The sequence below is a fragment of the Sphaeramia orbicularis genome, chromosome 12 (assembly GCF_902148855.1).
Source record: "Sphaeramia orbicularis chromosome 12, fSphaOr1.1, whole genome shotgun sequence".
Lineage (NCBI taxonomy): Eukaryota > Metazoa > Chordata > Actinopteri > Kurtiformes > Apogonidae > Sphaeramia > Sphaeramia orbicularis.
Genome location: NC_043968.1, coordinates 14,526,979 through 14,671,157, shown reverse-complemented (window position 1 = coordinate 14,671,157; position 144,179 = coordinate 14,526,979). Strand labels below are relative to the sequence as shown.

Below are 144,179 nucleotides of genomic sequence, written 5' to 3'. Positions count from 1 at the left end.
ACTATGGAGGAAAAGCTAGGCACAAATAAGCCAAAGTTTTTCACACAGAATTAAAAAATTGGGATTTTTACAGCATACTAATCAATTTTATCAGTGTTTGTTGCCTTCCTTTCTGTTGGTATTTATTAATAGTATAATTAAATGTTCGGTTTGTGATATTTAGTGATGTAAAAGAGGTGAAGTTGCAGATTACAGAATGGATTCCACCCTTTATAAAACAGGAAAAATAGAAGAGTATGTCCATTTTGACCTACTGTATAATTATGTCATATCTATATTTTATATATATTAACGGATTTTTCAAATGCAACATAAAACACAACGCTCCTCTTTTTTGCATGATAAATGAAAATATAGTAACAAATATTGCATTCCATTTCAACAATTTGAGCCTCCTTATATCCAGAGGTAAGATGTAACGCATAATTACATTTTTGTAGGTATTGAATATTCAGTTTTCTGTCAACTTTTACTTTTTAAACAAAACTATCTGTTCTACTCCTTTTTAAAACAGACTTGTTACTTTGTCTTCTGTCTTATGTTTTTCACTTTGCATTACAGCACGTCTTCACTAAATCAAGACTGATTTCAGCCTAAATGGACTGGACAAGAACTCACAGAAAAGATGTAATGACATGAAAAATGTAACTAGACTAAATGGAAAAAGATTGACTTAACCATAGAGAAAAAGTGGCATGTGTTCAATGTCATTTATTTTGCCATATTTCACAGCTTGTATTTTTACTTTTACTTAAACCTCTTAAGACCCCTGGGCCATTTGTTTAGAGTCAGAATCATTTACTGTCACAAAAAGTAATTGAGTAGCTGATAGTGGAAGTTTCATTCATATCCAACCAGGTTATGATCAGAAAATAGCAAATGTAAGATAAAATTCATCATCATCGCTTCACATTGTGACCTTTATTTTTGCTCTTTGGCTCAGTCAGTGAGTTTTAGCTGTGGAGAAATATCACTTGTTCTGTTGGATCTGCTTAGTGTTAGCTTAGCACTGCAAAATTTGTCACATTGGTCTTTCATTTAATTATTTATGACAAATACTCGTCTCGGACTGTCAGTTTGTTTAGATATCTGTCCACTAAAGTCATAGGTATCAAACATGCAGCCTGCGGGCCAAAACCGGCCCACCAAAGGGTCCAATCCGGCCCATGGATGAATTTACAAAGTGCAAAATTGAAACGGAAGATGTCAACACTCAAGGGTGTTTAACTAGTTCAGGTGACACATATAGACCAATTGTGATCTCAAGTAAAATAATAGCAAAATAACATTAAATTATATTTACATTAATAAACTATCTTTTAACAAGTGGTTCCAGGCACAACAAACGCCGAGGCTCACACCTATTGTAGATTATTTTGGCATCAATCCAGCTGATTGTCATCATGTCTATGCATGTGCTGATGTCAGCATATCAATAGCCTCTATATATGTGCCAAATCTGAAGTAAACTGAAACAAAAGTGATGTTTTTTATAGACATTTAAAATTTTGCCCATTGTAAGTAAATGAGAGAAAAAAAAAGTTTTAAAAATGCATAAAAAATTTGAACTTTGACCTGCTTTTCCCAAAATGTAATCACATCCACTCTGGGTCACTGGCAGTCTGTAAACCCAATTTGGTATGAATTCAACCAATAGTTTTGCTGCTACAGACGTGAAATTTCACCCATTATAAGTAAATGGGATTTTTTTTATTTTTAATTCATAAAAAATTTGAACTTTGACCTACTGTACCCAAAATGTAATCACATCCATTTGGGTCACTGGCAATCTATAAACCCAGTTTGGTATGAATTCATTATGCTAATGTGTTAACAAAGAAACAAAGAAACTGAACCGAAAACAATACCCCTTGCCTCCCCTTCGGGGGATGGGGTAGTAAAATGTGAATAACTGGAACAAAAATAAGTGTAATTTTGACTAAATGTTTTTACTAAATGTTATGTGCTTTGTCTAGTGCTTTTCCACACTTTTATGGTGCCCAAAGCGCTTTACAAGGCCTCACATTCACCCATTCATGCACACACTCATACACCAGTAGGTGGCTGCCGCCGTGCAACCTACTTTGTGCCCAGGGAGCAATTTAGGGTTCAGTATCTTGCCCAAGGACACTTCAACATGTGGACAGTTGGACATAGGATTTGAATCGCTGACCCTTTGGTCATTGGATGACGTGCTGTACCAACTGAACCCCAGCCGCTCATAAGTTGAGGCATACTATTGTTAAAATTGCACTTATTGTTGAGAAATTAAATTTTTTTCAGGTTATTCACATCTTTTTTTGTCTGGGTAGTTTGTAAATGTAAATATTTTCATAATTGAATGGGGTTTTTTTTTGCACTAAAACAGAGGAAAAACTTTGTTTTATTTATAGGTTACTTTGCTATTGTTTTACTGGTCTTCTAAAGTAAAGTGTTTTTAATTGGTATCTGTACTTCTACTCAAAGAGCCTGTTTTGCTTCTCTCTTTCTGTGATATCCCTTTAAATCCTGAACATTGGTCTTTTAACTACACTGTTGCCCATGAAGTTGGAATAAAATATTTTCCGTCTTCTCATGCAATGACTGTAACAATGTGATTTAGTCTTGATAGATAAAGTATAACTGGGACTCCGAATGTCATCATTGTACCTGGTCAAGGGTGATTACTGATGCGTATATCAAATCAAATCAAAGTTTATTTATATAGCACTTTACAACAACATAAAGAAGCCCAAAGTGCTTTACATCTAAAACCCTGATTAAATTATAAGATAGAAACAGGTTACTCGAGTACCATAAATATGCATGAAGCAGTAGGATACAACACACAGTGGTAAGAGAGACCACAGATTCAAACCTAATAGTGTCTTAGTGCTAAGGGTTCAAAGCCAGTCTAAACAGGTGCATCTTTAATCTGGACTTGAGGACTCACAAGTCAGGAGGCAGCGAGTTCCACAGTTTTGATGCATCAACAGCAAATGAACGATCACCCCACTGTTTATATCGGGATCTGGGGACACCCAAAACCATCTGAGAGGACGATCGAAGGGTCTTCTAAATAAAAATAAAAAGAGGAATGTGTCTGAAAACAAAGTTATTCCAACTTCATTGGCAACAGTGTTGTTTGATTCAAGATCCTATCAGGAAGATGAAGCTTTTACATGTCTGCACTGGCACAGTAAGATGACCTCCCAAATGTGTGAGAACATTAAGTCCTCAGTCTATAAATGCAGACATAATTATAAGGTCATAAGTGGTGTTGAAGCAGACACTACAGACTGACTGTCGTGGTAATTCAGCCAAAAAAGACAGCTGCATAGATGTGGTGAAGAGATACGGCTGCTGCTCACAGTGTTTGTACATCAATTGTGATGATTTCATTGACCTTTTCACCTACGTAGGCCATCATAAGCATTTGATTCATGATACTCTCATCATCATGCATTATTAAAATCACTAGACACTTGAGTTTTATTACTACTCCCGTCCGAGACATGATCCATTTGCTTGCACTTGAAAAGTCTAGTCAGCTGGCCGTGTTTTTGTCCAGCTCACAATCGATAATAGATGCTACTTACTGCTGCTGCCAGTATTGTTTGATTCTTCATTTTCATTATTTCTACTTCTGTAGAAAGACAAATATTGAATGATAAAGTCAGGTGCCTGGTTATAGTCATCAGTGAAAGGAGTTGATCTGTGGCTCATTTCACTTCCGTATTAATATCCTTATGACATTTATTACAGTATAGTCTGATGTGAAATCAAGCAACACTAACACACCCAGCTTTACTGGCTTTGACCTACCACATTAAAGCACCAGTATCTAAATCCCTCACTGATGTATTGATATTTTGATCAGATTTATGTTGAGAATCCCTTACACTGGAAAGCAGACGAAAAGAATTTGAAAATTTTGTAGCTGAGACGTCTTGCTGCCAAACATATGGTTTCCTATATAAAACCATTGGACCAGGAGGACGAGCATAAGCCAGTTGGCCATTCCTCTGCAATTCCTTACTGCTTTTAATGACACTCTCTTGATGCCTTTATTGATTTTCAGCTACACTCCCTCCATCTCCTGCTGGTTCCATCTGCCTCAGCTAGAGAATTGGCTTCAGCATTTGTTATTTCTTTCACAGAAGTACAAACAATGCGCACACACTTAGTAGATTTGTACACCTCTCCAAATCTGTGATATTGGAGGAGCGATTGTCTCAGCAGCTTCTGTTTCCATCAATAAAACAACACATGATGCCATATTCTGTGGAGGGACTACTAGGTTGCATTCCTCCACTAGATGTCCAGATGGTTGGAGGATCAATACCAGTGTGTGTTGCAGGTGTCTGGCAGTCATTGGTGCCCTGCAATGTTAGCACACTTTGCATTTAGCGTTTCAATTTCTGCGTTACGGCAATACGGTGGAGAAACAGTGAGTTTAAGATGAGTTCAAGTTTAGTAAGTTCTCATATTAGGTTACCTCACCGTCAGCTCATTTATTATAAGGTAGTATCTGACAGTGTAACCCACAGCACTAGTGCAACCGTAAAAATCTACAGCAGCTGGAAACCTAAAACTGCAATCATACACTTGTTAGCCTCCTCAGTATTTTAAATGAGCCCCTCTATGACTTGTTGCTGAAGTTTCGGACAAAAAACACTTTTGCAGGAGTGCAGCACAGTGCCATGAGGCGAGTTATTGTGCAATATAGATGCTCACTACATATTTGAACAAATCTGTTAACATTCAGTCTTCAACCTCAGCTAGCTACACTAAATAATTCTTGTGAGTAGCCTACAGTGGAGGAGCTCCACTCACTGGTGCCTGAAGGCAGCAATAATAGCATTCTGACACACAGCAGGCAGCTTCCTTGATTAAAGCATTCATTACAGATGGCTAAATATACACAGAAGTGGTAGAAATGAAAAGAACAAACCTGATGGGAGTGCTGTCTTCCAGGATAACAAAACCCATATTCATAGAATGAGGGCTCCGTGGATGGGTAGTCCTAGTTACTATTGGATGCTTCATATTAACATTTATAGCTTTATGTTCATGTTTATGTTCTATAAAGCTCTGCTGGGTAAACTCCCAAAATACCGCAGTAATCTTCTTCCTGTTAGCTCTAGAATTTTCATTTACGTTCCTTCAGGTGGTTGCTTTTGACTGTTCCCTGAGTTCTGACAGACTTTGGAAAAACAGCATTTTCCTACCATGCACCATGGTTGCGGAATAATCTTCAAAAAACTGTAAAACTGCACACATTCATTTCTGTTAATGATTTTAAAAAGTATCATGGAGAATTCAGTGAAGGAGTGTCACTGTTCTTCTTGATGCCATTGTAGTTGAAGAGTTGTTATTGTGTTTTATTGTTAATTGTGTATCATGTATGTGTTTTATGTTGTTTGGACTGTATATGGCTGCTACCTTGGCCAGGTCTCCCTTGCAAAAGAGATTCCTAATCTCAATGGGACTTCCTGGTTGAATAAAGGTAAAATAAATAAAATAGATATGCTGTAAAGGCACATTATAGTGTTTTTCTGCCAACGTTAACTTTTTTTTTGACCTTACAGGTACTTGAAGTAGATGACAGATTTACAAAATAAAGGACTTACACAACCCGACTTCATGTAATTTGTTGTAAAAATATTCAGGTTAGGTTTTTATGACTAACATTTTTTAAATCACTCCTTTTCCAGTGTTAAATGCTCAGTTTGTGATATATAGTGAAATGTCGTGGTGAATATACATTTTTATTAACCGAACCCTGCCAAATGTGACAGCCACTAAAATGAGAAAGTTACAGTTGGTGCTATTTTTGTTTGTTCTGAGCTTTTTAGTCGAGGGGATTTTAATCCATAAAGACCCAGTGCTACTTTTGTGGCAGTTCACAAATGATTTTTTTTCTCAATTTTTAGCCTCTCTTAAGTGATTTATCACCATTTATTAAAATGGTATTCTCTGTATTTTTAGTTTTTTCAATGAAAATCATATACAGTATTTTCCTATATGTCATTTACTGACCATGTAAATATTCATTAAAGATCAGATTAAGGTTGATGGTTATTATATCAAGACAGAGAAAACTGAAAAAAATTACTTTTTCAGCAAAGATATAAATAACTGAACATAAACCAAGTATCTCCATCCAATGTCGACGATCAATCTCCTTCAGTTTTACTGGTGAATTGATGTTGTACAAGATGACGGTGTCGCCATGTTCACTATGGAGCCACTGAACGTCCAAATGGGTCATATCTGATGACCATAAAAAGATGACAAACTGCATTCAACACCAATTATTTACATGTATTGATAAGATTAATGGATCAACAGATATTAAACAGTTTACATTCGTGGATAATTTTGTTCAGTGGTGGATGTTTGGGTCCTTATGGGTTAAATCTGGTCCACACTGAGGTGTAATAGGTGACAGTCCTCCACCTTAACAGAGAAAGAAGAGGAAGTTCATCTAAAGGTACTGTAAAATCATGGCAGTGCAAAATAGGGAACATTTACTCCCTTTCTGCAAGTATGGCAGTCACTTTTTTATTTTCAGGGATGAAAAACCTTGTTATACGTTTGCTTTTGTTGGTAGGGCACCACAAAACATTTATCCTTGGGGCACTCAAACGGCGAGCAGCGGCCTCGCCAAGTACTGCCGCCGCCAAACCTGACAATAAAAAAGAAATTTACAAAGTGCATTTGAGTATAAAATCTGACTGACAGGGTTGAAAAGCACTTTGATAATTGGTTAAAACGTGGTCATATAAACACATATCTACAAATGTTTATATGAAATGTATTTTGGGTTCAAAAATACTCATACAGTACATATCTGTGGTTTGCAGAAAACGTTTTTCTTTGTGTATTGTTCTTTCTTCTCTTCCACTATAAAGGAAAACTTCCTTTTTTAACCTGGTATATGTCTCATAAATTGCATATTGTGACTGTAAAATCTGTTCTTTTGGCTGTCACTACATTCATTGCAACCCATTTAGGGATCTCCCTGAATCACAAGCCTAATCATTTCACTTGACTCTATTACTAACTGCATAATGATGGACATTCAGGGCAACTCGCCAGCACATCTACGCACTCAGCCATATTAATCCAGGCACATCCTCCTTTTATAGACTCTTTACACTGGAGTCAGTGAATTAGCCCTTAAAGATATAAACACTGATGATTTATACAGGAAATGACAGATCAATCCTTTCCTCTTGAACAGACTTGGATCTTTCAATGTGTTCAATCTACCGCAAAACCCCGATCGTCTTTAATGCCGCTCTGATCTACATTTCTGGCTTGCTCACATCCTGGTGGTGAGGGAGGTTTTTTTTTTTTTTTTTTTTTTTGGGGCTGCGCTGGGCCCGGACCCACTGGAGGTAACGTTAAGGAAAAGGATGTCAGCAGAACTAAATGCCATCATAAACTCAGTGACCTCCTCCTTCCTTCATGCCATGCTGTCAATGTAATGAAGCTCGTTCAGTTACCAGTTAATTCCACTGAGGTGTGCCAGGGAGCGCTTCAGGCCCTGATCTGTGCCAGAAAGGATGATTTGTCTCCCTGCCTATCTGTTTTCTTTTTTCTTTTTTTGGCACTTAATCAAACCGGTGACATTCCTATTTAATTTCCAGTTACTGCTGTGTTTAACCCTTTAACCCCTGACGTGTCTGTTGTGAGCGTTCTGAATGTATGGTTTATTTTAAATATTCGTAAAAATTCAAGCGTTTGCTCAACAGTTAAAATTTCCAAATGTGCTGATAGAATAGACCTTGTTCTTTCCATAGACATCTGAGCATGCTCAGTACACCCCCCTGCCACGTGTGTAAAGGGGGATAAAACACAGAGCACTGAGTGAGACCCACTCTATAAAAATAAACAGTTTGGGTTTTTTTAACACAGTTATCCTTGAGATTTTTTTTTGTTTTTACTGTTGTTTACAGTGTTTTCATGATTTTCCTTTATTTTTTTTACTGTGTTTTTACTGAATTTTGACCAGGTGTCATAAAGCAACTGGACTGATTTAGAAAAAAAGAGCGCCAAAACAAAAACTACTAGGCCAAAATTCAAATACTTGTTCAGTGAGTTCCAGTTCACAGTTCATGTTCAACATCCTAAATCTCTTATTGATGTACATTCTGAGAGTCAAACTTCGATTCCTCATTGTGTCTTTTTCTGTTATTCCACCCTGTTTTGACCCTAAAATACACACAGTAAAGCAAAACCACTGAAGACAAGGAACACAAACACATATTCACAGCAGCTTTTATGACACTGAAACAGATGCAAATTCACAGCAGCATGTAGCCCCTTTTACACAGCACTTCTGTTCTAAGAATATTTCACCTTTATTATCATTTGGGCCCACCTCTGTCACGGCTCTGTAACGCCTCTGGAGGTAGTAACAGAGTCATGATAAAGGTAGAATCATGATTCTGGAACGCTATGTAAAAGGAACACCTCTCGTTACGCAACCAAGATGTTGTTTTGATGACGTATTACATGTGCGACCCCCACGCTGTGGGGATTTGAAAATGAGCTTGGGCTCTGTACAGTAAACAAACATATCAACACGACCAGAAAGATGCCAAACTGGGGAGACGCCGAGATCTGTGATCTGTCACTTCAGGCGGAGGTTTCTATTCATGCTAACATTTGTGGAACGGTGAAAGACAGACCGACTTGTTTTGAGAGCCAACACTGCTATGCTCGGGGTATTTCCGACACACAAGTTATACGTCACACTATACGCTGCGCTGCATCACCGCCCCTTTGATTCCGGATCACAGGTCCGCTGTGTAAAAGTCCAACCTGTCTCACCTCTGTTACTCCTTTGTCTTGGCTGTGGAAATCGGTCAGTGGTGGAAAAAAGTTAGGATCACCATCTCACCTTTTTTCCGGGTTTCTGTGTGTAAAAGTGGCTAATGACTCAGGAGTTAAAGTTGTGTTTATCAACCTTGGGGTCGCCTGGAATTCAAATGAGGTCGCCTGAAATTTCTAGTACTTCATAAAAAAAATAGTACTAATAAGAAATATATGGTGAGTGGAGAGACAATCCCAATACATGAAAGACATGACAAATGGAATCTGAAACTGAAGCACTGTGGTTCTGTTTATCTGTCAAATGTTCATTGTGGTCAGTTTCAGATGCTGCAGCTCTTTCATAATTCATAGTTTGAGTTCTTGTTTGTTCAGTATTAATTGTCATCCTTGTAAATAAAAGCTGGACTGACTGTACATATCCTGACCAAGGAAAATCAAATTCTCACTTTGTGCAGTAATCTACACCTGGCTTTACTGCCTCCATCCATAAATAATATACATTATATAGACTAAATGTCACCTAAAATTAACGTTTATTTGCAACATAGTATAGCAAACTATTACATGATCAAAAACAAATTAATTTTAGCAACAAAAAAAAGTCTGTCTGGGATCGCCAGAAATTTGTGACGTTAAAATGGAGTCACGAGCCAAAAAAGGTTAGGAACCACTGTGTTAAAGGGTAACATTTCATCTGTCGTTCATTTCACTTTCCATATGACTGTAAATCACTGTCTTTATCTCACACCGAGTCCATTCGGTTGTGTGACTGAACGCTACACCGAACGGCGCCAAACAACTTACCCGACCACAGAAAAAGTTAAGTCATCTTGTTTAATTCACTTTGCTCATTATTTCTCCTCTTTTCTCTCTAAAACTGTCACACTCTGCCTGCCGCAGTAGTGGGCTTTTTTTTTTTTTTTTTTTAACAACTTTCAGGGTGTATATTCTTCTCAGTGGGTTGTGTAGCTTAATAACTGCCAGCAGCTCCCATTTGAGGAAGACAAACCTCCATGCTTCCTCTCCTACCCCCTCCCTCCTTCTGTCCTTCCCTCCTCCCACCCTTCTTGTAATTTTCTGAAGATTCTGGAAAGTGCTACCTCACCCCTTCTATAAACCCCCTTTAAACAGGGCAACACTTTATGTGTGACTTGCTGAAATTTTTCCAGCGGCACAAAAAACGAATCACTAAAAAAACCCACACCATTTGTTCTACTTCAACGCTCTCGATGCTTGTTTTCTGTTTTATTCCAATTTTCTTCTCTGAGTCATTACCATTGCCTTGTGCTACTTTAAGAGGAAATGTGTAACTTTTGACTGACTACTGACTTTCAATTATTGGCCTCAAGAGAAAACGGAGTGATTATAGTTCTACATTCTTGTTTTTATTTAGTCCCCAGGTTTGGGTGCTGATTTCAGCTTGGTTTTAGTTATTTATAACTGTGCATAAGTAGTTTTATTTTTATTGTGAGGAATTTACTAGTTTTAGTTAAATTTTTTTTGGTTAGTACGAGGAAAGCTGTTGTTTACAGAAGCTGAGAAATGTAGCTTGAAAGAATGCGTGACATCAAATATGATTTACAAAACTACTGTCCCATGACTCCATGAAACATTGAAAGTTTATTGCAGAAGCTTTAGGGGAATCTAATTGGAGAAGTCAAGTATTCAGAATTATGCTTTTATTAGTGTATAATTACCTGAAAAGAAGAGATTTGTTCCTAAGAGTGAGTCAGACATGTTTGTACAGCAAACATCTTCTTCTTCGTCTTCTGCTTCTTCGTCGTCTTCATCTTCTTCTTTCTTCTGTCTTCTTCTTCTGTCTTCTTCTGTCTTCTTCTTCTGTCTTCTTCTCCGTCTTTCTTTCTTCAACATAAAGAACCATCCCTCAGGCTGTGCCATCATTTCAGATTTTTAAATTTTATTTTTACTTACAGTATTTTTTAATCCACATTGTCCATATTTGTCCACTGAAAAGATAATTTTGCAAGTCAAGAAATTCACTAAAACCAATGATGAATCAGACTGTGAAATACATAACTAAAAAGACTACACACCCCAGAGTTAGGCTAAAGACCCCAAAGTGACGTCATCCCAACTTTCTCTCTCCACATGCTGCCCAGGGCCGCTGAAGAAGTCTCTGCAGGCCTCAACATGACCAGACTAGTAGTGGTTTTCACCTCTTTTAATGGTTTTTCACTCTTTTTTTTTTAAGTACAAGGTGAAATGAGTTGAGGAAACAGCCGTTTTTGTGTTGGTGACGTATATCCTGTGAGACAAGAATCAAAAAAAGTTCAGTAGATGAAACTGAATGGTGCCTTTGTAATAGGTATAATAGCTATAGTTTTATATTGGTATTTTGTATTGTTCATTGAAGAATATATGTAGCTGTGGTATTTTTGACAACTGTTGTTTCAGTTTTTATTTTCATGAACTAAAAATAAATCATGTAGACCATCCAGGAAGTATGGATCTTTGCATGTGATAAAAAGCACAATCCCTATGTCGTTCTTTTCCACACATACATGCACACATCTGCTGGGAATGTGGTGGGGGCCAGCACAGCAAAGGGGATGGAAAATGGCGTGAGCAACAAAGAGGTGGAGGGGGAGACAGAGAGAGAGCGAGACAGAGAAGGGGGGGGGTGGTGGTTGAAGGAATATGAATGGAAGGGCCCAGGGCCGAGAGCGACGGGGCACAGAGGAGACTATAAACCCGGAGATGATGGTCTAAAAACAGAAGATCTGGAGTAAGCCTCCTCAGAGCCCTGCACACATGCCCTGAGAGTGCAGCACGCATCACTAACGCACACTTCAAAGCACTGAGCTCAGGCAGGCCAGGAACAGTCTAGACACGCTCTTCCCATCGCACCATTCACCCCCGCTCTATTCATTTTGGCCTCTCTCCGGTGTGTGTATGTGTGTTGTTTTTTTTTTTTTCCATCTATGTGTCCCCCTTTGGACTGTGGGACTACTTTTAGACAGGTTTTAATTATATTATATGCTGTCTTTGTGCTCACACGTCTGCAATGGTGGATAGAAAAATGAAGTAAAGAGGGGGCAGGATGGGATCGACTGTGTTAGGGTTATAAAAAGGAAAAAAAAAAAGAAAGAAGTGGAAGCAGATGAAATGTACACAGCGCAAATGTGAAGCACAGTGGGAAAGTCCCCCCTCCCTGCCTGCATCTTCTACTCCTCTCTCCTTCCCTCACCAGTGGTTCCCCAGTCCCCAGGCACCTGGTCTGAATGGAAGCACTGACTGAATCAAGGGCTCCGGTAGACTGGAAAGACAGTAGGCAGATACTTCCACGTGACTGTTTTGTCTCCTTTGTTTATTTCAACACCTCCGTTTATGTCTCGCTTATGGATTACATGACTTAAACCCGAGACCTGTCTGATGCAAAAACTCTCTCAGACTGCTTCCTTTTGTTAATTCAAAGGTTTGCCGAGTGTGTCATCAGCCACATGAAACACTGATCACACATGGGACGTCTGACGTAGCCTTCCTTTTCCCCCCACCCCCACCCCCCTACCACCCCCACCTCCCTCCATACAGACCATCATGACCTGTGGGTGTCTGCATATTTCCAACAACGTCTGGACTCAACAAAGACGCTACCAGAGCACTTTTATCCCATATGTTTTATTTTTTTTTGTCCATCCTTACCAAATTTATCCCAATACGACCCCCCAGACTCTGCCTTCCCTCCTACCAAATTTTTTTTTTTTTTTTTTTTCCGCTGAGAAAGACCCTCCTCCTGTTCCAACTACGCACTCACCAGCAGACATCTGGATTTCAACTGCAGACTATTACATGCTAACAGCTCCAGCTTTTTATGATCTTACAGAGAGAAGTGGCAAGTAGCAGCTATAAAATGACAGACATCCAAGGAGTGGCATCACAGTAACTGGCATGTTATGAATGGCAAACTGTGCCCTTATGTCCTTTACAAGTGAGCTGTGATCAAACTGATTTTTCTTTTCTTACTTTCTTTCTTTTTTTTAACCCTTTATATGTCACTCAGAAATACTCTGAAATTCAAAATTTCAACCTTAGTGTGTTATTGGAGGACATGAGACTTTATTACTTTTGTGAATTTTGTCTAATTTTTTTATTGTTATATGGAAAATCAAGGTCAATGAAGTTACCATATTTGGCTCCTTGCGCATATGTGGCAAAAAAAAAATAAAAAATCCACAAAGTAAATATAATAAATACAAGAAAAACACATAAGGTGGAAGGAACTTGCATTTTAGAACATCACTTTTAGAAAATTAGACCACCATAAGTGCTGATCCAGACCCCTGTCCACATCCACATGATCCCTTTGAACATCATTCCTTACATTAGTACCATTACTTCATGGTACCTAACAAAGCAGGTACACTCACTGTTCATGCAGAGGTGGACCTTACAGACCCTGTAGACCACATTGGACCTGAGATTGTTGCTTCACTGTGTGACGATTGGCCTAATGTAAATATGTGAATATTTCTCAGGATGCAAAAATGATGACAATATGATGACTAGGAACAAACAAAACTAAACCAACTAGGCTAGCAGGCCAAAGCCTATGTTCCACCCTGTCACTCTGACCCAGAACCAGGCCCAGACCCTGAGAACAAAGGCTATAGTTTCAAACCACTCACAGGGCATGAGCTGCCACCGTGACATACTGTCCTCACTGTAACTGTTGTTGTCACTGTTTTGTAATGTTTGCGGAAATTACCAAAAATTGTCACTTGCTCGATAAAGGGTTAAATTGTACAACAGCCATAAATTTACAACACTGAGTAACCGCCGTGCTCTGACTCCCCTCTGCATTGTGTTTCCAGACATTGTGTTTATCGAAACCAATGAGTGCTTTGGCATGGGTCACAGTGTTAAGATTTTCCACAGGAGCGCTGCCAAGCCTCAATGAGATGTTTGTGATGAATCGCGTTAGATGGAAAGTATATTAAACAGGGCTGAGCAGGGAGATTACCAGTAAAATGATGAGCGATGGAAAAGGTCGTATGTATATTGTGTATACATGAGCCAACGGTTGGGTTTGGTTTTGTCGTACATACACAGGCGCGCTTGAATTTATCGAAAAGCTGGCATGCTTGTTTAGACATGAGTTATCCCCAGAAATCCATAATCCTATCTATGCAAAGCCTTGAAGTGAAGCCGGAGAAGGGCAGGATTGTTGGTTTTACATCAGATCTGTGTAGCTCAGGTCCACCTTCCAAGCCGCTGCTCCACCTGGCTGTTATAATGCCTCTCTTTAATACGCTCACCCATGCATACAATAAACATGAGATTTTCTTAGCCAGCAGAAAGGAGGTGAGAAAGAGTTTTTTTTTTTTTAACCTCCAGGCTTAAAAACACCGCAGGGAAATAGTTTAAATGTCTGAGAGATGGGTGCTCCTGGAATTCAGAGGAGAAAGGTCCGTTAACTGCAGCAGCACGTACATATATTACAGAGGGAGGGGTCATATGTGTGTGTGTTAGTGTGTTAACATCTGTTTGGCAGATCTGGGGTGGGATTATAATGAAGGTCCGTCACTAAATAATCTCTTTAACCTCTAAATATTTGGAAATTTTTGTGACAGAAGTTTTAATGAGGGAAAAACACATGGGGTAAATTTCTTAGTTCTGGTGTTTCACAGAATCAGATCTGGTTTCAAAGCAGCTCTATTGTCAGGGTAAAGTACTGCCATTGTACAGGGTGTCCATGAAGTCTCTTTACATTAGAAAAAAAAAATATTACAAAAGCAATTGATGAGATATGATAATTAGATTTGTTGTATGTACTATGTAGTTATCAACGTTTTTAATCAAATTATAGTTGTGTATTTCAGGTACCCTGTTAATAGGGGTGTTACGGTGCACTCGTTTGTACTGAACCGTTTCCATTCGGGGCCTTCGATACAATATGGAGGTGTATCGAATGAATGCATGTAGCCTATGTGAAGAATGCAAACACTCGGCTTAAGTTTCCACACAAACCTTGAAGCAGAATGCACACAGTATGAGCAGGGTGGCCACAAGCAGAACCCATGGGCAGGGTTTTCCCTATATACATTCTACGCCACTGCAAAAAAAGACAAAACACTTTATTTTGAGGCTGGGGTGCCGATAAGGGGAGTAAACATGACAACAGGGAGTATAACAGAGGCACAGAAGCCAGGTTGGACGTTTAAAGTATGTTAAGTTTCACTTTCGGTTTTCAGTAGTTGTGGAGTGCCCCACCACCACCACCACCACTCGTCTCCTTCGCTGTACCGAAAATGTATCGAAACAAAGGCCCATGTACCAAAAGCGTACCAAAATGAAATGTTTCTGTGCCATTATACCCCTGCCTGTTAATTAAATAGGTTCCGTTAAATAAACCGCTAAAAACAGCTACTCCTCAAGAAAAGGCACAATGTGTATCGTGGTTTATTGAAACAAATTCGGATATGCAGACTCAGCTAAACTACAGGATTAAGTACGGAAGACATCCACCGTCACATCCATCAGTTTGTGCATGGCACAAGAAATTTATGGAGACAGGGACACTGTTGGATAAAGGGAGGGATGGACAATCAATCACTCACTCAGATATCACTCCCCTGGATTTCTTTCTATATGGTTATGTTAAAGATATCATGTATTGAACCAAGATATGGGACATAAATGACCTGAAGCAAAAGAGTACTGATGCCATTGACTCCACTGATAAAGCTATGATACAACCAACATGGCAACAAATCCAGTACCATCTTGATGTGCTTCATGCAACTAATGGTGCCCATATAGAGGTGTATTAAATGAGGCAAAAAAAAAAAAAAAATCATTATCTACTTTTCATTTTGTAATGATTCCCACAGATTTGTCTATTCATTAGCTTTTGTAATGAATTTGTTAAATTGTTAAGAGACTTTATGGACACCCTGTACATCTCTATAAACCACAGGTATGTATCATCTCAATATTATTTACCTATAAATACAGTTCTTATATTTGTATATTGAGTCTATTGTCACTCATGTCGTCATACACTGATGCTCATTTTCAATACACAGGGAGCCTCCATAACATCAATTTTCGGTACACAGGATACTAAATATAAAGTGACATCCTTAGACACTGGAGTGGTGATATGAGGTGATGTAGGCAGCAAAAATCTTAGTAGAAAGGCAAGGAACTGGTTGGGATGGTGGAGATAGGTTGTATACTAAAGTTTGTGAACTTACACAAAGGACACAAACAATTATGTATGGTTTCACACTGTGTTTTTGCACTTTCTCTCTGCCTTTCTTATATTAATCCTTCCCTGACCCTATTTTAAAATCTAACAGGGTTGTTTTTATTGCTAAACCATGGAAAATTACACCCACTCTGTGCATCGAAAAATGACGCTCCAAGGGTAACCATGTGTGGAAATGTGAAGCCCTGACCAAGATGATCCAGCATCATGTTGTGATGAAATGAGATCAAGAATATGTGACGTTTTAGAACATGTAGCAGTGAAGATGCAACCAAATAAATCCCCCTAACCCTCTCATATGGTGGCTGAAAAACAACAACTTTGAAAGCCTTCATTAGAGCCAATCTTTGGGCTGTCCTGGGAGGGCTTTTTAGGAATCAAATAATAATTCTAGTCCACACTAAAATGCACCTTCAAACTGAAAAAAGTTCATTTAAAGCTGCTTTAGAAACAATCTAATGTACAACAGTTCTTAGTTTTCTAAAAGCATAATTATGAAAAGAATGCAACTAGGTCCTACTGAATCCCCTTAAATTTTACACACTGGACGTTTACCTGATAGTGGTGCTTTTGGCATTTTGAGATAATGGAGTGCAGCCTCTTGACTTTATTAAGCTTTTTTATAGTCAGGTTTTGGCACTACCAGGTCCTACAAAATGGTACAGAAAGAAACCGGGGTTTGTTTTAACCCATTAAGACCCAAACATCCAGCAGTGACCAAAATCATTTAGGGATATAAAATGTTTAATAGCTGTTGATCCACTAATCCTATCAATACATGTAAATAATTGGTGTAAAATGCAGTTTGTCATCTTTTCATGGTCATCAGATATGACTCATTTGGATGTTCAGAGGCTCCGTAGTAAACGTGGAAACACTGTCATCTTCTACAACATTGATTCACCAGTAAAACCCATGGAGTTTCATAAATGGCAGTGGATGGAGACACTTGTTTTATGTTCAGTTAATGATATATTTTACCGAAAAAGTCACTTTTTCTTTGTTGTGATATAATAACCCTCGGCTTTAATGTGAGCTCTCATCAACATCTACATTATCTGTAAATTAAATATTGGAAAATACCTGATTTTCATTTAAAAATGCAAAATACAGACAATAATATTAGAATAGATGATGATAAATCACTTAAGAGAGGCTAAAAATTGAGAAAAAAAAGTCATTTGTGAACTGCCACAGACGTAGCACTGGGTCTTCATGGGTTAATAACTGCACGTGTACATTAATTTAAACTGAGCCCAAACTTTTCCTCAGCTTAGCCAAAACACCAGTGGTCAACCTGAAAACCTAAGGAACTCAGGAGCTACTGTCTCTAAATCTGGCATCTGCCCACACCACCACCGCCAGCCTTTGAAAGAAATGCCAAGAAGTAGAGGATGCTTCAATGACAAATTGTGTTGAGATTATACATATCTGAGGTTTGCAGAAATGGACAATGGCTACATTTTATTCTGTTTCTAAGATGGGTTTGTTTTACATCTTCACAGTCAGAATCCAAATCCTCAGACTGGCCTTAGTCAGAGAGGGAACTCAGCCAATGGCACTACGACCAGTAAAGGGGAAAAAAGATGACCGCAAGCCGCTTTACTCAGCACGTTTCACTGTTTCTAGCATTTTAACCCATTGATGTCTCACAGTGTTGAATACAAAGACAAGCCCCTTTTACACAGCACTTCTGTTCCAGGAATATTTCACCATTATTCCGGAATGACGTCTGTGTAAATGAAATGATGGGATCATTTGGTTCCGTCTCTGTCATGGCTCTGGAGATACTAACAGAGCCGTGATAAAGGTGGAATCATGATTCTGGAACGTTATGTAAAAGGAACACCTCTTATTCTGCAACCAAGGTATGACATGTTGGTTGGGGCACCGTAAAGGAAGGGGTAAACATGACAAATTCATGGGGCCTAGCATTTGTAGGGGGCCCAATGGATATAGGTTACAAGTTGTAAAGATTTAGTCTAAGCTCCGCAGTAAAAGAGAGGCATAGAAGCTGGGAGTCGGATGTTCAAAGTTAAGTTTTACTTTCGTTTTGCACCCTTTGCAGATTGTTACGGCACTCATGAAAGGCACCCCTTTTCCTCCAGTCGTTAAACCACGTTCATACCCCCTGTTACACCCTCGGCTTTGAGACCCTAGGACATACCATGGATTAGTGGACACCTTTCCTCACTCCCAAGCCACAGAGAAAACCCCAGGACACGGGTTGTGCATTTTAACAAATAAGTGATTTATTTACAAAGTGTGTAAAGACAGGTAATGAAAACTCAAAAAAAAAACAGCAGCTTGGACTTCAGAGTGGGCTCAGGCCAAAATAACAAATAAAACTTTACTAACCCAAGAAATGAGGCTGACCTGCAAAAGAAAAGAAACCAAAATACGAAATCTAACCTCCCTTACTTAAACAGGAGAAAACAAGGCGAAAGCAAATTGGCTGCCCACCCCTACTGCTGCAACCAGGAACAACGACAGAATGAACATGGGGTTGAGAGTGGAGGAACGGGGACGATGGACCGGACCAGCTTTGTCATCTTTATAGTTCCGCCTCCAGCTGGCTGGTCCAATCTGTGTGTGGAATCTGGCTCCGCAACTGCAACATATTAACCACTCATGCACAGATAGAATGACACACCCACTGACTGACACATAGACCCACCTATGGGTTGTAACCCCCCCACCCCGCCCCAATGATAGATTTACAGATACTTTATTTTCTGAAGGGCCTGTAACATTTACTTGCCATGGGGTCCACAACTGGTAGCGACACCCCAGCATGTTGATGATGTATTGCATGTGCAACCCCTACGCTGGGGGGTTTAAAATTTAGCGCAGGCCGTGTACAGTAAACAAACATATCAACATGACCAGAAAGACGTCAAACTGGGGAGACACTGTGATCCGCGAGTTGTTGTCACTTTGGGTATTTGTGGAACAATGAAAGACTTTGGAGAGGTTAGCAACACCGCTATGCTCTGGGTATTTCCTACGCGCAAGTTATACGCCACACTATACACTGCGCTGCGTCACTGCTCCTTTGATTCTGGAATGCAGGTCCGCTTTGTAAAACTCCAACCTGTCTCACCTCTGTTCCTCCTTTGCCTTGGCTGTGGAAATCAATCAATGGTGGAAAAAAGGTGTGATCACCATCTCACCTTTTTTCCGGGATCCCTGTGTAGAAATGGCTACAGTCTACAGGTTTGCGATGACCAACATCTCTCGACAATTTGTAAAAGTTCTAAGTATGCTGCTTTTATCGCTAACTTTTCCCTCCTAATTCAGCATTCATGAGTGAATCTGCCTCTGGGTCTGCCAGATTCTGTCATCTGGCAGGAGTATATCCCTTAGTGATCTCTCAAAACATCCAAAATTCATCAAAGCAACAACAAAAATATAAAGATATAAAGACAGAAATTGAGATGCTATAAAAAAAAAAAATTTGATCCAGATTTGTGTGCAGCCCCTCGGTGCCCCTTGTGACATCACTGGTGTTTCAATCCCACCACTTCAGATGTAAAATGTGGGCTTTTTTCTCCTAAATGGGCCACACCCACCCTAACCTCCAGCTGGTTGTAGTGCTCTATCTCCACTGTTAAACTCCACTTCTACCCCTGAGTCTCTGATTAGCATATCCTGCTGGCTCTTAATTATTACAGCCTGTATGTGATGTTTAATTTATGACATCAGCTAAAAAAATAACAGAGTGCAGGACGGAGAACAGCGAGTCCAATGTGAGCCAAGAACAGGGGCTGCATGCCACATGTGAGTCCTAGGTGTGTGCGAGTGAATTGTTGCTGCAGAGTTGAGTGTGCAGGCAGTTCAGGGGCAGCGGGGACAACAATCCAAGCTGTTTCTCAGCTGCCAACGGAGTCACTGGGGTCATTCAATAACATACAAGTAATACAAACAGTAACATTCTCTTTAGAGCGTATGAAATGGCTGCAGCAGATCACAGCATTATTTCACATCAGAATCATTGCTTTTTACATTAGTTGTTGTCATTACTGTCATTCACATTTTAGTGCTCATCCTGTCTGTGCTTCTGAGGTGACACTTAAACACACAGCTGTGGTGAGTTAACGTTTGATGGACAAAAACAGAACTTTTTGACATGAAATAGCTCTCTGCAAACAAAGAGCCTTGTCTTCTCTCTAACTCTCCCCAAACTGCCAACAAAAGACTCCCTTTCTTAAAGTCTAATCCAGTTTTCTCCCATTATTCAGACCCAGTAAGTAAGAAGTTTTCACATTTAACACACAAATTGTACTCTTACATCACATACTGTAAGAACTAATGGACAGCTTCTATTTCACTGCGGTCATAATACAGGCGGCTTGTGCTCCTCACACAGACTATTCAAATTTTAAGAAAGACTTATTATTAAAAGGCAACACATTTGTATTGTAAAGGTGTCCGGGAATGGATTGGTAATATCAAATTTAAGTGTCTCTTTAAATACAGTGTGAAAGAAAAGAAACTTTCACAACTATTAAAAAAATTCTTTGTAGTAAAAATGAATAAAATAACTTCATGTGCACTGGTTGATGACATTGACCATTTTACAGAGTGAGTAAAGGTGGCCATACACTGCGATTTTAGAGACGATTTCTCACTCGTGTGACTCTTTCTGGGATCAGGCCAGATGTGCCTCTAATTGTGCGTCGTGCAGTGTACGTGGGGTAAGGAGAAGCGATTAACATCTCACTACTACCTCACCACCAGCAATTGTGTGTTCGCAAGGAAAACGGAGCTGTTTGAAATCCTGCTCACTCCTTGTGAGGGTATCGCACTGTCAAAGCAGTGCAACCAGCCGATGTGCCTCAAATTCTCACACTGTGCATGCGCGAACACAGAAGCGTACAGTAGCGTACAAGCTTACAGTAGCTGGCTATTGGCCTAGTGCAGTTTAGCTGTTGCAGCTTACCTCTAATTCCCTTTGCTGTGAGATTGACAGCCCATGCTGTCCACGTCTGGACAACCAATTCCTGCACCAAACATGGTCGTCTTTTCTTCTTTTTGATTCCCCACAGATAATGGCACATATTGCCAAAGTGGCTCGTTGGTTTTTGTTTAGCACTACCATTTCATGACTCACGCCAATACACAATTGTCTTTGCACTTTTACGGATTCTTTGGTATTTTAACATTGTATTTCCGGATACAACACTCGAACGTGTCATGCATCCTCTGGTGTATGGTCCTACAGTGTGAGCAGTCAGGTCGCATACAAGCATTGGTCCGTACAGTGTGAGAACATGAATCGTGAGCCTGACTTTACGATTGATTCGCACAGTTTGAGATGGAGCTGCGTGCAACGATCGAAATAATTGCACAGTGTATGGCCGCCTTTAGCTTGTATATAGCATCACCTCTCCTCTATATCCTCCACTTATGGTTCAGTATGGTCACTTCCAGCTCCAAAAAGCCAATGTTGCAACATTGAAGTTACAACCTAGTGCAAAACATAAGTTCAGAAATCGATTCCTCTGTTCACTAGATACATAAACAGGCTGTAGATTGAGCTCTGTTTACATGTTCTCCCTGTTTCTGCATAGGTTAATCCTACTAACTGATAATAGTTGGAAAAATGCAAACCTTAAACCATGATTTAAGCATTATCATACTAACTTCAGTAGTTTGCAGTTCAGTTTCTTTTGCCTTGCTGTGAAAACTATTCTTCCCCCCTAAGAGAGTTTTGTTTTCTTCAAATTGTGATGCATTTTCTCAATAAAAGTCTATTTTTTGTTTGTGATAATCCTCAAATGCCACATTTCAAAAGAGTTCAACCACACCATACTTGTAAAATTGTAGTGACGAAGAGGGCTATGACATTGTGAAAGCTGTGACTTTTACTGTAAACACTGTGATGCTTACATGTAAATGCTGTTTTCAGTTTATCTTTATACATGTGTCTGTACCCATTAAATAAACCATAGATAATAAATTCTGTAAATAGCTTGGGATTAGGGCACGACCATGGGCAATAAAAATCTAATCGATGTGACAGAAATCATGTTGAGTGACATATATTCACACAAGTAATGTAGAATGTTAATGTTAACCCTATAACACCAAACGTATCATATTTGATACATGAGTTTTGAAGCCCTCTACATGCTTAGTGTGATTTATTTATTTTTTTTTTTTTCTTGAAAAACCTGTTATATACAATTAGATACATGCAATACACGAATAATCTACCGGGGGGAGGAATTCATTCACGAGAGGCCTTTCCAGTGACACTACAAGATTGTCATTAATGAGGAAGGAGGAGGAACTTGGCCAATTTTGAAAAGGAATTACCAATTTGTTAGACATGTTTGTGTTATATTACTCTTTTTTTTTTCTTAAAAAATGATAATATTTGAGCCTTGAGACCTGATGTATCAAATATGATACAAAATTGAAACTCATACATAGAAATTGATATTTGAAAAAAAAAAAAAAAAAAATGGGGGGTTGTTCAGAAGGACCACTAAAGACTCCAGTTTCAAAGAACTTGAGTTTTCTGTCAATGATTTAATGGTTCAGGTTTTACAGGGTTAATATCAGTAATGACATAAGTTCTCACTGAATAACATTATTCTGATGTAATTTTGAGTCACAAAATGAACAAAACAATCACTCTCATATTCACATCTATGGGCAATTTAGATTAACCAATTAACCTGTCAGTCCAGGGTGTACCCCGCCGTTGCCTATAAGTAGCTGGGATAGGCTCCAGTGACCCTAGTGAGGATAAAGCAGGTTCTGAAAGTGGATGAATGAATGAAAAGGAGCAAAACATACCAGAGTTCAAAGTTCATGAGAAGTACAGGGGCCTGAAGAAAGACTTCTGTGACTGGGGCAATGAAGACTGCCTCCTACTGAACACCTCTAAGACCAAAGAAACGGTGGCGGATTTCATAAAGTCTAAACCCCGTCTTCAGAGTCAACATTTGTGTGTATTCGACTCTAAGCTTGTGCCGACATACAAATATCTTGACAAGACAGAGTGGTCCCTGAACACAGATGCACTCCATGGAAAGGGTCAGACTCAGCTGTTTTTCAAGGCAGCTTAACTCTCTGACGTCTGCACATGTTTCACCAGTCAGTTGTAGTTGGTGTGTGGTTCTGTCTGGTCTGCTGAAGAGGCGGCATCAAAAAAAAGAAAAAATGATGTAAAACGGCCGGAAAAACTGGTGGAGAAATATCACTGTTTGAGGAGAAACTGAACTCACTGGGGACTGTGGTGAGATGTACACTGAGTAAGGTAGAAGACATCTTGTCCAAACCGAGTCAATCTAAATCCCACTCTGACAAATGAGAGAAGCAGCTGGAGTGGGTGACTCACCTCATCGAGAGCAGAACTGAATGTTACAGAAGATCCTTCAACCCCACTGCCATCCGACTCTGCAATATCTTATTTTATTTTGATTTTATTTTGAGGTGTTTTTTTTTTTTTTTTATTGGGCTGTTGGAGACATGAATTTCCACCTGTTGACAAATAAAATGTATCTATATGTCTGTAAGTTTTCACATTTAACACTCAAATTGTACCCTTATATCATACACTGTAAGACATAATGGACAGCTTCTATTTCACTGAGGTTATAATACAGGCTACACATTTGTATTGTGAAAGTGTCTGGAAATGAATACTTAATATCAAATTTGAGTGTCTCAAATACAGTGTGAAAGAAAAGAGACTTTCACAACTATTAAAAACAAGTCTTTGTAGGCAAAAAGGTATGAAATGACTAAAAGCAGTGGTTGATAACGTTTGCCATTTAAGAGTGATGATGTGTGTTTTTTGTGTGTTCATGAATTTACACCTGTTGATAAATAAAGTTTATCTGTATGTCTGTAAGTTTTCACATTAAAACCCCAAATTGTACCCTTACATCACATACTGTAAGAAATAATGAACAGCTTCTTTTTCACTGAGGTCACAATACAGGCAGCCTGTGCTCCTCACAAAGGCAATTAGAATTCTAAGAAACACTTATTAAAAGTCTACACATTGTATTGTGAAAGTCTGTGGAAATCAATATGTAATATTAAATTTGAGTGTCTCACTAAATACAATGTGAAAGAAAAACTTTCACAACTACTTAAAAAAAGTGTTTGCAGGAAAAAAATGAAGAAAATAACTAATTGTGCTGTCAAACGATTAAAACTTTTAATCAGTTTAATCACAGGGTTGCTGTGAATTGATTTAGATTAATCACGATTAAATATTCATTTTTAATCTATATTAATTGCATTTCATTTTGCATGAGCAAACAGACACAAGAAAGAAGGGAATATGTATGCATTTAATGTGTTTATTAAACACTTTCAACAGTTTCAGCAAAACAATTTGAAACAAAACAACTTAAAACAACTGTTCCGTCTTGGTTTTTTTTTTGTCCTCATATTTCCATCCAGAGGGCCAATGTGCTGTTTAGTATCTTCCATCTTTATCTGTTGGTTTTGCTGCCTGTCACTACCAAACCAACTGCCCATTTGTGCATGTGCGATAGTAACTCCACTTGGACAAACTGCCTGAAATGCATTACCAGAGACGTTCAGAGTCACTCTGCACTACAGATGGGTTAATTGTGTTAAAAACTTTAATCAGATTAATCATGATGATGAATTAATCCACTTTAAAATGTTAATTTTGACAGCCCTAAACTTTATATGTAGTGGGTGAGACCATTTTACAGAGTGGTGATATGTTTTTTTTCCATTGTATCGGGGTGTTTTAGATCTAAATTTCCACCTGTTGATAAATAAAGTATATCTGTATGTCCATATGCACATACGCCTTTTTCATTTTTAGACATTTTAATGTCAGTGTTAGACATTTTGACTTGCCAGTACATCATAGTGCATAGAGTGCGTTTTGTCATGCCTGGATTTGAGAGAGGTATAGTAGAGCAGACAGGAGAAATGAGGAAATGACGGTTAAGTTACAGTTCATGGTCAGTGCTGTCAACCTCCTACCCATCAGCTGTCTGGGACTGGATAAAGTCACTGTGAAATGACAGCGAAGTTGGTGGCGTAGACCGACACATAAGAATGGAATTGAATTGGAAACTGGGTTCATTGTAGCTACTGCAGGTGACAGGGAGAGGTCCGGAGTCATTTTATAAAAGATTTAGAGCGAGTTTGAACATTCTCTCCAGTGGGATTCCGCCACAGACTCAGGGGAGAGGCATTCCTCCTGAGTACAAACAGACCCCCATGCTCGACTCCTGCCAATAGAGGCTTTACACTCTGTTGATAACTGGCAGCTGGCTAGTTCTTGACAACGTGTCAAAAGTGCAAGTGTGTTGAGATGTGTGTGCTGTGTTCATTAAAGTGTGTCAAAGTGTGACTGTGTGTTTGTGTGTATTTAGCTCCAAACTGATGTATTAGTCTCCTGTGAGCAGCTGCTGAACACTTTCACATGTGCGCTAGTATTATGCACTCAGGATAATATTTATAAGAGCTCAGTTCCAGCCGTAGAGGCCAGTGGAAACTCTCTCTGTTTTATGCACTTTCATCATCATCAAAAACAACACCAAAAAAGAAGGCAGTGTTTATTTTTGTCTCCTTTGTCAGTGTCAGCAGTAATACAAAAATCCATTACATTCGCTGATATGTTCTAGCTTCCCCAGTACACTTTTGTTGTTGTTGTGTTTTTGTTTTTTTTTTTGGAGACTTTGTAAATCCTGTGTAATTACATGCTAGAGTAAAGAAAAAGAGGGATGCTTCCAGTTTTGAGGCATAAATCTGTGACTATAGCTGACAAAAGCGTCTCGTCTTGGTTAGATCGACTGTGATGTGATTGACAGGAGGCGGTCCTTACATTACCACAAACAGCACAGTGATTGTTTTGGAACATTTGTATCGGAAAGACACAAACTCTTGGAACCTGCAATACTGAAACAGACTTTTCTAATACTTACAACACACAAAATCGACAGAGTTTTGCACGAAGAAAATGACAAATAACATATGTTGGTCTTTTCTTGTGGTTCCAGTTACATATAATGCTGCTAGAGCACAACTTTGTAACTGTTTCTATTTGCTTGACGTACTGGAAAAAGGCAAATGTTCAAGCGCTGGACTGGATAGGTCATGGTTGAGGATATACAGCAGGGGTGTCAAACTCATTTTCTTTTAGGGGCCACATTCAGTCCAATTTGATCTCCAGTGGGCCAGACCAGTAAAAGAATAGCAAAATAACCTATAAATAATGACAACTTCAAGTTTTCCTCTTTGTTTTAGTGCAAAAAAAAATAACATTTAATCATGAAAATATTTACTTTTGCAAAATATCCAAACAAAAAAGTGTCAATAACCTGAAAAAATTAAATTTCCTTAAGAAAAAAAAAAAAGAAACAAAAAACATGCAGTTTTAACAATATTATGCCTCAACTTATCATTTATACATGTACCTTACAGATCAGATCTACAAAGGCACAAAACATTTAGTATCAGGCAGACTACTGTTAAAATTGCACTTAATTTTCTTTAGACATTTGAGGTTCATATGTCTTCCAGTTATTCACATTTTATTGTTAAAGGATAGTTTATGAATGTAAATATTCTTATAATTTAATGTTATTTTGCTATTATTTTACTTGAGATTACAATTGGTCTGTATGTGGCTCCTGAACTAGTTTGACACCCTTGACTGCTCATTTCTTCAGTGTCATTTTTGCATTTTTCAAATTCATCCCACGGGACAGATTAGACCCTTTGGTGGGCCAGTTTTGACCCACAGGTGGCATGTTTGACACCTGTGATATACAGGCTGAGTACAGACCATACAAACTTACTGGTGGTTGGAAATACAAGGCACTATACTGCCCACATTTACAACATAAATATGTTTTTAGGGAGTTACCAGGTCATCCTTTTACTCATGTGCTTCCACAAGGTCTGGAACAGGCTGCTGAGACCCTGACTGGTGCTGTCTTTCATATACAGCAGACCCCCATAAAAAGGAGACCCTGACCTGGAGCTGTTTCGTTTTGACTTCCATATCCTGCGAAAGGAGAGTGTGGATGTTTCATAGGGAGAAATGAACTAATGATATATCGGGATGCCATGATATATACAGTAAAGCATCACAACTTACAAGCAGTACTTTACAGTCAACACATGTTTATAGGCAGAGTGAAAGAGTTTCGCAGAGGTCGTATCATATTCTCTGAATGTCATGCTACTGTATTATGCAGCCATGCATTGCAATAGCTGGAGGAGATTGGAACATTAATCCGCTTTAAAGAGTCAAGGTTAAGGCCAAATCATGTTAAAAGAAAAGGCATATAAATATATTTATATTGCTTTAAAGTTGTACACATTCCTGTGGTTAGGGGATATGTATAATGGAGTATTATGTTGATGTAATCAGCAGTGCGGATTCTAAGTAATACGTTTATTTTTGCATGGGTGATGGTGCGGAAAGGTTATTTAGCAGTTTGCATTATCAGTATGTACATGTATGAAAATAAGCCGTTCATTTTAATCAAGCAGGATGCTGAAGGACAGAAATAGGAGGAAACTGGTATGAACTAGAGGGGGGAAAAAAAATAGGTCTGCAGATCCCTTATCTGGAGCTGTTTCCATATCAGTATTTATTTTGATTTGAGCTGTTTCAGTGCGACTTTGAGCCTGAAGGCAAGATTACAGAGGTCACTGTAGAGGAAGACTGTCGATGAGTTGTGAGGCCTCCACTTTTTTTGGTGGAATTCGATGGAACATTGTGGATTAGAAAGTAATTTTCAGATTTTTCAGATTCTTGAAGGTTGACTTTGGCCCCTTCTGACAGAAATGACTTTTTTTTATTCCACTTTTTTAAAAAAATCAGCACGGGATTTCAGTTTTATAAACAGTGTGGAGAATCCTGCAGTTGGACTCAAATCTGTTAAGTACAGTGTTGGGAATAAAGTAATGCAATACAGTAACAGATTACTCTTTTTTTTCTGTAACCCAGTAATGTAAGGCATTACTAATTAATTTTCATTAATGTTTTACTTGGTACATGTTCAATGGCGCTTGTGTTACAACACATTTTTCATCCATAATAATAATAAAAAAAACAAAACAGCAAGACTGTGAGACCTTAAGGAATCAAAAATGCATCAGGACAGTTCTGTTTCCTGTTGGTGTTCAGCCAATGGGTGCAGACGGCAGAAGACAGTCCATTGTCCACACGGACGTATGTTCATTAGTAACCCTAACTCTGCTTTACAGAAGCTAGTTAGCATGATCCCTGTGATCAGCAATGACAAGATAGGCTAACGTTTATAAGACTAGTTAGAATTCTTAATCGATTGCAGATTTACCTATCGTTCTCGGCACCACGCCCCCTGTTTAAACATGTAAAGCGTTGAAAAATGCAAGCGGTCCTGCTGGGATTTGAACATCATAAACTGTAACGTTACTTCCTGAGCTATCCGTCCACATGTACTTCAGGGCGCAGATTTATGCGGCCCAAGGTTCGCCTATCTCTCATATTGGGAGGGGGTTATTATTTGACTTTTGGGGGGAGCGCCTTATGTCAACTCAATAGACAGTAAAATTGTAAGGTAAGGAATTACTTTTAAATAACAGTAACAAGTAATCTGTAATGTATTACAGTAATGTAATAATGTATTAATGTAAAAAAGAAGCTTCGCGGGGACTGTGCTTTTTCTGTTGTTGCCCCAAAGCTGTGGAACCTGTTGCCCTTAGATGTTAGACTCAGTCTCTGCCTGTCTTTAAATCAAGTCTAAAAACGCACTTTTATTCTTTGGGTTTTAATCAATGAGTGAAATGTTTTTTTTATATTTCTGATGCTGTTTTTACCAGATTTTAATTTGTCTTTGTTTTTATGATGGTTGTATTTTGTTGTTCTTAGCCTGCTTTGCAACCTGTGTTATCACTGTTTTTACTTATTTATTTCCTTGTTTTATGATTGATGTATGGCACTTTGGCCTGCTGTAAAGTTCTCAAAGTGCTTTATAAATAAAGTTGGTATGGTATGGTATTACAGTTTGGAACTAACTTGCACAACACTGGTTAACTCCTCGAGGGCAAGACCATCATTCATTATTTTTTGCTGGTGGTGTAATCGCACCTGCAAAAAGTATTATTCCCATTCTTTTTATTTCCAGTCACACATGCATAGAGTAAGTCGCTTGTCACCCATCAGACCTTTGTAATTACACGACGAGCCGCCTTCAGCAGCGAGAGAGAAACATAACGAAAGGGTCTTGTTAAAACACATGGGTATGAGCTGCCTTCCATAATTACAGCCACCACTACAAACAACCAACAGGGCGGGGCAGGGCCTGCAGGGGTGGAGAAGGAGACATGGTTAGTTAATGGTTTAGACGACAGGCGGCAAGTTTGGCACTTTTATCCACACTGACTTGGTCCGCAGACCCAATCTCAGAGAATAGGTCTTGACTTATGATTGGTTAAATCTTAACCTAAACCTAAACATGTAATTAAAAGGAGCCAAACTCTGCATCTGAAACATATCATTGTGAGATGATCTATAGATTATATGTCTTAGCATATGCACGATCATATAGCTCAGTATAGCTACTTGATATTGCTCTCATGCTTTAATTTGGGGGGATCATTGCTGACTAAAACTCAGATATCACTCTTTATATTGTTAATCAAATGAAATTTAGTCGTCCAATAAATGATGCACTTCACAGAAATACATTTATGTGTTTTTTCTTCATAGGCACCCCTCAAGTAATTACCATGTACATCAAAGCATGAGTAATGATCTGATGTAATTAGTCCAAGTGTTCCCCTCCAACATTAGAACAAAACATGAAGAGGCTTGCTCTTTTCCTCATCCTTCGTAAATATTTTGGCATCGCCTTTATCTGTGTGGTTAAACTGTATTAGGTTTCAGCTGCCAACGAAACATTAAATAAAAACCTTGTGGAGCCCAGTAAAGTCTGAAGGGTTACCTGAAAATGTTGTAGTTCTTCTCAGTGATTCACATCTGTGCACTCGTACATTACTCAGCAATCCAAGCCTCTGAGCTCTTTCCACTGAGCTTTTTTGTCAGTAACATTTTCAGATACTAGAATGACTCCCTGTAGGGTTATTCTGATAAATAATGCTTGTTGAGATTAGCAGATTTTGAAGTACCCATCTCACAACAGATTGTGCTTTGAAGAAACACTACAAATCTCCCTTTTTAACTTGAATTTGCTACTGAAAAGGTTTTTATAAATCATCATTTTACTGTAAGACTGACAAATAATGGATGATGTGAGTAACAGCAAATTCTCAGAAGCTGAAACACTTTCGAAGAGCGTGAGCAGATGTTCTGCATTTCTTGAATAGCAAAAGTTGGATCAAACTCCGTATTGTTAAAACAGGAAAACGGTTGCAGCTAAACTAAGCTCAAGGATCATGGAGAACAAAAGTCTTCCACTTGGTTTCCAAACTTAACTCGTTTCTCTTTAACCCATAAAGACCCAAACATCCATTGGTGACCAAAATCATCTACTGATCTAAAGTGTCTAATACCCCTTGATTAACTAAGCCTATCAATACATGTAAATAATTGGTGTAAAATGCAGAAGTTCATCTTTTCATGGTCATCATTTGGATGTTCAGAGGCTCCGTAGTGAACATGGAAACACTGTCATCTTCTACAACATTGATTCACCAGTAAAACCCATGGAGTTGGCTCAGTGACATTAGATGGAGATACTTGTTTTTACATTCAGTTATAGATATCTTTTCTGAAAATATGACTTTTTCTTCAGTTTTCTCTGTTTTGATATAATAACCTTTGAATTTACTCTGAGTTTTCATGAACATCTACACTGAATGTAGGAAATTACCCATAATGACCCAGTGTTACTTTTGTGTCACTTCCGAAATTCATTTTTTCTCTATATATAACCTTCCTTAAGTGATTTATCAAGATTTATTGTAACAGTACCTTCTGTATTTTGTGTTTTTTCAGTTAAAATTATGTATTTTCCTCTATTTAACCCTTTCGTGCACAGTGGTCACTACAGTGGACAGCTGTTAAAAGATGTTCTCTTGTATATTCATGGATTTTGTGGTTTTAGTTCCATATCAGCCAATACAGTAGACACTTATGCATCATCCCATAAACTGCAATTCATACCATTGCTGTAACTTTGCTGTTCTAGATAAACCTGATCTGCAATAACATGTTTGAGTGTAAAAAAATTGTGAATTGTTAGACAAAAAGTTTTGGGTTTTTTTTGCATATTATATCCATGCGGGTATGTTAAAATGTGAGAAAACATCAGATTATCAGCATTTATTTCATAGTTTTCTCACAGTATATCGGTAAATACATGTTTCTTTGCTTCTAACATTAAACGCATGGTGTCCAGCTGAGTGGACATTTTAGTAACTCCATGAAAAATAGGATCATAAGAAATCAATCGCATAGTTTTTTTTTTTGTTTTTTTCATGCCTAAATGTCTAGAATAAAATCTTGATTAAGGTTTTCATAATTCATGCATGAAAGGGTTAATTTACTGATCATGTAGATGTTCACAAAAGATCAGATTAAAGGTGAAGGTTATTGTTACAGAAATGGAAAACTGAAGAAAAGTGACTTTTTCAGCAAATCTATCATTAACTGAATTTAAACCTAGTGTGTCCACTCCATGGGTTTTACTGGTGAATCAATGTTGTAGATGATGACGGTGTTTCCATGTTCACTGCAGAGCCTCCGAACGTCCAAATGGGTCATATCTGATGACCATGAAAAGATGACAACCTGCATTTTACACCAATTATTTACATGTATTGATAGGATTAGTGGATCAACAGGTATTAAACCTTTTAGATCAGTAGATGGTTTTGGTCGACGGTGGATGTTTGGGTCTTTATGGGTTAAATATAGAAAAATACATGATTTACAATGAAAAATGTAAACTACAGAGGACGATATTATATTAAATGGTGGTAAATCACTTAAGAAAGGTTAAATATTGAGAGAAAATTCATTTGAGAACTGCCACAAAAGTAGCACTGGGTCTTTATGGGTTAATGGGAAGGTGTTAGATTTTCTCGATCTTGGTCTAGTAACGAGTCCCCGTCTGACACTTCTGTAACACCCTGACCTTGGATCTGCCGTACAGGGCCGTACAAGCGTTGTTATCTTATTGTGTTTCATTTACCTAATGCTCTTTGATTGATTCATACCTGGCAATATTACTTTTACTTTTCCATACAAGAGGAAATCTGTGCTTGCAGATCTTTCCAATGCAACATGTCAGGGGAGGGATGAGCTCCAGCTGGGAGCATGAGCAGACAGGTGAGACTGACTCATTAAACACCGCCGTGTTTTTCTTCTGTAATGACAGATGCCGGTTTGGCATGGTCCTAAAGTGTATATGTTCCACTAAGACTTTTCTTTATCTCTAGACTTAATAATCAAAGTCGCTTAATGCTGCAAAATTTCCCCGTAGTGAATTCAGGGCATTTTGCCATGATAAAAATCTGGCAAAGGATGCAGTTGCACATTGCGGAATGGAAAATACAGTGACCTGCCTTGTTGCATGATTCCAAAAACAATGCAAAACAGCAAGCATCAGTCAGAGGCGGCATTTTGTTTATTTTTTGTAAAGGTTTCTCTTACTGTTGTAATTTCTTGTACATGAGCAATGATTGTTTTTATAAGAGCTTGTTTTATGTCGATAATATAATACAGAGTGCAGAAACACCACAAAGTGAAACAAACATCTGTCATTTGACCAGCATGTTACACATTTGTCTTTCAGATGGTTGCCTAAATTAATTTTCATTTGTTTGCAGCTTGAAAATATAAAACTGAAGTCTGAGTCAGGTTTTTTCCACATTTTTTCCCTTTTCTTCAAGGTAAATTCCCACAAATCCCTCTAATTTGCCACCTTCCTATTGCCCATTAATGTAAAAACACTAACACATTGCAAGGCTGTATTTCATATTTTTCTACACCCTTATTCTTGAGCTGCAGTACAACATCCTACAATGCATAAAAATCTCTTTTCGGAGCTGCCAAGAGCTGTTCTGTGCCAGGATCAACGATTTATCTGGTCTGGGTTTTTTTTTTTTTTTTTTTTTTGTGTGTGTGCTGTATTTGAATTCCTCCTTCTGGCTCCTGAACAAACTTATCATTAAAGTGAAACCACAGAATTGACTCTTTTGCTCTACTTCATCTCCATCACAACACTGGCGGGCTTTGTTTGGACGTAGTGCCTATGAAAAATTATTGGGTTTGGGGGGAAATGACTGAAAAGATCTAACAGACAGGTTTAAATATGTGTAATTCTGCTTGTACAAAGTTTATGAGTTCTCGACAAATGAAATGCTTCAGTTTACAGGCAACCTGAGGAGGAGGACGACGACATGTAGATGCAAACTCCTCTTCTTTACAGGCCTTCCTTTAACCCTTAAAGACCCAAACAGCCACCAGTGACCAAAACCATCTACTGATCCAAACTGTTTAATATCCTTTCGATCCACTAATCCTTTCAATACATAGAATAGAATAGAAAATTAGGATACATATAAATAATTGGTGCAAAATACAGTTTGTCATCTTTTCACGGTCATCAGATATGACCCATTTGGACGTTCAGAGGCTCCGTAGTGAACGTGGAAACATGGTTGTTTTCTATAACATTGATTCACCAATAAATCACATGGAGTTGGATAAATAACAGCAATCGAAGACACTTGTTTTATGTTCAGTTAATGACATCTGTGCTTAAAAAGTCACATTTTCTTCTTTTTTTTTCACAATAACCCTCAACTATAACCTGAACTTTCATGGACATCTACATGATCATTAAATTATATACAGGAAAATACATGATTTTCACTGGAGTTTTTTGAGTGACAGTGGATGGAGGCGCTTGTTTTTATGTTCAGCTATCGGTATTTTGGCTGAAAAAGTCAATTTTTCTTCAGTTTTCTCTGTTTCTGATATAATAACCTTCAACTTTAACCTGAGCTTTTATGAACATCTACATGATCAATGAATTAATTACAGGAAAATACTTGATTTACACTGAAAAAAATGCAAAATCAGGAGGATAGTATCACGATAAATGGTGATAAATCACTTTAGAAAGATTAAATAGAGAGAAAAAATCCTTTAAGGAACCGGCACAGAAATAGCACTGGTGCTACTATGCTAACATGTTCATTACATACTATAGAGTTAAAAAAAAAAATATTAGAGCGTATGATTGAAATTATAATAAGGCCATGTTTTTAGGTTAAATGCATTGAAACATGCCATCATAAAAAAGTGTTAGGGTTCTACAGATATGCTTCTGCCAAAAAAATCCTATCCTCCAAATCTAAGCAAATATGTATGACTTGTACAGACTGTGGCAAAAATATACAGTCGCGGAAAAAATGATCAGGCCACCCTTGTTTTCTTCAATTTCTTGTTCATTTTAATGTCTGGTACAACTAAAGGTACATTTGTTTGGACAAATATAATGATAACAACAAAAACAGCTCATAAGAGTTTCATTTCAGAGCTGATTTCTATCCATTTTCCATGGTTTTCTTGATAATAACCAAAATCATTTAAGTTCTTAAATCAATATCTATGGCATTGTACTGACAAAAACAGTGCTTTTAGGCATTCCATGTTTTCTTTTCTGTCTGTTTTAGTCACATGATACACACAGGAGTTAGTTCTTGAGTGCATAACCATTGTTTTTGATGACTTTTGATGATCTAATAATTTTTTCGGAACTGTATGTTCTTAAAATTAGTTTGACAATGAAACACAAAAATGACCATTTATGCTACAAACTATGCTTAACTTAAATATAGAGAAAAATTCATCTTGTTTATGTTCAGAGAAGTAGCACCGGGTCTTTATGAGTTAAAAAGTCTACAATCCTCCAAGCATTTTAAGACGCTAAGATTGTGTCAAATGTCTCTACACCTAAAGAATTGGACTTTTTGCTGCAAACTCAACAAAGTTTTAAGTATCCATTCAATGTGACGTATTTCATCTGTCATACAGTCCTCGTTTCCTTTCTGTTCAATGAGTTACACATCAGGGAAGAGTTCAAGACTTTCTAATAGCCCTGTCATCTCAAGGTGTTGTAAAGATGGATTAAATTAAGTGCTCTCTGGTTTTCATATCCTTCCTTTGTTGAAGGATTTCTTTTGCGTCTGGAAGCCCTCAAATAAAACATGGCCATCAGTGGTCTATGTTTTTGGTTAGGAGACATTTAAAGGGAGCAAATAAAGGCCTTGAACACGTGTAGCAGGAGAACTCTGTGATTAGTGTGGTGTAGGTATAAAGCCACCCTAAATACAGGGTTCAGGCCATAGTTTGACCCATATATGTTACCACCTAACCACCATATAGCCAGAAGTGGTCACCTTGGGGAGACCAGAGTTTGTGTCCTATGTAAATATTGTCTCTTTGGTGTGATCAAACTATACATTTGCTGCAATTCATCTCAGATTTAGACACCTGCTATGTTGAGATTTACTGGAAGGATGGGAAAGGCTGTGAAGCAATAGCTGTTTTTCTGTTTTGTCTGCAGGAATCTAAATATTGATGTCATTTAGATGGAGTGAAATGCAGATATGTCTCAAAACAATGGTCTCCTGAAAAATTCAATACAGTTCTTTATAACGCCAAAACAACAGTTTTGTAGAAACTTAAATACTTCTATATGCTGGAGGGGTTGTGGGGACACAGAGGCAAACTACACCCAAATTTTTTTGGTCCTGTATGAAAATAACTTATTGAAAAGATGTTGGTATAAAAATAGAACAGATTTTGGGTTTTAAATTACAGCAACCCACCAAGGTTATAATAGTTTGAGATTTTTTATTATAGTTTAGTTTTATATAGTTTTGACTTTTTTTCCCCCTCTAATTCAGTTAGTTTTAATTTGTTTTTTAGAGCAGGTTTGCTAGTTTTTATCAGTTTTAATTTTTTTGGTAAATGCTTAGTTTTAGTTTCGATTTAGTATTAATTTTATTTCTGTCATATATTTTATCTTCTTCGCCGTCATATTCAAATAAATCTCCCAACTTTAGTCTCCATGTTTCCAGGTAGAGTGGGGATGAGAAGATGACTAAACGACAAGTGATGAGAAGTGACGGACCATGACGTGTCGTATGGTGCCGCTAGCTAAAATTGCTAGAGTGAAATAAATCGCTTTCGTACCAATCCGACATTGACAAAGACGAAACAAAGGGAATTTTATCCATAGTTTTTATTCGTTTTAGTTAGTTTTGTAAGCACACAATACAGTTTCAGTTAGGAATTGTTTTTTCTTTTAATTATCATTTTTAATTATTTCAGCTAACAAAAATGTTTTTTCAATTCTAGTTTTCGTCATTTCGTTAGTTTTCATTAAGGATAATAACTTTGCAACCCACTTTGTCACTATTGTTAGGAGATCTTCCTTGTGATTTGACAGTAAGTGATAAATACCTTCTAAAAATCTTTGGTGCTGCAGCCAAAAAAACAATCACTCAAAAACTTCAACTTCAACTTGATCAGCTGGTGCTGGAGGACTGGTCGAAAATTGTTAATGAAACTCACAAAATGGAGAGAATAACATTTATGCTGAGGCTGCAAACTGAACTTTACATAATAAGATGGGGCAAATGGATTAGTTTCTTTAAATACAATTAATGTGTGGTTTGTCTCATAGTTCTGCGAAATGCTATATAAACTGCTGCTCTAAAAATTTCATGAAGTAGGTAACTTGATTGTTATTATGTTCAGTATGTCAAAATGATAAATAATTAACAAAAACTAAGTGTCAAAAAAACAAAACAAGGGTCTCACAAGTTCCTCATAGCCATCTCATTTTTATTATTCATAATTTTTTAGTGCACCTAAATTTCATTGTACATTCTGTTTAATGACAATAAAGTATCTTATCTTTTCTTGTTTTTTTTATTTTTTTTTATTTTTACCTGTATTCATATTTTACAGCAAAATTGTACAATGGGAAACTTGCACCTGTTGCATTCTTTATACAGCATTCAAGTTTCAGTACCGGATGGTGTTAGGATCTGGCCTGTGCCACCATGCTGTCTATTTACTGGGTTTAAAATCGACTTTTACTGGGCAGTTAATAGAAGTCTGCCCCCCACTGGAGCGACATGTGAAAACTTATAAAAGACAGCTGATGTTTTTTGGCCATTCTTTGGGCAGCGACAACAAAACTGATGTTAGAAGCTTGTAGACACACAAAAAAATGCAGATTTACTTTCAGACTAGTAGCATTTTGGTGTTACTGGTGATGCCAATTGTCACTTTTGTAATTAAAGTTTCTGATATTGGTGAAATTATGTTTTTCTCCACCAATAAATTGCGTAGAGCGGCATCATTGTGCTCCATATTAACATGGTTAGTCTATATAATATTGATTATATACTAAGGGTTTAGAATATGCTTTAAACTTCCTTTAAAACTCCCTTAGCATTTCTGGAAATGGCCTATTTCGACAAGGATGACTGAGAAACGAGGGATTTTCATATTTCAAGGCTAATCACACATTTAGGCCTCCATATGCTGTTCGGACATCAGCAGAATCTAACAAAAAAGTTATTTTTGAGAGTAAAATCTATATTCTCCTTCCTGCCCAGTGACAACATGCTGCTTTTGAATGCGTGTCATAAACTAAAGGATGATATTCTCCTTTATGGGTTGAGAAAATTCTCCTCTTTATCAATTTGAATAAACTCTTTAAACCCTTTTCCTCCTTTTGGATTTGCTGGAAAATGTATTTTTACAAAGCTGAAAAGATTGGAGTTTTTCTAAGCTCATGAAAAGTTGACTTTTTTATAGTTTTATGGTCCTGACAGGACAAATGTGTGAGGATTTTATTGAATATGATTAAGCTAATACTGTAAGATATTAAAAATGAGCTTAATCTGAACATCCATGACAGTACATGCCAGAATACATAAAAGAAATAAAACACAAAATATGTTGTATTCAGACTTAACGTACATTTTGTTGACAATACTTTAAGCATAGGGTCGATTACTTTTAAGCTTTTTAGCACAAATTTTACTTGTAGTGGAGTATTTTCACATCTGGTATTTGTACTTTTACATGTGGGAATCATCTGAATATTTCTTCCCTTGCTGTGGGATGGTTTATAATTAGTATCACAGTGTTGTATGCAACTTTTTGATGATCACAAGTGAAAATGCCTCATGTTTTACATATGTATCTGTTCAAGCAGTGATAATTTTCTTGCCTGTCTTAAAGCAGGATGCTAAGACAATATGTGCATTATCCAGTTTGTGTAATGGTGAGTGTTGTGTGTATGGAATTACAACCACAAAATTTAGATAAATTATTAGTATTAACCCTTAAAGATTTCCAAATGATTTATCACCATTTATTATAATATTACCCTCTGCATTTGTAGTTTTTAGGTAAATCATGTATTTTCCCATATTTAATTCACGGATCATGTATATGTTCATAAAAGCTCAGTGTAAATTCAAAGGTCATTATATCAAAACGGAAAAAAAAATGGAAGAAAAAGTGACTTTTTCAGTAAAATATATGGTTAACTGAACATAAACGAAATGTGTCCATCCACTGTTTTACTGGTGAATCAATGTTGGAGAAGATGACTGTGTTTCCACGGTAACTACGGAGCCTCTGAACGTCCAAATGGGTCATATATGATGACCATGGAAAGATGACAAACTGCATTTTCATGTATTGATAGGATTAATGGATCAACAGGGACAGAACATTTTAGACCAGTAGATGGTTTTGATCGACGGTAGATGTTTGGGTCTTTATGGGTTAAAATGTATGTGTATGTTCAATAGGACACAATTCCATGGGAAATTTATACTGGAAGTTACAAACCTATAACTGGGAAATATCAGCTCAGTTTATACAAATACAAGGACTTTGTTGAATATTTATCTCAGAAGTCTTGTGTATAGCTGTGACAATTAATCGATTAATCAACTTAGATTTAGAAAAAAATTTGATTACGCTTTTCCTGAATCAAAGCTTTGTTTCCTTAATTTCGCTGCTACTGAACATTGGTTCCACTGTTGTGTTTTCCACGGACGCTTATTGTGATGCACGTGATGCCAAGATCAACGCAAACAATATGGAGCATAGCTCAGAAGAGACAAGGACGAAAAGGCAGAAAATGTCTATATGTTCACTTTTCTTGATTGCAACTATCACTTACTCCTTTAAGCTTTTAGACTTTCACACACACTTTAAAAAATTTTGGCTTAATTTTTAAATGATACTTTAGTCACATCTTAAGTTGTTAATAAGTTGGATGCAATTTTGTTGAAGACTTCAGTGCATATATTGTTTGATGTTAATTGACTTGTTTACATACAGGGTGGGGAAGCAAAATTTACAATGAACATTTAGTTGTTTTTTCTCAGCAGGCACTACGTCAGTTGTTTTGAAACCAAACATATATTGATGTCATAATCGTACCTAACACTATTATCCATACCTTTTCAGAAACTTTTGCCCATATGAGTAATTAGGAAAGTAAACGTCAAAGAGTGTGTGATTTGCTGAATGCACTCGTCACACCAAAGGAGATTTCAAAAATAGTTGGAGTGTCCATAAAGACTGTTTATAATGTAAAGAAGAGAATGACTATGAGCAAAACTATTACGAGAAAGTCTGGAAGTGGAGGAAGCAACAAAAAACCTACCAAAGCTTTTATTAAAGCTCTCAAATCTAAAATCCTAAAGGATCCAACCAAATCCATGAGAAAAATGGCAATTGAACTTGAGGTAGAGAACAAGACCGTTAGAAATGCAGTAAAATATGATTGGAAGTTAAAATCTTACACAAGAACACCAAAACACTTGTTGACAACAGCAACAAATCCAACTTTAGCAATTGTTGGGAATCATGTTTATGGCCGCCTTCTAGCCCAGATCTAAACCCTCTGGATTCTGCTATTTGGGGCGTTTTAGAACATGCTACCAATAGAACATCACACAGCAATGTCGACTTTCTTAAAGATACTATTAAAGAAGAATGGGAGAAGTTGTCACCCGAATATTTGAGGAACACTTGCGCAAGTTTCAGGAAGCGTGTGAAGGCAGTTATTGAGAAAGAAGGAGGACACATAGAATAAAAACATTTTCTATTATGTAAATTTTCTTGTGGCAAATAAATTCTCATGACTTTCAGTAAACTAACTGGTCATACACTGTCTTTCAATCCCTGCCTCAAAATATTGTACATTTTGCTTCCCCACCCTGTATATAGATATTTCTATATATTCCTTTACACTCTTGTTATTGTTCTATTCATTTCTGTATCCTTTCCATGGATAAACCAATGTAATTTTTGACATAAAGCATATCCAAATGGATTTATTCAATGTTTTATTTCTTTAGCATAATTCATTGTAGTGGATTTCATGCAATAACAGCTTAACATGTAATTTTAAACTCTTTCCACAAATATATTGCTGATTTAAAAAAGGGGGTGGGACCTTTCTGTGTGGAGTTTGCATGTTCTCCCCGTGTCTGCGTGGGTTCTCTCCAGGTACTCTGGCTTCCTCCCACCATCCAAAGACATGCACTGATAGGCTAATTGGTTAATCTATATTGCCCATAGGTGTGAATGTGAGAGTGATTGTTTGTTTGTCTCTATATGTCAGCCCTGCGATGAACTGAAAACATGTCCAGGGTGCACCCCGCCTTCACCCATAAGTAGCTGAGACAGGCTCCAGTGACCCCCGTGACCCTAGTGAGGATAAAGCAGGTTCAGATAAGGAATGAATGAATTAAGAAAACATATAATTTCAGTGTCTACTGTGGTGAATGTCATTAATCAGTGATTATATTCTGGGAAACTTCTGTCACTGAGACAAACTGACAAAAAACATAAGAATAAAACAGTGAACAAAGTATTCCCTGAACTGTAGCTTATCAGACAATTCCTATATAAGCGCATCTTTTAGATTTATTAAACAATACATCAGGATAAGATAGAATGGGGGGAATTAAAGTGTCACAGCAACATTTAGAATAAAGTGAGTGTAACAAATATTTGGAAATGCTATGGGATAAAAATTAAGTGCTAACCCATAAAGACCCAAACAGCAAATGTCGACCACATCTACTGATATAAAATGTTTAATAACTTCTGAACTGCTGAAGTTGTCAATACATGTAAATAATTGGTGTAAAATGTAGTTTGTCATCTTTTCATGGTCATCAGATATGACCCATTTGGATGTTCAGAGGCTCCGTAGTTACCGTGGAAACACCGTCATCTTCTACAACATTGATATATTAGGAAAATCTATGGAGTTTGATAAAAAGAGCAGTTGTAGACACTTGTTTTATGTCCATTTAATGACATCTGTGCTTAAAAAGTCCCCTTTTCTTCAGTTTTCTTTTTTTTTTTTCATATATTAACCCATAACTATAATCTGAACTTTCATGAACATCTACATGGTCAGTAAATTATATATAGGAAAATACATAATTTTAACTGAAAAAATGCAAAATACTGAGAATAATATAATAAATCATTTAAGACAGGTGACATCTATAGAAAAATACATTTGGGATCTGCCGCAAATGTAACACTGCAGTCATGTCATGCATGAAAGGAATAGAAGAGAATAGAATAGACTTTGTCATTTGCACATATACATCGCAATATAGGTACATTGGAAATCTTGTGCATTTCCGAGTCACAGAATCCAAAGAAAAAAAAAGACATGAACAGAAACAAAACATAAACACGGCTAAAACATAAACCCAGCTAAAACATGTAAAAACAGTTATTGCACAGACAAACACAAATACACACTTGTAAAATAGAGTACTGTATCAGAAAAAAAAAAAAATAAAAGTAGTGGAAGGTAAAAACAAGTTATTGCACATTTGAATTAAAGTACTGGTTAGTACTGATTAAAGATCTTTTGTATATATGCTTTTACTTTTATACTTTTTCTGCTTGTTTTGAAATAAAGAACAAGTTGTTTCTCATTTTCATGTCCTTTATCACATTTTTACTATTTTTTCCCCTCACTTCTTCAAATAATCGTTTAGTCCACAGGTGTCAAACATGTGGCCCAGGGGCCAAATCCGGCTCGCCAAAGGGTCCAATCCGACCCGCGGGATGAATTTGTCAAATCCAAAAATTACACTGAAGATATTACCAATCAATGGTGTCAAAATCATTTTATATTCAGGTTCCACATACAGATACATACAGTCCAATTAGATTTCAAGTGGGTCAGACCAGTAAAATATTATCATAATAACCTAAAAATAATCACAAGCCCAAATTTTCTCTTTGTTTTTACGGTGTCAAAAAATTCATTTACATGAAAATGTTTACATTACCAGACTATACGTTTACAAAAAACATGAATAACCTGAACAAATATGAAGAAACAGAAATGTCTTAAAAAAGCAAATGCAGTGTTATCAATATTCTGCCTGTTACTAAATGTTTTGTGCGATTGTAATGCGTACGTGTAAATGATAAACCAAGGTAGAATATTGTTAAAATTGCACTTGTTTTTCCTTAAGACAATTCAAGTTGTTTATGTTATTCAGATTTTTAAGGAAACTTTGTGGATGTAAACCTGATCATAATATAATTTTACTTTTCTCACTGTTATTATTTTACTGGTCTGGCCCAGTTGAGATCAAAATGAGCTGAATGTGGCCCCTGAACTAAAATGAGTTTGACACCCCTGGTTCAGTCGAATCGAAGAAAAAATAATCGATAGCTGCAGCTTTGGTCGTATGCCACATTGGGTACGGTTACATTGTTTTTTAAATCCGATTTATTTTTCCAGAAGAAATGAATTCGAAACTAAAGTATTTTATCTTCTGCTTACATGGAGATGTTAAACCCGAATAAAGGTTTACATGAGGTATTAATGAGGTAGATCAGTGGGCAGGGTTTGTGCTGCAGTGCTCACGTTGCCTTGTTCTCTCAGCCCTTCCTTTCCCGTTTTAGCTTTGCATTAGTTTTTATTTCCCAAGATTTTATTAGTGCAGTAAGTCACATCGCCATAATTTGAGCCTCAATTTCTGTTCATATTGACCCCACCGGACTAAGGTAATGATTAGGGAGAACTGAATTTCACAAAATCACTCATAAAATACTACGGATCACCCATGAAAGCCTGACTACGTCTGACCATAGGAATGAAGCGATTATGCTAAACTAAGCTAACGGAAGAGCTGCGAGAACAAGGCAATCAGTGCACTGCAGTGCAAACTGTTTTGCCCACTTATCGAACTCATTAGTGCATAACAAATGAATTTAAAAAACAAAAACAAAACAGGTGATGAACTCTTTCTTCAGGGTTTTAGAGGCTGCTAGATTCCATCAGAATAGCCCACTGGAACGGTTTGGGTTGACTTGACTGCATTGCATATTCTTCCGCCAGCGCAGAATGTGTGCGTCATCGCGACAGGACAAGACAACGAGCATGCGCAGAATGGCAGGAATAAAGTCCAAACGGAATAAATGGTTTACATGTCCGAGGAAGAATTTAGTTCAGAATAAAAAGGGGATTAAACCAGTGACTTTATTCGGATTTAAATTTAATCCAAACTATTCTTTTTCAACTGGAATAAGGTGTTTACATGGGCATCTGAAATAGGATCTAAGGTTTCATTTCATTTATTAAGATCCCCATTAGCAACTGATGATTCAGTTGCTATTCTTCCTGGGGTCTGCTCTACATTACATTACAATTTTAAATTTTTACATTAATCTTACACCATTCACGCCCACACAAACACACACACACACACACACACACACACACACACACACACACACACACACACACACAAACAAGACATATACAACAGCCCAATGCAATTAAAATAAATAAACAAACAAAATAAGTAGTATACATTCGTACTCCTTCACCAAATAATAGCTGTCTGATACAAATGAGACAAACAAAATAAATGCTATACATTTGTACTCCTAGAAAATTCAGATTAAACCAGGGATAAAAGTTGTCATGTAAACGCAGGGATTGACTCTCTCTCTCTCTCTCTCTCTCTCTCTCTCTCTCTCTCTCTCTCTCTCTCTCTCTGAAACTACAGAACTCAGAGTGCATGAATAGTAGGCGTGAAACTTTCTCTCAACTTTTCCTCCCTCCCTCGGCCAATAACAGGGCTGGCTCTAATATACGGACTCCTCTGATTTGCCTGAGTCTCCTGTCCGCGGTCTGACTGACAGCCTAAGGGGAAGACTTTTTTTCTTTTCTTTTTTTTTCTTTTCTTTTTTTTTTTTTGTGCTTGCCCCGTTGGACTTGAAGGGGGCTCTACGTGACGACTAAAGAGGGGGAAGCACTTGTGATCGGAGGCGCAGCGGTGCAGGACAGTAGAGCAGAGCAAAGAGGAGAGAGAGGAGCAGTGTGTCCATCCGTCAACCAGCTGGAGGAACACACACTAACAAACCCTTATGGCTGCTTGAGAAATAACGATAAACCCCCCCTCCCCCTTTTTTCTCTTTTCTTTCTCTGGGACTTTTGGCTTTTTTTTTTCCTCAGTATTGTCCTGACCAGAGGTTGTTGCAAGTCTAATTAGTTTCTCCAAGTTGAAAAGTGAATCCACTTGCCGTGGACCGTCTCTCTGTGGCGGTCATGGATACCCATATAAGATGGAAAGTTAAACGGAGGATAAGGGACGCCCAAATCACTTTAGCGGTGATTCTGCTTTTTGTCACATCGCGAGCAAGTTCAGGTAAGATGCGCCTCAGATTTGTGGATACACTTTTGGAGCAGCTGCGCGCAAAAGAAAAGTTTTTTTTTTCCTCCTCTGCCCCTCCTCCTATCCTCCTAAACTCATCTTAATGCCTTTATTGGTGCACTAATATATGCAGCTTGGTCCACCCGAGACTGTGGAACTTGTCAAAGTGTCAAAAAGATGCGAATGTATGAAAGAAAGAAGCGGTTTTTTTATGGAGAGAAGAGGCTCATAGCGCACACCTATTGTGTCTGGAGTGGATTGTAAAGTAGTTGCATGCTTTTAACATCAACCCAAGCCTGGATACATCATCTTAGATTTTTGTTGTTAAAGTTGACACACACAGTAATTGGATGCAACCTACTTTATGTTTCCAAATTATGTATGCACTTTGCAAATATTGGAGTTTCAGTGTGTGTTTTTTTCTTGGTTGTGGGGCAGTTCAAGAGAGTTGAAAGTTGAAAGACTTTTTTTTTTTTTTTTGGTGGTGCTTCTTTTTTCTTAACTGTTGGGATGGATGAGATTCATTTTCATAAGAAGGAGGGGCTGCAGCTTGTCTGAAGTGGTAGGGTGGAGCCGCCTCAGGGAATCCAACCAGGACGCACACACTCTATAAGCACTGATTCTATGCAAAAAAAGACACACCGGTCCACAGTTTGTGTCAAATGCATTCAGCAACTTATGTGCTAATGTATGAAATTAAAGTGAATATATGTGAAGTTTGATAGTTGGGTATATTTGTCTTATCTCCTGGTTACACACTCCACTATGGGACTGAAATGGGGGTCCAGAGGTCATGAGGTGCTGTGTTGGTCAGTCTTGGGTCTGGCCCACATATATTATTAGCCCCTTTGAGACCTCCTGGCAGGGTTGGTGGTCTGCTGTAAGTCTCTGTCACAGGCCCTTTAGTCGAACAGGTGGCTTCTCGAGTCTCGGAGTGTATCTGTCAGAGACTGTGCCGATGCTCTGAAAGACACTGTGATGTGGTGCCTGAATTCAGCCCCCACCGCCTGGAACAAAAGCAACAACTGTAAAGTAAATGTAACAGAAAAACAGATGTGCTTTACAGGCTCATATGGAATATAGTATGAGGCATTTAAAGCAATTTACCACTGTAGGCTGTTTATTTTCATGGCACCTATAAACAGCGGCTGTGAACTGAACTGAGCTGAGGTCATTGATGATGATGATGATGATGATCTGATCCTGTTCTGGATCATTTCTTGTGACAAAGGAGAAGTTGGATTTGAATTTTTGCGTGGCGTTAGAGCAGGGACTGGATCCAGTTTGTTGCTGCAGGCTGGATTTAATCAGCTCTTAAAACTGACATAGAGAGCAACCAGAGTCTTGTAAGTGATCCTCAAGGGTACTGGTACACTTCCTGAAACTTGACACTTGACACATGCCAAATTGGAAATACTTGGTGACTGATTACCAGCAACACGTCAGGGCTTTATGTAAACTATTATACTGCTGCTTTAAATGATGCATTTGTCACAGTTAAGTAGCCTATCATTCTAGTACAATAACAATAATATCATGATATTTTCTGTGAAAGACTACATCATATTGTCAGATTATTGTCATACTTTCAATATTTTGCATGTGTCTTACCATCAGTGTCGACAAACAGTAAAAACTGGATATCCATTCAGTTATGAACTGACAGTGGCCTGAATAGACACATTATTTTAGACGATGCACTATTCTATATAATTGCATAAAATATTACAGGTAATTACTGACTAATAAATCATTTTGTACAAAGTAGTGAAATATTTGATTGGCTTTTTACTATGTCATTGAAGTTATATCAAAGGTAGTACTCCCTTATCACAGTTAACAGTTACCTCTGCATGAAAATAATGACCAGTGGCAATCAGAATTGTTTTTTGTTTTTATTTATTTTTTAAAGATGTGCCCAGAATTCAGTCCTACTCAAGTTCATGCACTAGGACAAACCTGTAGTTCATAGATCTAATCTTGTGCACAACTACAAATGTAGATACAGCAGAGTTACAGAGTTATAGATAGAATTATATATTTATGTTGACTTAAATCGAGATGCTAACACTTCAATATAGACAGTCCTAAAAGGCTACAGAGTTGGGGCCTAGCTTTTTCCATTTGGCTAATTTTTAATTAAGCATTAGGCTAGCAGACATGTAGCTCACTAAAAATGATAAAAAATACCAAGTAACTTCTGCATCTGAGAAGAGGATGTAGATGTTTTTTTTAACCCACTTGATGGAATACTAGCTAGCTTACTAGCTGCTAAAAGTTAGCAAACAGTTCTATTTCTAAAACCAGTGGGCACAGACCACTATTCACTTTTATTTTATTCCTGTTTTTGACTCCACCAACTCTCGAGGTCTTTAACAGTTAAATGCTCTGTTTTCAGTAGCTGCTGAGTTGTAATCTGCTGTGAGATTGTCAGAGCTTTTCTTTGTGAAGCAGTTAGCTGCACCCATTACCAGGTTCTATGGTAAGTAGTTACACAGAAAATCTAACAAAGCCTAAAAAAGTGCAATTTTGTAGTCTGCTATTTTTTATTGGTTTGTGTGAATATAGAAACTATTAATCTTTGATATTTTTACATTGTGTTGGCGAAATTTGTAACGAAAAGTTAAGCGTGGGGTCATATGCAGCATGCCCATCGTAGCTTAGCTAATCTTAGCTTATTTTAGATTAGCCTGTTTTCTTAAATTCTTGTGGACTAGCATGTATGCTGCTAGCTAAAGTAAGGAAAGAAAGAGCATATTCAGCAGTTGTATGAGTGTGGTCTTTCTGTTGCCCAATACCAAGTTTAAGGGTTAACAGCATTGGACTGGATTTGCATACAGTTATTTTATTAGTGGGAGTGAATCCCAGTCCTCTGCGCTCCCGGGAGGTCATTTTGACAAGGCATTAATGACGACACCCTACTTTGAACTGATGTGAAAAGTGGTAATAACAGAAGGCCTATAAGACATCGAGGTCAGGAATGAGAAGAGGGTTCAGCGGTTCAAAGGTGAAGGTCAGGACTTTCAAATTGCTGCCGCTGTCAGGTTTACAGTTTCATTGCCTGAAGAAAGGAATTCTTTTTGGAGGAACAAAGATGTTCTAGCCACTCCTCACCAGTACGCTGAAGTCATATATTTTAGGTTTGTCAGATTCTTTAGATTTTACTCTGTATTTTTTTGAATTCACACTTTCCACCTTCAGAATCAGAAGTGAAGATAAATATGTGTTTCTCTAGCTTCTAACTGATCACAATATGATTTTTTTAAAAAAATTTGATTGACTAAAAAGCACCATTTAAATGGCCTTTTCAACTGTGTATCTGTGGCTTCTTCTTCAGAAAGGCTTGTTTTGTGTTTTAGCCAAGCTGCTTTATTTAGTTTTGCTGATCAGTGGGTTCCTTTCACAAGCCTAGAGAATCGTGACTCATTTTTTTCAATGTGGTTTGTTATCATTAATTAACCAGAGTTTTTTTGGTGGGTCGGCGTCCGTCACAAACATTCATGAAGGACCAGCACCTACTCGTGCAAAGTACTTTATTCATCAAAAATACTGAAATAACATTCTTTGAATACCTTGTGCAAATGAAAACAAGGATGGATTTGAGCCAAAGCTACTGATAGTAAAAGACGACAGTAGTGAAAGGACCAGCGGATATGCTAAGGAATCAGGAAATATGGTCACGATTCAAGAATTGCAATATATTAGGGGTTGTTATTTGTTTTATCCTTATGTATTTTTTAAAGGGATAAACAGAAGAAGGCCTTGCTGTTTTACTGAGCTCTTTCACATCTGGATCCGATAAGTTCCATTGTGCTGTCTGCTAAGCCCTCCAAAAAGCAGAAAAAATGTCTTCCAGATGTTTTCTTCCCATTCTTGGTGGAACAGGGGACTAGGGGAAAAAAATCCTGTTGCATTTTTCAAAAGAAAATATACCATTCAGTGCTGGTTTTAGCGAATATTTCTAATCAAATAACATCTGCAGCCTTAGAGCTGAGTTTGTAAAAATAAGAACGGTGTGCTTCGTGTTTCAGACAGGTTTGCACATACACATTCAGGGTCATTAAAGGTTCTTTTGTTTTAGAGAGCCAACTTTATGGCAGGGGTAAAGGTTGAATACAGCTGGTCTGCAGCTGTTTTTCATTTACAGTCTCTTTATATCTGTACAACTCCTCTTCAGAAGGAATTTATGTAGTTTAGACAACTTTTTGCCTTTTTCTCACGTCACAAGAAGTTTTTAATGAAACCAGTTAGGGGATGGATTTATTTAATCCAAACAGAATGAGCAAATTGTAAAAACAGCGATTGGTTAGTGTGAATTTTACATGAAGTATAACTCAAAGATCAAGCAGGAAGAGCCAAAACTGATGTCATTCATCTCCATCTTTAAGCCATTTTAGTTTGAGCTATGAGTTAATCCTGCATCTGTACACTTCCTGTGTGATTTCAATGGGCTGTTTCTCACTCACCTATAAGTGGCAATCCTGAGGTTGTGTCCAACTCAATCAGATAATTGGTGGTGAGAAAAAAGTGGCTTCTTGTGTGCGCCTATTGCTGTGGCGCTGAGGAAGGAATCTGAGTTAGCTGGACTGTGGAGAGAGGCAGTGACCCTGCAATTGCATGTGCCACTTCAGCTTGTAAATGCAGGCTTTGTGGAAAGGACTCTGTAAATCAGGTCTAATGCCTGATAACAACATGGGAGATAAAACAAAATATGCAGGACAAGTTTTTGACCCTGTATTCGAGTTAAGGAGTTCCTTTGTGCGGCACAAATAGCGCATTATTTGCCATATCCTGGACAGTATATCATCTTTTCCTTTCCAGACTAATTAATGGTCAAATAATTGTTTTGCACAGCTCAATGGTGCTCTGTAGTCTTGACAGAGTGTGCTTGATTTGAAGCCAGTTGCTGATGGTTTTGTTTAAAGGTGTTGCATGGCCAAAAGACGTTGGCAACTGTAGCAATTATAGCTCCAAATTATGAAAAGGTTATTGTGTTGTCTATATCCTGACATATAGAGGGGAACAAAATGGAGGCAGTGGTGTTTAAAATGTCAACACGAACACACTAGTGATGTAAAAGTTGGATGGGCCGCTCATGATGCAACTCCCACTCCTGTATTTCATTTTTAACAGTATGCTTTGTTGCAGCGTGTAGCGCATGGCAGAGTGAAAAGGAAGTCTGGTCCAGGATCACAAGCCGAGTATTCAGTTCAGCTGGGAAACAGTGCTTTTCACTGTAATGGGGTATTATAATAATTGAGCATGGAAAGCAATGTATGACTCATCCTTTCCAACCCCATTCCCCCTTCCACAGCCCTAGCTTAGCCACAGCCTGGGCAGTAGAATTACTGAGTGTAAGCAGTTTTTTTTCCTACTAGGAGAAATACAATGGTTTTTTGGTCACTTCAGAAGCTCCACAGCAGTCTGATGTTTTGTTGTTTTTTTTTTTTTTTTTACTTTACAGCTGACGAAATTAGTTAGTGCAATGGAAAGACTACATTAAAGCAAGACACATACAGCCAGGTCCTGCTTATTCAGCACCATTTTGTAATTAAGTCACAATCTTAATTAATTTAGCTTTGTCCCAACAAGAGAACGAGACACAGATCTGGAGTTCGACCGCAAAATCTAATACGTGCTGAAGCAAGCTGCAGAAAATGTAGAAACCACTCAGTACCCACAGAGACGAGAGGAGGAGACGTGTTCCTCCCTTGAAAAATGCTTGTTTTTTTTCACATTTTTACCAACATTACAACATGTGACATGAATTGGTGTCTGATTTTAACGATTCAAAGTTGATGAAAGTAGCGTTCTGTCAGTCATGTAATTTACTGACACTGTAATTTCTGTTCACCCACAGGGTTCATGTTGCTCAAGTGCAACACTGGTAAAAGTGTCAGTAGATGAATAGACAGCAATACATAGACATTGTTTGGCACTACATTAGCTTTCTTTACCCCAGGCCGTAATTACTGCAGTTACAATAAGGATTGTTACTACATTCACACAAAACAGTGATTGATTGCCTAAATGTTATTTTTTTCCATTGTTACACATAGTTTTTTTTTTCTTTTGTAAGGGTGTCTTCTCTGTAACTTTATTTCTCATATTACTTGTTTGACTTGGAGCAGTGAGATGATGAAGCTTTGAGTTGGTAATTTAATTAGTTATAGAAAAAAATGCTCTTCTTTTTGTTTTGGGGAACATGTTGTATGTGCATTTTTTTCTCTAATTTTCTTTGCTTGTTGTTACTAATACTGTTGGCAGTCACTGTATTCTCCTGGTGAGAACTTTTGTTGCAAATATAAATGGGTCATTAACTTCTCACATGACAAAAGTTTTCTGTTGAATGAAAACATCGCACATTTGGATTGATTCCCATCATTACTCAAAAAAAAAAAAAAAAAAAAAAAACCCAAAAAACTGCAAAATGTGTCTGATAAGCTAACTGTGAGAAAATGTGCCACTTCGGTTTGACAGTTCCTCAGTATGATTGTTCTTAGAAAAATGGAAAAAGCTTTATTATGGAGAGGAGTTTCATATAAATAGATTTTCAGTTTTTTGTGCCGGTGTGTTGAGGCTGGAATAATGGAAATCTGCGAGACTGGGTGAGAGGAAATTGCTCTGTAATGTCACCACTGCAGGGCTCTCTTTTATCATGAATTTCTCAACAGTCAGGCGTCAAAACTATATCTGCTCGGGGAGAGACAGAATGAGGAAAAGGCTACAAAGCAGCAAAAGATAAAACAAACAAAAAAAAAAAAGGAAATGAGGTTGCTGATGAGAATTGGGAAATAACTGAATAACCGAATATAGCTGCTGCAAAAACAGCACAACTGAAAAATCTGAATGAATGACAAAAAGGATATAATGGAGATGATGGTGATATGCCTCAAAAGTGCAGTTCCTACAGTTTCTTGCTATAAAATGAATTCAGAGGTGCACTGTGGATGGAATCTTGACTCAGTTTTTCCACTTTAGTCTGTGGTGGACAGCAGACATTGATTTATCTTCACTGCTGTGAGCTACAGCATGGAGACAGTGAAGTAAACCATCTGGTATTCTCCCTGTTAAAGCAATAAGAGTCCAGCTAAAGCTCTGAGTACACAAGAGAAGCTCTGGTCAGAAAAACTCTCGGGATCATCTTTCAGGTCTGTGTTTGTGTTTTTGTGTGTCTGAGAGAGACAGTGTTTCTGTGGGTGTAGGTGAAAATATCTGAGAATTTATCTTCAGATTCAGGGTACATTTTTTAAGTGTGTGCTCATGTCTGACTGCTTGTCATTTCTTATGTTCTAATCTGATTCTTTGCGTTGTTTCCAATCAGTTTTATAAATAGTGGCTGGAGTTGTCTGCATGTGTTGATCATAACCAGGGAAATGAAGGCTTCACTGACTCTCTTCTCATTTCCTACACTGGTTTTTCCTCTCTGATGCTGCGTTCACGTGCTGCTCAGCTCTCAGTCCAGGTCACTAGGTCAGGGTTTGAAGCTAACCAAGTTTGGGAAGCTGCATACTTTTCTAAAGAAAACACATACAAAATACCAGATGAAATAAAAATGGTCACCTTGTAGATATTTACTTGAACTGATCTTATTTAATATTTGCTCATTTACTGCCATAGGTGGGAGTAAAGTTGTTAAATCACTGAATTTATTAATCTTATCTACTGATAAGTGAAATTATTTTAAGCCGTGAATATCATATGTAATATTTAGTTTTTAGCTTAATAGCTTTTTCAAAATATAACTTAACACCTCACTTGCATTTGTAAGCAATAGTATCTGAATTGTTGCGTTTTACAGTATGTGTGTAGGTGAGTGTTGGGGTTGTTGAGCTTTACCTACAAGGCTTAGATGTGTAGGGGAGGCTCGAAAGCCAAGAAATGGTCTTTGCCAGTCTGAGGATGACATGATGACATGATTCAGTGATGTCTTGTATATTAACATACAATACATATCTGCAGCAGTGTAGGCAAGGCAAGGCAGATTTATTTGTAGAGCACAATTCGTACACAGGACAATTCACAGTGCTTTACAAAAATGGAAAAGAGACAGATTAAAAACACACAATTACAATTAAAACATAATCAATAAAACATAAGTAATAATCAATTAAAACAAAGTAAAAGAGAATGTATGTAGTATTTGCATGCTTAAAGCAACATGTATTAGTTTCAGTCTAGGAAGTATAACGCCTGCGGTGTGATTCTGAGGTCTAATCACATCCTATGTTATCCTTTTACACTCATAGATCAGATAATTTGATGTAAGTAAGTATTGTGGATCAAGATACCGCACATATTTGTTGAGATGTTATGTTGTGTATGGCTAAATATCATGTGTTAAGTGTTCAAGTTGTGATGATTTAACCTTTAATTTGTACGAGAACATGTCATTTCCTCTTTTTAAAAGTACATAGTTTGGAGTCAGTCATTAATGGCCTTAATTGTAACCTGCTGTATTCACAGTAAGGCTCCAGCCTCACAACAGTTGGCTTCAGTTAAAGTTTTATAACAGAATCAGGCGAAATAAAAAAAATAATAAAAAATACAAACACCCTGCCTGTGATGCACTCTAGGAGGGGGAAGTTTCTCATTGGGCATTCTTGTTTTCAGCTGTGCTGGTTTCGAAGAGAGGCAGGGTCCTCTTTATGGCTTCTAATTACTCCATGTCCTCAGTGCCAGGTCAAGCATGTGCCTGCAGAGTCAGGCCTCACTTCAGGAAGGCCTGGAGGAGGAGGCTAGGGGGCAGTGAAAGAGACAAGAATGTTAATCTCCCCCCATGAAAAAGTCCTAATTCACTGGTCCGGCAACCCTCCTCCTGTCAAATGAAATGGTCCAGTCTGGAGTCACTAAGTGTTGTTATGTGTGTATATATATATGTATGTGTGCATTTGAGGAAACTGTGGGTAGATGGATAGGTTGGGGGAGTGGGATCCACCACAGTCTTGGCAAAAAGCCCAAAACAGGATTACAAATCTGGCACTGAAGCTACTGTTTAGAGAAACAGAGAAGAAAGGTAGAAAGAAATCAGAATGAGAAAGGAGGCGGAGACATTTATGATACCGCATCGTGCCCGTTATCTGTCACACTTGGATGTCATGTAGTGTGTAGAGTTAAAAATAATTCACACTTAGATTGTATTGTTTTACGAATTCATTATCCTTTACTGTACTGCAACATCAGCCACTATGTCTGGCAAACAAACCCATAAAAGGCCCAACACAAACCGCTCTGCTTTTAGCACATCACTTCAAAGATACAGTGCTATAGCTATTACTTTGTATACATTTCCACTGAGCACTCGGAAAAAGAATCAAAGTAAATGCAGAAGTGAATACTTTATAGGTTGTTAATTTAAAAGTTTATCTTGCTGTGAAACAAGGTTATAGAAAAGTTTATTTGAATGCTTCAATACAAGAAACAAGTTTAAGTGTTTTTTTTTTTTCCAAAGACATATGACAAGTAAATTAATGTATTAACTGAGCTGCTTTATTTTTAGCACTGTTTTAACAGTCTGTATTCGTCTGCACTGACTCTCATTTAAAGGCTATTATGTTTTGTTTAGATGTCTGCAGGAGAGGTTCAGTATTTTGTATGTGCGGCGGATGAAAGATTTGTTTTTATGTACATCAAAGCGCTTTCACCGAGCGTATAAGTTGAAGTGATGGACTGTATTTATTTACAGTACTCCCTTGGTGTGATATACTCCGTGGCATTACAGCACTTGAAGCAGCTGAGGAGGAAAGAGGCCGGTGGTGGTCAAATGTACACAAGACCGTGTCATGTAAACAGTTTCTGTATGTGTGTGGACAACCTACCTCTTGGATGTGAAGGGCTGTGGTAAGACGGAAAGTATTTTTAGCATCTTATGCCAGAAGTGTTGGTCTCTCAAGGGAGCAGCACTGCTCAGTAGGTAAACATCTCAGCTTAACAAGGTGGGACTGAGACTCATACCTGTGGGTAAGGATGTGGTCAGGATAGCATCCGCTGGAGGGTCAGCTGTCGGTAACAGAAATGCATGAATGAAGCTGTATGAGCGTACTGTACATTCAAGTGACAGAGAAACAGAGTTGATGGTGTTTGTGTTTGCGCCTTTCTCTAGAGCTGTGATGCTCACTGCTTGTCATTGTTGCTATTAACCCATAAAGATCCAAACCTCCACTGGGGACCAAAAGCATCTACTGATCTAAAATGTTTAAAACTTGTTGATCCACTAATCCTGTCAATACATGTAAATAATTGGTGTAAAATACAGTTTGTCAGCTTTTTATTGTCATCAAATATGACCCATTGTGACGTCCAGAGGCTGCGTAGTAGTTTCTATAACATTGATTCACCAGTTAATCTCATGCAGTTTGATAAGTCACAGTGGATGGAGACACTTGGTTTATGGTCAGTTAATGATATATTTTGCTGATGGACTCACTTTTTCTTTAGTTTTCTCTGTTTTGATAAAATAGTCTTTGAATTAGCCCTAAGTTTTCATGAATATCTTAATTAAATACCGTACTTTCCGGACTATAAGCCGCACCCACCCGATCTCCAACGTCTCACCATCGTTTCATTGATGCCAAACTTACGTGCAGCAGCTCTGTTTCCTTTTTCGACAGCCGGATTGATTGTTAGTCCGCAAAAAATAAATAAGCTGCATCATTTTTGAGTCGTGGGTTCACAGTGTGTGGAAAAAAAGTAGCGGCTTATAGACCGGAAATTATGGTATAGGAATTTAAACATAGGAAAATACATGATTTGCAGTGAAAATTGCAAAATATAGAGGATAATATTATAATAAATGATGACAAGTCACTTAAGAAAGATTAAACAGAGAGAAAAATTCATTTGAGAACTGCCATGAAAGTAGCACTGGGTCTTTATGGGTCAATCGTTCATCACTAAAGAATTGACTCTAATCATGTATTTTTTATATATATCATTAGCCTCATAGCATAATTGCTGAAGTCATATTTTTTCAGGTCATTGCCACTGAAGTAGAGTTATGCAGATATTATAATTTGGCCCACAATATGACTTAAACTATTAATATGCTATGAGGCTAACGATATGTTTTTTCATTGGGTGAATTGCTTCATAGACAAACGTTTACTGATTCTCACATTGTATTATTGTATCATAGTCGGGACATGAGCAGGGGTACTTTCCGCTATCCTTTCACCTTCCTGTTTTTTTTTCCTGTAAGCTGCTAATTGGCCTTCACTGCGTGGCTCACCTCCTGATGACCCAGCAGACTTCCTATGATCACTTTTATCCATCAGGGGATATGAGGCCTTTGATGAAAAACGCTTGCACAGGAAAAAGCAAACTTGAAGATGAAAGGTTGATATTACATACAACTGACAGACAGAAAGAAACATTGATTGGCAAGTATAGAAAAAAAAGTCCCAAAAAAGAGAGAAGTCTGTACACTGTGAGGCTCCAAGTGGATAATTTAATTCTCTTTTTAAAACATTCATTGATGTGGAAAATGGGCTTTCCTTATAACAATTGTTTACTTCCCCAAAAGCTGCTGATCTTCATGGGATTACTTACTGTCAGTTTGGATTAGCAAAAGCAACACTCCTCAGCAGGGGTCATGACACAGTTAGCATCGACTGGATGCTCCTTAAAGGTTTCCCCTTCTCTTCCTCTGTGCCACAGAGCTGGCTGTTCTTATGATGTTGTTATTGTTGTTATGATAGCTTATTGTTAGGCTGCTGCCCGGAGGAAGTTATTTCCATCGTTTTTCACAGTGTGTGTGTGTGTTGCTGTTGTGTGTAAAGTAATAAAGGAGCGTAACTTGTGAGAAATATCTGATAAATGGAGATGGTTTACCTGTAGGTACTGTTAGTGTGTGTATGTATGAGGTTAGATGCCTTTTATGTGCTGCAATATAAATGATGCTTGTGTTGTGACATGTTTAGTCTAAATATCTGCTCTTCCCTTCACTATTACAGTAAACGAACGCAATGTTAAGTCTGTTTATGGGCGACCTATTAAGATTGTCTCCCCACTATGGTCCTTAGCACCAGAGTTAATGCAAGGTTGTGTCCATATAAGGGAACAAGAGAAGAGTGTGTGACAGAAAAGGGCTATTATTGGGGTGAGAAAACAGACGTTGCTTAATTAAAAACATTCGCAAGGATCTCTATCGATGTAACTAATGTTAATTTGCAGGAAAAGATCAACTATGACCGCTCATTTTGAAAAAAACGAAGGCGAATCAGCCGTTACTAGCAGGTCCTAGTAACAGTTGTGTGGGTGTAAATGTGGTTGCAGTCGATTTATTTCCATGCCTTGTAAGGACTCACTCACCGTTCCCATCAGAGTGATTGATTAATTTATCTCCCGAGGGATAATTATGTGCTGTTGGATGTTGGCAGGTTAGAGAGAAGCACTGTGGTGTCAAAGCAGGCTGTCAAGGATTTTAGAGGGAACATTTGTGACATTTGTGTTTGACAAAATGGCAAAGTGGTGTGTTGGGCTTCTGACCTGCTGTGCTCTTTGTTAAATAATACATTATCGGAAAATGTTTGAAGTGCCAGTTTGTGTGTCACTGTTATTATTGCTTTAAGGCACTGCCCGTACAGTTTTGCTTCATAGATCCACAAAAACAGGCACAGCTTCTCTGAAGAGTGGCACATGCACAGGATTTTAGCAGTTTTTACAGTGATGGTAACCTTTATAATTTGTTCCGGTTTACAGATGACCGTTATGAACAGCTGACAACTGTTGATAATATTGACAGAAGAGTTATGCTTTGTTTGAGATACTTATATTATTTTGACAGGTTTAAGCAGTTTTTGTCATTTGTTTGTTTCTTGGCAACATGGGCTTAATTAATCAAACATTTTCAGTCCATTATTAATGTAGATGCAACTATTGAGCAGATTTTGAAATGTTTTAATGTACCTCCCCTGAAATATCTTAACGCTTTATAGGGCAAGGGACTATTTTTGGTAATTTCCGCATACATTACAAGACAGTGACAGCAACAGTTACAGTGAGGCAAGAGGCAACAATCTCAGGTCCAGTGTGGTCTCCAGGGTCTGTAAGGTCCACCTCTGCATGAACAGTGAGTGTAGCTGCTTTGTTAGGTACCATGAAGTAATGGTACTAATGTAAGGAATGATGTTCAGAGGGGTAATGTGGGTGTTGACAGGTGTCTGGATCAGCACTTATGTTGTTCTAATGTTCTGAAATACAAGTTCCTATCGCCTTACATGTGTTTTTCTTGTATTTTTTATATTTACTTCTTGGATTTTATTTTACTTTTTGCCACTTAAGGGTAAGGAACCAAATGTGGCAGCTTCATTGACCTTGATTTTCTACATAACAATAAAAAAATTGAAAAATTTCACAAAAGTAATCAAGTCTTGTTAGGTCCTCCAATAACACACTAAGGTTGAAATTTTGAGTTTCAGAGTGTTTCTATGAGTGAACTATAAAGGGTTAAACCTCTAAGGTCATTATTCATATGATGGATTAAATTCTCATGTGAATAATCGTTTTCACACAATCCTGTCCACCTGAGTCTCTGTCACTGTGTTAATGTTGCATGTTCTGTGCTAATAGTGACACATAATTAAGCTTGCTCCATTCAAGGTTTCTGAAGTTTGTTGGAGACTGGCTAAGCCTCAGTTGCTAAGCAACCAGTGTAACAGGCTCAGAATATAGAAAGATGTGTATCACACCTTTTCACATGGTCTCCCAGTTTTGGAGTTAGAAGTGATTATCTAAAACATAGATTTCAACTAATGACAGATCACTTGGGGTATCTGTGACATATCTACGTTTACCGTCACTTTGACAGTCTGACATATTGCAGTGTTGGAGAGGCTTCAGGTAGAGCTCATTAAATGAACTTCTGTCATCATGGTGAGTGATTGACACGTTCTGGCTGGTGGGTGAGTTTCTGTCTGTCTCTTCATTATGAGCTGATGACAGACAAAGCTATCTTTTTGTTTAGACCCTTCATCTGCTCTCAGGCTCTGTCATCCTGCGGTATGCACTTGAAATATTAATGTAGCTGTGTTGTCTTCTTGACATGCTGAAAGGATGGACACGGTGGGTTGTGAAATGAAAGGGTGTGGTGGTGCATAGATTAATGTGTTTCCCTTCTTACCTCAGATTATCTGCTCTCACAGGTCCATTTATTTCTGCATTGTGTGTCTCTCAACAGCATTGCTTCCTTTTGCATTGTTCCATATTCAGCTGATTAAGATGGGATAACACCTCTGCCAAGACAGGAAGGGTGGGCTGGTTTGTAAGATTTAGAAAAATGACAGAAATAAGTGAGAGATGAGAACCGCCTGATTTGGAAATCTTCACATGGACATTTTCTGACTAAAATCTTGTTTTCTTCTTGAACTAGTCTACACAGGCTTGGTCCAGACTGTGTACAAACAGATATAAACTGTTTTAAACTGTGTTTACATGTTGTTATGTTTGTCAAGTAACTGAACAACTCCCCTCATGTTTGTGTTGTAACCTGATGGGTTTGTGATCATGTTTTGGTTTTTATATTTGTTACTGAGCAGATGGTTTGTAAATCCAGAATTGGGATGTTCATTTACAGACTGTTTGTCCTAGATACGCACAGTTAACTTTATTTAGCTGCAGCTTTGTCTTCTTGGTAATGAAATAATGTAGACAATGTGCAATCAGACCTGTACTGATGAAAAGTTTCTTTGATGGCATGGTCAGCACATCAGCATACAGCTGTACAGGAACATGTGCAGCCAGAATGTTCTTAAATGGAGACCACTGTTTAAGAATGTTGATTTTTTTTTTTTTTTCTTAATTGATCTACACTCCACGTGACGCATGTGTATGTCATGTAATGACATCCAGCTGGAGGTTGTTGCAGGGCAACACAGAATGTACAAACACTCATGCGCTCTGCCCCTTTGCCTTCCCACCTTTCCCAGCAACCCTTTCACTCTTAGATGGATGGGGGCTTTTGAAAAGGCTTTTTTCTAGGCGGTGTGTGTGGTCTCTGTAGCCTGACACTAGAACTGCAATACCTGTGTGTATATGTGTGTATTGCATGCCTTTATCCTTGTCCACGGGATTGCCTTTGACTTTTAACATTGGCATTACAGCACAGATACACATCCAGCACAATACCACATATTGCTTACTTTTGTCTTTGCTTTATTTCTTGTGTCATAAACTCCTTGTAGCCTCTGTTTTCGTTTGCTTCTCTACTCATGTTGGTGTTTACCCTGCTCTAAAACACTCTGACAGTCCCCCATCCTTGAGTGATCGTCCCTATAGACATGACCCAGTGTCCTGGACGCTAATGTGTGTCATTGTGTCGCTTGTTGTGTGCATCTGGCTGCAGGAACAGCTGTTTGTCCTGGGTGGTTTTGGCATGTGAGGGTGCGGTCCAGGGTCAAACCCCATGTCACATTGTTCTGACCCAGTGTACTTCTGCGGTGGCCTGGTTACAGCCGAGACGACCGGCCTGAAAGTGTGCTAATTGTATGGTTGTGGCTGAAGGGAGGCAGCGGTAGATTTAGCTTTGCAGAGAAGTAGATGGAAGGATTGGTTTTGCTGCAGCTATAACCCATGATCATGGTGATCTATAAAAGGGCACGTCTCTGTTTAGCGCCTAAATGGATAACAGAAATCTTCTCCGAACCACAACACTGAACTCTCCTGCTGAGTAACTCCTGGTTCTGACTCAGCAAAAGTCAGAAAATAGAGCAAACGGTCAAAAAGTGGCCATAATTAAAGCTTATTTAATACGCAGTAGTTCTGGGCTGTCAGTTCTGTGTTAAAAGTCTGTATAATTGTATTGTACAATCATTGTGATTTATGGGCTGTCAAGTTAGCTGGGACAAATTTGAGTTATTTCTGTATAACTATATATAAGTAATCTAACATCCTTTTTTATGTTGTTTTCTCTCTCTGCAGCGGAACCAGCAGACCTCTTGAAGATTTTAGATTTTCACAGTTTACCTGAGGGTGTTACAAAAACAACGGGTTTGTGCTCACATAGGAAATCAACACAAGGACCCGATGTGGCTTACAGAGTATCCAAAGATGCCCAGCTCAGTGCCCCTACCAAACAACTGTATCCAGGTGAGTATCTGACCACTTATGAACACATTTCTCTCAACAACTTTGGAATTTTGTGGTTAAATTTCAGTGTTTGGTTTTATCTTCAACTCAACTCTGTGACCTTTTACCTCACATTTATACAGTAAACTGAGGATAAAATGTTTAAATATGGCCAGAAACCAATTTGTACCATCTCGTTCCTTCCCTTTCCCTCCAGGTAGCACTTTTATAGGCTCCTTTAACTTTATTATTAATGTCGAGTCTGCCTTTGGTTTATGAGATTAAAAGCAGGATAAGCCTGCTGTTTTATCCTTCACTCCCCTACAAAGATGTTTTCCTCTTTCTAAAACATATCTCTAAAGCACATACAGTTTGTCTCCATCTTTTACTCTGTATACTGTACTTATTAACCCATAAAGACCCAAGCATCTGCTGGTGACCAACAGCATATACTGATATAAAATATTTAATAGCATTTGATCCATTAATCCTATCATTACATGTAAATAATTGGTGTAAAATGCAGTTTGTCATCTTTTCATGGTCATCAGATATGGCCCATTTGGACGTTCAGAGGCTCTGTAGTGAACGTGGAAACACTGTCATCTTCTACAACATTGATTCATCAGTAAAACCCATGGAGTTGAATCAATGACAGTGGATGGACACACTTTTTTTTATGTTATAGTATTGATATCTTGGTGAAAAAGTCACTTTTTCTTCGGTTTTCTCTGTTTTGATATAATAACATTGAATTTAATCTGATTTTTCATGAGTAGCTAAATCAAATTTAGGAAAATACATGATTTACAATGAAAAATATTAAATACAGAGGATAATATTATAATAAATGGAGATACATCACTTAACAAAGGTTACATAGAGAGAAAAAATAATTTGGGAACTGACTTAAAAATAGCGCTGGGTCTTTATGGATTAAGGAGATGGGTAGGTCCATCACAATTGGACACATGCAAGTAGGTAAAGTTAAGGGTAAAACATAGCTGATACATACTCGTCCCCCTTTTGAAAATGCCACACTTTAATATTCAGTGTGGTAGGAGGAGCTAGATGATGGAAAAGCAGTGAAAATAGAGGTGGTACAGGGGAGGGAAGTCTGGAGTTCCACTTTTTCCTTGTTCTATTGTGCTGACGTGGCTTTGGGTTACTGCTTTATGGTGCGCTGCAGTAGTACTTTCCTTTCTCTCCTCCCTCTGCTCTGACTCTTTGCTTTTTTTCCCTCCTGCTCTCTTTATTTTCCCTCAAGCTTCATAATTTTTCCCTCTATCATTTCTCCTAGACTGCTGCTTCTGGTCCCTCGCAGTGTTTTCTCCCATTGTGTTTCTTGTAACTGTCTATGGAGACAGACTAAGCCCCCCTTTTCCTATACTTGAACAAAACCATAATTTTGTTGACCAATTGTAGAAATTATTGTGACTGGTTTCCCTGCAGCCTACAAATAATAGCATCACTGTGTGAGAAATAAGAGACAGAGGAATAATAACCAGTCGTGTGAATTAAGCTTCCACAAAGCTTAGATTGGATGACAGCCCCATTCACTGTCTTCTCAGATGTTGCGCTGGCCTCAGTGGACCTTTGATCCGTGTCACGGCTCTTCTTTGGGGCTTAGAGTAGAGCCGCAGAGAGCTCCTGCGCTATGCATGTCCGATCATGCTCTTCAATCAAATAAATACTGCTCACTTTGAAGCTCGATGACAGCATAGCCTATATGAGTCTCTGTTTAGATAAACATGCTATAATTACACACATGCTACTCTGGATCCTCCGAAATAACAGTCTAGATAAAACAAATCAACTTGGAGGAGTTCACAACAGGCACCACATAGTCTTAAGGTGCAAACAGAATAACTAGCAGTCTGTGGCTTGAAGGCCTTAAAATCCACTCGCTGCATCTGTGATGTGGTCCCTCTCTCGCCTCAACTTTAAGAGAATGTACAGTAATATATTCCAGAGGGCGACTGAACCTGTGAGATCATTTTGTCCATCTCTTTTTTTCCCCCCTTTAACTAGGTTTGCTACTGAGTTATGGGTTTGGCCCGAAGCCTGGATGTGCAATTTGCCGAAATTATCAACACAATCCTTCACCTTAAAGTTACAAAAGCCTGTGGATAAACATATAGAAAACACAGGCACGCTCTATTGTTATGGTTCTAGTGTTTGTAAAAACCGCAGTAGCTCTGATTGAGAACAAACTGGCCCGTGACCCTAAAACCACAGACAGTCTGTGATGATGTGTTGGAAAAGAGCAAGTGCAGACATGCAATCATTAGGCAAACATGTGGAAGGGATGATTCATTTGAAACTACTGAGGCACTGAAAACAGAGGAGTCTTTTCTTACCTTTATTAAGTGAATGAAAATACAGGCAGTCAGCCCCCATTACCGTTTTATACCAAACACTTCCCATGTCTCAGTAGTTTTGTCATGAAATTCTTTCTCTTTCTTACTGTACAAGGAATATACAGGGAATCTATGGGAAAGTATGTGTGAGCACTGTCTTCAGATGTCTCCAAATCCCAGCCTGCTTGTTAAGTGTACGAATTGTTAGCCATACTGAACAACTGCCAGTGTCAGCACAAACAGGAAGGAAAGAATGATGCAGTGACTCATACCCAGTGGAGCGAGTGGGGTTAGATGTGACTTGGCGTTTACACTAGTGGTCTGGACCGCTGTGGTTACTCCAGCCATTCAGCCAAATCCCTTTTCTGTACCATATTGTACTACTAAAAGGACTATCCTACAACCACAAACCATAAAAGAAATAAACAATGCAAGTATACATAGCTCAGATACAGGATGACTTCTTTTGCTTTAAAAATTTAAATGATGTGATGCCTGTTTCTTGAAGTGTTGTTTGATTTTCTTACACGTGCATAATATAGTTTATTTTAATGTCTGTGTTAAATTATTAAGCCAATTTACAAGACTGCAAACAAGAGCTAAAAAAGTGAGAAGACAGGTTATATCTACTGCCCAATTATACCAAATGTCATTATAACTAATGATGATATTAATACCACTCAATAGGGGTCATTTTTCAGTGATGTCATTTTGTCAAGGATTAAAATACGCAATTTTCACATTAATGTAATATGAGGATATAATGAAACAGGGGTCAAATAGCATGCTTCTCTAATTTGATAGTTTGCGCTTAATGAACACACTTCCACTTAGAATTCAGCTGTTACTTTACAGCCTTTTTTATTCACCGTAATTCCCATCGCTGCAATTTACATCCATCTTTCTCTTGTTAGCTACTGTAATTGTGTAAGTTTGTGCACATGGCTCCTTTTTAGCCCATCAAAAGACAGGTACATGTGTTTCTGCAGCAGCTATGTGCAATCCCGCTGGAATGCTGCGTGTCTCATACAGAAGGAGGGATTTGGACACAGTGTTGACTGAATGACCAATTATAGGACACTAGACTTTCTAGCTCATTTACCTGCTTGCATGCAGACTGACAGATCCTAGAGAGGATCAGTCAAAACCTTGGCATTACCCTCACCTCCTCCATGACTGCGGAGGCATTATGTATGTTTGAAAGATGAAAAGCAATTTGACTGTAAGTGTTATGTTTTGACACTTGACGCTGAAAAATGGAGATGATCTGGCGCGCACCCCTCTTTTCAGCTCACAGAAACACGAGAAGGGATAAAAACTCCCCTTGGAAACAGCTATATCCTGTTAAAGATGTATTTACCGTGTCAAAATAAAAGGCTACTTTAAACGGCTATTTAATCTGAAAGAAAATGACGGGTTGTGTCTGATTGGCTGGTTTAGATGTCTGGAGTTGTCTTCGAGTCGCTTACATTCCCAGACCTTTTTAAGTCTGATACTGATGCTAGTTCTGCCAGTGTAAACTCCAGGACTTCTGGCACCACAGGCTTTCCATTCCCACCATGTCCGCACACACACAAGCACACACAGACACACACTAAACGAGGAATGAGGTATCTCTCATCTGGTGGCCCGGAGCAGCGGTTTGAGAAACACATTCCAGAGAAACCCGAGCCCCCTCTGAATGACCCCCCCCACTCCACCCCCCACCCCCCCTCCCCGACTTTACCATTAGGCCTGAAGGAGGAGGAAGGGACACTGACACAAGAGAGTACTCATTTATTCTTTTTCCCCTGTTAACTTCACTGCTCTATTTTGGTTAACCTCCTCTCGCCCTCATCCTCTGATCATTTCGATAGAAGTTCTCTCAGGGCAGACATGTCTTTGTAGTGATGGCATAGAGGGCAGGACACTCATTAGAGAAGAGAAAAACTCCCAAATGATTAAGTATTCTGTTCAAGTATTGCCATATCAATGGGGCTGACTGATAAGATCACAGTGATTGACAAAGGCTCAGTATGATTTCATTTATATTCACCAGTGCACTTGCAGGTCCAAGGCCAGTAGAGGGAGGCAGTGTGCCAGTGTAGCATTGAGACTGCTTAATTTACAAACAAGTTAAAGAAGAAGCCTAGCAGTGTATCGCTTACAGCACCCTTTGTCAGACAGTGGGGTTGTGACCCACAGTTGGGTTACAGGAGACTTTATTTGGGTTGCAAAATCAGTTTGGAGTAAAATTTATTTATTTATTTTTTACAGTGTCGGCTTTTAGTTATTGGAGGAATAACAATAAAAAAATCTCTAAGTATGTACTTTATATATTTTTAATATCGTGTGAAAATGAAGTTGTGATTTATCATATCTATCTCTTCAAAATGGCTGGTTTTATTTAAGATTATATGCAGTTGGAAGCACAAATTCACCCATCTCATTAATTATACATAAGGTGACTTTGGTTAGATAGATAGATAGATAGATAGATAGATAGATAGATAGATAGATAGATAGATAGATAGATAGATAGATAGATAGATAGATAGATAGATAGATAGATAGATAGATAGATAGATAGATAGATAGATAGATAGATAGATTATTAATCCGAGGGAAATTCAAGATGGGTGTGTAGTTTCTGTACATTTTAGCTTTTTTTATAATTCAGATTTTTGAAATGCTAACATTTTGTTTCAGCTTTCACCTCTGGGACACAAAACACCCTTAAAACTAGAGGGAAATTGTTTTTTTTTTTTTAAAAAGTGATTTGATAATAAATGAATCAGTGTCCACTGAAATAAAATATGGTCTGCTCTTCCTTGAAAAAATATCCTCTGCTGTATACGGTCGTGGAAAAAATTATTGGACCACCCTTGTTTTCTTCAATTTCTTGTTCATTTTAATGCCTGGTACAACTAAAGGTACATTTGTTTGGACAAATATAATGATAACAACAAAAATAGTTTATTAGAGTTTAATTTCAGAGCTGATATTTAGCCATTTTCTGTTTTCTTGATAATAACCAAAATCACTTCAGTTCTTACATCAATAGCTATGACATTGTACTGACAAAAACAGTGCTTTTAGGCATCCCATGTTTTCTGTTCTGTCTGTTTTAGTCACATGATACACACAGGAGTTAGTACTTGATTGCATAACCATTGTTTTTTATGACTTTTGATGGTCTAATAATTTTTTCCACAACTGTATTAGAAACCGTATTCCTTGCATTCCCCTTCTCCATTTCTTTCTCTGCCATGGTGTCCCTTTCACCCCTCAGCTGACCCTTGACCTCCACACAAACAGCCAGCCCTGAGCCAGTGCTGAGTCATTGTCTCTGGGACAGCCGTGGCTTATGTGAACTCAGACGGCGCTTACTGAAGGGTTTTCTGTCTTTTCTGCCTCTCCTGCTCTCTGCTTTACACTGTCCTGTCGAAGCATCTGTCAATTAAGGGAATGTTTCTCATATGATGCCAAGCTGAATTCCTGAGGTAGCACACTGCCAAGGCATGTGCTCTCCGCATGATGTGATTTGATGCCTGGCATTAATGAAGGAATGATAGAAAAAGACAGAAAGACAAGTCAGGAAAGCTAGCAAACACCCGTATGTCGACTGAGTGAAAGACAGGAAAAAGACAAAAACAAATGAATGGCTGATCATGGCAAAATCTGGGGCTAGAGCTCTTCTCCTCTACCTCCCCTCTCCAACCTCAGGTTTCCACACCACTTCGCCACTGAGGCGTCTTTTTCTCCACGGTTTTTGATTGGCTGCTGAAACCGTACTCACTCCAAAGTTGCATTTTCCAGGCTGTCTCTGATTATACTAAAATGGTGGCAGAGAAGGGGTTTGATGGCTGCACGAGGTGCTACAAAACCACTGTAGCCACAAACCCTGCCTCTCTTTTCCGGTCTTCTGGAAATCTCTGCTCTCCACACACTGAGCAGCAAGGGACTGCTACTGGAATCTGAGTGGTTACTTTGCTTATGCTAAACGTAATCCAGATTGCTTTGCCATAACAATGGCGGTTTCAGTACTGTAAGATTCCCTCAACTTTTTCCGAAAAGCACGATTAAAAAGTTCTGCTAGCCTCAAGTGTAGTCTGACCTCTGTATCACAAAGACAACAGTCTCTGTGGATAGCTGGAAAGGACTCCATCTTTCTGGGGTCTCGAGAATACCCCACAAAGGCAATCTGTCTGGCAGATGTGCCCCACACTTTAGTAAAATGGAGGAAATAGTTGAGGCTGCAGAGGGCCATGCAGATGGAGGCAAACACATTCTTCTCATTTCTGTTTTTGGTGCTTTTATGTGTTTAAAGACAAATTCATTTATTACAATTTCCACTTATGTCTTTAACTTTATCCCAGTAAAATATTTTTGCTCCTATTTCCTCATCTGAATGTCTGTTATATCAATCAGCTGTGAGAGAAGAAAGAAGTGGAGAGGAAGGGTTTGGAGGATAGTTTCTACAAAGTCTCCCAGGGTCACATGTTTTTGTCATTATGCTTCTCATCCTGTGCTGTACTGGAAATGCTCCATTTTGCTCTCCTGCTTTTGTTTTTTTTCCTCTAACTGGCCTCCAGACTTCTATCCATCCCTTTCTGATTAATATTATCTTGTTACATTTGGGTACTCCACAAATCGTGTGTATTTTCTTTTGGTGCTCAAAGCCCATCTTCCAATCTAAATTATCGTTGTCTGTTTTTGTAACTCTTGTTTCCAGTAGAAATTAAAGGATAAATGTTCGAACTCCCTCCTGACACCAAAGAGTACACTTTGTCTCCAAAAATAACATGATTACAACATCCCCAAGAAAAATCTGTTTCATTCTTTTGATCATGATGAATGTGTGCTACTATTTAGAACTCTAAAACTCTCTCTCTGTCCAACCAGGTGATGCTTTTCCAGAGGACTTTTCCATCTTGGCTACAGTGAAGCCTAAGAAGGGCAGCCAGTCCTTCCTGTTGTCTGTGTACAATGAACAAGGAATCCAGCAGCTTGGACTGGAAGTTGGCCGTTCTCCTGTGTTCTTGTACGAGGATCACACGGGCAAACCCACCCCTGAGGACTACCCGCTCTTTAGAGGAGTCAACCTCGCTGACGGAAAGTAGGTGCCCTTTTTCATGGCTTAGTGGTCATGCAACAATCTGTCATTGTACTTGTACAGTACAATAATTTAAATGAATATCACGTAGTGCTTTTTATTATGTTTAACCTTCCCTCTAATCAGAGCCCAGGTGGATGTGTTAGTCTTTCATGAAGTGGCATCTGTGGGGCTTTACTCTGTTGACAGCTTAGTCCACCTGAACCAGGTGTCCTTCATGCGACAGATTTGTTTGTTAAATAACAAGCTTGTAGAGTCCACATGTACAGTTGAATGTTTAATACTTTACATTGGAAAAAATCCAGTATTCCATAATGGCATTGATCAGGTGTTTTGTTTGCCTAAGTGCATTCATTGGATTAGAGAAAGAGTACATTCAACAGAGACACCAAACACAACAGGATACCTTTAGTCTGTTAGGTGTGTTTGAGTGTAACCCAGTAAGTGTGTGAATTAACATGGCCTCCCTTTCAGGTGGCATCGAGTGGCCATCAGCGTGCACAGGCAGACCATCACCCTCATTCTGGATTGTAAAAAGAAGACCGCCCAGAAGCTGCTCCGAAGCCCCAACCCCATCATCGATACCAAAGGAATTATAGTGTTTGGAACTAGAATACTTGATGAAGAAGTTTTTGAGGTAGGCATTATGCTGCAAAGCCTTATCTTCATTTAATCCACGGTATATGTTTCCAACTGGATCTGTTCTTAGATTTATAATATACCATCTTCTATAAGACTGTGTAAGTGTGGCTCAGTGCTTGCCAGATAGCAGTTATTTCAAAACACTACTTGTTTTCCTCTCACTTGTGTCCATTTAGTATTTTGGAAGTGTTTGTGAATAGGATTTGGGCAGCGTTTGGAGAGAGATCAGTGAGTGAATGTAGAAGTTATAGAAGATTTCCATCCACCCCTCTGTTGTAATGACTGTGCAAATCAATGGATGCATGAACCTAAACTGCATACCAATGATGTTTGTGGACTTTGATTTAAAACCCTGACAAAAGCCATCTTGTTAAAAGCAAATGAGATTTATTATTGTAACCAAAGTGCAGACACAAGTGGCTGTGGTGCAAATGATAGCCATCTAAAGCTGTCAGTGTAGTCCATCTTGCACACAGTCGGTATTGTGGCAGCACCCACATCCTTTATAGAAAGAGTACTTAGCTTGTGCAGTCTCCCCCACTGATCCTCACCCAGTGCCACCCACTTATGCACATGCACACAGTTGCAAATCACATTTAATTTGAGGTGCCATATATGCCACATTTTCCACAAAGTTATATCTTGTCCCTGAATATTTTAGCTGGCAAATCTGCTGCATTTGATTGTTCTCTGTGCATCTGTTGCAAATGTTTTGAAGTTATGCCTCATTGTGGCTACAAAGCAGTTAAGACCCATTAGTCAGACTATTCCTGTGTGTGGTTTATATGTCTGAATTCTTTGTCTGAATTGGCTGCAACATTTTGTTTACAGAGGTTTTTAACAAGCAATGGCAGGTTTTCATTATTAGAATAAGGGTTTTACGTCTTCCTTTCTCTTCATTTTATGCAAGTAAAAGCTTTGTGGACGGAGATGAAAGATTAATGTTAATCTGTGTAGTGACAGGAAGCCCTTTGGGGTTTATAAGACCCGGAGATGCCTGATGCAAACACATATAATAATCTTTGCTTTACACTTTTGTGTAGAAATCAAGTTTTGTTGGGCAGAGGATAGCACACAGGCTTGTATGTGGATATTTGTGGCTCTTATACATGACTCCTGTGAGGGACACACACAAATACACACACACTTACAAAGAGGCACAAGGAATAGTGTTGTCTTTGTCCTGTCAGAGTTGTGCTTGTTTAAAGGGGGATTAGTCTGTGAGTCTGGGGCCCTCAATAATAATTAGTAACAGAGGCTGACTGATGTGACTGATGCTGAGCCAGCTGACCTTTAACCTCACTGCTGCTAAGCTAGAACAGACAATAAGAAGGAAATATGACATCACTCCCTCCACAGTCCCTAAAGTTGTTCTGCCAGGCCATAGGGGATGTAGATAAATGATGGGATATAAAATATAAACCTCTATTCCAAAACCATTAATAATAACTTAGCCACCAGAGCCAATTTTCTACATGTGTAGTTTGAGTAATGATTGTTAGATGTGCATATGTGTTTAAGGTGGAAGTAAAACACTGGATATTATTAGTATCAGTTTGCTGATGCATAGTTAATGTGTGAATAGTTTTATTCTAAGTATAATGACCACAGGTTAATTCTTCCAGCAAAATTACCCAACTTTCTATCAGTGTTGTAATTCTGCTCTAATGTAATTTCTTTTTGTGCGCATCTCAAGACGCACAGGTGATACAGGAACGATTTAAATCATACACCGTTATCAGAGCCGCAGTAACAGTCTACCGGTTACCGTGGGAACAGACAGATATTTTGCGAGAGATGTTTAAGGCCCTCCTGCTGTGTGTCTGCCAGTTGGGAGACAGGACAGGCTCCAGTGCGTGCAGAAAATGGAAAATATGCCACATAGTTTCCAAATTATACTCAGCCTGTACTCCTTTCTCCCCTTACTCCCTTCTCTCCTCTGTAGTTTAGTCTGATCCTGTGTTGACTTTTGCCAGAGTCAGCTACCACTGAGAGGTGCTGCGCTTGAGAACATAAAAGAAGTGTATTTGATTTCACAGACAGGTCACTGAACTGAGTTGACAGTGGCCTGCAATGCCCAACTGAACACTTAAAAAATAAAGAAAAAGAATAAAAACTGTTTGAATTATCAAAGTATTTGCCAACAGTGGTGATGATGATGATGATGAGAGAGGCCTACAGATATTGATAGTAATGAAAAACCTTTGTTTAATAACACTCTATGACTATTATGATTGTCAGAGGAGCTACAAAGTATAGTTTTTGAGTTTGTTTTTTGTTTATCTTAAAATGTAGTTTTATCTTACCACGATAATTAACATTTAAAGACAGGAAATGCAAAAAAACCCTAAACACGTGGTGCCAGGCACAATAAACCCCACCCCTTACATATATTTCACCCATTATTAGTAAATGGGAAGATTTTAAAAAATCATAAAAAATTTGAAGTTTGACCTACCTTTCCCAAAATGTAATGACATCTATTCTGGGTCACTGGCAATGTATAACCCAATTTGGTATGAACTGACCAATAGTTTTGATGCTAAAATGTTAACAAACAAACAAAGAAACAAACAAACTAAACCAAAAAAAATACCCCTTGCCTCCCCCTTCGGGAGGCAGGGTAAAAATGCCTCAAAAAAGTAAAGACATCAGACATGGATATTAATTCAAATACTTCAAACTATCCATGTTTTGCTAACAATTTATGAAAACAAACTGCATGAAATACATCTGTAATGACACACAGTGCATTTTGGGGGGGAACACTGCCAAAAAACTCTGAAAACTCCACAGGGAACGTTAAAATACAGAGAAGCAGAGAGAGTAAGAAACTTTTTAATCCCAAATTTCAGTCACAGTGAGTTTCTTGTTTTTTATCAGCCTGTTCTGCAGACTGAGCTTCACTGTTACATACAGCAGTTCAGAGGCACTCAGTACTTATATGCTGATGTGGTTTGTGGTTTGGTTTCTGACATGGTTATTGTGGTCACAGAGAGTGTCTACCCTCTATAAGTGCCATAATGTGTTTTTTTTTTCTTGCATAACACTAGTTTATGCCAGGACAGACTGTGAAGATAATTAGGGTGACGATGAAATAAGAGGATAGGTATTTTAAATGGTAATCACTGCTCATTTGTGACAAATGAAACAGTAATTACACCTTTATAATGGCTATGATGTGCATATAAGTGTCAGTCATTAAATATCATTATCTTTAGGTAACTTCAGCTAATGAATTTAACTTAAGGCATTATTTTCAAGGCTAAAGGTGTGTAGGTTTAAGCAAATGATTTTATTTTCAGTGTATTTTTATCACATTGTTCAGCGAAGGCCTGTTTGACACAGTGAGTGTTCCCTGATTTTCCTGTTCTCTGTTGTTTTGTAACCAGCGTGCCAAGAAAAACCAAAGATAATTTAGTGCCCATCCCTTGCTCTAAGTACAACTCTGTGAAATACATGGCTGTGGTTGGTCTGAGGGATCACAAATGGGACAGGTGGACCACTTGGCCTCCCTCAGAGGTAATCCGCAGGGGACTTGGAGTGAATCGAAGCGGCCGTGGTGGAGCAGTGCAAACACAGCAGTTCTTGTCTGGCCACCTTTGTCTCAGTCACAGCAGAGTAACAGTAAAGCATTCTTGCTCAGTATTATTGTGCCCGATCATACTCTCACCCAATCTGACTTCGAGGGAGTTAGAGGAGGGTAGTTCAGGAGGAGGTTTCAGTGTCAAGAAAACAGAAAAACAATGTTCATGATAGAGTGTGGAGGAGAGGGGGAAGCTGGAGCGGTAGAGGAGCCAAAACTTTGGGTCATACGGTGCTCTGGAAAGAATGAGGAGCTCTCTTCCCGCTGATCTCAGTCTTGGAACAGCAGCCATACCACATGACATCATCCAGAGGTTTCCTTGGTATCCACTGATATGCTGTCAGGCTGATGGGCTGCACACAGGGGGGATGGATGTACATGTGTTTGGGTTGGGGGAAGATGTAAGTCCTTAAGGGTAGCGTGATAGTGATGAGCCTCAAAAGCAGAGGACTTTGAGATGAGATTTAATGAAATAAAGAACATACAATGAGTGGCGGAGTTAGAAGGCCTGTGAGCAAAGGGAGCAGCAAGAAGGACTGGAAGGCTTTTAATAGGCCTGGGATGAAGTGAGTTGTGGGGCTCCCATGGTCCAGCCAAAGCCAGGAAAAAGTAGTAAAAGCACGCAACGCATGAGCTTGATGCTCGTTAAGAGTTTTAATATTGTGATGGCATGATGAGTTTTACACATCCTGTTTCCTTGTCTTCACTTGAAAATTCAACCCCTTCTTCCATCCAGAGATCAGATGTTTCAGTCATCAGTGTCAAGATATGTGTAAAGAACTTTGGAACTACTCTGGAGCAAAGAGGTTACAATGAGTATGCACTTTAGAAAATTAGACAGGAATATTTTCCAGATTCAGAGTTTGAGGTCATTTTACTGTAATTTCAGTTGCAAAATTGTCTTTATCATTTCCGCTATGAAAGTTACGTGATCATTCTGTCGTCTATCTATCTATGTGTCAGCAGGATTGTGCAAAAATCTACTAAAACAATTGTCAGGAGACTTTGTGGATGGGTAGGGAATGGACCAAGGACAAAATAGATCCATAAAAAGGGTCTGAGAGTGGAATTATTTTCATTTTCTTTTTTTAACAGTTTAGAGCTGCAGGCTAACTTAATTTTTTGTACGCTAACCAATGGCAACTGATGAAAAGGAAGAAAATGTAACTTATAATTTTCGGTTAGTTCGTGGTTTAATAATCGTTGTGGTTCGAGAAGAAGAGTGGACCATTAGCTTTGGCGAAGATCTGAGTCTTCTAGTGCACTTCTAGTTCTGCTTGTTAGAGATGGATTAAACTGTGGTCTTTCATATGTGTTGTGAGAAGCTTTACAGATATCAGGAGTAATTGAAAAATCAGAAAAGACAGTTAGCAGCATATTCATAAAGAAAATAATGCTTGAGAACAGGATTTGTTGAAAAGAATATATGATTTGGGAATTATGTCTGACTGGCTTTAACTTCGTTAAAACAAACAACTCACATTAGTTATGGAGGTCGATTCCTCATACAGAATTAGAGAATTACATTTGTCATCATGCTTTGCTCTGTGTAGCAGCAGCTGCAGTTTCCCTACAAATAAAAATGAAGCGAATGGGAAAATGATGCATTTGAGATTCATTTAAAAGGCGTTTTAAATCCATGTGAGAACTAGAGTCTGCTCCAGCTGGATCTAGACAAAATCCAGATTTTTCCGGGCAGAGAAAGGATGAATCATAATTGAAGAGAAAAATGATGGCAATGAATAGTACTGGCAAGGAATTATTGCATATTGAAGCTGAAAACACCTCTCAGGAGTCTGTCATAAAGCACAAAAATACCAGTTCACAGAATAACCGAAAATCTAAAATACTAAATCCTTCTCGTCCTATCTGTGGTATATGTCACGCCTCAGTGTCAGAACACACTACTTCTATAGAGTCTATGGAATGGGACGTAGACATCAGTAGCCCCAGAGAAGATGAAGTTTCCACCATGGATAATTAAGAGAATTTCCTTAACTCATGTCAGATGTTTGTCTTTTTCGCCCACTTATTCCCTCTGTTATTTCTTTACTGTGTCAGCAAGCCCTGAAGTGTGCCCTCAGCAGTTTTTTTTTATGTAGATTTCAGCAAATGGCCAAGCCAAACACTCTTTTTCTACGTCTGTTAGGTAAGGCGAAGTGCTCGGGTTTCCACTGGTCCAAAAGAACAGGCAACAGGAATACGTCCTTAGAGACATGGAATTAAAATATTATAGAGAACAGAGTGTATTTGGGGCTGAAATGCGGAGAAGATGGAGATGAGTTAGAAGGACTTCGAAATGAGGATGGGGGAAATAAGGTGAGGGAATAGTTAAAGCGTTTTGTAGTGCATAAATGGGGTGGCAGACGGGCCTGTTGCTCTTGGCATCTGCTCTGAGCAGTGGGATCGAGCTGCCGTCTGAAGGGGAAAGTATAAGCTGTACTTGATGTCTGGTTTGAGTCTAATTCTGTAAATCTGAAGGTGTGGAATTTCTTTTTAGGAGTCCGCATGCGTATTTCTACACAGGTACAGGACCACATGCAGGTTGTGTGTCTGTAATCTGTGTGAGTTTTTGGTGCTTCCGTGTGTCTGTGCATTTTTGTGTGAGTGTCCATTCTGATTTATGGCCCCTGTGCAGTGGGCTGACCTCTGCAGTGTGTTGTTTGGTTTCTGTGGTCAGATTGGAGAATGCCCAGGCGTTGGGACTGCGAATGTGTCAGTGTGGGCTGGCAGCGGGACCAAGGCCTGGCTCAGAGCTCAGGAGTGACTGTGTAAATATGTTGTGAGAGTAGTTCACCTTAAAATGCAGCCAGAGCTTAGACCTCCCACAGTCTTATCCTCTTCTGCGGGGCCCTCCTACCCATTTTATTTCTCAACTGACACCAGAAAAAAAAAAAAAAAGTGAAATACTCAGCTTTTCTAATTAAGTTTTTCATCTTTAAGCTGCTGTCAACATGTTTTGCAGTGTGTAAAAAGGTAAAAATGGGCTATTATCAGGTTTCCCAGGGGATATAGAAAGAAATGGGCAGCATTGGTTTGTGTTGTTTATTTCATGCTGAACTGCTCTAAGCTAAGAAGCGTTAATTTCATGGGACGCTAGGCACTGCCCCCCTAAATAGATCAGTAGGGGGTTTCCTGACATCACTTCAAGACCTTACTCTAATCCAAATAAACCCTTGTTGGGTTCCATCACCTCATGCTTGAAGTATTTGCATGCACAAGAGAAGGGAAGACGACAAGCACGTGTGGTGTTCATTTGGTTAATTTCTCGATGCATTGTCAGTTTATTGTCCTGTGAAGATTTTGAAACTGTACCAATATTGCATGTCATTAGATGCATCATATCCTTTAATTCAGAAGAGGGAACACAATGAACTCAGTCCACCCTACATGATTGTGGGTCAGGTTCAGATGAAGACAGATGTTTGGCTCTGAGTTCACTAGAGCACTCTCCTGCCCCCACCTGGACACAACTAGAACACCCAGCAGGGATTCATTTGTAGGGGTGAGATTTACACTGCAGAGCCAAGGAGTAAATGTGACATATTTATGCCTTGAATAGTGAACCATGAGACGAATATAAAAAATAATAACCTGTTGAGATGCATTTTGGTGTCTATCTGCAGTATAATCCTAAAGTAGTCAGCAATTTCTCACTGATACATGTACACGTATGTATGTATGCGCATGCATGCATACGTCTTCACCATATAGACATATAACACCGAGTATGTGAAGTGAGGTCAGCCATTGCTCACAGCCACAGGCAATGGGTTTTCCACCAAGGATTGACATGAGGTGAGGACTGGCCAGCAACACAGCCATATTTCAGCAGAGTCCAGGGAGATGCTGACAGCGGCAGCCCTGTTATTGTCTGAAAATTCTGCCTTAAGCACCACTCTGATCTGCCACATGATGCTTGAGAATGAAAAATGTCAGTGTCCCTTCTCAAATAGGAAAGATGATTGCATGTCTTTTATCGTTCCTGCAGGGTTTTGGGTGCGATGCTGTAATTCCATTTAGGTTTTTTTTTTTTTTTTTTTTTTTTTTTGCTGTTTTGTTTTTTGGTATACTGCGTTTAGGTGTGGGATTGGTGATATATGCATTTGTATGCATTTGCATTTGACACTCTATTTTATGCATCTGTGGCATATTTTGGTTTACACTGTATTATCAGCTTCTGTTGATTTCATAAGGTGTAATTTCCTGTTCATGCTAAGTTTAAGTGTTGTTGTCAATCAATCAAAACGTGAATCCCTGACTTTACAATGCATGAGAAGGTAGAAAAGTTTACCCTGTATATGTTAATGAGGTAAATATCTCATGATTTATAAGAGCTATGTGCTCTCATGGGTTTCTGTATTGAGCTGCCAATTCAGTGCCAGAATATTTAATGACAGATTTGGCATTAGCATACAGCTGGAGTACAGTACATTCATATATACTGTCTACTTACATCTGTAAAGCAGTAGCTTATATAACAATCGGCACCAGACTGTCAGTTGACATGCAGAGAAAAGTGGAGCTCTGGCTCAAAGAAAGGAAATCAGCTTTAGTGGTTGTCATGGTGGATCAAGGCTTTAACAGTAGTTTCACTGTGAAAGGTGTGCAGTTGTCATGGTGATGCACGTAGGATGTAGGCCTTTCTCATTAGTGTAGAAATACTGCACGAGGGAGAATGAAAGAAAGTGAACGGAAAAAGTGTATCTTTTAGGAAGTAACACATGAAACATTCATTCATTCATTTTCCGCAATCGCTTAGTCCTTTGTAGGTTTGCGGCGGAGGTGGAAACTATCCCAGCTGACAGTGGGTGAATCAATAATTTCTCAAAAATCAGATCTAAATTCAAGTCATTTTTCCAAATCTACTGATTTCAGGAGCAGTCAAGTGTTGAAACCAACTCTTATGATGTTGCCTGAAGGCGAGATATGTAGGAGGCAGTGTATTTTCAACTGATTTATATTCCTAAAAACTGAAGTAAGAGTCTGTTGGAAATGTTTGGCTACTGTTTTAATCTGATCTCAGGTCTGTGTCATGCTTCTTCTCATGCATTTTTTTCAACCTCATGCCATTGTCTATAGAATTCCTACAATCAAATTCATCCATTAGCTTTCCCACCTTGAGTAGACTCTCAAAATAACACTTTTTTTTTCTTTCAGTGCCTGCACACTCCTCTTTCTTTGTATACATTTCACACATCATTTAACACTTTTTGACACAGTGTCCTTATTAGTGTTTACTGTCCACAATTAATCATCTCATTTTGATAAAGTCAGGTTAGCATCACACCACTTGTGGTCAGGATCTCTGCTAACATTCCTCTTGCTGCTCAGGGAGATGGAAACACAGAGAATAGGGTAAAAGAAAAAAAGAAAATCAGAAGAATGGCATGTGAATAGGAAAGCAGTTGCAATGCTTCAGACTGCATGGCTGTTTTGTCGTACAAAGGGCTTATTCCTCATTGAATGTGACCTCATTTCAAACACTGAATTCCCATCATCCCCTTTCAGTGCAGCTGTGACACACAGTCTTGCCAAGATAAGTTAGACAGACTGATACCAAATCTAGCTTCCTAACAAATCTTAGCTCAGTGGTAGCAGTTTCAAAATTTCCCTGGAATTGAGTTTATAGCTTGGAGGGCTCATAATGTCTACTCCAGTCCCCCTGGCTTGGAGACAGGGATTTGTTTTCCTGCATCTACCGTAAACTCTAGTCATCACAGAAGCCAAGGACAGAGTGGGGAACATCTTCTGCGTGGAGTATTTTGCAAGGGTTATTAAAGGATCCAAGACGGGCAGTTCTGTGTGGTATGTTCGAGTGTACTGGGGAGTATGATTGGTCCTCCTCAGTGAACTGTCACTGGGTAAACCACAAATGAAACCCATTTATGTTTGTCAGAATAGAGAACTACCCTTGGAGAATTTCAGCTGGAATCGTATGTTGAGGGATTTTAGACTTTTGGCAATCGGACGTAATTAAAAACACATCCTTTGTGGTGGTTCTTTCCCATAGTTGTGTCACTACAAAATTCACACAGACACCAATCAGCTAAGTTGACAGTATTGATGTGGAATGACATCACTGCATTTGGAAGTTTTATCAGGACATGTCTGGGCTGATACAATGCAGTGTTTCGGTGCCATATGCATTCTGTTCAAAAACATGTGGCGATCACACACACCCATCTCCCTATGTAGCCTGGGGATCCTTCTGAGCCTTTTCTTTTCCTGTCTTGTTCTTTCTCGCTCTTTTTTCTATCAATCTCCCCTGTTCATCTGTTTTGTGAGGGTTTTCTGTCTGTAAATCTGTCTCTACTGCTACTGTCCCACCCCCCGCCTTGACTCCTTATGTACATATACTCCTGTAAGTCAATCACTCAGGTCAGCTATCGGTAACTGCTGCAAGTCGGCTCATGTTGATCATGTCACACATGCTAAGTAGATTCATTCACCTTACACAATGAGCTTGAGGGCGAAATCACTCATGTCCCATTCAGATCTGGGGCAGGGCTTACGGGCTGTTGCTTAAAATAATATATCTTCTTTAAGACACACTTTCCTGGTGTAAGAGCTTGTGATTTGTGTTTGTTTGTGTCAGTGTCTGCAGCTACATGAAATCAGTTTTTCCATGCTTCATCCTCTAGCTCCTTGCTGTTTGTCTCACACTGGTGTTCAGTGTGATGCAAACCCCACTGAACTTGAATCAAAGTTTGCAGTCATCCTTAGATTCCTCATTCTCGACCTAAATGCGGGACCACCATTTGTGCAACCAGATCAGGTTTCACACAGATGTCCCCCCTCATTGTTATTTGTTTATATCCTTTCATTTTTTCCATTGGGTTTCCAAGTGTGAGAGGGCTATTTCTGACATTATTAATGGTTTACATGTTTATTTACATACATGACTTCCAGCTGCGTTCAGTGAATCTCATGACTTCCCGTGTCTTCTGGTTTCCAGGGAGACATCCAGCAGCTAATGATTGTAGCAGACCATCGTGCTGCCTATGACTACTGTGAGCACTATAGCCCAGATTGTGAAGTGCCAATCATTGACCAGCCTCAGCATCAAGATCCCAACATGAATATCACAGATGAATATGTGAGTATTATGACATTGTTCTGCTCTTCTGCATGAAAATAACGTTTCATAATGCAGAACTCACAATGCAATCTTGTTACTATTGATCATTTTGTATTTGCATATAATTCTGTACATAATGGAACCTTGTGAAATCAACAAAAGAGTGTTTTTTGGCTGACCTTACTAAAGAAGCCTGATTTCCCTTAATCCATAATTGTTTCTAATAATCAAATCAGATCTTGGTAGGATCTTGTGCTGAAAAGAGCCTCTTGGCTTATGCAAGAACACTGCACTCTGCCAGAGAAAAGTGCTGACTAGGAAGAACAGGGTTATCAGGCAATGTGGTTAGTTAATAATGTTCAGGAATGATGTGGTGCCTGCCTAAGCCTGTGCAGCACTGTGCAGTTTTCCATACTGAATGCTAATACACGCTGTGCATGCTAATTATAACTGTGTCAGAGAGGTAGCACAAGATAGACAGGAAGCTATTCTTTTGACCTTTCCTTGCCCTGAGGCCTATCAGTATGCCTGGAGGCTACATGGAAAACTTGACCCGTTTTAAAGATGTGTGACAGATTCATTTAGAAAGCAGTAGAAAAGTAATTTGTCATTCAGTTGTAACAAGTTGCAACAGGGAGATACAGCATGAGGCTTCCATGAATAGAAGCATTCCTCTGTGCTTCTGATCGATGACCAGTATGTTGCAAATACATCAGCTCGACCCAGCAGCAACCGAGCTGTAGCTCATATTTAAAAACTGTTTTTAGAAAATGATAGTTATTATTTCTCTCCAAGTCTTACTCTCTCTCACTGTTAATGCAATATTTCTCTGCTTTAGACCACAGAGGAGGACAACTACTATTATGAATATCCCTACTATGATGATGTGGATGGCAAGCCATATGACTCCAAGGTAGTCTAATATGAATGCACATATTTTTTACCTTCCCCATTAATATGGAGAAGTGATTGAGGTGATTCTTGTTTGGAAAAAAAACCCTGCAGATCAGCACTGTCAACATGCTTTATGAATAACATTATACTCTGCACCTTACAGGTAACGGATGCAGATAGAGTAGTGACCACAGTGGAGGAAGCTGTGAGAGGTGGTTCTACTGATGGTAAAGTGGTGACATCAGTCTCCACAAGCTCATCCTCTGGCTCATCCAGCAGTTCTTCAAGCTCTTCAGGTACAGCTACAGGCGGAGGGGATGCCTACGGGGAGGAGACCAGCCCTTATAACAACTATGACGACTACGGCAACTACGAGACCTACTATGATGAATCTACAGCTGCCCCAGATGGCGACACCTCCCGCCGTGTAACCATCACCAGCGTTGGCACAGGTGGCGACATTGACCTGGGTACCGGGGGCAATATAGACTTGGACGCAGGGACCGGAATTGAAAGGAGTGTCATCACCACTGGAGGAGGAACAATCACCATCAATTCAACATCAGTGGGTTGACATAAATGACACTATTAATGATGGTTATGAGTCATTTGTTTTAGATGGTTACTCACACCTGCTAATGTGTAGGATAAAGAAGCTATCTGCTTTAGCAAAAACACAATTAGGGACTTTACTGTAATCCACATTGGGGAAACAAATCCTGTCTGACACTGAATTTTGTTGAACACTCGTGTTTTTGTAGTTTGTTTTCATAGGAAGGAACTACGTCACCATTGACCATAAACACACAACATTATAGATTTAGTTTAACTTTTACCTTATGCTGCTTGGATTACGCTGTTGTGTTCTAAAGTCGTATATTTCTCTCTGATTTTGTTTCACTTTCTCTATTTTTCATAGGTTGGAAGTTCTTATGATGATTATGGTGATGGATATGATTATGGTGTGGACAGCCATTATACCACTGGTGGAGGTGGCAGCAGTAGCAGCAGTACTGTCCACATTGGTGGAGGAGGCGGCAGCAGCAGCAGCAGCAGCAGCAGCAGCAGCAGTTCTACCGTCACCATTGGAGGCGGTTCTACCGGAGGTGGTTCTGTATCTGTGGGAAGTTCTTCAACCACTGGAGGTGGCTCAGCTAGCGCTGGTACCGGAACCGGTGGATCTGTTACCTCTGAAACTGGCCTGGGTGTTGAAGGTGATGGAGACTACACAGATCTGGATGAATTCAAGGAGGTGGACATCACTGACTATGGTGATGGAGACGTATATGGAGCCTACGAATATGGAGACATAGAAAAAGTGCTGCCTGCTGAGAAAGATGAATATTATGGACAGGTGAGAATTAATGAAGTCAAGGTTTATTTATTTATATAGCACATTTAAAAACAGACACTACTGCCCCAAAAGTGCTGTGCATAATCATGAAACAGAATATAAGTAAAAGACAATAAATAGAATAAAACAACACTGACACATGGTTCATGCGTTAAAATACTAAAACAATAAAAAGTGTTTTGTGTCCAGGTGAGCAGAGGTTTAATGGTCCTCAAAACAAAGCCACATCTCCAAGAATATACTTAAGTCCATTGTGTTGAATGGTAGTTTTAGTCTTATACTTATGCTTATACTTATACTTCTACTTGTACTTGTACTTATATTCATAGTATATGTTAATCGAAGTGTATTTTCTTTTGTGGTTGTATTTGTAATTGCCACAGAACCAAACAAAAATGTTTGAAAAAGACAATAGATGAAAGTAGAAGAAACTGTAGCTGATTCATCAAACCCTAGAGCCCATTCCCCAGTAAATGAAGTATGAACTTAACCCTGTCTCAGAAATCAATGTCTGGTCTAAGCTGGATATTTGGAGAATCATTACACCCTAATGTCACTGAAGAATGAAGGATAACAGTGAGGAGGATGAAGGGCCTGATCATGTTTTGTCTGTGTGTTTGGTGTGTAGGTCGATGGCGCTCGTGGCGAGAAGGGACAGAAGGGAGAGCCTGCTGTTATTGAGCCTGTGAGTATTAGTCTTTGAAAGACATACTTGAGTAGCAGATGCAAGCTGCATGAGCTCGTGTGCACATGTGCGTATGTTTGTGTCTGAGGGTATGTATGTATGAGCCACATCTAAACACAGTCCACCCATCTCTTCCAAAACCCAAGTTGAACACACACATTTGGGCAGCCAAAGCTTTCTTACAGTACACTTGGGCAAGGCTGTGCTTCTGGCTGGTCATCAGAACTGCAGCATAAACATTTGGAGAATGGCCATGCAGGAATTGTCAATAATCTATAAACACAGTGTGGGTAGTGTGTAAACACAGGGATGGGACGGAGGGAGGGAATGCAAGCGGAGCTAAAGCGAATAAGAAATCTCTCAAATCCTTTTCTACCTCCCTGCCAAAAACAAACATAAACAGTTTGTCCTTAATCATATATATATCATACAAACTGTTGGTATCACCATCATCATATATATCACAGCACATGCATGTTTTACAAGATGAATTAGAGACAGAATCTTGGAGGAACTCTACGTCTGATATAATTACAGCTGTTTCACTTCAAACTGTGTCACTTAGTATACAACCTTCAGTGACTGTCTCCATGTTTATGTGTGAGAGCGTTAAAGGAATGTGTGTATGTCTACTTCCTAGATGACTATGTAATGTGTGTATGTAAGCATTTTCAAGGACATATCACCAACCACTTGGAGCATGCATTACCACCCAGTGTGGTGACACATATAAAACTTGCAAAAATCAAGTCTGTATCCCTCAGAGCTTACATTGTGTTGTCATTAACAAACATAAAGGTGTTTGTATTTTCGAGGTTTTTCAAAAGGTCTAACCCCGTTATCATCACACACACTGCAGGCAAAGCATAGGCATAACCTGGGGAACGTCACAGATCACTTGATGTCATTTTATGCTGGAAACACTCAGAGGGTAGTGCTTGGGGGTTGATGGAAAACTGCTGAGCTCACGTAATTCAAATACATTTGGATAATATATGGGTTTGTGTCCTCATAACAAAGCAGTAAGCCAAAATATTACCACAAGAAAAAACAAACAAAGCAATATCTCAGTGGCTACAGAGCTGCAACCATGCATCTGTAAGCTCTAACAGAACAGAGATTTTAGTCTATTGGGATGCTGCATATAGTAGAAGGGCATTTTTTAAGGATTTAATAAAGCTTAAATATGTGAAATCATTGTGTGTTGCATTCATGGTGAGAGATGTGAAATAAATCAATTACTCCTTTAATTTAATTCACACTTCTTTTAATTTATCCATGTAGGACAGCACCTAAGGGCTCTTTTTCCTTTGCTTCTCTGAGTCAGTTCTGCATAAAATCAAGAAAACTGAAATGACCAAATTAGATTAGCAAAGAGTTTGGGATGGAAAGTTGATATGCAGGTGTGATTGGACTGATTCTTATCCTCCTTCAGCATCCTTAAACGGACACAATGTGATCGTTGCACACACACACGGAACAGTGTAGTTGTGGGGACTGTGGTGGCTTTTTCTTATTTCTGTGCTTTTGTTTTTTAGGGAATGTTGGTCGAGGGTCCGCCTGGGCCTGAAGGGCCAACAGTAAGTCCGTCCATCTCAGATCCACTGTCATTCTCTCTCTCCTGTTCTTTTTTTTTTTTTTTTTTTGTTCTTTGCCTTGTCCTTTTTTTCACTCATCATTAGAAACATTTTCTTTAATCTGTATAGAGTCTGTCTCTGTTGATTTAAATATTTAACTGATAGATTTGGGCTCACATACTTACAAAATGCTATATCTTTCCTACATCCTTAGGACAGGAAAATGTGAGGTTTTGGGTGAACCTTCTGTGAAAAATCCCTCACTGCCTGATTAGTAATGCGAAGGGAGTAGCCAAAAGATTTCCCCTGAGGAGATGTAGACTTGCCCAGATGTTAAAGAACTAAATTATTTATTTAGGGAAGATTTTTTTCAGACACAGTTGCTCTTGACGCCCTGCAGATGGAGTGCCATAGAGACCAGCCATTCAAGTACTGAGCTATAGACAAATAAAGAGCACCTCACAAAGGATTTACAACTCAACAAGCTGTGCCGTATTGACTCATGCATTCCTTTCTCTCATGTGTCACCATTTTGCAAACTAAAGGCGAGAGCATTTAGTCGAACAAATATGAATTTTTTTGTGTTGTCATGTGTATGTATAAGTGAAATAAGATCTTTTGCTTAAAATAGGGTCTCCCTGGACCTCCAGGTTCTTCTGGCCCACCGGGCAGCCCTGGAGATTCTGGAGAGAGGGTGAGTGGAACTGCATTTGTATATTGTTAGAGCAGTATTAATACAGAAACTGACCATCATTCCTGTTCGGGTTCATGTACTCTTGTGTGTTGTCTGTCCCAGGGTCCTCCTGGTCGTCCTGGTCTTCCTGGTGCTGATGGTCTGCCGGGCCCCCCTGGAACTGTTCTGATGCTGCCTGTAAGTAAATTACAGCTGTTAAAAATAGAATTAAAAAAGCTAAATAGAACGCTGTTGTTAAGTGCCAAAACGTTTCCATGTGCCTTTGAGTCCTTTTTTTAGCGTTGTTAAGAGCCAACTGTAATGGATCTTGTCATGTTTTATCAATAGCTTTACACACGCCAGTGGAATGTTGGGAGTTTCCTTTGTAACTATCCTTTGGTGGAACAGTCCATCATAACTTTGTTTCATTTCTAATATACATGTTTAGCTCTTCAGTCATCGAGACAACCCCTACTACTACTCTACCACCTCTTTGTTTTGACTCCATAGAGCCAGATCTACACCTTTTAGGACAGTATCTCTGTAAGATGATGATCTTAAAGGAAGTCTCTGGTGTTAGAGAACTTACACAGCCGTCCAAATGCTGTTTACCTTTTTACTTTTCTTGCCCTTGCACTTGGTAGATGTCTGACGCTACTGCTTTTAGGCCTGATTAATTGTGCAGATGTGTTGTTTCAGAGATCCATAGAGCTGTCTGGGTGAGACATGTGGCAAGCTCTGTCTGGACAGGAACTCAGGTTGTTCTAATGTGTTCACTGGAAGAAAGCTTGACTTGAAATCTGATCCTCAACCTCTAAGATTAATAAAAACATGCATTGTTGTTTCAACCCTTATTTACCAGAAGCTGTACTTTGGCAGTACTTATGAGTGGAAATTATGAAAATCGTACATTTTATGGCACTGTTATTGCTCCAACATTGCCCAGTTACATTCTGTCACTCTATTTTCTGCAGACAGTCTCTTCTTCCATCATTTGAGCTTGTGTTAAAAGATTACGTAGTTCCCATCACAGTGTTCTTTTTTTTTCTGTGGTTCTGCTTTGCTTGTCAATAGTGTGATGTAGCAGAACATTTTGTTCAAGGTTTATGCAGAGGAGTGTCAGTAAAGGAACTGACTGCTGGAATAGGAAGGACAAAAAGCATGAAAAATTGAAGAGCAAAAGAATCAAAGACAGACCCAGCGACGCTCAGAAAAAAAAGAAATAGCTGAATTTATTTGATCATGACTAAGATAGTGAAGAGAAGAGCCAGAATTTAATCAATCTCAGGGGAAAGTCACACAGAACAAATTGTTGCTTTTGCACAATCTTTGTTGTTAGTCATATTTGCTATATGAGATCTATATGAGATGTTCTGAATCGACTGTTTGTATTTTGGTCCTTGGTTACAAAGTCTCTATGATGGTGAAATATTGTGTTTTACTGTTGTGTTGCTGTGTTTCTGTAAACCAACCAGCCGTCAGCCTCTTCTATTCAACTCCAGACCAAGCACATCCATGTTGAACCAGAAGCATGAATTTTCACTTATGCTGCAATGCCAGCTCATCACCACCAGATGCCAGTAGAATTTGAAGCTCATAGCCTGCAAACAGCATGTGATGGTGTTGGTTTGGCAGCTGACGGCTCAAGCTTAGTTTAGCACAGCATCTGTTGCATTGTGTCAAGATTGGAACATGTTGCTGTTGTGATGAGATTTGAGAATAGGTTTTAATATTCAAACAGGAATATTTATTTTTGCTATGTAATACAGGATTTAGGCAATTCTGCATTTCTCTCTGTATTGAGTTTTACTCTTTGCCATTGACTACTGTGTGTTCGTATAGTGTTTTCTACAGTGAAATCTCATCAATCTGTGGTTCCCTCCACAGTTCAGATTCAGTGCTGGAGGTGACTCTGGACAGAAGGGACCTGCTGTGTCAGCACAGGAAGCCCAGATGCAAGCCATCATGCAGCAAGCTAGGGTAATAGTTCACAGAATAATTATTTTGGTTTCTGTCTTGTACTCATCACCCCTTGCTCTTCCTGTTCATATGCTTATTATTAGATATTGACATGTTTTTATTAGTTCTCGTTCTTGCCATAATACTTTCATCTTGAACGCCTTCCTCTTTTTTTTTTGTATTTCATATTAAACCTGTTGTGTTGTTCTGTTTGTCTCTTGGTCTCTAAAGCGCTCATCAACCTTATTACACATCTAATTATTATATTAATAAAGGAACACACAAATGACTACCTGTATGAAATATTTAATTCATACACCGGATACATTTATGGGCTTAGTTTAATTTGCCAGATTTTATAGCTTCTATCTTTTGTTTATATCATCTTATTTCTAATTCTTTTTCCTCTTGTGCTCAGCTGGCGATGCGTGGCCCTACAGGTCCAATGGGTTTGACTGGCAGACCCGGCCTACTGGTATGATGTACACAATAACTCACATCCAGACAATAGAAATTTTATGACAAAAATGTGATAAGCAGTTATTGTCTTACAGAGCACATCAAATAAAGTTTGTATTGATTAGAATCCATCACATTTGTAATGCATTCTGAAATTTTCCTCCTCCTTAGGGTCCTCCTGGTGTACCAGGACTGAAGGGAGAGTCTGGAGAGGCAGGACCTCAGGTACAGGATCATAAAATGCCCATTTATATATTTAAAAAGTACCTTTAAAAACATAAAACATGCTATGTTCAAGCTGACTTAATAATAAAAAGAAAAAAAATAGATGTATGGTCTAAACTACTGATATTTTCAGATCGTTTCAACTCCATAAAACATGAAAACAGTGATGTTTGATGGGAGTGTTTTTTGTTTCAGGGACCACGTGGACCTTTGGGGTCTGCTGGACCACCTGGAAAGCCTGGCAGACGGGTAAGCTTTTCACACAGTTCACAGCTGCAGAGGATGCACCTAAAAATGTGTGCTGGCAAGTTTATCTACACTTTCAGATTTCAGGTGACCTTAATTTCATGTTAATATTTATCCTGTATATATTCTGAGGGTATTTCCGTATTACATGTACAGGGTCGTTCTGGAGCCGATGGTGCCAGAGGCATGCCAGGACAATCTGGACCTAAGGTACCCTGTGCATCATAACTATGGATAACAGTTATCATTCAGAACTGTGTTACTGTATCTGAATTTAATGCACCATATTTATTTTAATTAATTTTCTGACTTTTAAAAGTTATTTTTTGTGTTTTCAGGGAGACAGAGGGTTTGATGGTCTGGCTGGACTTCCGGGTGAAAAAGGACACAGAGTAAGTGTTTTGTGGTCTTTAAGAAGTGTGTGTTTATAATTGTACACCTGTATGATAGGATTGTGATGAACAACTATTAAATATGAATCCTTGTGTTTACAGGGTGAACCAGGTCCTTCTGGACCTCCTGGTGGACCGGGAGAGGATGGAGAGAGGGTAACACGCAAAATTATAAATGCACATTGGTCTTTCTCCTATTTTTTTCTCTCATTGTCAATAGAATGTAGATATAAAGAAGTGTAAAGCTGCAGAAAGACAGAAAATTCTCCTGAACTTCTTCCTCTGACCAAACTCACCATTTTTCATCACCTGAGTTCTAAAACACCTGCTCTTTCTGCCTCCTCTTACTCAGTTTTCTCATTAATATTTTGGATCTCTGTGTACCTTTATCTGCTTCTAATCTTCCTCTCCATCCTCATTACCCACAGCTGATGCAACCTGATCCCTTCTTTTCCTACTATTTCTTTGTTCCTTCCTATTATCATGTCCTCCCGCCGACTCACACATCCTCACCCGTTCCTCCATTATCATTCACTGTCTGTTCCACCCTGACCCATTCTCTCTCTTTCCCAGGGAGATGATGGAGAGATCGGACCCAGGGGACTTCCTGGTGAACCAGTGAGTGATCACATGTATTACCATTCCATCTTATACTGAAAGATTATATGATAAAGCTAAGAGCTCAGGGCCTGCTCTCTTTATGTCATTGAGTTAGAGAACAATTGGATGGTCTGATGATGCCATATATCATCTGCCGACTCCAGCTTCTGTTCATATTCATATGGACTGTGATTTTTAAGGAATACAATGATGGAATGGGGATGTTGATCAGGCTGCCTCATCAGTACAATAGAATCTTTGGAGGTGAATGCAAGCAGCTTACACCAGGCTTGTTATAATCGCCCTCTACTTTCTCAGGCACGATATTCCTCGTGGGAAAGGAAAAAGACAGAGAAGGGGAAACCATCAGCAAGCCCTTGGTATCTACTGTTATGACTGGCTTTGTCCACCAGGGTGTGCTGCATTGGTTTGAATTCATAGTGACAGAACAATACATGTTGTTAGGTAACTCTAACTGAGAGGCAAAGCACTGAAATTCAAAGCACTCTTTGATAGGCATAGCTGTAGGAAATGAATGTGTAGTAAAAAAAAAAAAAAAAAAAAAGAAGCACAGGGTTTTCAGCTTTCCCTCAGACTCTGACTCTATAGAATATCCTCAAGGACATTTTCGAAGTCAGGCTGAAGTATAATTTTGTAACTTGATTTAACTGAACACATTTAATAATTCATCAGCCCTCTCACAGGTATGATATTATTCTAAATCTAATTTACCTTCTTTTCCAGGGGCCTCGTGGTTTGCTGGGACCAAAAGGACCTCAGGGACCTCCTGGACCCCCTGTGAGTCAGCAAACTCTCCTTTCACCTTCTCACACGCACGCTGCTATCATAGATTTACTGTTTAGGGAGCCGAATCCATTTTTTACAATCTCAGAGGCAATAAGAACAAAAGACACTGCAAACAACACCCACAGGGAAATATAAAACTCAATATATTTCAGACAGTATACACAAAGACTAGCATGTTATTGAATTTAACTTCAGCATTTCAGACAAATATGTACAGCGGAGCGCAGCGTAACCCAAATGTTTATATTGTTTCAACAGATTTAATTTTACATGGACAGGGCATCAATCATGTAGCTTATTCTGAACTGACATCCCTGTGCATGATGGAGGGATCCCAAATGCAATAAATCATGCATTCAAATTTATACGATACAAATGAAAATGTCAGACTGTATTTAGTAAACAGGGATGCACTTTTATGAAGTTGTATGAGTCTTTCAGCCAACAGTGAAAGTTCGTGTATATTGACATTTTCATCGGATTCAGTAGTTTCTTACTTTGGTTTTGTATTCTAATCTACTATAGGGTGTTACTGGAATGGATGGCCACCCTGGACCCAAAGGAAACATCGTAAGTGAAGCTAGAATTGATTATGTTGCTATTATATAACCTCTGGATTATCAATCCCTGGTTACAACAGCTTCCTCTGTTTTTGTCTGTTTCAGTTACCATGATACTGTTTCACTAACCACTCTCTGCTCGCACCATAGACAGCCCAGTACAGTCAGAAGATACTTAACAGATAATGAAGAATAGATTGTTTGGATCCATTTGAGCAGTCCACTATGGCCAGTTGTATCATTCCAGGTCAATTTCTGCTAGGGCTTTGCTGTAATGAGAGAATGTCTGGCTCAGAGTTCCTGTCTGATCTGTTGGGAGTGTTCCAACTAGGTAGAAATCAACAGCTTACCCAGGCTCTTGGATATGGGAAGAATAATTGATTGGTAGTTAGCTGAGAAACAGTCTTGTTGAGCTTCAGCAGTTTTCTTTATTAGGCAGGTGTGAAAAAGTGTAATTTATCTGTTTGCTTGTGCAGATTTTCCACTATTTACTGTGGACCTATTTAGGCATAAGGAAATGATAAAACAGAGAATTCATAGCTTTAGAGCAATATTTGACTTCTAATGGACCATTTGCGGTAATAAATCCTTTCTAACTTAACTTATGTTGCTTTATTTATTATGCTAATTTGTTTAATTTTTGCTTAGGGACCTCAAGGAGAGCCTGGACCTCCTGGACAGCAAGGAAACCCAGGTGCTCAGGTTAGTCATGGACAGGTTAGGTGACATTAAATCTTCTCAAATCCATCAAGAACAATATTATGAGTTAATTATGATTCCTCCACAGGGACTTCCAGGGCCACAAGGAGCTATCGGACCCCCAGGAGAGAAGGTAAGATTTCTCATGATCACACATGAATATTAAAAAGCACTCATTCCTTCCTTCCACTCGAAAAACTGCCAACTTGATAAAATGTTAATAAATACAGTCCCAAAATCTATAGCACTGTAGGAAATTGTCTCATTGATTTGCATAAGCTGAAACGTACTATCTTATTCAGCTCCAAATGCTTATCTCACTTTTATGCAAACAAGTCCCCATCCGCAACGCAAGACCAAATAGTCGACAGTACAGATTTTAATCCTGATACAGTTTAATCCAGTTTCAAATAAATCACATTTGCCAGTTTATATGGTGGTTATTCAGGTTATTATCAAATGGTTTGAATTTATGAGTGAATAGTGTAAGTGTTTTATCTCCAGGATTACAAACGAAATGTAATAGGAGGAATATAATATAATAGGAGAAAATAAAAAGGAAGGTTCGTCATTTATTTGAAAATGTTGGCTGAAAAAAGTGATGATTATCAAAAAAAAAAGCACAGACATGCTCAAGTTGATTTAATATAGATGTAAATGGTCTTGTGTAAGCAGTCTTCAAATACTGCAGTCAATACATCGGTAAACCTTTGACACAAAGCCATTCTCAAAATTGTCCATTTTTGACATTTTGAGCTTTGCATATTTTAACAAAACTGGGCAGCAATTTTGAAAAAGAGGTTTATGAGAGTATAAAATGTATTTTCTATAATCCATGCTGACATTTTTGTAGACTTTGAAGTCTTAAAAACTGGTCCTAAGGCAAATAAATGTCTTGTGTTGAGCTCTCTTATTTTCCCTTACATATCCCTTACATCTTCTGTTTAGGGACCAACTGGAAAACCAGGTCTGCCAGGAATGCCAGGAGCTGATGGTCCACCGGTGAGTTCATGGCCTGCACACACAAAGACTGAGTGTAAAAAAAGCTCTCCTATTATGCATACATTTTGATGCTAACCCATATTATGTTTCACTGTAATTAATAACAATGAAAAATACTGTGTTTTTTTTTTTGTTTTTTTTTTTTAATGTGCCAAAACTCCTTAACACATTTAGATCATACTCTAGTAATTATATGAATAAAACATATGTATGATGCACTATAATATAACAGCTGTGGAACTGTTGAAAAACCTGCCCACACACTTGTATATATGCAAAATGTGTGCATATACACACAGCAACATTTTCTCCTCCATCTCTGCACACGCAGTGCAGAAGACACCTGTGCTAATGGCAGATGTGTCTTTAGAGGAGCCAGGTGGCACCTAAGAGAGAAGGAAACAAGAAATGCTGTGAAATATGAATAACGGGTGGCAGGGAGATGCTGAAAAAGGAGAGTATTTGGGAAAGAGAGTGGAAAACAAGTGGAGCAAACACCACATAATGTCCTCTGGTCCTTTAATGGTCCTTTCTTTTTGGAGTGGAATAGCTTTTTCACATCTACACACAGTGCTTTTTTTTATTCATCCATCTGTTACAACTTCCATCAACTGCAGCATTCAGTCTTGGTCTCTACATGCTCCCTCTCTGCCCCTCATTTCTGTTCTCGGTTGTATCTATTTCCTTCTCCATCTTCTCTAATGTTAATAAATAACCCATCAGAGAATTTGCACAGGTCCTTTGTCTCACCAGAAAGCAATCAATTTCCTTCCAATCTCCTTTTCTTCCCTTGGACATACATATGTGCATTTGTGTGTGTGTGTGTCTGTGAACATGGATGTGGAGTGTATGCGACTATAGTGCACTCCCTGCAGGCAGTCTTGGCTTTTAGAGCCCAATAATAGCCTATAGTGCTTCTGTAATAGTGTGCATTAAAGATAAAATCCCAAATGAGATTGAACTGTAAAAGCTCTTATTTCAATTTTCCAGTTTGATACGTCCTCCAATAGTTTTACAACTTAATCTCTCATTTATAGGGGTGTTGTAGTATTTATGATGGTAATTATTCAGAAATGAGATGCAATATTATTTCTCTTAATAATTCACAGGGTCACCCTGGAAAGGAGGGGCCTACTGGAGAGAAAGGGCACATGGTAAATTTAATTTCTTTTTCCTCTTCGTAGTCTTAGAACTTGCATGTGTTTTTTCTTTAATTTATGTGCACTTTTCTGAGTTTCATTCCCCTCCCTTTGTCCTAATTTAAGCATATTTGCATAAAACATCTTGCATAAATGTGGATGATATTAGCATTCAATGTGAATACTCTATTTGTGCATGTGTTACAAATTCTCACCAAACATCTATCTCTACAGGGCCCTGCTGGCCCTCAAGGACCCATTGGTTATCCTGGGCCTCGAGGCGTGAAGGTGAGTGGATTAAAGTTAGAAATTAATTCGTAATATCATTAGATAGCAGTGCCTTGTAATTAACCATGGTTATGGGCCAACAGTTGCCTATTATCTTATTAATGTGCTCCTGAAAAATTGGTATTTTCAAGGTTTGTGTAATAGATGCTTAAATAGATGCAGTTTTAACATATTAAAAGCAGTGCTCTCTGCTTTGGCTCATGCTGATATTATATAGACAAAAAATGCAGAGTGATGCAGAGATTAACAGAAGAACGTCCTCGTACCACTTCTTAAATCACTTCGCTCTCTTAAGGTGATGCTGAGGTGAGTTGGGGCAGCTCAAGGCATGAAACCCTTCTCTTGTTTGGTGTCATTAGTAGCTGATAACCCAGAGGTCCCTTCAAAAATTCTCACCGAGCAGTTCTGACTGATCCAATTCATTAAAGCTTCCTCTGAGACAGGAGATCACACAGTGGCTTGACTTTCAGCTGTCAGTCTGCCTGTTTCTGTACATGGCTGAAGTTTGCCCTGGAGCTTCTGCTCTCTTAGGAAAAGTGGTCAAATTAAAAAAAAAAAAAAAAAGTTTTAAAAAGTTTAGAAGCCATTGTATACTCTTAACATACAAAACTCACACAAATCAATGGCAGCAGTAGCAGAGATTTTAAACATATCAGTTAAAAAAGAGACTTTTCTGATTGGCAGCTCTATTTTGGAAAGCTATAATTTGATGGAGCATGTTAGGACTGAATGTTCTACCATTCAACACTTCACCATTATCCATTAGGCACCCCACTGGCCTTTAATTCCTGCCTGTTCTTGGTTTACAGGGAGCTGATGGAGTGCGTGGTCTTAAAGGAAATAAGGGAGAAAAGGTAAGAGAGTTCAGATCATTGGAGTCTGTCAAAGGGAGGGTTCAGAACCTGAAGCTGGAGTATATGGATTAAAATGAACATAAACATCAGCGCGGCGGTGATGTTGAGACTGATAGTGGTACTGATCAAATATTTCAAGTGTTCCGTTAATAATAATCACAATGAAATCCTGTTAAACTCATCTGAATTTCACTGGTACAGTAGAAAAAGGCGATCAAGAGTTTCTATGGCAACAGGGGATCTTGAAAAGACCACATCTATGTGTGTGTGTGTGTGTGTGTGTGTGTGTGTGTGTGTGTGTGTGTGTGTGTGTGTGTGTGTGTATGTGTGTATGAGGGTTTGTCTTTGAGTGGGTCTGTGTGTGAATCACATAAACCTTTTCAACATCTGTAGTATCCAAATATCCTCCTCCATTAGCATTTGCACCTCTCATTCTACTTCTACTTCCTTATATTGTTCTTATTCTGTTTTTTTTCCAAAGGGAGAAGACGGCTTCCCTGGCTTTAAGGGAGATATGGGTATCAAGGGTGACAGGGTAAGACCTCTTGTTTAAATTGTACTGAACACTTCTGTTTGGGGTCACCTTTACCAAAAATAAGTGAAAGTACCAAACACTCCTATTACATTAGCCCCTTTTTGGTCTAAGCCTCCGTGACTACTGTGGAATTGTGTGTAATGAGTAAACATAAGGTGTTGTTCCTATTGCCAGGAGTTAGTGTGTGCGCGTACGTGTGGACGTGAGCAGTTTCCAGTTCCTTTGCTTTCCCTTATGCCACTTTCCAGTCAGTCTTAGCTTCATCGAGCTTAGGAGAAAAAGCACAAATTTGACAGGTGCACCCAGGAACAACCTCACTCTCCCAAACCGCATTAGGGATTTACACTGTCAAGTCACAGGAAAACCATCTTTTACAGTGAGAAACATAGCATGCATCATCCAATACTTCAAACATCAAAACCTGCAATCCCTGACCGCGCTGTCTCTATAGCTCAGAGCAGAAAGGAAAGGGAAATCAATGGCACTTTAAACCCCTTCAAACCCTAGAGTGAGACACGGGGCTTCAGCCTGTTTTCCTCCAGAGATGTAGCAAATCCAGATGAAAGCAAAGATTTGAGAAGGCCTCTGCTCTGGAGGAGACACACATGGACTAGAATCTAAATGACTCATTTTTAAGCATCCTTATGAAAAGTGTGTGTGTATGTGTGAGTCCTCAATTTAAAGTGTTGTCTTTGATGAGCTAGCAAGTGTTAGTCAAGTACAGTTTGCTTGATGCTGTTTTATGTGCACTTGAGAGTGGGTGTGTGCGTGCGCATGCATGCTTTGCTTGTGCAACACAAGCCTTTAACTAGATACCTTTCACACGCTACTGGGTCTCTGCAGCAGCGACTGGTTGTCAGAGCAAATTTGTACTCTGTCATTTAATAGGTGTCCTCCTAGAAGCGGAGAACACTCACCAAGAGAAGCAATAATAGGATCACTAACTGCTTTGAGGGCCAGAGAGCAAGGGAGAATAGCTTGACTTGATTCTTTAAGCAACTTTACACTCACCAGAGTTTTACAAAAGTGGTTCGAATTACTCCAATTGGATAGACTGGCTGACTGAACAAGAACCATCTATCTGGTTGACACTGGAATATATATTTAAATGTATCAGGATGCTATGCCCTGATATTCTGATAGACTTTATATTATTGCAGAGGATATAAGATATACAGTAAGTTGCATGACAATATATTGGTTATCAGTAACCTATGGATAATTTGTTTACATATGGGGCATAAGTCAAGGTCAATGCTCATCAGAACCCATGTGAAAGGATATTTCTATGGAAGGTGGTTGTAAGCCTGCATGATTTAAACAAAACTGTTTTCAAAATCATTTATACAAATGTCTTATATTCGATGTGGAATGTAGTACATTCAACAGGTTTCTAATGTATCAAATTCAGTGTAAACATAACTGTATTACAAGAAAAGCACATGAGGTTAATTGACAAAAATGGTTGGTACATCGATAACAGCAGGGAGAAATGTAGAGCAGTGATGAAATGTTTGTTTCATGCTTGTGATGCTTCCTAGGGTGAAATTGGACCAGCAGGACCAAGGGGAGAAGATGGCCCTGAGGGGCCAAAGGGTCGGTCAGGTCTTCCAGGAGATGCAGGCCCTAATGGACCAACTGGTGAGAAGGTAAGTTTTTGCTGTTTGGCTCCAATATGAAATGTTTGTCGTAGAAGGTTTTATAGGTAAATACTTAGCGCTTGATTTTTCATTGACTGATAACAGAACAATAAAAAACACAATTTTTTTTTAATCTTCATTCATGTTTGATCTGGAACGATGGCTCAGCAGGGCTTAACAAGGATAATAGTTTTTCCAATCATATGGGTGTGAGCTGCTATCAGTTTTTCTCTGCTGCCTCTTTTGAACCAGCTGGGAACACAAAATAGATTCAGTTCTTAACATAGTTTATGTGTAAAATGAAACACCAAACAAACTGTTAAGTCACAATGCTTCGGGTCTTTTTGTGAAAAAAAAAAACAAAAAAAAAAAACCCCCAAAAAAAACCCCAAAAAACCATTAATTCCTTGGATGGGTTGCCTCTTCCTGAGTCACTGAGGTTCTTCTCAGACACCTGCTCAGTATAATTTGGCATTTCATTTGCCCATGAAAAAAGACTAAATAGTCGACTGTGCTCCCAGCCTACCTATGCAGTAACTCGAATGTGTTTGCATCTTTTGGTTTTTATAAAAGACTTTGTTTCACAGTAATACATGATGAAGATACATTTCACCATATTTTCATCATGTTGACTCTTCTATATTATAGATAGAGAAACTGGTTTGTCTGTGGACATGACATGAGGTCACAAGTGAATCATTTTCCTGTGTAATCAAAGCTTGCAAAGTAATATTTTTATCTTTGAGATGAAATGCCAAGAACAGATCTGGCTCAAATAAATGCTGCTGTGTTTAGCAGATGCTAGTACATAATAGTATGTACATAATGTAGTTTTACTACAAGAATAGGCTTCAGTCTAATTAAGAGTCATGCAAATGCTGCCAGTGGTACATAAACATGCCACACAATTGCTTTATTCTTTTGATTTATACATCATAGACTATACACATGAATTTTTAAATATTTACTAGATTATTTATATTTTATGAAAATCACCAATCATTTTACACTATTGTATCTAAAACTAAAATAACTTTTTCTGTTTAACAGGGTAAACTTGGAGTTCCAGGGTTGCCAGGATACCCCGGACGACAAGGACCAAAGGTAACTGTGTATGCATTATGTCTGGATACACTAGGTAGAGCGACTCAAAATGTGGAACATAGTTTAGAGGGAAAAAAACATCCTCGTGCACATGCAAGTGTCTGTGTGTTTTTGAGCAGTGAAACATGGCCATGTACATGTGAAGTCTGCTCTACTGAACTTGTGATGGCTCATGGTTCTGGCTCTCACAGACAAAGCCACAGCCTGACAACTGGACATGCTTGAAGTACCGTGATCAAAGAGTTAGGGATTTTATATGCCTTTTGGTGTCAGCCCTCGGCCCCGGATGTGACAACAATAAAACACAGGCTTTATTTATGGACACTCATTTTCTCTCGTATGTAATAAGCTATCTCAGAGACCAAACACAGAATATAATATGTTTTTTCTCTTCACTCATTTTCATTTTCAGGGATCTCAGGGTTTCCAAGGTTTCCCAGGTGCAAATGGAGAGAAAGGAACTCGGGTAAGTTAGATAGACTTCTTATTATTCTTGTCATTTCTTCAAGGGCTGGATCAATATGAGTGTAGTGTTGGTGACAGACTCTTGTCCCAGCCTCAGATTTATCAACACAGAGGAAGCCACATAGTCCTAAAATAAAGATTTTAGGAAGGATACAAAGACATTTGCATTCCCTCTCCATTACCACTTTTCCAACTCGTTTCATAGCACCAAGCATTGTTTCAGTTTTGTTTTTCTTTGTTTAAGGGATGGGCCATTAGCTTGCCTGCAAGAGTAATGGTTTGTCAGCAAGTATGGAGCAAGTCACATAAAGCTTTTCATCTTCCAAAAACATTTGTGAAGTTTATGAGACCAAGCTTCCAGACAGAAAGGGGATAATAGTGTCATTAACATAGTTTCACAGCACTTGTTTGAAACCTAAAAGCCACACAAAGGGTATAATTGTGTTTCTCATTAAAGATGTATACAACGGCCATATTTGTAAAACTGTAAGATCATGATATTGTTTATTATAGTGTCGCTTCTCTGAGGATATAATGAATCTAAAGTAAGCGATGAACAAGTAATTCCTAATTACTAATAAAAACATGAGCTTTCCAGTTCTTTAATGGTCCGGTTGTGTTGAAATTTGTTTGTGCTTATTATTGTCTGCTGGTATTAGAGGCTTCTTGTTTAGGATGCAGCCTCTTAATGATCCGAGATACAACTCCTTTGATCCTTGTGTGTGTTCTTGGTCTCCACAGGGAACAGCAGGAAAACCTGGACCACGTGGACAAAGAGGACCAACGGTTAGTCTTACTCAGCAGACTCGTGCTTGTATACAGATGGCACACTTGGCATCTGATAGAAAATGGGAACCCAACCTGGACATGTCTGAGATTTTCTGAGCTGAGAAACAGTCAGGGGTCAAAAATATATCTAAGCATCTTTTTCACGGTTTGCATTGTATTGAACCTTATCTTTATTTTCAAGGGGCCTCGTGGAGAGAGAGGACCAAGAGGACCAACGGGAAAAGCTGGACCAAAGGTATGATAAATATTCAAATCACAGGTATGTTGTTTGATTTCTTACAACACAAGAACAGTATTTATTTATGTTTTTTCCCTCAGGGTAACTCAGGAAATGATGGCCCACCAGGACCTCCTGGAGAGAGGGTATGTACAATCAGACTGGTATCAGAATCAGAATATGTTATTAATCCCAGGAGGAAATTATTGAGTGTTACAGTTGCTCCATTCAAGTATAAAAAAGTAGCAGGAAAGAAATTATCAATACAACAAGAAAGAGAAGAGAAAAAAAATATACATATATGCACGCACACACACACACACACACACACACACACACACACACATACATAGATATATACAGGATGGGGAAGCAAAATTTACAATGAACATTTAGTTGTTTTTTCTCAGCAGGCACTACGTCAATTGTTTTGAAACCAAACATATATTGATGTCATAATCATACCTAACACTATTATCCATACCTTTTCAGAAACTTTTGCCCATATGAGTAATCAGGAAAGCAAACGTCAAAGAGTGTGTGATATGCTGAATGCACTCGTCACACCAAAGGAGATTTCAAAAATAGTTGGAGTGTCCATAAAGACTGTTTATAATGTAAAGAAGAGAATGACTATGAGCAAAACTATTACGAGAAAGTCTGGAAGATACTATTAAAGAAGAATGGGAGAAGTTGTCACCCGAATATTTGAGGAACACTTGCGCAAGTTTCAGGAAGCGTGTGAAGGCAGTTATTGAGAAAGAAGGACACAGAGAATAAAAACATTTTCTATTATGTAAATTTTCTTGTGGCAAATAAATTGTCATGACTTTCAATAAACTAATTGGTCATACACTGTCTTTCAATCCCTGCCTCAAAATAATGTAAATTTTGCTTCCCCACCCTGTATACACGACATATACATATCAAAACACTGAAGACACAATTAGAAAAGTAATTTATACAATATGTACTGGACAATATATTATCAATATGATAATTAAAGATTAGAATCTTTATTTTGTCAGTAGTGGTTCAAACACATAAACATGCACCACACACCGATATTTGTCTTGTGCCTTTAACCCATCACTAGATCATGCATCACATATACTTAAGTGCCTTGCTTAAGGGCACATCAGCCAACAACTCTCCACCAGTCCAGGGAATCGAACTGGCGATCCTTTGGTCACAAGCCGACTCTCCTGCCATCTAGGCCACGGCTGAAATATACATAAATAAGTGTGTAAAAATATTGTTGTGTGTAATTGTAATTATAAGGTTATTAGGTAATGCATCAGTACTCATTTGTAGTAATCCATCAACATATATCTGTTTCCATAACTTCTTATTAACCAGCAGTGTTGTTTGCTTCAGGGTCTGCCAGGACCTCAGGGACCAACAGGTTTCCCAGGACCAAAAGGCCCTCCTGTGAGTCCACGCTAACACACCACATAAAACTCGTTGAATTAAACCAACGCCTTTACTTTTTCTGTTATTGTGTTTGTGTACATTTATTAATATGTGTGTATTTCTCAGGGACCTGCAGGAAAAGATGGACTGCCTGGACATCCTGGACAGAGAGGAGAGACTGTGAGTGAACTGGTCCTCACTGAGCGCTGATTTCTCTGCTGATCATCCGTATGCGACTGAGCTATTTTAAAGACGGCTAAATCAGCGCATCATTGTTCTGTCCTTCACAGGGCTTCCAAGGCAAGACTGGCCCTCCTGGTCCACCCGGTGTAGTTGGACCTCAGGTGAGTCACAGATTTGCTGATAATTATGATAATTGTAACGTGTATAAAATGTCACACAGTCAAGTTTGTTCAGTCGCAAACGTTAACGCTCGAAGTCATCAAGCTGTACATTGTAATAATAATAATTTTAACACAATACCTCTACATGTTGCTTTTCTGGCAAAAAATAGATGTACCCTCATACCTATAGCTCACGAGCCATGACTTCAGTGTTGTTTATTCTCTTTCAAATTAGGAATGGGCTGTTCATCCATTATGCATAAACGTTTAACAGACTTTCCCTCCCAGCCGCTCTGCTAATGCCAGCTGAGAACATTGATGATAACGGAGCTGTATGTGGCCCTAATAACTAGTAGGCCTCCCACACAGCAAATGCTCAGCTTCCTTGTGCCACATTTTGTTATAGATGGTGAAATTTTACCATCTTTTTGAATTTAAATTGCTGATTTTACTCAGTGTTCCTTCTGCCTTCCTTAGTGTAGTTCTGCTTCTTCACACCTCCTTTGCAATTGAGTTTTGTGCAATTATTTGAACAACATTTTCAGTTTTAATTTGTTGCTCTTATTTGTAGGGACCAACAGGTGAGACTGGACCAATGGGAGATCGGGGTCACCCTGGACCCCCAGGCCCACCTGGAGAGCAGGGTCTACCCGGAGCAGCTGGAAAAGAAGGAGCCAAGGTGAACCCATTAAGATTTTTTTACTACTATATTACTACATATAATGAGGACAGTCATAGTGACACTGCTAACATTTGTTCTTACTGCAGTCCAAATTTAAGTAAGTACAGGAACCTCACTGGATACTACATCAACATTGTCTTCACAGGAGTAATTTTGCTGTGTTTTATCCTTCAGGGTGACCCTGGTCCTGCTGGCCCAGCAGGTAAGGACGGCCCTCCTGGACCAAGAGGTTTCCCTGGAGAGAGAGGTCTGCCAGGACCTGTGGTTAGTATCACCTGTGTACTGAACATATACAATAGTTTCTCAGATAGCAAGTCAGATTCAGCATCGCTCACAGTTTGCTTATTGCATAATGGTTCTGGGCTGTTAAAACACTGTTAAAATGTGGTGAACCTGAAGAATCAAACAAGTTATCAGATTGTTGAGTGGGCTTCAGAGGGAGCACAGTGTGCACTAGGTTGTATTTTTTTAAATTGTTCCAAATTCAAGCTAGACAAGTTCCAATAGTTATGCAATTCACAGTTATTTTGTCACTGCTGTAAATGTGACAGAGGTTTCCATCTGAATTCAGGAAAATATAATTATATACACCTGTTTCTTTTGTTAAAGGTATGCAGGCAGCATTTTTGTTTAGTAGATGTTCTGCCCATCTGCTCCCTGACTCCACTTTGGGAGCTATAGGAGGTTTTCCATCTCATGCTGTGCCTGTTTGAAGATAGGGGGAGCAGTATAACTCAGGATGTGTGCATCCCCCAACAGATGTGTTTGTTGTTTTCTGAGAGCTTCATTTTATTCTGTTCTGCAGGGGGCTCATGGCCTGAAAGGGAATGAGGGTCCTCATGGCCCACCTGGCCCTGCTGTGAGTATAATTTACTGCATCCACATCCTGGACTTGTCACTCTTATTCTCTCAATGTTGCTCTAACCTTCCATTTCTGTCTCTATCTCATGAGATTGTCTTAGGAGCAGAGTTCCCACCCTCATTTGTTCTTAATGCTTACATAATATAATGAGATGTATAGTTTGTAATTATGTAAGAGAGGTCTGACCTATTTGGTGGGGCAAATGTGCCCAATGTTTTGACTTGTTAAAATGTTATATGTCTTTCTTATTTTTGTTGAACATTGCTGTGGCTGGTATTGTAGGGTTCTCCTGGTGAGCGTGGTCCTGCTGGCCCTGCTGGGCCTACTGGTCTTCCTGGACGTCCTGGCCCCCAGGGTCCTCCCGGCCCTGCTGGAGAAAAGGGTGGACCAGTAAGTGTGTCACAAAATAAAGAAAAGATGCACAAAATAAAGTCATTTTTCAGCACATCTAAAAAGTGTCAGGCTTTTTAAAAAAAAAACAAACCAACAATCTTTTAGGGAGAAAAAGGACCTCAAGGACCAGCTGGAAGAGATGGTATTCAGGGACCTGTGGGTCTGCCAGGACCTGGAGGACCTCCTGGACCACCTGGAGAAGACGGAGACAAGGTGAGTTTCTCTGCCTTTCTTTTTTCCCCCCAATTAGAGAGAAATCTAATTAGATTCAGTAATGCAACAGAAGTATAACATTGAAGCTTTGAAATTCTGAGCAGTCTGTGTCATGCATAAATACACACGATCTAATAAACAGTACATCTACACGTAATGCTTCACAAAGGCACCTAACTTTCAAGTTGAGATCTGAGCCAGATTTCCTGTTGTTTCTTTCCCTGTGACCTTAAATGCTCCAAGGGGAATTTGTCTGACAGCGAATGCATCGATTAACTGATCTTTCAAAGGCAAACCTGCCTTGTTACTGCTTTGTTCTCCTCTCTACAAACATACAGAGGATAGGTAGGAATTTGTGGCAGTGGCAGAATATGTGAAAGTGACCCTTTAGTATTCAGCAGGAAGAACAACTCCTCATCCTTTTCAAAAACATTTTCAGGAAGATCAGCTACGGAGATATTCAGAGGATAATCCTTTATCCTTTGAAGAATGCCTGAGTTCTTAACTGGCCTTACAATGGTCCCCATGGTGCCGATGGACAGAGAAAATACAGAGGGTATTTGCTATGCAGATAAAAAAGGATCTCGCAAGCTAATGTTTACACAAATTCAGACACTTTCTCATTATAAGTCCTGTCCACGGGGAATGGACAACTCCAAGGCCTTTATTTAACAGACTAATACAGCCTCACATTGAGCATTGTCTGACTCCAACCAAAAAGTAAATGCCTTTGGCTTTGGCAGTATTAGTGTTATTTTCCCAAATACTCACAGCATGTGGAGGCTTTGAAAGACTAGTGCAAGGTTTCTCAGTCTGGGACTGCTGGTGCAAACATGTTGAGATGGGACTAATTATCCAGTATTTTCTTGCTGCTAGTGAAACTAGTGACTCAACTATCATGATACACCTCTTTCAGATGTTGTTGCAGAAGTTATTTTTTGTCACCATTACAAAAAAGGAGGGATATAGCTGAGATATCTGTGGAAAAATCTAAAAAAAAAAAGTGTTTTTAAGATGGGATGCTGTTGAAATCAATGTGTCATTGAGCTTTGATATGTCATCTTGTGTTTTGGGGAGTGTTTGATAGTAATATCACATTTTTCATTGTCAAGTTGTATCTGTCTTTCTCTCTCTTGTGTATTGTACTTGTAGAATGTTATCTGTTTTCACTTCAATTTGATGATTTCATTTCACAGGGAGAGATTGGAGAGCCAGGCCAGAAGGGAAGCAAGGGTGACAAAGGAGAACATGTACGCCATTGTTTACAGATACAATATATACACATTTAAAAAAAAAAAAAGAAAATGTTATTGTTGCTGTTTTCTTCTGAAAAAATGATACAGTTCTATTCCTTTGTTCCTACAGGGTCCTCCTGGTCCTACTGGTCCTCAGGGACCTGTTGGAGCCCCTGGTCCTGCTGTAAGTGTCCATTCTGGGTTTTATGTGGTCAAATTATTCAACTACATATGCACAGGTATTTGTAACAGTCACAGATGCTTGCACAACTTGACCATAACTCCTGTATCCATATTGTGCAGGGAGCAGATGGTGAGCCTGGTCCCAGAGGTCAGCAGGGTCTGTTTGGCCAGAAAGGAGATGAAGGATCAAGAGGATTCCCGGGACCACCCGGTCCAGTTGGTCTGCAGGTATGGATTGGAAGTGTAATCAATGACACTGTAAAAAAAAATGTTTCCATAAGAAATATTAAGACAAAATTCTCTGTTATCTCCTCAGGGGTTGCCTGGTCCTCCTGGTGAGAAAGGTGAAACTGGAGATGTTGGTCAAATGGTAAGAGCTTGCTGGAGAATTAATGCTGATATGAATGTTTTCTGAACTGTGTGAACCCCTCACACTACAAGGGCCATATAAAAATGCTGTCTCTTCCCCTCCCTATAGGGTCCACCTGGCCCACCTGGTCCCAGAGGACCCTCTGGACCACCAGGAGCTGATGGCCCTCAGGGACCCCCTGGCGGTATTGGAAACCCAGGAGCTGTTGGAGAAAAAGTAATTAACCTTTTTCAATTTTCTCTTATTGAGGTTTGATTGCAGATTGGAAGGAACGTCTCACAGTTGTGCAGCAGAACACACTGATTAGTTCAGGTTTGTGATACGGCTGCAGATACAGACATAGTGCTTTCTAGTTTCATGAATGTTTGATAACTTTAGTCATTCACATAAATCTGAATGAACTGAGGGTAATAGAGCGACACAGTCTAGATGGAGCTTAAGCAGATCAGATAGTGAAATACACTCTGTGCCCATTATTGTCTGAAATTGCACCTGTTCCCTCAAGATCAAAACATTGTTTAAGCCAATGAAAAGGATACATTGGTTTCTATAAAGTCAAATAAACTTAAGTGTAGCAACAGATATTCACATGAATGTTTACTTCTTTCATTCCAATAGCTTTGCAGCAGAAACAGCATTTTCTGATGCTTCTATTGAAATCTTGATTCAACTGGAAATATCACATCAGTCAATTAAGTTATATGTGAAGAGCCTCAGCTGTGAACTGTTGTATCATCCTATTTCTTGTGCTGTGCATGTGTGTTTTGGGACACTGCGTTTCCCAGAGTGGTTGATGCATTAGACTCTTCACATCTCATTAAGAAGTTGTCTGTGGCTTTTAAGCCATAAGTGCATGATAAGAGCTTATATGATTTGCCATTATTGAAGCCCATTCAGCCTGCTGAAAGGCATTTCTTAGCCAGGCAATGTGCTCATCTCACAACAACCTTTTTTCTCAATTGCCTCTTGCCATAAAAAAGGTTGGCAATAGCAGTAGGTCATGAATGAAAGTTAATATTTGGGATGGTTTTAATAAACCTAAATACAGTGTCTTTCATTATTGATTGCTAACCAAATGCATCAGTGTATTTTTTGATGGAGCTGCGTAACAAAGGTCATGAACAGGCTACTAACACAAAGTACATCTCATCTTAAATGTGTGTTGTTGTTGTAACCTTATTAAATTGTGCGATACAGTTATTATCCGATTCACTGGTTTTTATAACACTTCAGACAAGGCACTTCTCTGTGCTGCCAGTTTTTTTGAGGGCTCTTTGTGGAAAAGATTGTGAATGGTTCCTCTTTTCAAGGCTTTAGCACGCATTAATATTTCACATGTCTATTTATATGATACCCTTTTAAATGGGACATGATCATTTTTTTCTTGGTCAGAGTGACAGATGCAAAGCAAATCTAATGGACAGGCTGCCATCCCCAGCAGTAATGTAGCTGTGTGGAGAGAGTATGAATAAATACTCAAAGGCACCGTACTTGCAATTCTAAGATGATAAATGCATTATTAAAAAGAGACTCTCATAAAATCTGCTCGCACTCTTATTTGTTGCTGCTGCTCCGTAATGAAAGGCCGGCGTTGGCAGCAGTTGCTGGGTTGCAGTAGTGGTGCACTTTCTCATCACTTTCTGACTGTACTGATGATGTGATTTGTTTTATCTGATTCTGTCAATACAGTCACCTTTGCTGCTTTATAATCTCCCCGAGAATAGTCTGTCCTTCACATCCAAACACACATGGTGCTCTTTTGGCTAATCGCAGTTCAGCTGATCTGGCATTTTATTAGCCTGCCGAGGGAGCTGGCAAGTGACTGAGCTCAGGTCTTTTCCGTAAACACATGCCTCATATAACTGTGATGAGCAGCTGTCTTTTATGCTTTGAGTTCTCCTACTCTCAGCAGATTCTGCCAGAAGCTACATGGTGGATTTGAGCAGCTTGTCATGAGGTTGAAGCCAAGACTTGTGCAGGGTGAAGCCTTGCATAAAGACCAGTGTTTGTTGTTAATACAGTAGGATCAGTCATGCTTTTTAACAGGCATACCGACTGGATATCTTGACAGCAACAAGCAAGGTTTGGAAAACAGCCAGACACTAATTTAGAGAATCAGTTAACAATACCAAGCTGTTGTTCATACCAAAGAGAATCTAGATGTGCTTATCCTAACACATCTCTGCACAGCTTGTCATTGGCTATGCTGAATTGTGTTCTTGCTTTGCCACATCCCTGTCTCCAAACATGACACGGCCTAACATTTTTTCCTAAAAGTGGCGTGGCAGATTGCATCCGCAGTAAACCCCCGGCAGGAAGGACGGTAGGCTTATGTGACAGTGAATAACGATAGTGCCCGGTGTATAGGTGAGTCAACAGGGCAACTATCCAATAAGGCATGAGGAAGAGGAGAAGATATATGGGCAGGGTCCAGGGAGAACAGTGGGGTCAGCGCTCTCCTTGTTCCAGCCACCCAATCTGCTTGCACTTGATGGATTGAAATCTCTTGTGTCATCTCTTTCTATCCCCATTTTGTTGACAAGGGCAACAGGAGAGTGAGGGCTACTGTAAATGATGGGATTTTTAGAACCATGTAGGATCAACAAATCTGCTTTCTAATAATGTATGAGTCTCAATCGCCCTCTAACGACCCTTTACCTTCTCTCCCTCTCTTTCACTCTTTCTCTACTCTCAGGGAGATTCTGGTGAAGCAGGAGAACCTGGTCTTCAGGGAGAAGTTGGCCCACCAGTGAGTTTGATGCTTTTTCCACATTTTTACATGAATAAAACAAAGAATGAGCCAATGATATTTTCCCAAAAACTGTACAAGGATCATCATTGCTCAGTAGCTTGACTACAGAGAGCATTTATCTGTAATGAATGTGAAGTAGAATAAAGCTAATCCTTTTGTTTACTATGAGATTATCTTTCAATTTTTATGTTTATTATCTCAAAAGTGGAATGGCAATAAGAAGTATTTTGTTTCAGGGTCCAAGAGGAGAGCGGGGAGAGAAGGGTGAGGCTGGACCAGCTGGTGCTGCTGGACCACCTGGCCCTAAAGGTCCCCCTGGAGATGACGGTCCCAAAGGCAGCCCAGTAAGTTTTATTCTACCTTTAACTTCAGCAGACACATTTCATGTTATGGATCAGTGCACCTGCTTTACCTGACACAGAGGCAGTCATGTCTGGTCTTAATGCACTTTTTATTGATTCTCAGGGTCCAAGCGGGTTCCCTGGTGATCCTGGCCCCCCTGGAGAGCCTGGTCCATCTGTAAATATACCATGACTCATCAGCTAATCTGTAAATTCTCTGTGAATTGTTTGTTATTGATGCAATGTCTGGTTATATTACTCACACAGGGGTTAGATGGTCCACCTGGTGACAAGGGAGATGATGGAGAGCCTGGTCAGGCGGTGAGTGTTTCAGAGCATCTGTGTTGCTTTTCATTCCCAATAAAAGAATTGTTTTATGTAAATTCTGACGTAAATTACAAATTTGTAATTTTCATTCCATTCAACCATTCACATTAGGGTTCTCCTGGACCCACTGGAGAGTCTGGTCCCTCTGGACCACCAGGAAAGAGAGTAAGTCCTGTATCACACTCACTCCTCCCTGTCCTTGCAAAATGTTATCAGTGTCAAAATGCTAAAATGTTCTATCTTTGTATTGCACACCATTAATCTCTGTCACCTATTTTTTGAATAGGGCCCCCCTGGAGCTCCAGGACCTGAGGGAAGACAAGGAGAGAAGGGAGCCAAGGTAATTTATGCAATCATCCAAACTCGTTTTATTCTTTCACTGCATCACAGAAACAGTCAGATAACTGTCTTTGTTTCCATGTGAAAGGGCGAGGCTGGTTTGGAAGGTCCACAAGGAAAGACAGGTCCTGTTGGTCCTCAAGGATCACCTGGAAAGCCTGGATCTGAGGGTCTCAGAGGTATCCCTGGCCCAGTTGTAAGTAGAATGTTTCTGTCTTGCACCATATTTTAGCCAGTATTAAAATTACAAATAGAACACAGGTCCAGTAACTTGCTGAATATAACAGAAACCTGTGATTTTTATCAACTAGGAATTAACATATATTATAATTTGTCTTTCTATACAGGGAGAGCAAGGTCTTCCTGGTTCCCCAGGTCCTGATGGACCTCCTGGACCTATGGTGAGTAGGTCATGATCTTTTAACAGATGGCTCTTATTTTGTGTGTGTGTCTCGCTTGAATTCTTACTCAGCCGTCTGCCTCCACTCTGAATGGATTTGCCTCTCCTCTTTCTCACAGGGCCCTCCAGGTTTGCCTGGTATGAAAGGAGACTCAGGTGTTAAAGGAGAAAAGGTGAGCCTTTACAGCACCTGCTCAGACATGAAACATAATCTAAATACTGTAACAATGACTAATGGGCTTATTTACCATCCAAATGATCAGCTTTGTGGGTTCCGCACAGCTGTCAAATAACGGCTGTAATGATTGGAGGGTGTGCGGATAATCTTTGTGATGGTGAATTATTGATTCCTGTATTGATAATCTGTGTTTGCTGTTTGCTGCACCCAGGGCCATCCAGGTCTCATCGGTCTTATCGGACCACCAGGTGAACAGGGAGAAAAGGGTGACAGAGGTCTTCCTGGTCCACCAGGATCACATGGTCCCAAAGGAGACAACGTAAGTAAACAGCCTCTGTAAACTGCTTCAAGAGATGCTCAGCTTGATGCTTTATAATTATATATACCAAAAAACACACAGAAAATCAGAGCTATTTGTACAACAATTAGCCAGCTGAAAGTTATTGATAACCTTCTTTGTCTCTATAGTATTTTCAGTTTTGCTCAGGCAAAATGAAATCACTAATGTTATCCCTTAGGCTAGCCAATACTTCTGCTTGGGGAATATACAATACACAGTGAAAAGCAATTTGTTATGTGTCAGACAGTTATCGCCTCACAATTTCTCTCTTTTCTTGAAGGGTATTGCTGGTCCTTCAGGTCCACTTGGTCCTCTTGGTCCTCCTGGATTACCTGTAAGAACACACCCATTACATGTGTTATACAATGTAGAAAGTATTATACAAACTAATATTGATTTCTGTGTCTTTAGGGTCCTCCTGGTCCTAAAGGAGCCAAAGGGTCATCGGTAAGTATTTTAGAGACAGTGAAATTCCACCAAAATCTTTAATATCAGTCACTTTCACTATATCATGTTATGTGCCTTTGTGATCAATATACCTAATTTGTAATTTGTCCTGCTCAGGGTCAAACTGGACCAAAGGGAGAAACTGGCACACCTGGACCTCCCGGCCCACCAGTAAGTACAGTCCTATATGAGTTGATTTGAAGTGTTTTCTTGGTGCTGTGGTCCTGACTATTTATGTCCTGCGATGACATGTTTCTCTCTGTTTCATCTCTCCATAATAGGGTCCTCCTGGCGATGTCATCCATCCACTCCCCATCCAGGCTCCCATTAAGGGTAGAACACGAAGGAATATCGATGCCAGCCAGGTGGTCGATGACGCAGCCATGGACGCCAACTACAAGGACTACGATGACGGCATGGAAGAAATCTTTGGCTCGCTGAATTCCCTTAAACTGGAAATTGAGCAGATGAAACACCCACTGGGAACACAGAGCAACCCCGCTCGTACCTGCAAGGACCTGCAGCTCTGCCACCCCGACTTCCCTGATGGTTTGTACCTCATTATATCTAAAATATGCACTTTGCACTTGATTCATTTTCTCTTGTGCAGTTGTTAAATCCTGCTCTGAAGTAGTGCCTTTCTTTAAGTTGTGCAACAACTATAAGCCTCTTAAGACATGCCAAAAATGTTCACTGAGTGATAGGGGGATTTCATCTGCAAGCTGAGCTAATTTGTAAGGCTGTTGCCAGGCTGAGTTTTTTTTTTTTTTTAATGGAGTCTGGTGATTTTCTTCTGATAGCGTAGCCACATCACCATGCAGTTTTAGGTTTAGTATATGCAATGTCAGACATCCTCTTACCTCAAGAAGCATAATCTAGGCTTCGAATCATATGCACCGCTCTATAATTGAACTCTCTCTGCGTTTTTCCTCGCTCCACCTCTCCAGGTGAGTACTGGATTGATCCAAACCAAGGCTGCTCTCGGGACTCCTTCAAGGTGTACTGCAACTTCACAGCAGGTGGAGAGAGCTGCATCTACCCAGATAAAAAGTCTGAAGGGGTAAGTGAGGCCGCACGTATACACACACATACACAAATGAGGACAACTAGATACAAAAAGAAATAAAAAAAAAGGATAGGGTTAGTGGTTGCATAATGTGGTATGAATAGAGAAAAAAATATATGTTCTATTTTCAGCTTCCAGTTCATGAATTGATTGACAGATGAGTAATGTAAGCTGAATACTCTAGATAAGTGAATCCCTTTTCCCCCATGTCTAAGACTAACAGCAGCGCCTACTGTATAAATACCCTAACCTTCAAGGCAGCATTTTTGTGATAGTAACTCTATTGTATATGCTCATGTACCCATATAATTAGCCTCCATGAGATTACCTGGGTGTTGTTACCACGCTGTGGGAGATGACTCACCACAACTCCCTGCATTTCCCATGAGAGCCAAGGCAAAGTTATTCTACAAACATGCTAAACCTTATAGTTTAGTTCTGACAGTTGGTATCGGCAGCCAGACAAGTTCTTCATTCAGGCACGCACATTCACACTTAGTCATTCAAGTCCTGTTGTTTCAGTGCCATTTTTGGGAAGAAGCCTTTTAAGGACTTTATTATCTTTAAAGATATTTGGCAGGTGACAAGCACACTGAGACAATTTTTGGTTCATTAGGCTCGAATGTGAGGAGAAGAGGAGAGTAGAGGAGAGGAGAAGTGTGGTGAAACATTGGGAACACTGTCTTTGACAAGTCGGGGGTTGTGTAATAGCACAGTGCTACAGCCATTTTAATGATCCCACTCACCAAGCCTCAGAGGAGCCGGAGTTTGCTTAAGCTTGGAATAATGAAGCAGACTTTTTATAGCGAGCTGGTGATGGGCTGCTCTCATTTGTGTCGAGGGTGAAAAGAAAAGCCTGCGCTGTCAGTCTGGAGACTGAAACACTCCCACATGCGTTTAGATGGGCACGGTTATTGTAGCAGCACATATTTATATTGTCCATGCAGTGTACAGAATCACAGTCACATAGCCACTGCCATGCTATCACGGAGGTGACAAAAGAAGAGAGTCATTTCAAGGATACATAGTATTTCCTCCCCCTCTTTCTGTCCACTCGGTGAAAACAACTGAAGGTCACTTTTAAGGCAGCATGGGTCTAATGTATGCCATCTCCCGGTGATAAGTGATCTCCGGTCCATCATTCATTAAAGCATTAAGCTATTGATGACAGTTCCATATCAAACTCTGCTATCTAATTATAGAGGAATTCATCATTGTCATTGCTGGGACCGTTAGAGCTGCACCCTGTTGGCCAATTCACAGCTTTTAACGACATAACAAAGTTAGTGCACCATGGCTGCACAGTACTAACACTGAACAGCAGGAATAGAGGCCGCAGTATAAGACTCCTCGCAGGCGATCATTTCTTAATTAATCACTGTGTACTCATGAATTTTTCAGCAGCAATTAGCCGCCAGCTACAGTTTGTACTATACAAAATGCCATAATGGCTTACTAAAATCTGCTTCCTTGGTCCGGTTGGTTTGGCTGATTTCACTCAATACTATTTCAGGTCTGGACGACTCACAAGGACCAAGAGTGTGGAAAAAAGACTGACATGAATGTGTTTCTGTCAGAACTGTTTCTTTTCTTTAACACTGCTGTTTTTTCCTCCTCCTCTGCCCTTCTGTCAATCCATGCCCCCAGGCTAGGCTCACATCCTGGGTTAAGGAGAATCCTGGTTCCTGGTTCAGTGAATTCAAACGTGGTAAACTGGTAAGCTAGACTCCCGACTCCGAATCCTTTTCCCTTCCCTGAATGCCTTTCATATTTTACAGAGCAAAATGGCAAAATGGCCCAAAGACTCGCCAGGCACATGGTATAGTCACTACAAGAGAGGTTCCCTGGTAAGTGGTCTTGCCTATGGTCCCAGGGTCCTGGTTGAGGCCAGGACTCTGTGTGGCTGAGGCTCTGCATGGTTCTGGTTCTGCTCTACAAAGTATGTATATATATGTACCTTGGCACCTGGCTTGTTGGTTATTACGTTACTGCGATGCATAATTCAGCACAAACTGCTCTCACCTTCAGTCCAACAACTGGTTATGCTCTTACAAGGCAATGGAAGCGAGGTTTGTGGAGCATACAGGCAGGATTCGTCAGGTGAAACAGTGTATTTGACACCTAATGGAAACAAAGTGAAAACAATATGGAGCTGCTTCACTGTGAATTCCTGCCTGTAAAAATCCACTCTGCCACACCTCTGCTACATTAAGAGAGCATCACCAAAATTGACTGTGTGCCTTGACACCACCCTGACTCAAGAAACACCACTGTATCCATAGGTAACTGATTTAATAGCACAGACAGAAACAGCTGAGAGTGAATACATCATTTCACACTCCTCTGCCCTCCACATTAGACGTCTTTAGTTATAGATCTAAACGAGGTCTTGCCTCAGCAGGTCATCTATTCTCTACGAGGGGGGAAAAAATAAGTGCCATTTCCTCTCAGCTGCAGCCATTGAGCTGCCCTCACATTCCCAGTGTCTCCCTTAAACACTACTTAGATCCAGCGGAGTAGCTCTGAGTCACACAGGTCAGGCACTCAGTCACCACCCAGGGGTTTCTGGGTACTCAGTCACTGTTGACTTGCGGCTGTGATGATAAAGAGGTAATGTTTCTCTGGTGAATGTCGGGCTGGATCCGCTCACTGCAGGGAGGGATTAAATGGGTGAAGAGTGGTGGGGTAAAAATAAAAAGCATGGGATTACCAAACCACTCTGAGGTTACAAAACTGAACGGGGACACACCGATACGAATTTCAGCCACAACTACCAACACTCAAAGACATAACGAGCAGAGTGCTGCCACCGTTGCTTAAAATCTGATGATTAATTAGCCAATTATCTCAGTCAAGCACTAAATTGTCGCACAACAAATGTAGACGATGATTAGTACGTCTATTAATGTCAAATTTGAGTGTTGGTATTCTCAGTGCATGTGTGCAAAGGTGTGTCTTGAGCTTCTGAGGCAAAGTTGGACGAGCAAATTGAGACCGAACACATGGAGAGTCACAGATGGTTTGCTGCTCTCGCTGCATGGCATGGATGCTGCATGCGCTCTGCTCTCAGTCAGTCCCGATGTTTGAAAGACAAAGAGACCATGTGGATCTAATGGATTCCTGATGGTTGGTATGCAAATTGTCACTTATGGGCATTAAGTAGAACTGTGACCGTTTTCAAACCAGGCTCCTATCCTATCAGTCAGGATTACTGTGCCATAATCAGCCTAATGGGATATACAGTCTCCCTGTTCCTGTAACATGAGCCAAAAGCGCTAAATTCTAAGTTAATTATAGGTTAATAAACAAGCAATTAACATCTCATTACTGCAGCATGTTTCCTATTAAGGTGATTACGTGTGGATGTTTTTACCTAAATTCACTCGAATTAGTTATGTGTCAGAGTTACATACGTAAGATGTAAACTAGGTGTTCAGTTATGCTTTGTGTTTGTTCTGTGCAGGAACACGTTTTGCACCCGTCCTCAGCTCTTTATACACCAACTGATTTGTTTATTTGATTGCTTACAGGACTTATTTTCCCTCCAGGTCCAGTAAAAAATACAGAGTATGCACATATTTTATTGAGGAAAAGTAGTGATTTTTCTATGTTTATCATTAGCTGCGAATTTAATAAAAAGGCCAAAAAACATCTAATCACAAATATAGTTGTTTAATAGTTTTAGAACAACAAAGGAGGCTAACATTAAAGGATCCACACTCCCAAACAGCATGCTTTACTCAGTGGAACTAGTTTATTTTGAGGTTTATTTCGAGGCAACATGCTGCGCCGCAAATGGATTTCTATGTTTTGTTCTGTATTTTGTCTCTCTGTAGTAGTGATGATAGCGCTAGAGTCGAGTAACTGTCTTCGATTCAGCTCAGTTTCATATTCGACAGCTTCATTTTTCAGCGCCGCACTTCGTCTGGGAAGTAACAACCAGCGCACACAACACAAAAACACAGCGGCATAATTAGGTCCAGTTCAATAAAGCTTTTAACCTTCTACTGTTGTTAATAAGAAACATGCTTCAGAAACCCCCACATACCCCTACACAAACATGAATTACCAGTTATAAAATAGTCCAAATGACTTTCAAGTAACAACAGCACAGTGAGCGTAGACGCGGCCGTGTGTTAAGCAGCTCTATTAGGATCTTCAAGAGATTCCTTTAAACTCTGAGGGTTTTTTGATGCTCAGCTCAGCGTGTGTCCCTCTTTGCAGCTCTCTTACGTGGATGCTGAAGGAAACCCCATCGGCGTGGTCCAGATGACTTTCTTGCGGCTGCTGAGCGCTGCCGCCAGACAGAACATGACTTACAACTGCTACCAGTCAGTGGCCTGGCACGATCAAGACCAGGACAACTACGACAAGGCCATCCGCTTCCTGGGCTCCAACGATGAGGAAATGTCCTACGATAACAACCCATACTTGCGCGCCCTGGTCGATGGCTGTGCGGTGAGTCAAAGAGATGTGTGTTTGTGTCAGCGTCTGCCTCGCCAGCAGGGTTCCTCTGATAAACACTGTCAGAAAATGATGTTTGATGTCTTTGCAGTGACTCTATCAATAAGAGTGTTTGTGATGGAGTTTTTTTTTTTTTTTGCTAGATTTTCTGTAGCAGGTCTGAGGCTCTGAAACTTTCTACCCCAACATATCACATGAGCACAGTCCATTGAGCACTTTAAATGTCTTTTAAAGACGCACCTATTTGCAGTGGGTTTTAATACAACTGTGTGACTTTTATTGGTTTTATCTTCTGGTTGTGTTTTTAGATGCTGTTTATCCTATTTCTGTGTATCCGTTCATCAGTTTTTGTATATCTGGGTTAGAGCTGAAATGATTAATCGACTCAAAGTGATCCCAAAAAAATCATTCAACCACAATTCTCCTGAATCCAAGCTTTGTTTCCTCCATTTCTCTGCTGTTAAACATTGGTTCCACTGTTGTGTTTCACACAGACGCTTATTGTGACGCACAAAGAAGCTTCAATTCAGGAAAACTGCAAAAGAATATTTCCCTTCAATCAATTCGAGTCGATTAATCAAATCGTGAATTTTTGCATTTGCTTCAAGCGCCTCATCGATTAATCGGTAGCAGCTCTAATCTGGGTGCTTCTATGAAACTGGGTTCATTTTGGAACCAGGCACTTTGCCAGCTTTTTTAGACCCAATAATAAAAGAGAAATTTAGACATATTTCCCCTCAGGATGTACCTAATGATGACCTCAGATAAATGCAAAAAATTATATTCTTGCTCTGAGCCATCCCAAAATTAATGAATTTTTAATAAAATATTGGGGCCAAAAATAGGACCAAAACTGGGACAGGAAAAGCTACCTAGGTGTCAGTGCATTTTATCTGGACCACATGGCTATAAATGGTCTTATATACCGCTATAAATAAAGGTGCTGTGTGAAATGTGTCGATCCTAGTGGTTTTTCTAATCCAGACATGCGGGTTTTTCATGAATCAATCAGCAGTCTCATTCCAGGTTTTGCGTGTAACCCATCATGTCCACTGGCATTACATGCAGAACCTGCCCATTTAACCTCCTAAGACCCAGCTATGGGTTTTCTGTCCACGTTTGTGGACAAGAGTTTCACAACTTTACACAAAAAAAAAAGAAAAGAAAACTGTCCACCACAAAGGACATTCCCTAAAAATTTTAAAAACTGCATCTGAAAAAACTGTTGCATCATGATGTTTCCAATATAGGCACTTATTTAATCAAAAAGCTTGTACTTTGCTGACATTTCCTGGGTCTTAGGAGGTTAAACACATTGTGAGTAATGTTGCAACAGCGGCCATTTTTGTGAAACACTGCCTTGCTTAATTAGTTCAATTCCCAAAATGTACCAGTGAGAGAATAAAAAGATATTCAAAAAACTAGTTGCGCATAATTTTCATGTCCTTTTACCCTGTTACATGTGGATTTTTATCTGAAAAATTGTTTCTCTCCTATCTCAGTAAATATTTATTTTTAAAACAGATCCGAAGCGCTGCTACTCGCACTTGTGTATGAGTGCGTATGAATGTTCGGTAGTGGTCAGAGGAGCCGTAGGCGCAAATTGGCAGCCACACTTCTGTCAGTCTGCCCCAGGGCAGCTGTGGATACGCATGTAGTTTACCACCACCATGTGAACGTGTGAGTGAATGAATAATGGATCCACTGTACGCGCTTTGGGTATGCATTCATAGAAAAGTGCTATGTAAATCTAATCCATCATTATTATTATTATTATTATTATTATTATTATTATTATTATTATTATTATTATAGTGCTTCCAAACTTGCTTCATAACATTAGTCTACATCTTGTTTGGATCTTTTGCCCCTCTGTCCTGTTTTCGGGAACAGTTTTATAGAAGCACCCATCTTGTATTTATTTTTATTTTACTAGTTTTAGTATATCTTGCATTTGAATCTGCAGATTTGTACAGCACTTTGGGCACTTTGTGTTGTTTTAAATGTTCTATAGAAATAAATTTGACCTTGACCTAAATGCTTTCTCACATATTGACTCACCCTCCTTTTTCCCTCTCTTCAACAGTTGAAAAAGGGCTATGAAAAGACAGTACTTGAGATCAACACACCAAAGGTGGAACAGGTGCCTTTTGTGGACATCATGTTCAACGATTTTGGCGGTCCCACGCAGAAGTTTGGATTTGAAGTGGGCCCTGTCTGTTTCATCGGCTAAGACTGTTCACTGAGCAAATGGAGAAAAAAAAGCATATTTTGTTTTCTCAGAAAAAAACTATTAAAAAGTAGGACAATTCTATTTGTAAAAAAAAGTAACTTTTTTTTCCATAAAGCAACAAGTATGAGTAAAATGAAATCAAGTTGAGAATACGGTGAAATTCAATAGGAATAGAGGAAAACAAAATAAGAGCAACCTTGAAACCTCAGTGTGCCTTCTCCATCACATGCAAGTTTTGAAACTGGATGTCAGATCCTGCCTCCTACACCAACCACACACACACGGACACACACAAACACACACACACCCCTAGTCCAATGCCATCACACTTGAATTAGACTCATTGTTTTGTCCCAAACAACGAAGGCGACCCTGAGAGCTGCAGCCGTTTCAGACGGTCGCAGTATTTGCCATGGACTCCATCTGATTTGGCTCTTTCTTTTCTCTGAAGTTCTGTTCTCATGTTTTCCTTCATCTCCCTGGCTTTCTCCACTTGTCTTTTGTTGGTTTGTTTGCTCATTCACTACGGGAGCTTCGTTTGTGCATAATTGTCTTCCCATTCTCTTGGAATGGATCTTATATATAAATATATATAAATAATTTTTATGTTTGTAAGTACATTCTGTATATTTTTTTCCTGGTAATGTTTATTGTTTCTGGCTTCAAAACATGCATGTGACTTTAATAATTGTGAGGTAGGAGACGATGGATATGGAGATAACATCGAAAAATTGTAGAAATAATATTGAAGTGAGGAGATTCGACCTTGTAAATTCCAAAAAAAACAAAAAAACAAACACAATTGGGAAGTCCTGTCTTGTTGCAGTTGTGGAGCACACCTTGTTGTAATTTAAGAACAGAATGAAAATAAAAGACGAAATCAAGCTCTGTGATATTATGTGACAGTTGATTTGCAAACAAACAAAAGGAAAAAAAAAAAGAATACATTCCTCCTCTTGTGCCCTCTGAACATTATGCCTGTTTTGGTGGGAGTTTTAACTTAATAAACAGCTTCAATTTTTTTTTTTTCCTCAAGTACTCATCTATCTGACTATGCAATGGGAGATGATGTCACATTGAATGAAACACAAAGAAATCAAAACATAGGTGCTATTTTCTGTCTTCTGTGGTGCTATGTATTTTTCTAGATTGTATTGTTTGAATGAAAGGAAATTTTATGGTGATAATATTCCGTCACCAGCCGCCCCTTGACTCTCTTAACCGCCATCACCGCTGATGCAGGTGGATCTTTGCTGCATCCATGTTTTTGGCGGTGTTTGCATGCCATTTCTCTGCATATCCATTTACCGGTCAGCACAGCATGTCGGCGTTATGTTATCTCCTGCTTCAGCGGCCCACACAAATAAGAGATGTGTCCGACGCTAGTACCAAATGTTGGGAAGTAAGAAAAAGGAAAGTGAAATGATGCTGATGGCTTTGCATATCAATGCTCTAAGATGCTGCATTTTTTTTCTTTGTTCTTTTTTTTTTTTTTTTTTTTTTAATTTTTTTTTTTTTTTTTGGCTCTTGCTGTTTGCTGGTATGTGCCGTGGATGATCATCTGTGCTACATCAGACCTATGGAGATGAGGAGTGGACATGTTTTGATTGGGCCAAATCATCCAAACGGAGAAAGGTCCGAAGTAAAAAAAAAAAGAAAATAATTGTTCGGTATTTGAAACCCTAAACTCTTCCACCAAAGGTTTTCGTGTATATTTTTTAGTTTTACGTGCCAAAATGGCTTGGAATCTATTTTTATATGGGGAACAAAAGTAAAAGATTTGTACTTGTTTTCTTGATTTTAACACAGTAGAACTCACCGAATTAGCCAGATGAAAAGACTTTACTCGTGCAACATCAGACTTGCTTGTTGGCCTGTTATTTTTGCCCTTAATGTAATTATGCTCTTTGTTCAGACTATGCACTCTCTTTGCTTATGACCACTAGTATCTACCAGAGGATTTTTTTTTTTTTTACAGACCCCACTCCATACATAGGTTTGTTTTGTTTTCCTTTAAAAAAAAAAAAGAAAAAGAAAAAAAAAATCTTCAAATATGTGACTTGAACCATTTCTGTTAAGATAAACTCAATATGCTTGTAGATCTTTGGCTTTATTTCTTATTGTGATGCAGTACGCCAAAATTTAACACCTTTGCTCTCAATAAAAGGAAAAGGACAAAACACATTTTTGTAAATTTCTAGAACCAGCAGTGAGGCTGCCATTGTTTTGTTTGTTTTTGTTTGTTTTTGTTTTTTTGTTTTTGTAGATTTCCGTTTTTGTCTGTCTTTGTTTGTTTCCATGGTCTTGTCAAACCTGTGTAAGGATAAGAGGATAGAAGATATATTGGTTTTTATGTCAATAAATTCAAGTTTACTGTGGCCATCCACTCTTGTATGTCTTTTGAAGCATTAAAACCTATCTGTATGCATGAAATTGTAAAGTTTTTTCTCTTGTTGTTATATTGTAGAGCGACATGATCTCCAGTCCATGTTTTATTCATTGGGATACATCAACTCTTTTTTTTTTTTTTTTTTTTTTTTTTTTTTTTTTTGTTCCAGTGCTACGGATGAATAAAAAAAGGTCATGTCGGCAATTGTGAAGTGGAGAGAAAATGATGAACTTGTAACTCTACCAAAGCCAATGTTCGTTTGTAGTATATTTATTGTATTATTTAAAATAAAAAAATAAATGTTAAATGATACCATAGTGTAAGTGTAAGAGGCCCCCTCTTTACATGCACAGAATTTACTGTCAAAAGGTCAGCAATTTACCACACGCTACACAACATATGAGATTACTGTTTTAATCCAGCTTCCAAATGCTATTGGCCACATCCATATAAACAGGAGCAGTTCTATGTGTGTGCTTGTGTGTGTGTACTAAGTAATTTTTTTTATTTTTTAAATATTTACATGCTAAAAAAAATAACTGAGTGTCTGTTTGAGCTGTATAACAGGTCAAGTTGCATCGCAATCTGTTTATTTTTAGTGTCTTAACCATTTTAGCTTCGCAGGTGCACGAGTGTCGACCACGTGGTGCGATGAGACTCGAAGGCCCCTGCTGGTTCCTCATCCTGGCTATAGGAGTGTGTTTGGACAGCTCATATATGTATGTATGTGTTTAAATCACCTCCATTTCCCCTTTCCCCCCCTGCTCCGTGGTGCATTATGACAAGCCAGAAAAAAAATACGTATCAAATGCACGGCAACTCTTTTGCTCTGTACATGCTAATGCAAGCTTTCCTCACTCATCATTAAAATGAAGGTGCTCTTTTTAACCCCTCCCATGCATCTCTAATTTCATCAATCTGTTATCCCTTTGCTTTGATCAGACTGGTGATACTGAGGATGACGTGCAGCGCCTTCAAATGTCTCATTAGGAGAAAACCTCACAGCAGGCATTAAGCCTAGCACTGCAAAAAAAATAAAAGAAATAAAAAATAAAAACTTGTTCTGCATGACAACTATAATCAATATTTAATGCAGTGTTTACAGGGTGGATTCAGGACGATCAGAATGCGTGGATTCCACTGAGGCAGCACCCTGGGTGAGTAAAGCAAGAAAAGCGAGAGTGAAGAGCTGATTCCTCATCTAAGCACTGTACTTAACAACAGCAGCGGTGATAAAGTGGGGCATCAAAGTGGGTTGAAGGGGGGGGGGGGGGGGGGGGGGGTATCAGGCTGGGATTTAGTGTCTACTTAGAGGGCTACAGGTGATGTGTCACGACAATGCAACAGCTTCCCAAGTGTGATGAGTATGTAAAACATTTGTAGACAGCTTTGTATGTACAGTACAAAGAGGTCATTCAGAGGCAGGAAAATCAGCTTAGAGCGAAAGCAGCAGGGGAGACCGGGTGTGGATGTACCATAGGGGGTGGGGGTGGAGGTGACACCATGAATTTCACCAGATATATATGATCATTTTATGTTTACCCACTTCCTCACACGGGGGATGGATTTCAAGGCTGTAAACAGACACATGCAGATTCTCTAGAGGATTTTGCGGTGAGAAAGTAGATTTCCCCTCTAAGATTATAATTCACTTAGTGCTTATACAGATGAACCACATGACTTGTGTTAGATGAAAGCTCTACTCAAAGCACTATGCTAATACAGCAGCTCAGCAATCGCAACGCGTCTCTTAAAAGTTTTACCGCCCTCATGTAAAACTAAGAAGACTTTCTAGTAGTGTGTTTGCATTTACATGAGGCTTACACACAGCTAGAACACCATTTCAGTTCAATTCACAAATTCAGGTCGAGGCCTTAAAAAGATTAGAAGGAGAAGAAAAGCAACAAATCCTCCAAGAGTAACTTAACCCATAAAGACCCAGTGTTACTTTTATGGCAGTTCCCAGATAAATTATTGTTTCTATTTAATCTTTCTTAAATGATTTATCATCATTTATTATAATATTATCTTATGTATTTTGCGTCTTTTCAGCAAAAATCATGTTTTTTCCTGTATTTAATCTACTGATCATATACAGGGTGGGGAAGCAAAATTTACAATATTTTGAGGCAGGGATTGAAAGACAGTGTATGACCAATTAGTTTATTGAAAGTCATGAGAATTTATTTGCCACAAGAAAATTGACATCATAGAAAATGTTTTTATTCTATGTGTCCTCCTTCTTTCTCAATAACTGCCTTCACACGCTTCCTGAAACTTGCGCAAGTGTTCCTCAAATATTCGGGTGACAACTTCTCCCATTCTTCTTTAATAGTATCTCTCAGACTTTCTCGTAATAGTTTTGCTCATAGTCATTCTCTTCTTTACATTATAAACAGTCTTTATGGACACGCCAACTATTTTTGAAATCTCCTTTGGTGTGACGAGTGCATTCAGCAAATCACACACTCTTTGACGTTTGCTTTCCTGATTACTCATATGGGCAAAAGTTTCTGAAAAGGTATGGATAATAGTGTTAGGTATGATTATGACATCAATATATGTTTGGTTTCAAAACAATTGACGTAGTGCCTGCTGAGAAAAAAACAACTAAATGCTCATTGTAAATTTTGCTTCCCCACCCTGTATTTTAATCGACTGATCATGTAGATGTTCATAAAAGGTCAGAGTAAATTCAAAGGTTATTAGATCAAATCAGAAAAGAAATAGGAAAAAGTGACTTTTTCAACAAAATATATCATTAAATGAACATAAACCACATGTGTCCATCCACTGTCATTGATCCAACTCCATGGGTTTTACTGGTGAATCAATGTTGTAGAAGATGATGTTTCCATGTTCACTACTGAGCCTCTGAACGTCCAAATGGGTCATATCTGATGACCATGAAAAGACGACAGACTGTATTTTACACCAATTATTTACATGTATTGACAAAATTCATGGATCAACACATTTTGTGTATCATGGAGCTCTGAGGTTCATCACCAATTTTAAATCTCTTACCCATCATTGTCTGCTTTTTGATCGTGTAGGATGGTCTTCTTTGTAGGATGGTCTTCGACTCGCAGACTAAGTCACTGGTGTATTTTAATTTATAAGTCTATCCTAGGTCTGCTCCCATCCTACATTCTGACTTACATCAGTCGGAGAACCACAGACGCTTATAATCTGCGTTCTCAGGATCTTTTCTTGTTGTCTGTTCCTAAAGTTAGAACTGAACAGGGAAAAAAGGCCTTCAGGTTTGTGACCCCATTCACCTGGAAGACCTGAAACTTAAGGATCTGGTTTCGTTGGACACTTTTAAGAGGACGTTGTATGACTTAGAGAGACATCTGGCTGCAGATGTTTTACCTGACGCACTTTGTCTACATTTCATGAGCACTTTTTGTAAAGTTGACTTTGGAAGATTTGACTTGTCTATGTGCTTTTTATGTATTTGTTTTATGTATGGAAGTCTGTGTCTGTACCTATTTAATGTACTGCTGCCCGTCTTGGCCAGGACACTCTTGAAAAAGAGATTTTTAATTTCAGTGAGGTTTTCCTGGTTAAATAGAGGTAAAATAAAAAAAAAAAATAAAGAAAATTTTAAACATTTTTGATCAGTAGATGCTTATGGTCACTGATGAATGTTTGGGTCTTTATGGGTTAAGGGTGACAAGAACTTCCTCAACAGAAAGGAAAACCTCTGACAGTACTGGGTTGGCGGCCATCTGCCTCCACCAGCTGGGGTTAGTGGACACAGGACAGATGCATGGCTGTACCCTGCTATGAGGTCACCGAGGTCCAGACCCTGCTCATTTTTAAGAGCTAAAAATAAATTTGGATGCTAAATATTCACCGAGCATTCATAAAAAAAATCCAAAAACCTCAAGCAGTTAAAAACATCTCAGAAAAAAAGTGCATTGTTAATTCAGTTCAACTGTATTATGATGTCTTCTGTGCCTGTATCGTGCATATGTGAGAGACCAAGAACATGAAAACCAATGAATAATGAGAATGTGTAACTTGCGGAAGTGAATGCAGATAGACATCGGAATAATCATTGGGGAGTATGTGCATGGTAAGCATTCAGCGCAATTCAGTTTTTGAAGCAGCACAGAGGTGCCTTGTGTGCAGCGGTGGTTAGTGAGCTGAAAATGAAAGGGGCACAAAAGTGTCCTTTAAACTAATATTGATCTCAGCGATATCTGGCAAAACACTGCAGCCTGACCCTTTGATAGGTATCGTCGGTGTAGTTAGTGATGAGCTAACATGTCTCATCTTTACAAAAATGCAATCGCCTTTGCATCGTTGCATGCCCGCCATCTGAAATGACTGAACTGGAAGGGGAAGAACCCTCCTGTCCATGTTCATTGGATTAGAGAGGTGATGTTGGGATTGGACCTGGAAAAAATTAGGTATACAGTCCACGGGCTGGAGGATAAATATGACAGAACCTAGTCACAGTTCATAACTCGTATCAAGAACCTGCCTTTTGCCTGATTCCTTGTTTTTATTTAATGTATTTTTCTTTCTTCTGCACTCTTTTACTGCCATCCTAGTCTTCTCAATGCCCACAGTCTGACTGACTTTTTTTTCTTATGCCAGAGGTCCAGAATGTTGGTGATTTGAGCGGAATGATCAACACAGATTGGTTTGAGTCTCTCTCTTTTTTTTTTTTTTGGACTTGTATATTTCTTTTCTTTTTTTTTTTTTCTTTTGGTGTTCTGTTTGTCCATTTGAAACATGTGTTTATATGGATGTATTTGTGAGGATGCCACCTGGAAGGAGGGGGGCAAGTTCACAAATTGTGTAAGAAATGCCTTAATGACGTAAATGTTATGGAAAAATGATAAATGAAGTTGTTAAAAATAATAATAATAATAATATTGATCTGAACTAATTTTCCTTGATTAACGAATAACCCAATGGTCGAACTAATCACTTGGCAAGTGCACACAGGTTATGCTAATCGTTGTAGGGGTGATTGACTTTGAATTTCAATTTGAAATTGTCTACAGTTATTTAAAAAGTTATGCCATATTATCTACCATGTACAAACAATGAGCTTTATGATTGTTTAAACTCTACGCATTGTAAATACAGTTGGATATTTGCATGAATTGCCTACTGGGAGTATGAGTGCAGGGAAGGAAGATGTTTATTATCTATGTATCTGCAGCCATCTGATGTTGATAAACGATTTTGGAGCGCAAATAAAAATGATTGTATTCCGCGTGTGTATAATTGGGGAGAGCTGGTTAAATCTGCCATTGCTTAGTGATTAAAATGCCTTTTTCCAGATCATATTCATCTAATCTCCTTATTATGATGTGTGGAAGCTGTATGTTACTATGCAATTGATTATCCATGTCATTGGTGTACTTAATCAAGGAAAATGAAAACAGTTTGAGATCAATGATCAGCTTAAAGGAGAAGTTCCCTTTTTTACAACTTGACCTTATTTCTGACATGAATTATGATCGTTTACTCACCCAGATAACTTTGGTGTGATTTGGAGCCCTTCAAAAGTTATTGAGATTGATTGGGAGCCACGTATATCCATATAAATGGGAGCGGACAGGGCACCGATAATGCAGCCTCTAAACTGTTGTTTTTAAGCCACTATCAGCGCCCAAAAACCCATCACAGTTTGGCGGTAGACTGAGATGGGTCTTGACATAAATAAAAGCACCGACTAGTTCTGAGGAGTACACAGAATTTATTTATAAGATACTTTATAAAGATGTACGGACCTGAATTCAACATAGCTTTAGAGCTCGGTAAAGTTGGCAACAAACAGATTCTAAGTTTGCACTTCAATAAGTCATCTGAGAAACGTTGTTATAACATACTACACAGCTCTATTTTAATGTAGGAAGGCAGACAGATTGTGGATTTCTTACATTAGATCAAACCGGTTCTTATCCAAACTAGCCAAGCAATCACTGTTTAGAGGAGATATTAGGGGCTGTCTGCAAAGTGCAAGAAAAACTGATGCATCGATAAAATGTCAATAGCTTCATTCTTATTTCGGCTACTGCCACCAAAATCACAAACATATATTTAGGGTATCATTCCAGTCATAGGCCATTACAGCCCTTAGTTTTGGGAAATGTGTTGAAAAAATATACTTTTTATGATTTATCGTTTTATAATTCCATTTGTTATCATCTTGCACCTTGTAGCTAGTCCCCAAGATCTCAGAGCGCAGCAGTGATGCATGGATTTGTAATCAATGTTTTAAATAAACTCTGTACTTTTTGGAAGTTATTGCGCTTTTATTCAGACCTGTCTCACTCTACCGCCAAAGAGTGATGGGATTCTGGGCACTGATAGTGGGTTAAAAACAACACTTTAGAGAGAGGCTATATTATTGGTGCCCCGTCTTGTGTGATGTGTAATTCACCCCCACCTATTTAAATATGTTTACAAAAATTTCTCTGCAGAGACAGAGGATGTGAAGGCCTAGACCAGGGGTCAGCAACCCTGGTCCTAGAGAGCCACTATCCTGCATGTTTTAGATGTTTCCCTCTTCCAGCACACCTCATGGTCATTATCAGGCTTCTGCAGAGCTTGATGATAGGCTTATCATTTGAATCAGGTGTGCTGGAAGAGGGCTACATCTAAAACATGCAGGATAGTGGCTCTCTAGGACCAGGGTTGCTGACCCCTGGCCTAGACACTGGACAGGGTGGAGTCCAGAACCACACGTCGGAACCTACAGCTCCAGAACCAGAGAAAGGAATAGGAAATGCACAAACTAAAAGAAAGAGGGAAGATATAAATTTAGTAGAGATAGAATGGTGAATGAAAGGAGGAGAGATGTTGGGTGCATCACTGTACATCATCAAAACTAAGGGATGGATCAGGGTCATTGAGCTATATGCTTTATCAAAAGGAAGGTTTTAAGTCTTGCCTTAACCCTTACAGACCCAAACAGCCACCAGCAACTAAAATAATCTGCTGATCGAAAATGTTTAATAACTTCTGAATCCCTAAATCTGTCAATACATTGAAGAAACTGGCCTATAATGCAATTTGTCATCTTTTCGTGGTCATCAGATATGACCCATTTGGACATTCAGAGGTTCCACAGTGAACATGGAAACACCGTCATCTTCTACAACATTGATTCACCAGTAAAACCCATGGAGTTGGATAAATGAAAGTGGTTGTAGACACTTGTTTTTACATTCAATTATTATTATCTTTGCTGAAAAAGCCACTTTTTATTCAGTTTTCTCTGTTTTTGATATTATAATAATCAACTTTAATCTGAGCTTTCATGAACATTTACATAATCAGTAAATTAAATATAGGACAATACCCGGTTTTCACAAAAAAAAGCAAAATTACAGAAGATAATATTGTAATAAATGGTGATAAATCACCTAAAAAAGGTTAAATAGAGAGAAAAATGCATTTAATTAACTGCCGCAGAAGTAGCACTGGTGCTATTATGCTAACATGCTCATTACATACTATAGGGAAAAAAAAAACATTAGAATATATCACTGAAATAGTAATAAGGGCATGTTTTTAGGTTTAATGCATTGAAACGTGTCATCATAAAGAAAGTGTTAGGGTTCTACAGAGATACTTCTGCCCAAAAAATCATATCCTCCAGATGATCTAAAATGTTTAATAACTTCTGAATCACTAAACCTATCAATACATGCAAATAATTGGTGTAAAATGCAGTTTGTCAGCTTTTCAAGGTCATCAGATACGACCCATTTCTCCACAGTGACGGTGGAAACAACATCATCTTCTACAACATTGATTCACCAATAAAACCCATGTACTTTGATAAATGACAGTGGATGGAGACACTTGTTTCTGTGTTCAGTATTTGATATCTTTGCTGAAAAAGTTAGTTTTTCTTCAGTTTTCTCTGTTTTTGATATAATCAACTTTAATCAGAGCTTTTATGAACATTTACATCATCAGTAAATTAAATATAGGAAAATACTTGCTTTTCACTGAAAAAAAAAGCAAAATTTCAGAAGATAATATTGTAATAAATGACAATAAATTGCCTAAAAAAGGTTAGAGATGAAAAATGCATTTAATTAACTGCCACAGAAGTAGTACTGGTGCTATTATGCTAACATGCTCATTACATACAATAGGGGGAAAAAAAACAACAAAAACAAAACGTTTTGAAATAGTAATAAGGCCATGTTTCCAGGTTAAATGCCATCATAAAGAAAGTGTTAGGGTTCTACAGAGGTGCTTCCACCCAAAAAATCATATCCTCCAAATCTATGCAAATATGTATGACTTGTACAGACCACAGCAAAAATGTAAGCTTTTAAAATTTGTTTCAGTGACAATGAAACACAAAAATGACCATTTACACTCAAAACTGTGACTCATCTCCCAATCAGAGAAGTCTTTTTTGCATCTCAGCCTGTCCTGGTTGCAGTATCTGTTTTATCTCCACTAACCCGAGCCAGTCGAGACAGATGGTCGCCTACCTGGAGCCCAGTTCTCTCTGAGGTTTTTCCTTCTGAAAAATATTATTTTTCTTCCCGTTGACGCCTTTGGCTTCCTCCTGGAGAATTTCCCAGGTTTCCTCTCTGTATAGCCTAGTCTTTTTAAGGATCTTGGTCAGAATTAGTGAAGCACCTTGAGATGATCATGTTTTATGATTGGCTCTATAGAAATAAAACTCCGCTGAATTATCTCAGTGAACCTCTTTTTGATACATATATCATGGTGTGGCATCACTACATCATGCGTCATAACCTGCTCCAGTCGGAGAGGTCGCAGAGGCTTATGTCACTGTTAACACTTTATCAGACAAGTGACTATTTTTGGTAATTTTCACATACATTACAAGACAGTGAGAGCAACACTTACAGTGAGTCAACAATCTCAGGTCCAATGTGGTCTCCAGGGTCTGTAAGGTCCACCTCTGCATGAACAGTGAGTGTACCTGCTTTGTTAGGTACCATGAAGTAATGGCACTAATGTAAGGAATGATGTTCAAAGGGATCATGTGGATGTGGACAGGGGTCTGGATCAGCACGCATGTTGGTCTAATGTTCTAAAAGGGATGTTCTAATGTTCTAAAATACATGTTCTTTTCACCTTATATTTGTTTTTTTTTTTTATACAGTTCTCGGATTTATTTTTTTGTGTTTTTTTTTGTTGTTTTCTTTTTTAACCACTTATGGGTAAGGAACTGTTGTGTAAAATTTACTGCCGCAGGTGGGAGACATCTTTGGTCCCTTTGACGCTCTTCCACACTGTACTCTGGAATGTTGAATTTATGTCTCTGTACTTCTTAATCTACAGGGTGAGTCTGAAAAAACGCTCTTTCCATTTAAAGAAATTGTACTGCTAAAACGGAAACACTGATTTTTCTTTTGACCATACAGTCATATTGATGTGGTTATTGAGCATGTCTGGTGATGTAGTCATAGATTTATTGCATTGCATAAGAGAGAGAAGGTCCATTGTTTATTGGGCACTGAAATACCTGCCAACACAATGTATGCCACAGTGAACAAACTTGAAATTGACAACAATTACAGGAGTCGGGGCTTTGCTTTCACACTCAGCACATAGGCCTACATGACAGTGCCCAGGGAGTTTTCATCATGGCAAGACCACAGCGATTGCAGGTATTATTTCCTCATCGAGTTGTCTGTTTGGGTCAGGAGAGAGAGTGGCCACCTAGATCCCCGGACTTGACCCCCCTTGATTTTTTCTTGTGGGGGTATCTTAAAAACCGTGTGTATCAGACTGTTCCACAAACTATTCGGGAACTCCGAAATCGCATCACGGCTGAAATCCAAGCCCTACGACGAACACGAATGGCGAGAAGAGCTGTGTTAGAGATGCGACAACGAGCACAGATTTGCATCAATCTGAATGGTAGCCAGGTTGAAGGTCGTGCCGGACGACTTCGCTGAGACAAAACATTTTGATGGCGAGTAAACATGCTGTAATGGTTGACAATTTCAATTTCATTCACGGTGGCATAAACTGTGTTGGCAGATATTTCGGTGCACAATAAACAATGGACATTCCCTCTGTTATGCTATGCCATAAATCAATGATTCAATCGCCAGACATGCTCAATAACCACATCAATATGACTGTATAATCAAAAGAAAAATAAGCATTTCCATTTCAGTGGTACAATTTCTTTAAATGAAAAGAGCGTTTTTTCTGACTCACCCTGTATGTAGTGGAGCTTCGTCAAGTAAATGCACAGAGTCAAGTCAAAGTCGGAGATCGAGCAGAATTCAAGCCGCATAAAGTGTTTATTCATACACAAATAAACACAGAGTTGAAATCTGCAGAAACAACTGAGTTTTTCAATCTGAGAGACCATTTTTTTTGCCCAAAAATAGGTTGTGTTTTAATTATAGACCACACCCTATTTACCATATTTAGAACATTATTCTAGTCGCGTTAGAGCCCACCTTTTTGGCTTTGTCCATGACAGGGTACATTTTTACTGATGTGTATCTAGATTGGACAGCATATACACATATTCAACTATTTCCCAGTATTAATTTATCATATATAAATATGTAACTTTTTCCTAGAATACGTAAATTATTTCCCAGAATGTTCAAAATTTCCACTCACATGTACTTTTGTCTACCATGATCTGAAAACTTTTCATTGGTGCACGTGTCTTTCTGTAGCGGTTCTCCCAGGAAAAAACATCAGTTACTCTGGTACAATCTTCACATTACAATAAGAATAACTTCTGGCATGCAAATGAATACAGGTTAAATACCTTTGAATACAAATTGAATACTTTTGATTAAAATACTGGTTTCTGACACCACAGAACCCAATATGGTAACTTCACTGACCTTGATTTTCTACATAATTAAAAAAAATGTGAAAAATTTCCCAAAAGTAATACATTGTTGTTATGTCCTCCAATCACTGGCGCCTGCAGGTGTGTGTCAGTACGACATGTGTGTACCTCAGAGAGAGAGAGAGATACGTCACAGTAATTATGTAGTAGTCCCTCCCCCTCCTCTTACAATTATCCCCCCAGCAGGCTCTTATGTAATATTACCCCTGTTTTATTCATCTCCCCCCAGCCCCCCATCTTAAGATTTATTGACCCCCCCTCTTCTAAGCATCTTAAGTTTTATGTTCAGTTTTACGGCTGTATGCTTTTCGTATACTAGACTTGTGGCACGCCCCCCCCCCCCCCCCCCCCCCCCCGCTCTTAATAATAATAATAAACTTTATTTGTATAGCACCTTTCATACAGAAATTGTAGCCCAAAGTGCTTCACATTAATTGAAAAAATACAATATTAAAATACATTAAGATTTGATTATACATCAAGAAATAAAATGAAATTTGAGAGAAATACAATAAAATAAAAATAAAAGCAGCGCACATTAAAATATTTGATTATGCATAGAATTTTTGAAGTGCAAGAAATAAGATGAAATTTGAAATACAATAAAATAAAAAATAAAAACAGAAATACAATAAAATAAAATAAAAATAAAAAACGCACATTCCTGGTTCCTGAATTGTGACCCCACCTCTTACGACTTATCACCCCCCCCGAATTCAGGTCCACAGGTCTGCCTCCAATAACACACCAAGGTTGAAAATTTAGAATTTCAGAGTATTTCTATGTGTTGCCTTATAAAGGGTTAATCATACCAAAAAAAACATGAGTATTTCGTATAAAAATCTGAGAGTCGTACTGCAAAAATTACATGAGTTAGAGCACCGGGAGCCAAAACCTGCCCGCCAAAGATTCCAATCCGGCCCACAGGATGAATTTGTAAAGTGTAAGTTAGGGTATTAAACTCAAAAATAATATCACAATAACCTATAAATAATGACAACACCAATTTTTCTCTTTGATTTAATGCAAAAAAACATTAAATTATGAAAATGTTTACGTTAACAAACTATCCTTTAACAATAACATGTGAATAACCTGAACAAATATGAACAACCTGAAATGTCTAAAGAAAATTAAGCACAATTTTAACTATTTTCTGCCTGTTACTAAACGTTTAGTGTCTTTGTAGATCTGATCTGTAATGCATATGTATAAATGATAAGTCGAGGCATAATACAGATAAAATTGTACTTATATTTCTTAACAAATTTAGTTTTTTTCAGGTTATTCACATCCTTTTTGTTTGGATAGTTTGTAAATGTAAATATTGGCATAATTGAATGTTATTTTTTGCGCTAAAACAATTTGGAATTGTCATTATTTATTGGCTATCATGCTATTATTTGACTGGTCCGGCCCACTTCAGATTAAGTTTAGCTGAATGTGGCCCCTGGAAGAAAATGAGTTTGACACCCCTGAGTTAGAGGAAGCAGAAAGGGTTACGCATACACCCGGTCTCCCTTACAGTTGGAAATGCGCAGTCAAGTAAGAACAAGAGTGTCAGATGAAACTGTTCAAGGATCCACTTGTAAAAAAGTACACAACCTTGGCTTTAAATCTCCTGTCAGTAAGAGACTAGACTTCAGAGCAAGATGTCTTTTTTTTTATATTGATGGATGATGGATTACGGTTTTGTAAACAAGCTTTACATGAAAAAAGAAAAAAACTAAGAACTGTTCACACGCTGTTTTACTGCAGGCCATTTGAGAGACCAGGATAATAAGACACCAGTAGGATCCAAATATACAGCAAATGTCTTCCTGAAAGTCATTTTCATAGCATCAAACCATTTCCAGCTGCTCCTGTGCACATGATGTGTTCTCTTTCCCTGTGACTTAAAAGTTCTTGTTTCAGTTTTTTTGGTTGCATAGTTAAAACCATGAAATTAAGAAATATCCCAGTGCTAGTGTGTTAATGTGTGGTCTGGTCTGGGTTTTTTTGCAGAGCTGAAAGGTCAAGTGCCAGGCATTAACAGGGGTGAATTTTGGGACCGAGCCACTGTGTTAATGTGTAATTGCTTTGAGCCAGTGGATCTTCAGCTAACAGAGCCCATTCAGAGTCAGGGCCCTGCACCACTGACCTACTTACATATGAATCAGATAGCACTGAGGAGGAGAGAGATAGCACTACAACGCTGGGACTGTCATACTGGGATATTAATAACAGGCTTTTATGCTCTAAACGGCTTTGGAGATCGAGGAGTGGCTATAGTTCAAGATGTTGGTTTTGTAATATGATTAGGACCAGCCACCCAAGTTTTGGAAGTACCGTAGCTGCTGAGTTCTGATTTTGTTTGAGCTTCATAATAATTATTTTTTTATTCCTAAACACCTGTTCTTAACCCTCAGAGACCCAAACAGCCCCAGGCAACCAAACGCATCTATGATCTATGCCTAATACGTTTTCAACCACTACATATAAATAGTTCAAATACAATTATCTAAAAACTTTAATAACTTCTGAATCACTAATCCTATCAATACATGCAAATAATTGGTGTAAAATGCAGTTTGTCATCAGATATGACCCCTTTGGACGTTCAGAGGCTCCGTAGTGAATGTGGAAACGTTGTCATCCTCTATAACAATGATTCACCAGTGAAACTCATGCAGTTTGACAAATGACAGTGGTTGTGTTTACATGCAGTTAATTATATATTTGGTTGAAAAACTCCCTTTTTCTACGGTTGTTCTCTGTTTTGATATAATAACCTTTTTATCCACATCAGGGGTGTTGAACTCATTTTAGTACAGGGGCAACAAACATACCATATCCATACCAACTTTATTTATAAAGCACTTTAAGAACTTTACAGCAGGCCAAAGTGCCATACACCAAACATAAAACAAGGGATTAAATAAGTAAATAAAACTAGTGATAACACAGGGTGTTAAGTGGGCTAAGAACAACAAAATACAACCATCATAAAAACAAACACAAATTAAAATCTGTTAAGAACAGCATAAAAAAAAAAAAACAGCTCAATATGATCTCATGTGGGCCAGACCAGTAAAGTAATAACAGTAAAAAAAAAAAACATATTTGGTAACAGGCATAATATTGTTAAAATTGTACTTGCTTGTTCATATTTGCTCATGTTATTGTCGACAATTTTTGTGAAAGCATAGTGTATTAACGAGGCAAAATTAATGCATTAATGCAGATTAATCCATTATTATGATTAATCTGATTAAAAATGTTAACCCAATTAACCCATCTGCAGTGCAAAATGACTCTGAACGTCTCTGGCAGTGCATTTCAGACAGTTTGTCCAAATAGAGTTACTGCTGTGCATGTGCAAATACGCAGTTGATCCGGTAATGACAGGCAGCAGAACCAACCCATAACGATGGAAGACGCTAAACAGCACATTGGTCCTCTGGATGGAAATATGAGGACAAAAAGACAAATCAGAACAGTAGTTTCAAGTTCTTTTGTTGAAACTGTTGAAGGTGTTTAATAAATACATAGCACTTTATTTACTTATTTTAGTTATTTATCCTATTTCTTCACTTTATTTGTTATTATTGGGACTTCTAATTTTTTAATTTTATGTTCTTATCCTGGTTTTTATACCAGAGACTGTTTTTATCTTCTTGGGGTTTTTATTATGTTTTGTCGCATCTTGTTTTTATTTATTTGACCTTATTTATTTATTTTATTCTTTTGCTTATCCATGCTGCTATACTGATGAATGGTGGAACACTGAGCACTTTTTGTCTTGTCTGAGCGCTCGATCAAATACCTGCATAACAGGTACAATGTATGTTTTGTTGTAGTGCCAAAAGCAATCACTGTGTCTGCAAAACCAATCTACCCACGGGTATAAACAAACTAACCTTGAACCTTGAACCATAAACACATTCAGTGCATATATATTCCCTTCTTTCTTGAGTCTGTTTTCTCATGCAAAATGAAACACAATTAATATACATTAAAAATGAATGATATTTAATCGGGATTAATCGAAACTAATCCACAGCAACCCTGTGATTAATCTGATTAAAATGTTTAATCATTTGACAGCATAAACATAAACATTTCCATGTAATACTTTTTTTTTTTTTCACTAAAACAAAGAGAAAAATTCGAAGCTGTCATTATTTATAGGTTATTATGATTGTATTTTACTGCTTTGACCTGCTTGAGATCATATTGGTCTGTATGTGGAACCTGAACCAACATAATTTTGACACTTTTGATTGTTAATACCTTCAGTGTAATTCTTACATTTCACAAATTCATCCCAGAAGCTGGATTGGACCCTTTGGTGGCCCGGTTTTGGCTCACAGATTGTATGTTTGACCCCCCTAATCAACATGACCATTAATTAAACATAGGAAAATATCTGATTTTCACTGGAAAAAGAGATACATGGTGATGAATCATTTATGAAAAATTAAATGTAGAAAAAAAAATTGATTTGCAGGTTTAATAAGGGTTAATATCTTTTACATCAATGCTGTGCTGTTTTTATTCAATTTCAGAACACAAACTAATGAATGGCATCTCTGATTGTCAATAAATAATAAATGTGAAATCTAATAAAGGAGCTCAACCACCTTCTTGTGTTAAGTATTGTCTATTGAGTACAACTGAACCAAAAGGCTGGGATTGTTTGAGGAATTTTAGAAGCAGAGCTGCGAGGGAAAACAGCACAGCTCTAAAGTAACCTCCATTGTGCCGTCGATGTTTAGAAGCCACTTACATCTCGCAGCTGCAGCCCCTCAGCCATTAGATGATTCATTTAGATGACACAAAAGGTATAAAGGTCTGCAAAAATCTGCCATCTACCACATCAGATTGAAGCATTATGAATGGAGAGCACGCTGCATTAAAGTTCATCCACTCAGGAAAACTGTGATACTGCAACACAAGCACGGAATGGAAATCAGTTTGTGGCCTTCGTCCTTATCAGAGATTCGATAAGTCAATAAAAAATAATGTATACATTTAGAGGACACAAAAAGAATCTACTTCATTAAGTTGCTGCGTTATATTGTATTTTCTGCTAAATTCTTTTTGAAGGGATTTTTAAAACACTAATCATTTTATTTATGTATTATTATTATTGACATTTATTGTCAGCTTTAACTCATAAAGACCCAGTGCTACTTATGTGGCAGTTCCAAAATAGTTTATTCCTCTATATTTAACTTTTTTTTTTCCCACAGTATTTTTTATTGGTATTTAAGTTTTATAATGAAAAGTAAACAAAGTAAATAATAATATACATAAAGAACATGGATTAAAACAAGACAAAGACGCATACACACCACATAAACTTGCACCAAATTATCTATCTATCTATCTATCTATCTATCTATCTATCTATCTATCTATCTATCTATCTATCTATCTATCTATCTATCTATCTATCTATCTATCTATCTATCTATCTATCTATCTATCTATCTATCTATCTATCTATCTATCTATAACATATATTCTCATGAACATGTATACATATACTGTACGTATAAATAAAATTAAAATACAGCACTCATAATAATAACAAAATAAAAAAATAATAATTTGAATGTCATGTCCCTATTTTCCAGATACCACAATGTTCAAATACGGTTCCCATAATTGTACAAATTCCTCCAGTTTTCCTTTGGTAATAGAAGTCAGTCTTTCCAGTCTGATGCACTCTGATAGTTCTTTTGTCCATTGCTTTATAGATGGAGCTTCCATGCTCTTCCAGTTCAAAGTGATAGCTCTCCTGGCTGTAACAGTCCCAAGTCCAGCACTTTAGTTTGTTTCTTAGTATGTGTAAAATACTCAGAATATATTCCCAGGATACAAAGTTTAGCACAAAATGGAATCTTAATATTTATTTAACCTTTCTTAAGTGATTGGTCATCATTTATTATAATATTATCCTCTATATTCTGTGGGTTTTCTGTGAAAATCAGGTATTTTCCTATATTTAGTTTACTGATCATGTAGATGTTCATAAAAGCTCAGATTAAAGTTGAAGAATATTATATCAGGAACAGAGAAAACTAAAGAAAAAGTGACTTTCAGCGAAGATATAAATAACTGAACATAAACCCAGTGTGTCCATCCAAGCCCGAACCTTTCACAGATGTTTATTTCCCTTTTAATCTCAAGGCAGCATGTTTTTTTGCACCTTTTGTTTTGTTTCAATATTTCATAAAAAAAAATCAAACCTTATATTGTCTGTTCGTTTTCAATGCATCAAAATATAAGTAGAGTAAAAGTACTTTTTTTATGTAATATGCAGTTGAATTAAGTACAGGCATTTGAGTAAATCTGTCTGACTTAAGGGTTGAACCTGGACTATATCTGTAAAACAATAGAAATGAAACAGAACCATCCATCACACTTAAAGTTGGATGTGATTTAGTTTAACCCTTTCATGCATAGTGGTCACAACAGTGGACAGCTGATCAAAGGTGTTTTCTTGTATATTTATGGGTTTGTTTTTTTGTGCATCAATCCCATACGCTGCAATTCATACCATTACTGTAACTTTGCTGTTTTAGATAAACCTGATCTGCAGTAACATGTTTGAGTGTAAAAAAAATGCAAATTGTTACTAGATTGAAATAAACAGTTTTGTTTTGTTTGTTTTTTTTAAACAAAAGTTGCTTGTTTGTTTGTTTTTTTGTTTGTTTGTTTTTTTGCATATTATCTCCATCCGGGTATGTTAAAATGTGAGAAAACATCAGATTAGCAGCATTAAAAATGTTTTATTTCATAGTTTTCACATAGTATATCAGTAAAAACATGTTTCTTTGCTTCTAAAATTCAACGCATGGTGTCCAGCTGAGTGAACATTATTGTAATTCCATGAAAAATAAGTTCATAAAAAATCAATTCCATTGGGTTTTTTTCATGCCTAAAGAGGAATAAAAACACTCCAGAAAAAAATCTTGATTAAGACTTTCATAATTCATGCATGAAAGGGTTAAGGAATGAGAAGTTGAAAACACATGTTGTACCATTTTTAAATAGAAATGAAGGCTATGTAATGATAGTTAACTTCATTTAAAATGTATTCCAGATGGATTAAGTGATTCAAGTACTGTGTCAGTTTATTGTGCTAGAGCTTAGTTTGTGAATGTATGTGAACTGGACTACAGTTTCTTTTACTGCTCCCTCATACATCATCAAACTGATTTGAATAAATTACCCTGAACTTTGCGGTGTGATGGAAACGCAATTACCAGGAATTCTTTTACCCAAAGAAGTTCCTGGTAATAAAGTTCATGGGCTTTTGGTGGAAAAGGGACTATTGTCATTGATCCAACTCCATGGGTTTTACTGGTGAATCAATGTTGTAGAAGATGACTGTGTTTCCATGTTCACTACAGAGCCTCTGAACGTCCAAATGGGTCATATCTGATGACCATGAAAAGATGACAAACTGTATTTTACACCAATTATTTACATGCATTGATAGGATTAGTGGTTCAGAAGTTATTAAATATTTTACATCAGTAGATGTTTTTAGTTACCGGTGACTGTTGAGGTCTTTATGGGTTAAAGGTGTTCACATACACATTTGATGTCTGTCAATATTTGAGATCATTTTAGTCAAAGTTGCAGTTTGTGTTGAGCTATAAAACTGTGAAAATACGCAAATAGAAACACTCCACACCTGAAAGTCACAGAGCTGAAATCATCACTACAGTCTCTCCACCATCTGTTCAGAGTCACTTAGAGCAGACTGGAAGGATCTTCAACGCTTTTAGTACTTTTTCACCTCGCTCTTTAAGATTAACCCTCAAAGACCAAAACAGCCACAGACGTCCAAAAGCATCTGCTGATCTAAAATGTATAAGTCATCTAGTGAATGTGGAAACACTGTCACCTTCTACAACACAGGAGTCAAACATTCGGCCCGGGGGCCAAATCCGGCCTGCCAAAGGATCCAATCTGGCCCGCGGGATGAATTTGTGAAAAATTGTAAAAATTACACTGAAGATATTAACAATCCGTGGTGTCAAAATCATTTTAATTCAGGTTCCACACACAGACACATAATTAGATTTCAAGTGGATCAGACCAGTAAAATATTATCATAATAACCTATAAATAATGACAACCCCAACTTTTATCTTTGTTTCTTGGTGTAAAAAAAAGTAAAATTACATGAAAATGTTTACATTACCAAACTATATATTTACAAAAAAATATGAATAACCTGAACAAATATGAACAAACGGAAATGTCTTAAGAAAAGTAAATGCAATTTTACCACTATTCTGCCTGTTACTAAATGTTTAGTGCGATTGTAAAGCACATGTGTAGATGATAAACTGATAAACCGAGACATAATATTGTTAAAATTACACTTGTTTTCTCAAGACAATTCAAGTTGTTCGTGTTATTCAGATTTTTAAGGAAACTTTGTAGACTTAAACCTGATCATAATCAAATTTCACTTTTTTTACTGTGATTATTTTACTGGTCTGGCCCACTTGAGATCAAATCGGGCTGAATGTGGCCCCTGAACTAAAATGAGTTTGACACCCCTGTTCTACAACATTGATTCACCACTAAAACCCCTAGATGGATAAATGACACTGGCTGTATTTACTTACAGTTGCAGAAAAAATTATTAGCCCATTCCTTGTTTTCTTCAATTTTTTAAATTCATTTTAACGCCTGGTACAACTGAAGGTACATTTGTTTGGACAAATATAATGATAACAACAAAAATAGCTCACAGTAGTGTAATTTCAGATCTGATATCTATCCATTTTCCATGGTTTTCTTGATAATAACCAAAATCACTTCAGTTTTATATCAATATCTATGGCATTGTACTGACAAAAACAGTGCTTTTAGGCATTCCATGTTTTCTTTTCTGTCTGTTTTAGTCACATGATACACACAGGAGTTAGTCCTTGATTGCATAACCACTGTTTTTAAAGACTTTTGATGGTCTAATAATTTTTTCCCGCGACTGTATTTTCATATCACATGAAAACCAGGTCATTGCAGACATGTGTCGCAGACGTGGGGGACGAAGTCACGATTTCATCCCCCACACTTTTCACAAGATAAGCTAAAGTAGCCAATTATCAGTAGGTCAAAATTCTACGGATCAAATAGAGAGAACATTTTTCATTTTAAATGTTTTGATAGGATGCATAGCAGGATGTGGCCAGGAATGAGAAGGACAGACGTGAGGAGGAGGAAAGAGAGGGCAGATAAAGTTTATACTTCTTCCTACTCCTTTTTCGACCGTGCAAAATTCAGAGTTGCACGTACTTGAAGATAGTTTCTGTTCATTTAAATGTTATGTTGTTTCTGTCTTATTTTGCTTTATTATAATAAATGAGGTCCAGAAGAAGGCAGACCAGAAGAAGTGCAGATTGAGGGAAGGGATGAGGATGAAGAAATGATCAAGGGAGGAGGAGCAGAGAACTTTGCTGTGGTTGTTCCCTGTAAATACTTAAATAAACCTAACAAACCTGATCCAAACTTCTTTGTGAAGCCAAATATACCCTTACCTTTTCAAGCTCAGTGTTACAAAAGGTTCTCATGGCAAAAGCTCATCCCCCACACTTTACAAATGCTTGATACGCCCCAGTTCATGTTCAATTATTAATATATACTGCCCTAAAAGCCATTTTTTCTTCTGTTTCATCTTTTTCGATATAACCTTTGGAAAGTTTACATGTAGAGAAAATTCCATTTGGAAGTCATTACAAAAATAGTTGTAAGTCTCTAAGTGTTAACATCAAATGTGTTATAGGCGGAGGCTGTTTCGTCTTTGCCACAAACCACAGCTTTCTTGGCTCCTAAAATTAATAATCAAACAGGAATACAAAGTTTTGTCTCTCTCGTTGACTGCTGTTCAGGTCCCATGTGGAACAACTAGAAAGGGCAGGACTTCAGCTCTTTCTATCCTCCTAAATTCACATAAATCTTGTACACTGTGTCTTTAATCCTTTAACCCCTGAGACATTGTTTGAATGAAACATGCTGCTTGGAGTTTGTGGCTGTTTCAGTGTCATAAAAGCTGCTGTGAGTATGTGCTTGTGTTCGTTTTCTTCAGTGGTTTTGTTTTAGTGTGTGTTTTTTGGGTCAAAACAGGGTGGAATAACAGAAAAAGGCAAAGAGAGGAATTGAAATTTGACACGTTTTTACTAAATAAGGCACTCATAATGTACATCAGTAAGAGACTTTTAGCAGTTGGAGGTAAGTGAAACGAGGAAGGAGATGAGGCAGAGGTAGGAGATGGCATGGTCCACAATTTTTTTTTTTTTTAATTTTCAATAATCCCTTTTTCAGACAAAAGTGCAGGTGCTAATAAAGTGTGAATTCTATAAGCACAAATGCCAAAAAAAGTGGAGGTTGGAGTAGCAGTGTCTTCACCAGCAGCAGAACCTCAAGTGATGAAAATGGGCGCTCTTTATACTGTTCTACTAACTGGATAAAATCACTACAACTCCACAGAGGAGTTACAAAAATACATAAATTGCTAAAACTAATCTAAAACCTCCATAACTAAAACCCACAACCTTAACCTTGTAAAACCCAAGCTATATATCTAAAAACTCTAAATCCAGACACCAAGGATAAATAAAACCCATAAACCAGTAAAATACACCTCCTGGTTCCCCCACACGTTCCCCTGCCTTGGTCCAGGCCGGAACCTTCTTAAGGGCTGTTGTTCCTGCAGGCCCTCTTTTTGTTGAGGGACCTGGACACAAAGACAGGGTAAGTACAAACACACCAAACACCATTCACTAAACACTTTAAAATCCACTCACACAGACGCTAAACAAAGCTCAACTTAAATATTGCACATTTACATTGCACTCTATCTTTTTGTGATCTAATTTATGTCTCCCTTTTCTCCAGGGCCAAGCAATCATCAATTAAAATGCAAGTACCACTGGATGTAAAAACTGAAAAGGAAAGACTATAAAATCAATAAACTACTTTAAAAACCAATCAGGTGCAATTATTCTGTTTGTGCAAATATGTTTGTTTAAAGTGCTGTGCTGTCACACTACATGTGCAAGTTAAAGTGCTTAAGTGAAAAAAGGTGCCTGTATTCATACTCAACAGTGACAAACAGCTGTTTGTCACAAGGATGTTTAACATGAGCTGTGAACCGTAATACACTGAATGACAAGTATTTGAGTTTTGGCCCAGTAATTTTTGTTTATTGGCTCTTTTTTCTAAATCAGTCCAGCTGCTGATAGATAGATAGATAGATAGATAGATAGATAGATAGATAGATAGATAGATAGATAGATTTATTTGTTCTTCACAGGAAAATTGTTTTCACAACATGACAATACAGCACATAACTCCAAAAAGCAGTTACATGATCAAAACTCAATAAAAATACAGTAAAAAATTAAGGGAAAATCAGAACAACACTGCAAACAACAGTAAAAACCAAAAAATAAAATAACTAAAAAAAAAAAAAAAATTCAGCATTCAGAATGCTCACCATAGATATGTCAGGGGTTAAAGGGTTAAATACAGATGCAAACTTTGAGTAAAACAATGACAGAGAAACTACACTAACGTAGCTTCTTGGTGTTCAGCATTTGCTTGTTTCCTTACAAAGTTTTAGATCTTTACAATTTTAACCACATTGCAGATGAAACTTTGGCTCAAGTTTTGCAACAAACATGAACCTCATAAATCACTGAGGTTTAGGTTTGTGCTGCGTGCTTATGTATATTGCATAAATTAGAATATGTGGAGCGTTCATCGAGAGAAATAAGAAAAACTTGTGAAAATTGAGACTTTTCTTAAAAAGTTGTGCAACCTAACAGGTGTTTCTCTCAGTTACTGCGTCTAATTAGATTTCATTTTGGGCTTGAGGTGGTTGGAAAGCAGTGCCTTGTTTCTCATTAAAGTTATTAAAGGAATAAAAACAAAAGCGACGTTCTCTTGAAGGTGGAACTAAGTGCCAGGAGAGGTAGCATATGTCAATCAACGCCGTACACGCCCACTCAGAGTGGCGAGGTGTGATCAGCTCAAAGAAACACCTGCGTGGGTGAGCAAGTGCCTTAAATGAACTGCAGTGTTGTTTTATTTTTGTTTTCTTTTTATTAACAGTCTTTGTCTTTGTTTACTCATGAGTCTTGCTTGTATTCAGCTGCACCTGTGTTTGTCACCAGTGTAACACCTATGTTCTGTAATACTGCCGCTTTGCCACTTTGAGTGAGTTTATTTCAAGCACTGGAGGCACCGCAAACAACTCTGCACACATTTAACACGATTAAAAGAACAAAAAAGATCATGATTATTAGATAAGACTGTGCTTTGTGTTGTTGCAAAGCAGCGAAACACAAAATGCAGGGTAAAAGGATTAGAAAAACAAATAATAGTAGAAGCAAGAAGATGGGAGGAAAACTAGAAGGCACAAAAAAAGAAGGAGTGCTGGAATGGGAAAGTGAGGGAGATGTTTGATGTGTAAATACAACACACACAGCCGGTGATGTTTTCCCTGCAGAAATACAGGTAAATAACACATGAGTTTGGTTCATATTTAGAATAATATTCAAATAAGTGTCAGCAGATATCATTAGCATACCAAGAATGAATTAGTCCCATCCTGTGCCTCTGCTTTGTTCCTCTCAGCTTTTGTCATGAGAGATACAAACATCTGGGATGTCATTAAATCCAGCTCCTTGGATGATCTAAGATTCGCATGAGGAAAAAAAAACACTCCGATGTCTCCAGAACTAGGATTGTTTAATGTAGAAATTAAATCATTAAAGTTCGTCGCATTAGCATAAATGTCACATTCATTCTATACCGGTGCCATGTAGGTAGGTAAGAATCTAAACGCCAAATTATTCTAAAACCTAATTCATCATTCATTTGATATGGATTCGGTGCCAAAATAAAATAACTAACAATACGACTTTGAACCCTCTCTCAGCAGGAGATGCTTTGTCCCACTCATGTAAAACTTAGTGCTTGATTTAATTAGATCATCTTGTTTCACTGCCAGAAGGAAGAGCATATGGTCCTGGACTTTTTTCCCTTCACTCACATACAGTAGCTCTGTTCTATTTTCAGGAGCTCAGAGTTGGAGCTTTGAAGCGCCGGGTCTCTCCTCCACACTTTGCCGCTCCCCTGTAGAGAGACGAGGTCAAACAGAGCTGAGTGGGGACGGGACCCAAATGGCAGCCAAGGACGGGCCCATATTAACGCCATTAATTACTGCTCTTAGACGCAGTGTGAGTCCTGTGCGCCCCCTCCCCCCCAACATGTTGTCATTCAAGAGAGGCACACAAGGACGGGGTAAATTATTCACTTGAAGGACGAATGTATCAGTTCTGCAAATTGGTTTGTATATCAGTGTTTCTGTAACCTTATGCACCGTCATCTGAGCAGGCACTTTATAACAACTGACAAATCATCACATGCTACAGACCTGCCTGCTGTCTGTCTGTCTGAGGGACATAAATAGATTGTTGTGTTGCTTAAAATCAAGTTGTCTTTGCCAAACACACACACAGACACACTTAAAGGTGCTGTTTTGCCCGGGCCT

The 144,179-nt window shown here is 38.6% G+C and overlaps 1 protein-coding gene across 2 annotated transcripts; it reads left to right on the top strand.

Annotated features, from left to right (window-relative positions):
* The first annotated feature begins 44,392 nt into the window (after positions 1-44,392).
* Positions 44,393-119,743, top strand: col5a1 (procollagen, type V, alpha 1). Of its 2 annotated transcripts, none has more exons than XM_030149605.1 (66): positions 44,393-44,788; positions 60,710-60,877; positions 68,101-68,314; positions 68,786-68,948; positions 79,498-79,638; positions 80,459-80,533; positions 80,678-81,079; positions 81,434-81,868; positions 82,497-82,553; positions 84,092-84,133; positions 84,762-84,824; positions 84,927-85,001; positions 86,691-86,783; positions 87,181-87,237; positions 87,393-87,446; positions 87,642-87,695; positions 87,849-87,902; positions 88,031-88,084; positions 88,187-88,240; positions 88,658-88,702; positions 89,429-89,482; positions 90,017-90,061; positions 90,700-90,753; positions 90,839-90,883; positions 91,699-91,752; positions 92,862-92,906; positions 93,126-93,179; positions 93,989-94,033; positions 94,515-94,568; positions 96,110-96,217; positions 97,259-97,312; positions 97,725-97,778; positions 98,519-98,563; positions 98,748-98,801; positions 98,885-98,929; positions 100,161-100,214; positions 100,323-100,376; positions 100,487-100,540; positions 101,112-101,219; positions 101,397-101,486; positions 102,028-102,081; positions 102,367-102,474; positions 102,583-102,690; positions 103,887-103,940; positions 104,056-104,109; positions 104,229-104,336; positions 104,425-104,478; positions 104,587-104,694; positions 107,174-107,227; positions 107,467-107,574; positions 107,696-107,749; positions 107,839-107,892; positions 108,010-108,063; positions 108,185-108,238; positions 108,326-108,433; positions 108,585-108,638; positions 108,757-108,810; positions 109,027-109,134; positions 109,436-109,489; positions 109,567-109,602; positions 109,720-109,773; positions 109,884-110,151; positions 110,550-110,662; positions 112,447-112,515; positions 114,893-115,126; positions 117,219-119,743. In XM_030149605.1, exons 1-66 carry the CDS (start codon positions 44,689-44,691, stop codon positions 117,363-117,365), a joined length of 5,895 nt encoding a protein of 1,964 aa, XP_030005465.1. In that variant the 5' UTR covers positions 44,393-44,688; the 3' UTR covers positions 117,366-119,743. The 2 variants fall into 2 exon arrangements, with proteins under 2 accessions (XP_030005465.1, XP_030005464.1); XM_030149604.1 differs by lacking the exon at positions 112,447-112,515 and adding an exon at positions 112,316-112,384.
* The last annotated feature ends 24,436 nt before the right edge of the window (positions 119,744-144,179 follow it).

What these genes read in the sequence shown, in the direction of transcription:
- col5a1 (XM_030149605.1), top strand. Translation starts at nt 44,689, where the DNA reads ATGGATACCCATATAAGATGGAAAGTTAAACGGAGGATAAGGGACGCC. An exon ending in CTGGCAGACCCGGCCTACTG is followed by an intron (nt 87,238 to 87,392) that starts GTATGATGTACA and finishes CCTCCTCCTTAG; the next exon opens with GGTCCTCCTGGTGTACCAGG. An exon ending in CTGGACCACCAGGAAAGAGA is followed by an intron (nt 108,064 to 108,184) that starts GTAAGTCCTGTA and finishes TTTTTTGAATAG; the next exon opens with GGCCCCCCTGGAGCTCCAGG.